Source organism: Siphateles boraxobius, unplaced genomic scaffold, assembly GCF_051911475.1.
Source record: "Siphateles boraxobius isolate OS27281-9 unplaced genomic scaffold, OSU_SipBor_1 7, whole genome shotgun sequence".
Taxonomy (NCBI): Eukaryota; Metazoa; Chordata; class Actinopteri; order Cypriniformes; family Leuciscidae; genus Siphateles; species Siphateles boraxobius.
In genome coordinates, this window is record NW_027509197.1 from 13376527 (window position 1) to 13493212 (window position 116686).

Sequence of the window (116686 nt, forward strand, 5' to 3'; positions counted from 1 at the left end):
TTTATTCGTGAATCACGAAATATGCTCTTCTAATGTCAGAGTGATCGTGCTTGTAAATTAGTGGAGGCTGTGTCAAAGGGAGCACGGTATACAAAATACACACAGAGCTAGCTAACACGCAGCTTGTAAACATTAACGTTAGCATGATGCTTACCGTGGCAATTTCTCGCTTGCGGCAGACGGTGTCTCTCGACCTCGGGACAGGGCAAGCAGAGAGGTTTGCGTTCACAAACGGCACGGCGGTAGGAAGTAATTTAGCACTTCTCTCACTCTTTAAACCAAGTGAGACCATCTTGGCGTCCCCTGAGTTGTAATCCTCCTCTTTGAAATGCGCGCTGCATATTCTCGAGTAGGCGGTGACAGAGCTAGCTGAAAAATCTGCCCGCCTAATCTTCACAAACTGCACCCAGCTTTGGAAGATCCCTTTGTCCTTGGGGAAGGAATGGACCCTATGTCCAGTTTTGCTGGAGTTCTTGCACCCGCCACAAACACAGTAATAAACCATTTTGACTAACGTTATTTATGATCTACTCTTTATCAATCTCTAAGCTATCTGATATGCTATGCTATCTCTCACTATATATGCTATGCTTATCTATCTATCTATCTATCTATCTATCTATCTATCTATCTATCTATCTATCTATCTATCTATCTATCTATCTATCTATCTATCTATCTATCTATCTATCTGTTATCTATCTATCTATCGTTATCTATCTATCTTTACTTATAAATCTGTCACTGTCACTCTTTCACTAGCTAGCTACTCCTCGTATCAATCTCCCTCAATGGTAAGGCGGGCCGCGGGCTTTCGTCTGTCGTCCAACAGTCAGCGAGTAACTCATGTGACGTCATGGAATGCATTGTGGGAGAAATAAGAATCATCGCTAAGCTGTAGCTAAATGCTAACATATCACCTACTTTTCCGTATTATATTTTAATTTTTGAGTACCCTACAACATCAAATACAATGGATAATTGTTTAAATGTTTATTACCAACTAGAAAATTGCCAAAAAAAACCCTGCACCATGGCCTTTAATGTATTGGCCCCCTATTTCCTATTCATGACATTGAACGTGAGTGGATACAGTAGTTCTTATGTTACAGTATGCACAAAATGTAGCATTGAAAGTTAAATCTCTGTCTTGTGTGACTAACAGTCTTTGTCTAGCGGGAGTAAGAGGGTACTGTCATGTCAAGCAGGTACAGAAGAGAATACTGACAGTTTATGAGAGCCGGCAGTATCTAAGAATAATTACCGGTCCTGAACAGAATAGCCCAGAATTGCTGTTATTCTGTTCCTGTGAGTACCGTCCCACTTCATGCACCAGCTGCACATCAGTAGAAACATAATGCTGCATAAGCAGGCAAAGTATATTTTTCTTTTCCCCAAGCATGTTTTGTTGGAGAATTTATTGCCATCAGGTAAATGCCATAAGTCCCCCAGCAGTGTAGCAGTTGTGCCCATTGAGATCATTTAGCGATGATGATTTCATTAACATTGTGGTAATTGTCATATGAACAGATACAATGACAATTATGAAATGGATTTGTTGTGCCACGTTCGCAAGTGGGTATTTTTCCATATCTCTTGGGGTTGTCAGGTAATTGCTGCTTTACTTAGCTGCCTGGTGTAATCGGTGCCATAGCTCACAGTATGTTCACAAAGGGCTGATTTGCTCTGAGCTTATTGAGTGCTGCTATTTTTGTATACACAGGTCTCCACAATTACCATTTGGTATGTTAGAACTAGTTTACGAATAACTCACACGCACGCACGCACGCACGCACGCACGCACGCACGCACACACACACACACACACACACACACACACACACACACACACACACACACAGACACACACACACACACACACACACACACACACACACACCAAGATAAGCTATCTGGAAACAAGTTATATTGTCCATACAACTCCCTAATTTTTTTACCATTTTGCTTCAACTAAAATTGTAAAGGGATAATGTACAGTCAGGGTAATGAGAAGCAGTGGGGTTTTGTATATGTCCTGAAGAGTTTTATTTACGGAATAGTTGCATGACCTATGAGTTTGAGTTGACATTTTATATATAAAACCCTAGATGCTGACTGACTAATCAGAATTCCAGATAATTGTGTAATCAATCTTTCATCAATGTTTATATAATTTGATTGCCAAACAGAATAAAAATAGTCTAGAGATGAGAAAAACAGCTTCACCGTATTAATGTCCTTATGATGAAGAGAAGTGAAAGATCATAATACAAGTGCTATTTGAATTGGGTTGTGAAATTATATGTGCCACTGTAGTGCACACAGTTGATCATCTTGCATATTGAATTCTTCTAAGTGCTTTTACTCTCCAGTCAATTCATTTTATTGACTCACATATGTGCTGTATTCATAGCTTGTAGTGTTTCATTCAAGAGCAGGCACACAAAGCTTGAAGACACATGCAGTTGGAGCTTGTTCATTTTTAATATAGTTATTTTCTCACTTCCTGTCACTTGATATATTGCTCTCTGTCATATCCTCTTCTGGAAACCAAGTACAATGACTGTTCGACTTAGTGTGCTGCTTGGGTTTCAACATGACAACTATAGCCCGTTCACAAAGCTCTTTTTATTTGCATATTTACAGAATTTCTGCACTCTTGATTCTGGACTCTTGGTTGGCTGTCGGCAATATAGAAAGGTTATTAGATTATGTGCAGATGCTTTTTTATCCAATTCAATTTATAGTGTACTTGATAGGTAGCAGAGCCCCTAGTAACCTGTATGGTTAAGTCCATTGCACATGGAAAAAATAGCTAGTATTAAAGACCAGTTCAGATTCATCTCTTGAGTTTGAATCTCCAATATTTACCCCCACACTATTAAAATTCATTGAAGAGAAATAAATCACTGACCCAGGATAATGTAAATATAGCATATTGGTGTATGCAAAATGTTGTTTCAAATCAGCAAAACTGATTCAAATTTATTATTTTTATTGAAACAAATTCACAGCATAACTTTTGATTGTTATAGTGTACGTACGTGTACGGTGTAGGTATAATATATATAGGTATGAACAGCGTAAATTTTGGGGGGAATAAAGGGGTAACAACTATATATCGCATCCAATATATCGCAATAAGCTTTGTGCTTTGTTAATTTTGCTATGAAATAAAGTCTCAGCATTCAATTTCAGAAACGTCGTAGTGCTCTTTAATGTGGCATGACAGATTGTTGTAGCCGCCTCAGTTCAAGAGAAGCGGCAGTGCGAAGCACATGTGAACTGATCATCTGTTCCTCTTTACTACTAGTTATAGCATGAAATAAACATGAATGAACATCCGAAGTAATGTTGAAAAATACAGTGCAACCTACCGAAATGTAATGTAATCCTGCAATCAATGTTTCAACCGTGGAAAAAAGGAAACATCAGTAAAACTTTTAAATATGGCACGTTAAGTTACATTTACCTCAAAAAAGCTATTCAATGACCATAATAGTAAGCCATAAAAGTGAACACCAGAGATGAGCATTTTGCTAAATATATGTACTACACTACATATTATATTTTGTTTCTTCAAAATGTAATGTATTGAATATAATCCATCAGGAATACATGTTTAGTCTATATAATAATAATAAAAAAATTAGAGTAGAAACCTAATTATGTCATCAAAAATGTATTATTATAATGTTATTGTTGTATGTGCAATTTAAATGTTTGCATACAAATCAGTTACTTATTTTAACCTTCTATACCGTATATCAAGTGACAGGGTTCCCTGTATAGTTTACAGCATTAGTTAATTTTTCCATAAGAAAAAGTGTCTCAAGTACTGTACTTGATATACATTTGAACTGTACTCTACATTTAGATTACCTTTGCTTTAGTCAAACAATTTATTTAAAATAATGGTTCACCCCATCTTTTTATTAACCCTCATGTTGTTCCAAACTTTTGAGAAATATTATGAGAAATGTCTCTGTGGTTTTTGTTGTCCATGAAATGGTCACCAAAATGTTTTTGGTTACCAACATACTTCAAGGTAAATAAATATTGACAGAGATATTTTTGTGTGAACTGTCCTTTTAAATTTAATCTTAAATAACACTAATAATTTGCCAACACTGTTAAATGCAAAAATGTTAAATCAAAAATGTTGTAGTCCCTAAATTCACGTTTAAAATAGCTGGATTTTTCCCCCCTCAGTTTTATATTGAATTTATTAAGACAAATAGCTATTTATTGATTTTCAGCCATAGTTAATTATTGCTTTTATAAATGACCAAACACCAGGGTCCTGAATTATTTATTTACAGAAACATCTGCAAAACCTTTGAATGGGTACCAGATTGATCTTGTTGGCAAGAGATAGAATCTAACTAGTGCATATACGGTATATATATAGGCTACATGAAGTATTTAGATCTTACATCAATATGAGGCGTTTTAAAGACAGCATTGGGCCTCTGCTCCTACAGTAGGCACACAGGAACCCAGCATTTACAGAAAAGAGCAATTTCACAACATCAAATATGTTTAGATATCACTAAACATAAATCTCCTATCAACTGATATTGATCTGCCACAATCTGTAGAAAGACATTGCACCTTGAGAGAGACATTAACAATAAAAGGAAGTTAATCTGTCACCAGTATATATGTCACTGATGGATTCTACCAAATCCTCTTAGTGTTTGTTAAAAGCTCCTCAGTGGTCTGTTTTTCGCTGTTTTGCCCAGAGGGTGTTTTTGCAAAATACATGTCTGTGGTCAGAATGTTTGTTTTTGGGAGTTGCAGATATTCCATTACCCACAGCTGTGCATGAACACCTCCAAACACTCCAGCCGGGAGGATCAGCACTCCTTTCAGTGGTAGATGGATGAGATGAACTAAGATAGGGCAGAGCTCTGTGGGAGATGCTATCATATGGTCCCTGTTGATGCAGAAAGGATAAAAATCCCTACTGTCTCAGAGGAAGAGGATACGTTTAACCCTGAACTAATAAGAATCCTGAATAACAGCCAGTAAACCATTTTAGGCTAAATCCCAATGGACATGAGTAGTTTTACTTATCAGCACAGATGTTATTAATTGGCAACATGTGATAGGAGTTCAGTCTTTGAGTAAGTTAGTGTAATTGTACTGTGCTGGTGTAATTTCAAAATTTTAACGTCTTGTTAAAAAAAGATTTTTTATTTTATTTTACTCGTGCATAATTTAGATAGCTGAGTCGAAAGTCTTCAGTGCTACAAATTCCACCAAATAATGTGGCAATTTTCAGTAAACAGAAAATATAAATCCTCTCACTGCGCCGTACATCACTTTTTTTTGTGTCATATTCGCCTCTAAAATGCTGTCTGGGAGTATTCACTGAATCATGTAAATGTAATGAATGATTTGGTGTAATTTGAAATTTAAACCACTTGAAAGGATTTAGGATTTTCCACTGGAACATGGCAGTTGGCATGTTTCCTGTGCTGGATTTGCTCATTGTGTATGGATATTAAACAATGACAAAACTGGTACATATATAACAAAACCCATCCCTGGAGGACGAGGAGGTGTTGGGGTTTCTCCACCGCAGGTTCACCTCTGTAATTACTGACAGAACCCCTGAGGACTTGGAAATGGGAATACTTGGAAATGTTGATTAAAAATAAAAGCAATTTAAAACATAGCCTTAGACATATTCGTGGAATAATAGGTACTTTAAATGATGCTCTTGCAAAGTAAACCATAATAGACTATGTTAACAAATGTATACTAACCTTTATTTATATAACTTTTAACTTTATATTCATTTATTATTATTTAAATAAGCTTAAAATAAAGGCAAGAGGTCCATTCAACATTTATATATTTAAATACACTTAACCTAAAAAAAGGCAATATATTCATTAAACATTTATTTAAATAGTTGATTTATTGTAATATTTATTTGAATCATTTTATTTATAATATTTATATAATTAATACTATATAAATATACTTAAACTAAATTAAGGCAAAAAAAAAACATTTTGATGTGAAAGAGTGACTATGTGTTGCCTTGAATATGAAATGGCTTTTAGACGTACCCAATTTGAATATTGATAGAGATTATACATCTGTTTTTTTTTCTCCTGGGATGAACATTCCTCCAGTGATGAATGTAAGATTTTAAAACAAAATATAAATCACTTGTATCCACCTTAGCACAATTGCATCACCCTATCGCAGCTATTTATGTGAAGAACTGGTCTGTATTTGAAAGTGTTTGAGAGCTCATCAGTGTCACTGCCTGTATGTTCAGAGGAGGGATCTGCTTCCAGAATCACGAGTCCTGACATGGGGCCCTTTACGAATGAGGTGATGTATTTTTTACATACAGTACATGTTTGCTCTCCCCAGAGACTGTGAATGGAGGCACACTGTGTATGCTAATGTGGCTTGTCCGCTATGATAAGGATGATATCAATCAAATGTAAGAAAGACAGCACAAAAAAAGACATTGCACTGCAGGAATTCTGTTTCTATTCACTTGTGCATTTCCAATATGTTTTATGTCTTTCAACCACTGTACTGTTTTACATTCTTCATGTAATTTACTCCCATTTTACGTAAATCTGATGTTATATAATTTATTATAAAGTATGTTTGACACCAGGTTTGGGGTGTAACTACTTCCTTCACTGCATTTTTCAGTAACTTGCCAGTAGCTCAGCAATTTTAAAATTATTATAACATAGTCCCAGTAACAAGCTACTTTTTTTCCAACAAGAAATGTGACAAAATGCTACATCGCTATTTTTGTCAAATTGTTTTATCGCAATTTTTTCAATTGGCTTTAATTTTTAGCAATATACAAAATAATAACAGACCTAATTAATGTTGCTGTTCATTAGGTTTTTTAGCTGTGTTATATAACTTATGTTATGCAAATTATGAATAGATTGCAGAATAGAATTACAGGTAGCTTCCATTAGCCTGGCAAGCTGCCAGATCAAGATGCTAGGTCTGGGAACTCACCATTGGCATGCCTCAATCCGGGGGCGATATAAACGGTTGTCTTTCAAATTCCCTCTGCACGCAATAGGATAGCGCTACAACCAACCAGAGAAACGAATGGTTGTGGCTGAGTGAGTCCCATGTATTTTCCCACCAGCGGAGCTAGTTGATATGTTAAACTTTTGCCGTATCCGGTCAGTAAAACACATCACATCAACACATCTTCATTTTTTAAGAATGACTTAAGTGCCGTTCTTTGTTGTTTTCTCAAAGAAAAGCTTAACTTCAAGTCCTCCAGAGTCGCGGCCAAAGCCGATTCGAAAGACCGCTGTTCGCCAGCAGCAGCGATCATCATCTTTGTTTTCAAGTAGCAGGGAATTCACGCAGAACCGTCACATCTCTGCCGTCATTATGTTAAGCCCGCCCACCAACTCTATACACGATGTGATTGGCCTGACTAGAGTTTGGTTTTTCCAGCTTGAAAGCCAACGGAGAGTTGCTAGGCTACACTGGCTGCAAAATTTTTTTTGCTGCCGCTAGGGTGCATCTAGATTTATAGGCTAAGCTTCCACAGCTCTGTAGGAAAGTAATATATTAGCGTTGCTATTTGCTTGTTTTTCTTAATGTATTTTCTATGTTTTGTACAGCAGCACCTTAAGCATAGGTAAAGTATTATTATTATTACCATTATTTATTATTTCTGATAGCTACTTCTAGCCAGATAACGTGCCTATGTTACAAAGCTCAAATCTCAAACTGGTTTCCTGAACATGACAATGAGTCCACTATACTCAAATGGCATTCATAGTCACCAGATCTCAATCCAATAGAGCACCTTTGGGATGTGGTGGAATGGGAGATTCACATCATGAATGTGCAGTCAACAAATCTGCAGGAACTGGACTTTAGAATACGGTTCCTTCGTTAATGAATAACTACACAAGAACCAATGAGTAACACAATATTAACAATCTAGTAACTATTATTAACTAACAAGAAACTCTGATTAACGAACTAGTAAGTAATAGCGCACAGATGAAAGTGGTAGTTCACTATTAACTAATCAATAACTACTATTTTTTTAATGCTTCCCAGAGAACTACTGAAAAAGTTTATTAACAATCTAGTAACTACTATTAACTAAAAAGAAACTCTGATTAACAAATTAGGAAGTAATAGTGCACAGACGAAAGTCATACTTCATACTTTTATGGGAATTACTAATTATTTGGATCCGTATTCTAAAGTGAAGATCATGCGAACTAACTAGTAATGAGTCAAGTGTTACTACATGATCTAGTCATGATTTGGGTAACCAAACACAAAAGTCATTTCAAGCGTTTGAGATTTTTGGTGAACTTTAGTATACTTTTAGAAAATTTCTTTAGAAGTATAGTAACACTTGAGTCATTAGTTAGTTACCATGATCTTCACTTTAGAATACGTATCCGAATAATTAGTAATTCCCATAGAAGTATGTAGTAACACTTGAGTCATTACTAGATTGTTCCCATGATTCTTACAGTAGTTACTAATGAAAAGCCAATAAAGTATAGAATCTTCTCACTCTCAAGACACACACACACACGCATATATATATATATATATATATATATATATATATATATATATATATATATATATATATATATATATGCTAGGAGACATACATAAAAACACATTTTTTTGTGAGGTAAGTTAAATAATAAATTCAATCTATATGGTATTTTGGATGGCTGATGACTCAATATGTTCCAGTCGTCACCGTGACTCTAGTGATTCAATGCCAGTCCAAAGGAATGCCAGAAAATTGGCCACAGGACAAGTAAGGTCCCGAGTCCCGACAACTTCATTTAAAAATCCATTTCTTTAAAATTATTCAGTTGATAAATAGACAGCATAGGCCAATTATTAACAGCTTACATATTGATAATTTAAACAACCTTGTGTATTCGTTTACGGTAGCAGTTCAAATGTTAATGTAGTGCTAGTCATTTATCCTGCATTGGTTATTGATTAGTTTTGTATGAATTATGAAAATTTTCGGTAGTTCTCTGGGAAGCATAAAAGAATATAGTAGTTATTGATAAGTTAATAGTGAACTACCACTTTCATCTGTGCGCTATTACTTACTAGTTCGTTAATCAGAGTTTCTTGTTAGTTAATAATAGCTACTACATTGTTAATATTGTGTTACTCATTGGTTCTTGTGTAGTTATTCATTAACGAAGGAACCGTATTCTAAAGTGTTACCGTGTGATGCTATCATGTCAATGTAAATAAACTACTCTGGCTAAATAAAAAGAAATACAGTGGATGGCGATCACTCTCCAACTAACTAACAAAAAAAAAAACAATGCTATCTACCGTTGAATATGTATAGAGGCCAATCATTGGAACATGAAATCAGGAAATACAAACGAAAATCAAATCTAAATGCTCCATGGTTAGGCTACTGCATACAACACACCACGTTCAAATTAGATTGACCGCCCACACACACGATGCACTTAATATCATTTTTTTTTTTTTTTTACTGATCTAGACTAGCGCTGAAACAGTGCATTCTCTCAGAACAGTGCAATAATACGTCAGCAACAACAATAACAGTTTAACAATAACAATTACAATAAACCCGGGGCCTGTACCATGATGGTAGTTGAACAAACTCAGGGTTACAGGATTAGTTTCGAATTGACAAAACCAATCCAACCAGGTTTTGTTGGTACCATGATGCTGATCATCAACTTTCTCTGTCTACTCAGGCTTTAATCCTGAGTTAAGGTGTGACATCAGTAGTGAAAAGCCAATCGCATGCTGAGAAAGAGTGAAATTGATCAATTTTCTATTATTTTCTTTGTAAAATGAACACAAATGTATTCATCCTTGGATATTAGAATACAATGACTTGCAAAAACATTGCCAATATGCATTTCAATGCAGACGTAAAACCTTTATGGGCACATATGAATCGCATATGCCCCAAACTGGCCAAAACAGTCATTCTGACCATCACGGGAAAAGAATATGAAAATATAATAAACTGCGAAGAAAACAAACTGATTTAGTAACCAATATTTTTTTTTTTAGTGAGCAAAAATTCCATGCAGTAAAATCATAATGAAAGTATTCTCCACTAAGCGGGCTAACTTGGGTTGTTTTGGGGGCAAACAGCATGCATCAATTTCACTGACGCTTGTGGATCAGTTACTTACAGTCAACACCGGTAATCTCTACCTTCCATGTTTTTCAATTTGGTTTTAGCTCAAAGCTAAAGCTAGATTTCAGCTTTGCAATAGACTAAACAAACAACTGGAAGAAATTGTTGCTAGGCAGCGGTGATGCATCTTCAAGAGTGGGAAAAAGGAGCAAATGATACACAGTCTGTAATGCATACGGTCAGTATGACTGTTATGGCCATTCAGGGTAGAAATACTCAAAACTCTTTTGTGTCTTGTAATTTTAATAAAATAACAATGATAGAATAAAATATAGACACATTTAGGGAAAGTCAGGGTCCTATAGTTACATGCGTTTTATTTCAACACAGTTATTACTTTGCAAAATTTTTAAATGCCTTTATACTGCCTTTGTAGTTCTAGTGTTTAAAATCATTTGCTATGTAGTGATCCGGTGGAGTGACTTTATGGCATCAGACATGTGTCACTTTGCTCAGTGCTGATTGGTCCAAGTTCATTTTGCAACCTCTTACCTGGAATATACCAGGTTAGTCGTGGAGCGTAAGTTACTATGGCGATGAGCACGGCTAAAAGCCAAACCAATTTCATGGTGCCTGGAGTGTTAATCTCAAAACCACTGCATAACCATAAACATAAACACTAATGTGATCATGGTTCGACAGACAGCTCAAGGCACGGGTGTTGACAGATCTGGCGCTGATCTCAGACAGCGAATTGGTGGAACGTCTGTTCTGATGTGTGACGTCGTGACGTCACGTATCTGATGGACAGCCAATGATCACAACCTAAGAATAACAAATAGAAACAAAAGAAAAAGAGAAAAAAACACGAACACACGTGGAACGTAACGGGACCAAAATCTCTGAGGAATGTTTTTCACACCTTGTTAAATCTATGCCACAAAGAATTATGGCACTTCTGAAGCCAACAGGGGTCCAAACCGGTAGCAAGTTGTACTAAAGTGGACAGTGAGTGTGTGGAATACATACAGTATAGTCTTTATATTATCCAAGTGCGTGCCATTTCAGTTGTCAAATGTCAGAGGTACTATCTATTTCTTCATGCATCAAACTTTTCTAATTAGGAAAACAAACTATACTGCATAAATTTCGATCAATTCTGCTGTCAGCTCTGATGTGTCTGGATGTACTGACTTCATCTTCAATCATACTGAGAATGTAAAGAGGTGCTTGCTCAGATCTTTAGTGCTTAAACAATAAATTAATTCAGAAATAAAGTCAGGACATCATAGGCCAGATTTACTAAACAGGGCAATTTCGTGTGAGAGCGCAATTCCAAAACAGTGCCGATGGGAGTGGAAAGTTCAAACACCAGTAAATTGATGAGCGCAAACCTTAGTAAATGAACTTGCATGATTCATTTAAATGCCCTGCTCCCATTAATTTTGTGTCTGAAAGGGAAACCTCTACAAATGCTTATGCAATATTGTCAGCTGCTAAAAAATTGTGTCCACACCTTTTCAGCACTATTTTTTCACTGTGTGTTAGGGCTGTAGTCAAGAGTCAAAGACAAGTCCAAGACCATGAATAGTCGAGTCCAAGACAAGACCAAGACCAAAGAGGTTCGAGTCCAAGACAAGACCGAGTCCAAAAAGGTTTGAGTCCGAGTCAAGAGTGAGTCCAGACCGAGTCCAGGACAGGGAAAAAAAGTCTTGTGCAAGACATTATCAAGACAATAATTTTGGGTTATTATTTGTTGATCTAAAAGCAAAAACAGTGTCACAACACCCAGGATTTTTAAGTACAGACATTCCCCTTGATATCATATAATCTTCTATTCTAAAGAAAACAGAATGATGACATATGGTGATACCTCAAAATAGCAGTGTTTCACTGTGGATCTGAAAGATGCATACTTTCACATTCAGATAGCCCCCCATCACAGATCATTCTTGAGAATCGCCTTCTATGGGCAGGCTTATCAATACACAGTTATGCCGTTCGGTCAGTCCCTAGCACCCCGTACATTTACGAAGTGCATGGACGTGGCACTTTCTCCCCTAACACTCCGGGGAGTCCGCGTGCTGAATTATCTCGATAACTGGCTGGTTCTGGCGCAATCGCAGCTCACACCAGAGCAAATAAACGGCGCGCATATAAATGGCTTTTATGTGTGCTTACTGGGAACATAAAAAAGACACCTGGACTCTGTCGAGACCAAAAGCCATATTTGGCAAGACCAGTGGTCGAGACCGAGACAAGACCAAGTCCGAGACAAGTCCGAGAGCATAGAAAAACAGTCTCGAGTCCGGACTCGAGTCCAAGAACGGACTCGAGTACTACAGCCCTACTGTGTGTCTTTAGTAAATCCTGAGAGCAGTTTTTTTAACACTAAAAGAGGGTTTGCGCTGGTGTAAGATGTTAATAAATCTGGCCAGATGTGGCCAAAAACTGGTGTGACCACATTCAAACTCAAAAACAAAAAAACATGGACAATATTGTTTGAAAGGACATACATTCTATTATTTTTGAAGAAATTTATTATACAGTATGTATACTGCTTTACGCAGTATGTATGGGGAGAGTGGGGTAAGAGGAGCCAAGATAAGAAAAGAGAAAATTAGGCAGAAGTACAATGAAAGTATCTATTGTAATTTCAGGATGTTTCATATCATTTTAAAGGATCAGAATACATGTATGACAAAGGGTTCTAGAAATGGCTTCTTAAAAAAAAAGTGTTCATGTGGCTCAGTTTACCCGAGGTTAGGGGTAAGTTGATCGGAGTCCATCTGACCATCTAACTGAATCTGAATCAAACCCATGTGAAATTTTAAAGATAATTTACCTCTTTTAAAATTTAATTTAAAAATCAAATTTCCTTTTACAAATAATCTTTTTTTCCTCTTAAAGCTAACTTAAACTTAAGTTGGAATTTCAATATATTTAATTGTTTGCATTTCTGAAACAATATGTAACCTTCCCAAAAACAGACTAAACAGAGTTTATTGACTGAAATTAAAAACTGAATTAGAATGAATGAATAAATGTCACTGAAACTAATAAACATGTTAGTCAAAAAGTTCTTGGTATGGTTGTTCCCTTTCGAGGAAACTTGAACTGAATTGAATGACGCTTTGGGGAAACGCCCCTCAGCGTAGCGCCTCTGAAGCATGAATGAAACTAAGCCAATCTTGATTGGTGTTGTGTCATGACGTCGGCACACAACAGCGGCAGCTCTCTGTTCTTCAGCAACCGCTCTCTATTGTGTGTCTTATTTGGTGTTGTCTGTCAGTACACAAATCACTATATATATATATATATATATATATATATATATATATATATATATATATATATATACAGGTCCTTCTAAAAAAAATAGCATATTGTGATAAAGTTCATTATTTTCCATAATGTAATGATACAAATAAAACTTTCATATATTTTAGATTCATTGCACAAACTTTCAAACTTTTATTGTTTTAATACTGATGATTTTGGCATACAGCTCATGAAAACCCAAAATTCCTATCTCAAAAAATTAGCATATCATGAAAAGGGTCTCTAAACGAGCTATTAACCTAATCATCTGAATCAACTAATTAACTCTAAACACCTGAGGCTTTTAAAAACTCCCAGCCTGTTTCATTACTCAAAACCGCAATCCTGGGTAAGACTGCCGATCTGACTGCTGTCCAGAAGGCCATCATTGACACCCTCAAGGAAGAGGGTAAGACACAGAAAGAAATTTATGAACAAATAGGCTGTTCCCGGAGTGCTGTATCAAGGCACCTCAGTGGGAAGTCTGTGGGAAGGAAAAAGTGTGGCAAAAAACGCTGCACAACGAGAAGAGGTGACCGGACCCTGAGGAAGATTGTGGAGAAGGACCGATTCCAGACCTTGGGGGACCTGCGGAAGCAGTGGACTGAGTCTGGAGTAGAAACATCAAGAGCCACCGTGCACAGGCGTGTGCAGGAAATGGGCTACAGGTGCCACATTCCCCAGGTCAAGCCACTTTTGAACCAGAAACAGCGGCAGAAGCGCCTGACCTGGGCTGCAAAGAAGCAGCACTGGACTCTTGCTCAGTGGTCCAAAGCAAATTTTGTATGTCATTCGGAAATCAAGGTGCCAGAGTCTGGAGGAAGACTGGGGAGAAGGAAATGCCAAAATGCCTGAAGTCCAGTGTCAAGTACCCACAGTCAGTGATGGTCTAGGGTGCCATGTAAGCTGCTGGTGTTGGTCCACTGTGTTTTATCAAGGGCAGGGTCAATGCAGCTAGCTAACAGGAGATTTTGGAGCACTTCATGCTTCCATCTGCTGAAAAGCTTTATGGAGATGAAGATTTCATTTTTCAGCACGACCTGGCACCTGCTCACAGTGCCAAAACCACTGGTAAATGGTTTACTGACCATGGTAGTACTGTGCTCAATTGACCTGCCAACTCTCCTGACCTGAACCCCATAGAGAATCTGTGGGATATTGTCAAGAGAAAGTTGAGAGACGCAAGACCCAACACTCTGGATGAGCCTAAGGCTGCTATCGAAGCATCCTGGGCCTCCATAACACCTCAGCAGTGCCACAGGCTGATTGCCTCCGTGCCACGCCGCATTGAAGCAGTCATTTCTGCAAAAGGATTCCCGACCAAGTATTGAGTCCATAACTTAACATAATTATTAGAAGGTTGACTTTTTTGTATTAAAAACACTTCTTTAATTGGTTGGAGGAATCATCAGTATTAAAACAATAAAATACCTGCAATATTTCAGTTGGTGAGCAATGAATCTAAAATATATGAGAGTTTAATTTTTTATCATTACATTATGGAAAATAATGAACTTTATCACAATATGCTAATTTTTTGAGAAGGACCTGTATATAAAATGGCGAGTACAAGTTACAGGCGGTGTGTGAATCCCTGCCCTCGTTACATCACAGATTGAGACACACACCAAATGTGCGTGCATTGTTTGGGAGTGCAGCATGTGCAGGCAGCTCTCGAGGGGGCTGTTTGCGTGGATTGTGAGTCTCTATCAATCCGAGTGCTGCTCTCCCGCCTGGCTATTTTCAATGATGAGGTGGCATGGCGACGCTCTTCATGGGGCTTACAAATGGATCTGACAGGGGATTCTGAGACTGCCAAGGCACGTTCTCAGGATTCCTCTGCCAGTTCTGACGTTCTCCCTCCTCATGCGGAAGCCCGCCCAGCGGCTTCTTCTGCACGAGTGTAGAACCCGATGCGTGAGCTGTCTGCTTCTGAGGTAGTGGATGTGCTCAGCATCGAAGGCGGGGATTTTGGAGATGACTCGCCACTCCATGTCCCCACATATGAGGAGCTGGTTGAGGTTGTCTCTCGTGTGCTGCCGGCTAAACCCTGCAGAGATACATCTTCTTTAGTGGGCAGGGCTTATATGGCTGTGGGTCGGGCTGGTGTTAGTCTGCACACTATGGCAGTACTGCAAGCGTGCCAGGCCTACCTTCTTAACGACATTGATGAGGGCGAAGGTCCAACTCCTGGAGATATTGTGGAGTTGCGGAAGGCTGCAGACTTGTCTCTCCTAGTCACCAAAGAAACGGCCCGCGCTGTCGGTCGTTCTGTGGCGGCTATGGGGGCTATAGTGGTCTTGGAGATACATCTATGGCTAAATCTATCGGGCATTAAGGAGAAAGACAGGGCTTTCCTCCTCGATGCCCCGATCTCGCTTTCTGGCCTGTCCGGCGACGCCATAAATACCGTCGTCGACAGGTTTCAGGAAACAGTCTGCAGCCTTCAAGCAAAATCTCCCTCGCCGCTCTAAGTCAAAGAAGTCTGCCCCCAGTGGGCAGCCGCAGCCATCGACCACCTCCTCCGCCTATAGACAGGCACAAAAAGAGAGTGTTGCCTCCAGAGGAGCTCAAGGAGCTTGGGGGCATAGACGGTGCTCTCAGCCGAAGCCTCAGGAGAAGCAGGGAGACCTGAGGTCCATCCTGCCGGCAAGAAGGCTTTGACAAAGAGATCCTCTAGCCAGCCTAGGTTCTCTGCGGGCTGCCCCAGCCGTGGCGGAGCGATCGAGGTCGCCTCCTCCCGCAAGAAATCAATGTCGGCTTCCTCCCGTCAAGTGCGCTTTGGGATGCATTGATTTCCAGCGAACGCATGCTGCACTGTCCGCCCCACAGGCCTGCGGCCAGGCAGCACTCGCGTCCGCCCATCGATAATCGTTTTCGGTCAAGATAGATCTGAAGGACGCATACTTCGACATATCCATCCTTCCATCTCACAGGAAGTCTCTGAAGTTTGCTTTCGGGGACGAAGCGTACCAATATCGGGTTCTTCCATTTGGCCTAGCTCTCTCCCCTCGCACATTTACCAAATGCATGGATGCAGCTCTAGTGGCGCTGAGGCTTCAGGGTATCAGGGTGCTCAACTATATATCGACGACTGGCTGATTTTGGGCCAGTTACAAGAGCTGGCAGTTCGGCATCGAGATGTCGTCCTTGCCCACATCCAGAGCCTGGGGTTCAGACTCAACAAGAAAAAAAAAACATGTTGGCACCAGTCCAGAGAACTACGTTCTTAGGAGTGGTGTGGGACTCGGTCACGATGCGGGCACAATTGTCTCCTGCACGGACCGAGTCCATCCTGGTCATGGTGAGCAGGATAAAGCTAGGCCAAGCCATCGCTGTTAAAAAAATTCAGAGAGTCTCAGGGCTCATGGCAGCAGCGTCCAACATCATTCCAATCGGCCTGCTGCACATTAGGGCCCTGCAGTGGTGGTTGAAAACCAAGGGGTTTCCCCCGAAGGTGAACCCGTTCCATATGATCAGGGGTACGTTCTGATGCCTTCGTTCGCCATCTATGTGGAAAAAACCTTGATTTCTGTCCCAAGGCCCCTTGTTGGGAGTGTCATGTCGCCGGAAAGCCGCTTCGACAGACGCCTCCCCCATGGGCTGGGGCGTGGTCATGGCTGCTTTATGAGAGGCCTATGGCAGGACCATGATTCCTCCTGGCACATAAATTGCCTGGAGATGTTGGTGGTGTTCAGAGCTCTGAGGAGCTTTCTGCCAGACCTCAAAGGTCATAATGTCCTTTTGAGGTCGGACAATATGTCAGTGGTGGCCTATATAAATCATCAGGGGGGTCTGAGGTCTCAACTCTATGCAGACTGGCGCATCAGATCCTCCTGTTGTCCCAGAGGAGACTGTTGTCTCTCAGAACAACATGCATCCCAGGGGATCAAAATCAGGGAGCAGACATCATGTCGAGGCAGGGGCTGAAGCCCGAGGAATGGAGACTCCACCCTGAGGTGGTGGAGTCAATATGTCAGAGGTTCGGCCCAGTGGAAGTGGAGATGACCCACTGTCCACTGTGGTTCTCCCTCACACATCCAGCCCTGCTGGGATTGGATGTCATGGTGCAGACATGGCCGAGGCTGCGTCTGTATGCATTTCCCCCGATCATTCTGCTCCCGGGAGTTCTAGAGAGGGTCCGTCACGACGGGATCAGTGAACTGTTGGTAGCTCCGTTGTGGCTGGCCCGAGTATGGTTCTCAAACATAATATCGCTCCTGGACAGCCCTCCATGGGAGATTCCCATCAGGAGAATTTGACACAGGCAGAGGGCTCAATATTTCACCCTCGGCCGGAACTTTACATTTACATTTACATTTATTCATTTAGCTGACGCTTTTATCCAAAGCGACTTACAATTGCTATATTTCAGAGGTTGCACGCCTCTGGAGCAACTAGGGGTTAAGTGTCTTGCTCAGGGACACATTGGTGTCTCACAGTGGATTTGAACCCGGGTCTCTCACACCAAAGGCATGTCTTATCCACTGCGCCATCACCACCCCTGTGGAACTGTGGAAACTGTGGGTCTGGCCCCTGAGGGAGGTGAACCCAGTACCGAGAGGCTGGCCTGTCAGCAGGAGAAGTAGAGACCATACTCCGCTCTAGAGCTCCCTCCACAAGGAAATTGTACGACCTAAAATGGAATGTTGGAATGTATGGTGTAGAGAGCGTGAGGTGGACCAAGTTAACTGCAAGGTGGCTTCAGTGCAGGAGTTCCTCCAAGATTCCTTCTTGGCTGGTCTTACTCCGTCCACATTCAAGTTGTACGTGGCTGCCATTGTGGCTTTCCACACTCCTCTGGGTGATGGGCCTCTGGGGAGACAGCAGTTCCCTCCATGGGGCTTGGAGGATGAGACCTGCGGCTCGTACCAGGGTTCCCACATGGGGCCTGGCAGTGGTTCTCGAAGGGCTGGTAGAGGCCCCCTTCAAACCTCTGGAATCGGCTGAGGCCAAGAACCTTTTTAGGGAAAGGTGGCTTTTTTGTTGGCAATTACTGCTCTGAGAAGAGTGGGAGATCTTCAGGCGCTCTCTATATCCCATGGGTTGGTCGTGAGTGCTCGTTCAACCAGAGGCATGGCGTCCTTTAGAGCCCTCCTTTCAGGGGCCCCGATCCAATATGCGATGCAGCAGGATGGGCCACCTCTCATACTTTCATCAGATTTTATAGCCTGGACATTCCATCTTCGCTTGGCACCCCTGTGCTCTCATCCTAAGTGTTCCTGTGCGCAGCTTCACACTGGGACAGGCAGGGGTCATTGTGGCATAGTGGGTACTGGTTCCCCCAGTGTTATTCAACGCAGTTCGAGTGCCCTCGAAAGGGAACGTCTCGGGTTGCGACTGTAACCCTTGTTCCCTGAGAAAGGGAACGAGGACTGCGTCCCTTCGCCACGCCTTCCCCTACCTGGGAGCGACTTGCCTCATCACAGAAGCTGACGCTGTTGTGTGCCGGCGTCCCTTTGTAGCTTCCGTGTATGCCGTCACACATTACGTCATGACGCAACACCAATCAAGATCGGCTTAGTTTCATTCATGTTTCAGAGGCGCTACGCTGAGGAGCATTCCCCCAAAGTGTCATTCGATGCAGTTCTCGTTCCCTTTCTCAGGGAACAAGGGTTACAGTCGTAACCCGAGACGTTTTTCAGCAATGTTGAACATGTTAGGCCATTAGGGACTACATGGAAAGATATATATGATTAAGCATCTTTTGGTTCTTATCAGAAAATTATTTGGTGTAGCCTACTTGTACATCGTTCCTATCAAATAAACCCAAACTAAAAATAATAATTATAAAAAAATTATAAACTAAACTAAAGTTGCGTAGTATTACATTGAAAGTTTATTCTTCTTAAGATATTTAACTTAACTACAGTGACCTATTGTAGGTAAGTTAAAATGCTGGCTCAATTTACCCCACAACATTTGGCTCACTTTGCCCCATAACTGCCATTTTGGACAGAACTAGCTAGCTTACTAATTCAGGCTAATATTTAGCTAAATGATTTGCATAGATTTATACATTTCTAAACCACCAATATCGATCATCAATATTTTTAGACCTGGACAAATTTGCTTTGATGTAACAGCCAAATGCATGCCTTCCACTCTTCCCATGTGTTTCTCCTTTTCACAGTCTGGCAGATATTATGTGTGGTTCCAAAATACATGGTCACATGACAATAAAAGTGTATGTTGTCAAGATAAAGGGGGTATCTTACCCACTGGCTCATCTTACCCCACTCTCCCCTACACAGTATACAGATTTTTTGTGTGTGCAACTGTGCATAGAACAGTTGGATGACCATTTGGTAAAATACTGTATTCCATTCAATGCACTTGATTGGTCCTTCCATTTCCATCGAGAGGAATTAACAAGAAGCTATATCAATCTATTTTTAATAATGCTTTACTGTCTCATTATTTGGTTCAATTGGCAGAACTTCAGAGAGACATTTCCTCAAAAGAGGAATACAAATGTGAAGTTCATTACTCAACACCATTTACTGAATTGAACATGCAACAAAGTAAAGTCATCCAACAACTACGTATCAAACTTTACTACTGTTCAAAATGTTGAGCTTTGCAAATGCATATGGTCCTCTAAAACAACAAGCAGTATGCAAGAAATTCTGAACATGGATGTTGACATCACCCAGGGCAGTAGAGAGCACCATACAGCTTGCACGCATATCAACTTGTGTTGAGGAAGATGGAAGGTAGAAACTGGCACAATACCAGCAATTGTGTGACAAAGACACTTGACGCCACAACAGCTGTCATTCTTTATGCCATCCTGCCTGAATCACTCCATCGTCAGAGAAGATCCTCAATGCTGTGAAGTGTCATTTACAGATTTCTTGCATGCAGGGAGGGTGTGCGCTTTGTACAGCCACTGCTGAGTATTTTTAGTATCCACCTTTGTAGTTGCCGTGGAAGCTGTGCTAATAAACTGCTCGTCTCTGAGGCCCGTCAACTTTTCTGCTCAGAAGTGAGGCGAGAGCGGCTTCAGTGATGCTAGATTAGCACCCATAGGAATATCAGTCTCTGATATCAAGTCAGGCAGAGACGACTGTGTCCAGATCAATAATTTTCTAAAGGGTAAAGTGATTACCGTGCAGTTATTGAATTTCAGCTGCAACTGCAACACAGAAGTCCATTTACGCACCGACTGTAAAACTGGGTTAGAAATGACAATATTCCGATATGACTTCACCTCAGATGTGGACCCATCCATTTAACTAATTAGTTTGGCTCTGTGCTTTTCGCTTTAGTTACCATCGTAGTTATTTTCATAAATCGTAATACGGCAACGACATATGTGGCATCAAAGCAGTTTTCCTTTGAACTCTGTTTCTCAGAGTTTCATCAAAGGTTCAGCTGACCTTCCGTAAGCGGCTCTTTTAGGACTCTATCAGAGTTGTTTCACAGGCTGTCACGACCCATTATGTCAGACTTGCATGATAGCATTAGGGCGACATCATGACAGACATGTTCAAATAAACTTGAATACGACAGACTGTGACACGAGTTAAACAATTTTCAAATGTTCCCTTGTGCAACAAATTAACGACTTAATTAATTTGGGAGCAGGCTACGGTTCAGAACGCCACAGCCTGATGTCCATATGGCACACGGAGAGGAAAGCTTTAGTTCTTATCTGCCGCACAGTATAAAACAAATTCTGGAATCCGAATGTGGTAGAAAATGAGTTATAGTTTTGCACTTGGAAGCTTTTATTGGATAATGCTGTTCGACTGATATATAGAACACCTTTGTATAAAGTGGCTACTGGGTTTCTTTAGTTGCTCTTACAATAAGATCTTTATACCCCAGCACCTCGAGAGACTTTCTGCAAATATGTCTGAGATTAAGTGGGGTAGAATCTTCCAGCTGGTCAGATTTTCTGACATTGTCTGTTCTCCTGTCAGCTGGGTGAATCCTGAGTAGTTTTCCCCGAGCAGTGGTCGGCTCATTGCTCCATATGTACTCTTGAGCTCAGAGCTTTAAATCTGTTGGAGCTGTGTGGTTGTTGCCAAAAAGTTCCCTTGTTTAACAAAGCTCTCTGTGTGTTATCCTTTTAGATTCACTTCTCTCTCTTTGCCAACATGAGCTACTGTAGCGAAACAACATGGCATAGCTGCTGTTCAATTCGAAAGGGAGAAAATACCCCATGGTTATTCATTTTTTAGCTCAGAGTCTATATATTTAGATGTTAGCATGGTTGGGCATACTCTACATTAACTCTGCGCACTGTAAATATTACAGCAGTATATGCATGCTACTAGGGTTGTACTTGAAGCCTACACACAGTAGTGGTGTTTCATTCATGAATGAATCAGTGTTTTAGAAACAAATAAAGATAAGTTATCAAATTGTGAATAAAAATCGAAAGATTATTTTTTTTAGATCTGCATTGTTGTAATTTGCAGGATGCTTAAACACTCTTTCTGGCGTCTCTTTTGACATTTGTACACATTCATTTTTTATAAATAGTAAAGTCAGCATGAAATGGAAATCTGTTGTCTAAATGCATGATATAGATCTTATTGTGAATCATTTGCCCATGTGGTTTAATTTTCTTTTTCTCAAAACTTGATCTTCCAGACTTCTCTCTGCTGATGTACTGTTGGACCTCTCCAATAATTTAGTCCTAACTCTGCCTCTTTCTTACAAACTAACACAAGCTCACATTCAGATATTCTTTCATCCAATCAACAGCCGATGAATAGAACCAAGTCCCCAATTCCCCAACTTGTTTTTCCTTTTCGATAAACTGTAACACAATCTGTTATAAGATCTGTTGTTACTTGGTTGCATTGCAACTTTAAGAGTTGTTTTAGTTATTAAAGAATCAGTTGAGTGAATTGATTTAACCCCCCAGAAAGGATCAGTGAACAAATCTGAACTAAGTATTTTACTGAATGGATTCAAAAGAAAAAATAATATTGCCACTCCACTTAAACACTCCACTCATTTTACATGTATTCGCTTTCTTTTATATAAACATTATAAAAAAAAAAAAGAGTAAATAATTGAATTAATAAAACAAGGAATTTTTTGCTATATGGGCACTATAAATGTAGTAGAGTTACACTTCCGTTTTAAAGTCACCATGAAATCAAAATTGACAATTCTTTTTTTTTTTTTACTGCAATATATATAATAAATCATTTATACATGCACATCATAATTTTTTATTTATGTTCCCTCGTAATCTTTACTCAAAGTCGCTTCCCTCCCCACTTGAAGTGACATCTCTTCTTTTTTCTGATGCGTGTTTACTGGCGAGATGGTGGGATCAACCTGTCACTCAAATGACATCACAGCAATAGCAAACCACAGCCATCCAATCAATTCTCGTTGGACAAAATCAAGTCCCGTCGTACTGCTTTTTTTTCAAGAAGCCGTTTCACTTGGATATACGTCACAATAGGGAAGAAAAGACTTTCGCATTTTTCGCTTCAAGCCGACTTTAAGCCCCGTCCACAATCGGTTCTAATGGAATACAGAATATGAACCTTTCAGCAGAAATTCTGCTCTTCTAACAACATCACTTCTGTTGAAAGTTTTCTGTCATGCTGGCAAAAACTTTTCTACTACCTCTGAACCACACAGGGGAAGATGACAGCAGATGTTTAATTGCCATGTTCACAATTCCTGGAACTGCTGTGCTAACACATAAGAGATATTAAAGTTGTTGCATGCTTGGCTGCATATTATAGAAGAATAATGGGGTTTTGTAATTTTCTGGTTTATGAAATGTCATGCATGTTGGGTGGGAGGCAGCGCCGAGGCGATCGCACAGGTAGCAATCAGTCAAAGCTAATTTTGTGTTTGTGCACTCGGCTCATTGTTCAGATCTGAATGCCATTATTATAAAGAACAAAGCCTGTCCTTTCCAACAACTGTGCTTTATCATCAGACCATGAAACAGCGCTGTAGTTACAGGATTTGGCTGTGTAGCTATGTCTTTGTTGGGAAGTAACTGAGAGAAATTACTTTGGATTGTCTTTATGTATAGTGAATGTTAAAAAATAAAAAAGACAGCATCCTTTACTGCGGGTTCTTGATAATGAAGAGACACGTCCTGCTTTCCAAGATATAGTCATCATAAGTCTGCTGATTGCAGAATATATTAACATTGTTTTCTGAGAAGAATCAAACCACCCACACGCAAGTTATTTCTAAAGCCTTTACTGGCTGCATATTGTCTTGAACTGCAGAGGTTGGTAGGCAGCTCAACGAGTATTGACAGAAAAACAGATGGAAACAGGGGCCCATTCTGCCTTATGTTCATGGCCTTAACTGAATACCACTGTATGCTGCATGACCACACCAATAGAACCAGCGAAGTGCAGCTTTTCACTTGGAACAAATCTTCCTGACAGCTGACAGGTCAAACTAAGAGACTTCCGAGGAAAACTTTCTTCCTCCTCTTCCTTATGGTTGCGGTTATTATTCAGTGATATTTCTCTCCACAGAAATGGCTGTTACTGCAAGGAAAGCAGTTCATTCTATGTTGTTTCCATTAGTTTTCTAATAATGGTCTCCTTGTGGTTGCAGTTATCGGCTGGTTAAGGGGAATAGATGCTTCTTTATCGGAAATGCATTTGATGTTTTCTCTCAGCGAAATGGTCCACACCACACTCATTACAAACCTAATGATTCAGCGGTCAATAAATGCATTTAGATAAATAATGAATGGTGATTTGTTTAAGCAGTTTATAGGCCATCTCAAAATCATCCATCTTTTGTAAAAATGAAAAGTTTTCATTTTGTTTAGGTATTGCTGAATTTAATCAAAGCTGAATGCTTTTCTTTCACTGTTCTTTTATAGCATTAGTATGTTTAAATAAGTATGTATAAAAAAAAAACATTTCAATACAAGCATAGGGCTGGGCTATGTGTGATAGCAGAAATATTAACCAGTAGGCTATATATTCTGCTATAGTGTTTACATTTTATATGTAAATATATATATATATATATATATATATATACATACATACATACATACATATGCAGTATTTATACAACAATTCTTTCTGGTTCTTGAATCTGATTGGCTGACAGCCTTTTCCAGTAGTACTATATTCACCCAGTAAGAGCACTCTAACCGTTTCACTGTTTGTATCACTGTCGTGGCGGTGGAGCAAATCTACCATATTATTAAGTTTTGAAATGTAGTTTTAAGAGTTTTTTGGTGAGAATGTAGTTATTTAAACCTCAAATATGTGACTCATATATATTCATAGTGCCTATTTTACAATTTTTTTTTACAATTCTTTCGCAGATGTGAGTTCCAGGCCTTCAGCGGCCGTTCAGCGCTCAAGTACCCGCAGAGAACTGCATCATCTCAGCCAGTCGGTAAATTCTGTCTTTATGAGTGAGTCAGAACAAGGAAGTTGTTTTAGCACTGTTATGGGAAAGACATATCCCTTTCCTCACTGAACATTCAAACTGATTTTTTGGATATACTGTAATATTATGGACATCGACCTGAAGAATGGATTCCTATATCAGATGAAGAGAGTACAGTCATTTAGTTGACCCTTCTCTCATAATACCATAATACTCTACTCTACATAATACAACAAGCTTCAATGAAGCGACTCAATGTTCCTTCGTTAGTTCTAAAGTGACGTTTAAGAGTTAGTTACGGAGGCTTGGCCTCAACTGTTAAACTGTTAAACTGTTAACTTGAGATTTGAATCCATGGCAGAAGAAAGTAGTAATGCACAAAAGATGTATATTTTGGTGTTTTTTTTTTTTTGGTTGCATTTCTTGCACAATTACTAAATTACTGTTTCAAAGTTATCTAGGCTGCTCAAGGACATTTTTTCTTTGAAATGATTGAAAGAATGATTTTCAAGAGCAGGTTCAAACACTTATTAAACGAATAACAGCATTTGTTCTCTCATTTGAAATCAGCCCCTGATGGTTCATTTTAATTGGCAGTTGGTCACAGTGCTTTCCAAGATATCTGTCTTCCACTCCATTCAATTATGCTGCTGTCTCAAACATGCCAAGACGTCTTCCTGTCGCTGGAGTTTTCATTAATATAATCCACAAATGACATATTTCCCATCGTTTTTTTATTTATTACAAAGTTACCAGTTACAATGTCTCTTACCATATTGAAGACACATTTGTACATGTGTGCACCCACTCGTCTTGCCCCTTACATCTGCCTCTCCTACTGTATGCAATTTAGAATTGATTCAGAAACTGCGTTGCTTAGTTACGAGGCTTTATTGCTCCTCTAAAATTGGGGGGTGGGAAGTGAACTCTCTCTCTTTCTCTCTCTCTCTCTCTCTCTCTCTCTCTCTCTCTCTCTCTCTCTCTCTCTCTCTCTCTCTCTCTCTCTCTCTCTCCCTCCCCGGCATGTTTTCTTGCAGCCACATGCTCTGTAGAAGCTCGTATGCTTCTCTTTCTTTCTCTTTATGTTTAGTGCTGCAGTCAGTGTAGTTCTTAAATAGGCATGCAATGCATCCAGAGAACTCTGACCCCGGATTCCCAATACTCAAACAGCACACTGTTTTGAAGCTTGTTTTTTCCACTCTTCATTGAAATAAAACGAGTTAAAAATTGCTGTTTGATCTTTCTTCAGTTAGCATGTATAATGTAATTTTCTTCATAAATAAGTCATGAGTCTTCAGTTACATCGTATCACCATGGAAATTATGATTATAGCAATGGCATTATGGATTTCCACACTTCCTCATTAGGAAATACCCAACTTGTGTAAACTTCACCACCTGGGACTTTTTATTTCCAGGTATCTGTATTCTTAGAATATATACATCTTTTTATAGCAGCTCTCACACACATTAAAGATAGATTATAGTGGATGTAACAAATACATACTGCGCCTCAACCTTCCTTTACCTGCTCCTGACTGCTGCCTCAGCTCCTTCCTGAGAAAGAACGCACTCACAAGAGAGAGAGAAAGGACTAATGAGGGAAAGAGAGGGGGTGTGTGAGAGAAAAAAGATGCTGAATCCTGGTTGGCTGGAGAGTAGAGGCTGACTCAGTGGATCTGGAAAAGCAGCATGTGACAGATGCACTTCTCATCCCAGTCCTCACCATCAGACCAGAGGCTTGTTCGCCATTGGCCCCGTTCATTGGACCGGCAACGCACGGTGCGCTATAACACCATGCTTTCCTTTGCCAGACCCAGCGGAGCTCTCTCACTAGCGCGTATCACTTGCGCATCGAGCAGAAGTCTCAACCCAGACACACTTCAGCCCAGCGCAGAGAGCCGAGACTGAGGAAGAGGAAAGAACGAGTTAGCAGCTCTGCTATACTCTCGCTGCCGCTGTACAGAAGAGGAGAGAGCGGGATAACGCATTTGCTGGAGGCTACTATAAGAAGCAGAGGCACAACAGAAAAATCCCTCAAAGTGACTGTAACAGACCGAGCTGAAATGACTGATGTTTGAGGATCCGAGAGGATGAGGGAACCTACTCGCTCCGTTCCTGACTGAGGGAAAGTGAGCTTGTGCCTTTCATCTTTAACAGAGAAACAAAAGAAAAGGCTTGTTGGGTGGACTTATTTCTCTCTGTCTTTGGCTGGACTCTGTGCATGGCAGCTTCGGGTCCCCCATGGCGTGTTACTACATTGTCATCAGCTCCACACACCTCAGCAATGGACACTTTCGAAACATCAAGGGAGTTTTCCGAGGTCCCCTCAGCAAGAATGGCAACAAAAACTTGGTAACTACCACGTCTCCCGTACGAATGTGTGTTTGATCATGTGCTTAGGAATTGTTTGCATCTCTTTTGAAGCCAGTAACTTTGCCTTTTGAAACTTTTCTGTACTGTGGAAACACTTTACATGTTATACATTTGACTGTAATGAATTAGTATTGTAATAATACTTTTGTTATTATTATAGTAAAAATCTGTACAGGTACACTATAAAAAGGGGTAGCTTGCAAGTGTTACTTTAAGTTATTTCTACCTGATTTAACCCCAAAACATTTGCTTTGTTGGTATGAATTAATGAATTTAGGTTGATTCAGTAATGTTTAATAAGGTTTTTGACTTGAGATGTTACCATTTTTTCAGTGAGGGATCAAATTGAAATTATAATGATAGATTATAAGCATTCCACAAGTAATTAAACTGTAACAGGAACGTAAAATGAAGTTGCTCAAGGAATGAACCTTCTGGAAAAGTGTTGCGAAATGACTTTATTTTCAGTACTTCCTGTTTACGAGGAAAGTTGCAGATGGAGAAAGGAAATGCTGCTCTAGCCTGTGCCCATATCTAAATTCCTAACAGATGGATAGGGATCAAATTAATCTCTACTCACAGTCATGGCCTGGGATTTAGTCTAACCGTACTTTTCTGGCCTTGCCCTCGAAATAATCCTCCTGTTTGTGCTCCCACAAAACTGCCTCTATTTCCGCACAAACTCTCTGCTATAAACCCGCCATATCTAGGACAGCACAAAGGGGAATTTTAAAACAAAATCAGTGTTAGTAAAATATTATTTTTCATAATTACTCTAAGAGCAGTCTGAATATTGTTTTTTCAGTTTGCTGGTGAGTTAAGCGGGATTATAAACACAAAGTAATACGATGCATGATGCAGCCGTACAGTGTAATTTAATGAATGCGCTTGGCTCCTGAAAGGAAGCATATTTCAAAGCTTTTAAATGTGGAAGTGAAATTTCATACTCTCTTTCACTGCTTCCTTCTCAAGCCTCCCCGTGTCATCTCTGTCAGTTGGAGGAAACAGAGATTTCTTGACAGCAGCCTCCTCCTTTCAAAAGAATCAAAAATGATTGGAGATGAAATATTGAAGCTCTTGGCTCGGGATCAAGCGCCAATCCTGCTCATCTGCCTCCCGCCTCCAGCTGAAAGGCTAATGCTGAGGGAACGTTTGGGTGGCGTAACTGTGAAAGCAGCAACAGATTGTTTCTCAAGCACGAACGGAAAGTAGAATGAGGTTTCGGTGGCCGTTGTCGGCTCGATCTTAATCTTAATGCAATTATCAGGTTTGACACATCTCCCACTCTGTCGCAGGGAGAACCTGGATTCAGTGAATTCAAAATTACGGCGGAGCATTGTGTGCATCACTGCCACCACTCTGTAACACAGTAAATTTCGTTCATTACTCCCTCTGCTGCATAGAGCAGCTGTAGATATCATATACTTGTGCACACACACTCTCAGATGTATGGGTATGAAAGGCAGACCAAGAAAGCTGTGCTTATCCCAGCACTGGTGCAGTGCCATCTGGCTCTCTTTCCTGGTGCAGTGATATTTTAGTCCAGAAGAAAAGCTTTGTGCTGTAGAACATTTGTTCAGCGTGGCTCAGACGCAGAGGAAAGGAGAGGAGGAAGGATAAGAACGATATAACTGTGAGAGTGTGAGTGTTCCCATTGTCACTCTTATGGTACTGTGGACTTTTGCGCTATGAAATCCATCTCTGTAATTAGTAGTATTGCTCTCCCGGATTTCTCAGCGCACCACAGGGCTGGGTTCAAACAATAATTTTGAGTGAAAAAACAAAACAAAACAAGTTGTGCATATTTCTATTGAATGGCCCATAACAGGGACTTTGACTCTTATAATGTTAGAGTCAAATTGTCTAATCTCTTTTCTAAAAAGAGTTTAGAAAATTGCATGGAACCCTGTTTAACACCATTTTGAAACTTAAAATTATATATTATGTTTATTTTTGGAAGAGAAGCAAAGTACTTTCTATTGTATAAATGTCTATAATTTCTTAAATTACTTTATTTTATTTTGCTTTGTTTTGCTTTTTGTTTTGTTTAGTCCAGATGTGACAAGGGAGTAAAAACCTGATTTATTAAACTGAATGAGTACCTGTTTGGAGCTGTGCCATGTCGGTGGACTCTTATAAAGTCAGACACAAGCGCCTGAGTGGAATATTGCCCCTTGCTTTAGCTTCCATGAATATGCATATCAACGGGGTTATTTCAACGCTCGTATTGATTTCCTCACAGTCGCTGCTAAGTCAGCCCATCTCCCCGCTGAGCTGTGATGTGAGCATCCATTTCCACTCAGTGATGCCGCTTTTAGACACCACTGTGCTCTGGGAAAGGATCCTTATGCTGAATATCTATACGGTATGTATTGTCACAGTGCCTCTATTGGCAGATGCATGACAGAATGAACAGGTGTTATAATCAGCTCTTGTGCTGATTGCGCAGGGGATCTGGGCGATTGTGTAGATTGGATGTTGCTAACGTGATATGCACGGAATTAAAATTCCTTTGTCGCTCTCAGATTCCTTTTTGTTTCATGTATTATTATTCTTTTTGTAGTGAACCATGATCCTGTGGCTTGTTATCTTCATGCCACCATCCAAAGCACAAAAGTATGTGAAGCCCAATCACCACTGCCTGTGTCCAAGAGCTGAGGCAGCAGCAGACTAGCTTAATCGCTGAGAGCGCCAGGGAAAGAGACTAAAACAGAGGGAGGAGAGAAAATGAAAAAGGGCAAAATGTTATTATGTTCCTCTTACCCTTTGTCTTTCCCTTCTGGGAAAGCTGGCCTGACAATTTGCATTGTGGGAGGACAATGTGTATGTGTGTGCGGATGCACTCTGAGTGCCTTCCTAATTGAGAATTACAGCAGAAATCCAGCTCTAGCCCTGACCAGGCCCCGTGCACGAGCTCTGCTGCGGGGTAATTAATGTAGTAGCGCGGGCGATTAGCCTCTGCAACCTTTCGCCGCGTTTTACCGCTCGGCCCCATCCAGGTGTGAGGGAGAAATGAGCGTTTAGATATCGCACCATGCAGCATGCATTATTTACAGACGGGGAGAACCCAAGGCTTGTCATCACTGCCGAATGCAGACAGATGTAGTTAACTTTACGCACGCCCGAGACAAATGTGTGGCACGCTCGCACTCGGCTGATTAAAATTCACTCCATTCATGGCCTTCTGTTACTCATAAACGCCAGGTTCATTTAAATACCCTGAACGTGGCGTTTTGCCTTCTAGTGCTGCATCAATTTCATTTCACAGTGCTGTTAACTTTATAACAATGGGATCATTCTCTCCGAACCCTGCAGACACGGTGTTTGTTTCTTTGTGTGTGTTTTGGAGGTATTCACTGTTACAAATCAAATCTCTTGCCCTGCTTGTGTTGTTCTCCTTCTCTCTGCACAAAAGAGGCACAGAGCAGATTCCAGGGGCCCTTATAAAAGTGCTAATCCCATGTTTTTTACTGACAGTGAACCCATTTTCACACTGATTCACAGAAAATACCCCATTGAATAAACTGTGTACTTAGAAGGCACAAAGGCACAGCGGGGTTTGACTGTAGGCTTGCTGCTGAGGTATAATAGCACAATTACACAGTAGCATGGCAGCTTTACCCTTTCTCCTTTCTGTATTCGGCTCACCTGATGTTCGGAGATGAAACGTTCGTGGCGATTTGATGCCGTCATTGTTGTCATCTTACCCTCATAAATATTTAAGTCGCTGGCCACAAGCTCTATAATTTCCCCGCTGTTCCAATGCAGAATAAGCGGCTAACTTGGTGAGACCGATCTCCTTCTCCGAAGCGCTTGTCTCAATATAATCGCTTGAACTTTGCAAGGCAGTTTTCTACGTGTCGGAAGGGTTTTGCACTCGTAAGCAGTGGAGTAAAAATACCCTGCCCTCCCTGAGCTCTGGCCTTGTACAACTGAAGGGCACCATACAGTGAGGCTTCCTTACAGAGTTTCTGCCTCCTGAGGGACGTTTTCTGCCATATCATTGCCTGTGACACATTCACTCTGACCCTGAAAGCATACTAGTCTTAAAGGAATTGTTCACCCAGAAATGAAAACTTTGGCATTATTTGCTTGTGTGTTTTTCCAAACCTGCATGCTGTTATTAATTTTTCCCAGTGGAATGCAAAATAACAAATTTTGAGGAATATTTATGCAGCTGTTTTCCATTAAAATATATTCCATAGTTACCACAAGCTTCAGAAAGTAGTCTAATATCTAAACTTTGTTTTTTTGTTTGCATTTGGGATACATCACATTGATCAAAATTGACAGTAAATACATTTATAATGTTATAAAGGTGTAATAATGATTTGTTTCAAATGCATGCAGTTCTTTTAAACTATCTCTTCATCAAATAATGATAAAATGTGTCATGGTTTCCACAACAGTATACCCTTTATCACTCCTTATGCTTTTGTGTTAATGCTAAATAATACAGATGCAGAGTGAAATAATAAAAAATAAATGCAGTAGGTATGGGAAGGTTCAGGTGCAGCTCTGGAAAGGAGCCCTGTGGTTGTGCCAGTAATTGAACGAGTCCCCATCGTTGCTCATAGCCACTCACCGCAATACAAGTGCTGAGAGCCTTTTAATGTTCTCCATTCCTTTGAGTGATATTATAATGCAGAGCATCCCAGCTGCCTCGTCTCACTTGATTTGATGCTTGATCGAAGTGAAGCGCTCCTTTTCAAAAAAAAAAAAAAAAAGTGCTGCACACTGAGCAAGTTTGAAAACACTGAGTAACACAGCGGCAGACCATGATCTTATTGAGCTTCACCGCTGCCCACCTTAAACTTTACCGGAGCCGAGCGCTGGTAAACGACTGCCATTGGGCCGTGTTTGAGATTGAGCACAGATGGGGGTGAGAGGTGTAGAGAGGGAACGTGAGGAGTCCTCCAGGTGACCACAGTATTTCTGATGAGCTCTGCGTTAAGTGTGTAGGTGTTCACTGAATCTCCTACCTCTCTCTATCTCTCTTTTTATCTGTCTCGTATTCAGATTCTTCAGCAAGCAATGATATTATTAGAGTTCTGAATACTAGGGCCTTTGTCTTTGACTCAAGTCAATTAACTTCTGCTCTGCTCTCATCCTGCTCTTTCATTCTCTCTCTTTCTCACTCTGCCTTGTAAATTTTTTTTTGCCACTTTCTTTCTAAATCCAACCTGATCTCATTACTATTCATTACTATTCGTGTGGCTCTGGCACACATACATTTTTTTTTACATTTGGAGAGAAACCAAAAACGTATGTTATTCATTTATGGACAGCATTTATAATTCATGGAATGTATAGCTTGATTTTATTATATTTATAAACAAATGAGATATTTACACAAACATGTAAATGACTAAGTAAAATACTAAAATCATATTTAACACTTAATTTTACACTTATTTTTATACTTACCTAATTTGACATTATATTTTATTCAGTGAGATTTCTGATCTGTGAGAAGTCTGAGATACTGTGCACACAAATCAATGGTTGTTAGACTGTAACTTGATTTTTTTTTAAAAATAATTAAACATTTTTTCAAAAGAGCAGCATTTATTTTAAACATTTTTTTACTCTCACATCAGGAGAACGTCTAAAGTGAACTATCGAAATAATGTATTACCCAAATCCTTTGAATGTCAGTGGGTGTAAACATTATGCATAAATGGAAGACAACACAATAATAAATAAGCACATAACAGACATAAGAGTCTACACCAGATAATGCTGCAGATGATTGAGAAAACTCAATGATTCAGTGCCATAAACTGCACAAAATGTGGCAAATCGAGTGACTTTGTTATCGAGTATGGGGCATCTGAGATGGACACAAAATCTGAGTGAGTCCGGTCCATGCTGCTGTATCATAAATGTCCCAGAGATGCCAGAGCGATGGTAGTTAATTTACTGTAAAATGTAGCAGTGGCACATTTATAGCACATTTCTTTGTCAGCAAGTAGCATGGAGTGCTTTTGTTGTATATTTGAGTGAGTAAAACTTTTACCTTAAACTTGGTTTGCATTTATTTTTTTTGTGCGGTTTCTGTTAAAGTGTAGTATGTGTCATTGCAAAAGGGTGCTATATTAGGAGTCTAACAAAATTAGTATCCTAATAAAAAAAAAAATACTGAGACTGAAAACTGAATACATAATGAAATTTGAATAAACTAAAGTATAACACTGATTGTCGTGCCTTGAAAGTACGCCATTGTTTCTAAGAGTGGCTTTCCTGTCTCACAATGTTCTATTTTCTTCTTCTACTCCAGAGAGAGAGAGAGATAGAGAGAGAGGCTTAAAGTCTCTATTTATGGTTGTTAATTATTCAAGTGTCGTCACCTTCATCTCTGGGCAAAATGGAGTCAGACTGGGGCGGCAGAGCCTTTGCTGTCTCCTGCCAGCCACTTCTTAATCTGCAATCATTTAGATCCAGGAGGCGGAGTCATGGTCAGACACTAGCACTTGAGCTTGATAGCAGACTGATTTATGTACAAAATAACTGTAGGAAATAGATCCATATCACCTTGAACTTATCACCATAAACATTCACTACAAAAAGCTTATTTTATTTTTCTGGCTACAATTTCAAAACACGCGTGTATGTGTGTGTGTGTGTGTGTGTGTGTGTGTGTGTGTGTGTGTGTGTGCGTGCGCGTGCATGTGTGCGCGTGCGCGTGCGTGCGTGCGTTTGTTTCTTGGGCTTGTTTTCTTATTTCTCATGTGTATATATGTGCACGTCAAAGTGTTTGTGTTCCAAAAGCACTTAAAACCTCTCACTAGGGTTCGCTATAGACTGAGCTATGATCAGTTTCTAATAATCAGAACGTTAGCTAATTGATGGAGGTCTGCCGTGTGTTTAAAGATCATGAGACGTCAGAGAAAAGAACAAAAAATCATTTCAGCCTTGGCCTGTCCGATTTGGGCAGTGTTGTTTTGAATAGAATGCAGATGGTGTAAGTTTTCAAAGAGGTATTGAAACCATTTTGAAATTACATTATACATTTTTTTCAGCAGCAACATTTCCCCAGTATTCAGTGTCACATGATCCTTCACTCTAATATGCTGATTTGCTGCTCAGGAAACATTTATTTCACAAATGCTGAAAACAGTTGTGCTGCTTAATATTTTTATGGAAACCGTGATTTCAGAAAGTTCAAAAGTAAAAAAAAAATAAAAAATTACAAAATTATTATTATTATTTTTTTTTTAGTTTTGATCAGTTTAATGCACCCTATACTGAATAAAAGTATTAATGAAACCAATAAAAATATCTAACTGACCCCAAGACGAATGTGTGCCTTATTAAGTTATAATATTCAATACAATTTTAAATCCGCTGGTTATATCATTTCTGATCTCTTCCCCATGATTACGTCTACTCAGTCTGTGAGGGCTATGATCTGGACTTCATAGAAGAGAAAACCACCAGCCTTTCATGTGGTAGCCATGGCGATTATTGACATTTAAACCCCTGTTTCAAAGCTTTAATAAACACCTAAGCAGATAACAAAGCGATCCTTGTTGAGGTTCGGTTCAGAAAACCGGTTGACTTGCGACCCTGGGATTCAAACGTCGTCAGTGCCTGTCATGCGTTTAAAGCCTGTGGTTTTTTCTCTTCATATGTTGCACGTGTACACGATCACAGCAATTTCACGCCTTCTGCTCCTGAGCTCTGGTGTGAGACTGCTTGTCTTGCTGTGTGCTTGATGAGATGAAAGTTTTACAAACAAATGTGCTGTGCTGTGACAAGGTTCCAGCCATAAACTCCATAGCATTTGAAATATGGTTGAAAAGTTCAGCTGGTATAGTGTATAGGCCCTTTTTTATCATATCACACAGGGTAAGAGACAGTTTGAAAGATAAAGATTTAATATGTGCATATTTCACACCGCAGAGGCACATGTTGCATCAGACACAGTTGAAAGGTCTCTGATTTGGGACACTTAAATTCTGCAGGATCTCTCTCAGCCTCCTGAGGCTGACCAAAGGATGGTGTGTGTGTGTGTGTGTGTGTGTGTGTGTGTGTGTGTGTGTGTGTGTGTGTGTGTGTGTGTGTGTGTGTGTGTGTGTGTGTGCACGCTATCCCATAATCCCCCTCTCCCTCTTGATGGCATTCTAGTCCCAAAGCAACCTTTGAATGACCCATGTAATCTCTCCTTTCTAATGACATCACCAATCTCAATCTAAACTTTCTTTTCAAGCATTTTTATTTATTTCTGTAGACAATACTGCCAGCACCAGTCCAATAATCAATATCACACATACAAGCGGGGCTTTAAATCTGAAGATAGACGTATCTAAGAGCCAGAAAAATAAGATAAAAGAGCTGTATTTGTGAGTGAGATGCTCACTGTGCCAGAAGAGACTGATGACAAAAACAAATCATTGTTTCAGCTCTGACCATTAATTCAGCATCTTGAGTTGACATACGTTATTCACATAATGCAAATAACGCATCTGACTGACAAACAGATGCCTTAAAAGTGCCCATTTGACACATTAGAGTGAGAGGCTTCTTTATTTTGCATAACACCCTCAATTAGTTCTTTCTTTAGCTTTACACAAAGGGTTCTGAAGATCACTTAGAGCTTCAAATACTCTAAACCTTCCGGTGATTTGTAAGGCTAGTTCCTCTGTACCTTCATTAGAATTCTCCCATAGAAAAGGCATTGACTTTTTTGGTCTGGCAGCCCAGCAGATCCTCAGAATTTATCTTCCTCTGGCCTCTCATTTAATCTCTGCTTGAAACAACGGCAACGGTAATGACAGTGGAAGGATCCCGGGGAATGTGCATGGTCAGCGTGAAGAGAGATAGAGTTGGTGCGGGCTGTGTAAATTAAAGCAGCAGAGCTCAAAGAGACAGTTTTATGGAGCCTGTCCCTGTGTTTGTGTGTGTGTGTGTGTGTGTGTGTGTGTGTGTGTGTGTGTGTGTGTGTGTGTGTGTGTGTGTGTGTGTGTGTGTGTGTGTGTGTGTGTGTGTGTGTGTGTGTGTGTTTAAGTGTAAATCTGTGTTTCGATTTCTTCGTGCTGGGTTTCTGTGTGTGTGGTGCTGCAGTTGAGAGTGTAAATGTCATTTAAAACACTTATGCTCTTTATTAGAATGTTTCCACCTGTGTGAAAACGTTATCTCATTTATAACTTCCCATTTCCTCTTCTATTCTGGATGAATGGCAAATTTGACCCTGTTTCTATACCTACAGCCTCTTTCACCTTAATACATATTCAGAACTGATTTAAAATGCGCTTTTAGGTCCTGCAACTCTCAATATCCAGCTCATGAATTGAATGATTCACTGCAGTGCTGGGTTTGCAAGAGCAGAAGAATCCTGAAAAAAGCATTGCGATCTCCACATCGATAATAATAATAATGATGGGATAGCTCATCATTTCCTCAACCTTGTTTGGTTCCAAACACAAATGACTATTCTGTGAAAAAAATAAAATAAAATTGAAGATTGTGTCAGCTACTTTTTTACCATATAATGAAAGTCAAAGAGGTCCAAAAATGTCAAGCTTAAAAAAAGGACATGAAGGTAACGTAAAATGAGGTCTGATAGAACAAAATGAGCAAAAATGATACCTTTAGGGGTACAGCAGCTTGTCACTGCAAAGGACAAATTGTACCATATCTGTCTTTAAATTGTGTATATTAGTACCTTGGATTAGTAATGTGAACCTTTAAAGGGATTCAGTGATTTTTTCGGACACCCAAAATTTTCTCACCCTTATATCGTTCCAAATCCTTAAAACTTTTGTTCATTTTCAGAACACGAATGTAGATATTTTTGATGAAATCTGAGAGATTTCTGTCCCTCCATTGACAGCCTTCGCAACTACCACCTTGACGCTTCAAAAAGTTCCTAAAGAGATCGTAAAACTAATCAATGTGAATTGAGCGGTTTAGTCTAACATTTCCGAAGAGACACAATCTCTTTATATGATGGACATATTGAATTTAAGCTTTTATTCACAAGTTGTAGTTGCGTAGCTGTCAACCGAGGGACAGAAAGGTCTCAGATTTCATCAAAAATATCTTCATTTGTGTTTAGAAGGTGAATGAAAGTCTTAAGGGTTTGGAGCAACATGTGGGTGAGTAATTAATGACAGAATTTCATTTTTGGGTGAACTATCCCTTTAGCTATTTTCCCTTTAGCTATCCCTTTAGCTATCCCTATAACTACTATTAGCCTTGTAGGGGTAGATAAGGTACAAAAGTATCCTACTACCAGTGACAAGCTGTTGTGCCACTATATTTGCAATTTTTTTCTTAATGTGTATGATAAATAGATTGAATTTCGGTCTTTATTTACTCTCAAATTAAATGAAAACATTGATCAATGCATGAATACACAGACTACATTACATTAGACATAATCAATGTTTTATTTTGATTTCAGAAGCTTACATTTCAAACTGTTCATGAAACAAAAGGAGCATACTGCTGTGAGCATTCAGAAGGCTTGGAATATAAGTCATATGGATAAAATTCACTGTGCCCTTTTTGGGTCTTGAAATGGCCAAACCCCACTAACTTTCATTGTGTGTACATTAACAATTGTTCAAAATATCTTCTTTTGTTGTTTCACTGAAGACAAAAATGAGAGTAAGAAAATGAGTTTGGAACAAAATGAGAGTAAGAAAATGATGACATAATTTTCATTTTTAGGTGAACCATCCCTTTAATACATATTCAAAACTGATTTAAAATGCATTCTTGATTTTTGCCGCAGTGCTGGGTTTGAAAGTGCAGTCCACCTTGAGATGTTATGGGATACATTTAATACATTGTTTTAGTTTCCTTGCTGCAATGTTTATCTCTGTAGTGGCTCTGCTCAAAAGCTCTGGTTTGCTTGTAGAGTGGTGGTCTGAAATTACATGGAGGGGAGGGGTAGGCTAGGACCCAGGGGAGGGGTCGGGTTCGGCTCAGGGCCTGGGCAGGTGCCAGGAGTTGGCTTATGTTCTCGCAGTATCAGCAGAGAGCTCAGACTCGCAGAAGGTAAAAGCATTTCTGCGACCCCTAAGACTTTCTTACCAGTTATCCCACACCCTCTTCATTAAAAGAAGACTGCTGGAATGCAGGAGAATGTACGTTCCCAGCAGTATGATGGCTGTCATTGTCTACATAATAAGTAGCTTTGCAGGGCATCTTTGTGTGTTTTATAAAGTCTTTGCTGGAGGCTGTATCTTTGTCGGACTACCCACGCAGCTAGCCTCCCTCTCTACCCACTCCCCTCCTCTCATCTGTCAGAGTAGTGCCCACATATCAGGCTACTTTCTTCTTTAATGAAATTCATTAGCCAGAGCATCTTAAAAGCTGGAAGACTAATTAAGCTTCTTTTTGAAATGTGTGACAGAGGGAACATGTATTGGGTATCTACAACGCTGCCAGAGGCATGATTCCCTGCACTAGGGTAGTCAACAACGGACACTAGCGAGACGAAAGGGTCGTTTTTGCAAACAAAAGGCAACAAAACGTTGTTTTATCTATATTATTAGGCAAACAATTATTGACTTGGGAGCTTTGAAGGGATTTTCACCTCTTCATTGCGATCCAGAGGCATTGTATCGGCCATTGTGCTTGCACAATGCTTTTGTAAATATTGGCGCGTTCGCCTGAACACTCTGCTCCCGTGGTCTTGCTTTAAATGGCAAAATGACTTCAGATGTCACCACAAAGTGGGGCGATGTTCGCCCTCACATTGCTTGCTCATATCCAGCCTCGATTGTTTGCCTTAAAATAACCTGAGCACAAGTTGCTGCAGTTTAATGGAGACATGCAATCTTTCAGCATCTTGCTGTGCGGTGTGTTCAAGCTCTTCGATTGCACAAATTTATCTCGGGTTCAGGGGCACTTAAGGGTCCTATTTGTGAGGTTCAGATAGCATCCCCTTGCCGCTGTAGAGGTGTATCTGCAGTGTACATTTATAAGCCTGATATCTCTGTGTTTAATAATTAATGTGTGGTCAGTGTTTCTCTAGCACTAACAGCCGTCCCCTGTAAAAGCAGATTTGATTTGCCATTCTGGATTGCCCCAATCAGGAGCTCGGAGTGCCGATCACACACCGACTCTGACATATGCTATGTGGAGCTAATGTTAGAACTGTTCTGGCGCCTGTCCAGGTAGTGCTTGGTTATTGTATTGGGCTGAGTGCGCTCGTCGCTAATGCAATTCATCTTTGAAGAGCAGTAGTAATAAACAGAGGCATTGAGGCTATGAACTGACTTAAAACCCACGCACATAAAAATAGAGCTGGGGTAATAAAGGGGACTGTTGAACCGGTTGTGGTATTATGACAATACGTGCTCCTGAATTGAAATGTGAAGTGAAATGTTAGTTTGAATTGAAAGAAATCTTTTTCAAACTAATTTCTTTATTTAGTTATTTTTATTTATTTATCTGATACTCTAGTTAATGTGCTTTTGATTAAATTAATTAATAGTTTTTTTTTTTTACATTAAAGGAATTGTTTTGTTAAAGGAATATTCTTGGTTTGAAACAAGATATAATTTACTGCACTTGAAGCATAATGTTGATTACCACAAAAAAATAATTTCAACTTGTACCTCCTTTTTTTAATAAAACAAATATTTGGTTTACAGTGAGACACTTACTCTTTTACTGTTACATGTTGCTCAATCTTTGATTAGTATAGCCACAAGTAATGTAAACAGTATACCTGTTAACACATTTGTCAGTCATTAACAAATCTTGTCTGTGTGGTTATATTTAAATCTTCAACTTGTTGCCATGACAACATAACATCTAAAACCCTGTAACGACCGTTTTAATGATTTAACAGAAGAATTAATGTAAGTGCTTCATTAAATTGTAAGCTTCTGCATTTAAATCTATTCACTTCAATTTTAAGTGCCTTGTGCTTTTTTAAAGAAAGAAAAAACACAAGGCATGAGTTAAATTTATTATATTTTCTGCTCATCAACCTTATGCCACAAATCTTGAGCTGAGATCAACTTGTTTTGAACCTGAAATATTCCTTTCAGACCACTTATTTACATGTGGCCCCCCCTTTTAAAAAAATAAAATAATTTTCCATCTATGTCTATATCTGTGATTACAAATTAGGTAATGTGTCATTTCAAGATTTATATTTAGTAAGAAATTAAATGCAAACTGTCATTCAGTAGATGCTTTTATCATAGCATTGTACTTTATAACAGCGACACTCCTCCTGGCACAACCTGAGGTTAGGTAGACACACGCACGCTTGCACACACACATTCTTTTTCTATCATCTTCGGGACTCCATAGAAACCTGCATACATTTTTCGATTTTCATTAAGACATTATTTAGTAAGTTTATTGAGCCATTTTCCTCATGGGGACCATTGGCTGCCACATAATGTTAGTGATTTCAGGTTTTACTATTCTTGTGGGGACATTTTGTCCTAGAATCTAAATTACCATCAAAATTCATGTTCATTGACAAAACAAGTTACAATTAATATACATCTAATCATCAATCCGTGGTGTGTAGTTTAGGGAGAGGAAGGTAGCTACATTATAGGGTTAAGGTGTTGAATTCAAGATCATGCATCATATTATTGACTTATCTGTCCTTTACCTGTGGTAAATCATCTGTTTGCCATCAAACGGCTTCTCTGTCAATCTTTCTACTGTTTTTTCATGATATGATCACACCCTGCACACATCAGCAGTTCAGAGGCAATTCTCTCATGCTGCTGATCCCAGATAGATATCCACTGGAGCAGTGGCCTCAAACGTAATGTCTTTCTCCTCTCAGATGTCATAGGCTAATCAAAGCCCACATTTCCATCAGGCCTATCAGATCTGTTTCCGAGGGCAGGGATGCAGCACGTGAACCCGAGTCAGCCTTGCCACGCGCGCTGCTAATTAATGCAGAACGTGTTTGTACCTGACAGCGTGATCTATTATTGATCAAAGAGCTTATTACTGTTGATTTTGGGTCTTGTGACATTTGCAACCGCAGTTATTTTTCTCTGCAGAAATTGGTGGCATTTGTGCTCTCATTTAAGAGGGAAAGACACTTGGCTGATGACTGATTAAGAGGGCTACTCAATAACAACCGCCTGATTCTCTGAAGGTAGAGTCTTGAATCGTAAGTGGAGAACAGTGCATAACCATTAAACCAATGGATTCTATTGGCTAGTTCACCAATTTATGATTATTCTGTCATTATTTGCTCACCCTTATGTCGTTGGAAAAGTGTATGAAGAATATATTGACCATTTGGTCCCTTAAAGATGCAATGTAACAGAAACAGATTGTTTTCTTCCATATTGTGACGTACATTGATAATGCAAATAATGTGGGGAAGGGCTTGGTTCAATATATTGGTTATTGACTGGATGGAGGCAGCTCAAACCCAATCTCACGGGAAAAGGTAACTATTTTACAAGTAGGGATTTTGTATTAATTCCTACGAAGTGATTTGTACAAAAACATACAATTTATTAAATGATAATGACAAAACATGAGGGTCCATCCCTAAATATAACACAAACGGGTCATCATTTTCAACAGTTCTCCAAAATGTAAAAAACATACTGATTACCATGAGATTGTGTGAATCCAAGCTTGTAGTCGATTGTAAGAAAGGGGCAGGTTTAAGTGATTGAAGTCCAGCAGTCATTATTCATAGAGAATCTTGCCATACCTGAGTTCACCTTCTAAAAAGTAGTTCATGAAAAAAGTCTTTTGAGTCAGATCTTTTCAATGAATTGACTGATCCAATTCACAAAACTGGTCTGAATGGTTTGTTAACTCAATTATCAACTTGCTGACTCACTGATCCGGTCATAGCAGTGAACAACCACTGAAGTGGAAGATTGTCTCAAAATAATGACTTCAATTTCAGCCTTTGCGACATATGGACATCCTTTGACATCCATGCTTCTTTTATGGTGCTTTTAGAGTATTTTTTTTTTTTCTGTCGTCAATCATTGCTACTCTATAGTCCCCAGAATCCCCATTCATTGTTACAGCATGAAAAAGAGCAACCAGTATGTTATACATAATTTCTTCTTTTGCGTTCCACTGTAGAAAGAAAACCATAGGGTTTGGAACAACATGAGAGTGAGTAAATGATGACAATTTTCTTTTTTCTGAATTATTTAACTATTTGGATGACCGATTAAATATTTGTATACAATTGTCTCCTATCACTCTTTTTGAGGTTATTTTCAGGCAGACACCCACAGGGAGACAGTAATGCCCTTTCTTGGCGGGCGTCTTGTTTGCTGCCAACCCCTCGATCAGACATGTAGTGAAATAAAATTGCAGAGTGCAATATCTGCAGCTGTTGTTCAGCTAGTGTCAGCTGAAGGTCTGATATGGAAGAGAAATGGGTTTCCCAAGATCCAGCGTGGAGTCTGCAACCTATCAATTCACTCCTTTCATTTCACATCCACTGTCCTGTATCTAAATAATGTGTATTATATACTTCCTCATACGTGAAGGGGGAAAGCAATCCTCCTCCAGTTGATAGATTCTCCTGGGCACAATACTAGCACCTTTTCGTCTGTCTGGTGGTACAGAGCGAAAAATACACAATTTACTGATTAAACTGGACTCGTAGGAGCTAGATGGCTGTTCAGGCACCTTCGGGAATTTAAGATCCACTGAATAAGTGTGAATAATTTGCTGACAGAAAGAAAAAGTGACAGGGTTCTGTTCAAAAGACAAATGGCTGTGTAAGAGGAAGAAGGCTAAAATGAGTATTGATTTCTTTTGTGATGGGAATTCATTTTGCCACAACTAGCACCAGATTGGAATATTGTTACCTTGCAGACTGGCTTTCCATTAAAAATCACCTTGTTTGACCTTTGCTCCATTGTTCACCCATACTGGTGGTTGCCTTTCTGTCAGGTCTTACAAATCCAATGGAGGTCAAGATTGACTTTCTTGCTACATCAAGGTACATTCATTAATTTACTTATTCACTACTCATTACTTTATAAATGAGGAATGTTGTACATGTTGAAATGTGACCCTCTGTCGGTTCAACAGAGGGATGACAGATTTCTATAGGCTCAACCGCACTGGGTGGTACGGTGCAACTCCAGAAGGCAGGAGACACCCTCAGCGTGTGGCCCAGTCGTGGTGCTTTATCATCTCATTTCAGCAGTGTCCCAGTATGCCTCACAGTGTGCATGAAGCAGGCTGTAGACATATGAGCAGTTTGCAGAGCTCAATGTTAAAAAATTAATTGGACCAAAAGAATCTACAAACAGTATACAGTATATGATACGCCTAATGTTATTAAATTATTAAATAATTCCCAAGGATTTTTTTTGTACATTGCATTTCATTATTAAGCATGTCACAAAATGTGTTGTCCATGAAATGTTCATTCTGTGAATGAAATATGTTTTTTGATTATGTATTTTGTGATTCAGACAACGCATATGCCGTCCACTGAACGAGCATTTCATACTTGCTGATTCACACTATGGATTGTTAAAAAAATTTGTGGACGAATTGCATATCTCATTCAAAGATTGAGCATTTGATGGACGAAATGCATTTTGTGACACGCCTGGTGCATTTCGTGCAGTTTTGAGTTTACAGCTGACTTTACAATTCCAGTGATGAAATCAAACTGGCTTTTGTCTTTCTGTGTACAAAATGCATAACAACTGAGTAACATGAAATACTGTGACATTTGCGAAATTATCCCACTTATCGGTATTATGCGGCTAATGACTATTAGTCACAGAAGTAAAGAATTGAACCCAAAATATTAATTTGACATATTTTATTACCTCAAGATGACTCGGAGCACCCACTTCCAAGTCAGTTGTAGTGGTTGTTCTTGTGCAATAACAGACCGCTAAAGGCAGTGATTTAAAGATAGCCGTATAAAAACACATATTAATGATGCTTGGTTCTGCACTAAGCATGGACATGTTTGTGAAAGGACTGCTAGTGCCAGATAAAGCAGGCGATGATTCTACTTCAAACGTCACAAATACCAAAACAATTGCCTTTTCTCAATATGAATTCATGTCTGTGTTCTCGTGGACTTGTGAAACGTCATCAGTCGCTGCCCAAGTACTGTTCCAATTGAAAAGTTCACATCTAGCCAAGTACAGTTCAAAATTTTTCAACAGCTATCGCAATTAGATTTCACCCAAAATCATACAGCATTACTTGTATGTCCGTTTATGTAATAAATAAATAAATGAACCAGAATCTGCCAGGTACAAAATTTTTGCTAAATGCATTTTTCTTGCATTGTTTCTTAGAGTGAAGTTATTTAAAATAAAATAAAAAATACATTTCAACACATTTTATGATGCAATCTGAACAGTGCCATTGGTGTACAGAGTAAGACTGCCAATTAATAGAGTGCCGGTCCCTTAACTCGTTGTTGTTGTTTTTTTTACTTCTTGTCAGATTCTCACTCTCTCTTCAAATGTCGCACATTCTTGTCGAGCAAGCTGTGGCGAGTTCACAGTACAGTGAATTAGAGTGCCTCTATCTCACAGAAAGGGCTTTAGGGAACATCCCACGCCACCGTCACACACTGGCAGTCCTGGACAGATTAGATACGGTAACCCTAGCAAAACTCGCTTTTATCCAATTATCTCTGTTGTTTTGCTGCTATCTGGGCCAACAACAGCCACTCTCTCCTCTCCCTTTCAATCAGCTATCTCTTTATCTGCGGCTCAGATTCTGTTACACCCATATATTGCTGGATCTTTGTAGTGTGTCTCTGTAGAGGCAGGGAAGAGTGACTATGACCATATTAAATATGCCAGAGCTGAAGTATTCACTCTGATCCTCTGTGCCACATCACAAGACAGAAATACACTCCCTCTCTCTGCTATGGCAACCTCGCATTCAGAGTTCTTTTGATTGCTATCCTTTTTAGAATGACGGCACTTGTAATGCGGTCCCTGCTGACTTGCAACGGAGCAGAATAGGTTAGTTACAGAGGCATTAGTATATTTTTAGTGCTCAGTCCTCCAGCATTTAATCTTTCCTCACTCTTGTGAATGTGCTTCATGCTGTTCGAGGCTCATAATGGAGTCTTTTCTCTTTTTTTGCTGCATTGGAATATCTGTTGCATGACCGTGTGTGCGTTGCTTCACGGGCCGTTTGAATATGTTGTGCATTTCTCTGTGTTCGGGTGTGTTTAGTCATTGTTTATGCCTTCACGTCTCTTACTCTAGAGGGTCTGTTACAGAGACCCTTAATTGGGGGGTGTGGATGGGAGAGAATGTGGTTACAGATGAGCAGAGTTTGAGTGCAGAGGGATTGAGAGAGGGAATGTAGACAATCAGGGATGGAGGCAAGAAGTCATTATCAGTCAGTGTGGAAACAAGCTGAGAGGAACAACTAAATTACGCTAACCCACCTGTACAAGCTAAGGATAATCTTATAAGAATATTACACAAGTAAACAGGCAGATGCGTAAACAATTATTTTTGAAAAATGCATTTAAAATAATTCACAAAAGTAAGGGTGTGCTTACTGATTCTTTTTGTTTATGTTGTGTTGGCTTTTCTAGTTGGCTTGTTTGCCTCTAACTGCACAATCTGAAAGGAAAAAACATCTTTCTCTATTGAAAATCATTCAAAAGTAGCCATGTGTTCTGACTATACATAGTCACTGATGAAGGCAATCAATCACATTTTTCATATCACAAACATCTTTTTTTTAAATAAAAAAGCACTATTCAATTTATTATGTTAACCTTTTTAAAGCTACAGTTTGTAATTGTTTTCACCGCTTGTTGCCGCTAACCTCTTACAATAACAAAGGCGTAGGTTGATGACGCAGAAGCGGAATTATGGAACTTGTCGTCATGCCAATGGATTTAATAATGTTTATGGATGAGTGAATACATTGATGTTTTTAACATGACTGAGGTATTAAGCTGGTCGCGATTGCTAATGAGAGACAGATTTCAGCGCCACACACGAGTCCCACGGATATAAATGACATTTCATTCTACTGAACTACCCGCAAGTCCTGAATTACTATTCATACAGGTCAGTTTATTTGATGAATTAAACTTGTGAGATAATGCAGCGCTGTTTCACTTGGTCTACACTATCATACTAAACTGCATTTGATTGTGTTGAAAGTTACAATGTTATTCTATGTGTTAGTTTGTCTGTATGAAACTAGCAGTAAGCTAGATCAACATTAGAATAACATACTGATTATATTCTAAGATTTCATCATGTTGAGCTATATAATATTGATTTGTTTTTATGTACATTTGCTCACCTGTCTAATAAAGTACATGCAAGAGCGGCGTCTCTGTTAAGTCGAAGTTAGTCGCGGATGAAGAGCTTTCGTCATTTTTTTTGTTCGAAAGCGCCACGCCGATATTGATCCTCATTTTAGTTCTCCTTTTGTCCCAAGGTCTGCTTGCCATGATACATAATGTTTGAATGAAACAACAACAGTGTGAGCGTGCCGCTGGACGCGTCTGTCACCATGGATATGGCAGTACGAACGGAAGCCTGGGATAATGCAGATATTACATCATTGGCTGGCGACAATGACCAGGGACGAGCCATTGTTTAAAATTGGAATTTCTCTGAAATTAAAAAAAACTTTGGGAACTTTTGGGATTTTGTAAGTACACAACTGCAGGAAATATATAACACTGTGCAAGTGATTTTTGGATATTTTATTACAAAAATCTTACATATTGTACCTTTTATAAGAAAATAATCTTTGTGCACCTTGAAATAGCCTATTTTAAATATAAATGTTCCGGTTTTAAATTTTGATTGGATAAGCCACCCTCCTGGTAATGTAGCAGATAGGAACACCTGTGATCACACATCAGTTTTTAGATTGTTTTTGTTTTTAGATTGTCAAGAATTTAGATTGTTTTTGTTATTATAAACACATTTATTTTCTGAACAGTTATTTATCATATTGCTGTTGTGATCCTTCACATTGTGCCTAAGCAACTCTTAACATTTGTACTGTAAATTACCATAATGCAAGGCCTCTTGAGTCTTATTGCTTTCATTTACATTAATAGAAGATCCTCATTACAGCAGTGATGCTGGAGCACAAGCACAGCCCTGGGATGAAAACATTGCTCCACCATCTATTGACGTCACCTGACATCATTATACCTTGATGAGATGTTTGCTCACCTTCAATCTTTAACCCATAAATGCAAACCTCGGAAATTGAGACGTCATTCACTACCCATCTCCTCATTCATTTTTTAAAGTTAGATATTCCTCAATAAATTACTTATAAACAATATAACAAGAAACAATTATAAAATAACCTGTTTTCCCTTTCATTTTTTTGTAAAAAATTGTAAAGGGTCGCTAACGACCCGAAGTATATTTTTTTCTGCACAGCAACAATTGAATCTTTGATGAGTGATCCCTGAATAAGTGCAATTAACCTTTATTCCACAAGTAAGCAGTGTCTGATACACAATGATGAAGTGACGTTTCACTCATAGTTTCCGCAGGCAGGAAACAAGCAAAACTTGAAATGGCTCAGCGATTTACTGCAGAGCAATTACTGAACGCAATCAAATATTAGTGTCAATGTCACTTGATGGTGGATCTGGTGAAGAAGCTGTCTGCGTTCAAAATATTGATTTTGAAGATGATGGTTTTTAGAATATTTTTGAGATCGCGAATATGAGCCAGATGCTGAATGTACTGGGAAACGAGCTCTGACGTGGACAGTGATGATGGTATAAAACATCTGCTCACACTGAACCCTTCCAAGCTCCAAAAGGTAACAAAATATGCTTTATTTTATTCCTTTTTAATTGTTATTCAAATATCAGAAGAGTTTTATATTATCACGACAGGTAGAGATCCATCCGTGTTAGATATAGATCTGGGTCGCTAAAGACCGGAATATGTAATAATGATTGGATAAACATTCATGCCTTTAGGGTTAATGTACGGCATGGAAAGATTCAAGATTACATCCAAACGACTTTAAAATGTAATGATCCATTGGGTGGGGTGGGGGTTACAGAAGTACTTGTTGCGACATCACAAAATTGCGACGTATTATTGATATTAATTAGGCTTATGCATATTAATTTCATTATGCACAGAACTATTTTGATAAATATTTTGAATGTTTGTTGTAGAGTATTTGCTCATTAAGTGAAACTGAAATGTAAACAACCATATTATAAAACACCCAGGCTCATTGGAAAAAAAACAAGCCTGTGGCAACATTTGTGAAAAATGATATTACATTGCTTTTTGCAAGTTTCATGACACATTCAAAGTAAAATTTCTAGAGAGAGGTGCTAAAAGCACGTCCAGTTTTATCCGAAACATATGAACGTGAATCTGGCCATGTTTTATTATGTTGGTTGTTTTATGTTTCACAACAGCTTGGAAGTGAAATGTCTGGTGAGTGGTGCTAAAAGGTTAATGCTTTATCACATTTACCTCACACAATAAACCTTACCCAAATCTAACCGATAGTGTTTACAAAAGCAAATTCTAAATAAATACACTTTTTATAAGTCCTTGAGATCTGTTCTTGTGACTTGTTTCACAGGACAAGTTTACTATGTCAGAAAAGTCAAACATGCTGAGTTGGTAATCTTATGCAAATGACTAAATCTATTAGTTTACAAATCATGCACTTTGGTAAAAGTGTTTTGAGGTCATACTTTTATATTGTGTACACAGTGTAAAGGGAACGGCGTACAAATAAGTATTGTTCAATTATAATATGTGCGAAAAGGAATAAAAGTTGTTTGAGTTTTGGTGTTCATTTTAGCAACAAAAAAACGTTTTCAAAGTTTTCAAAACAAGGGTACAGCCATGGTTTTCCAATGAGCCTAGATTGGATAAAAAAAAGTTGTATGTCTGCGTGTCAAATTATGGATGGGAAACAATTGTGGGAATGCATTTGTTTCCAAATTGGTTTTGTCATTTCATACATGTAGAGAGCCATTCACAAGTAATAAACAGGGAACTGTGTGAGAACATATTGTCGCAATTCCCTTCTGTTTGCTTTTCTGATAATGACTGCAACCAGTCAGTGAAACATTAAAAAAAATTCCAGTGCCACTCATTGTAAAACACGTGAATGAATTGAAATGAAAACTCCCGCTTTACAAATGGAGATGCTTCCTCCGTATTAAATGTATCAGTCATTGAAAAAAGTGGTGAGGGCATGTCTCCAACTCAGTAGACGCATCTTTTCAACATAAAAAAATAACACACTGGCTGTGTTGTGTTGTGAATGTGATGCCCCGATGGCTTTTTTGGCATCCTGCTGATTGACACTTTGAGTTTTGAACATCTTACCACTGATTTATTATTCAATGTGGCCTTAGCAAAATGTTAAGTGGAGGGGGGTAATGATATAATATTGTTCTAGGCCCAGACCTGACACATAATTAGATAAGCTATAAAAAACACACACACTCACAAAATCTGACAGAGAGAAGGAGAGGATGGTCATAAAAAAACCTATTACAAGCCAGATTCAAATGGCTTGGAGCTTCTTGTAAAAACCTAATCATGATATAGCCTCAACTCACACAAGAGCAGCGCTCACTAATGTAAGCATCAGAGGGGATAAGAAAAAAAATCCATAAAGCAAAATGAGATCAGATTAAGAGAGAATGTTGCTGTTCTAGCCCCTATAGCGCAGGACTCAGGGGAGTAGATGGGGAATTCCTGTGCGCTTAGATCTCAAAACCACTTCTATTACTCGCGGTATAACAACAACTCCTCCACAAAACGAAATCTTTGTTCGTGTTGTTGCTGTCAACATGTGTCCACATTTTTGATAGCATTTCTGAACAAAGCCATACATCGCTGTGTGTAACTCAATGAATAGTTTTTAAAACTGCAATGACTGACCTTTAGGATCTGGCTTGTGGTTGTGTTTTCTGTGTTTGGGTTTGCAGTAATGCCATTGGTTCAGTTTTATACTCGAGATTGCAGATTTCGAAGTGGGTGCAAAATAAAAGAAAATCCTTTGATCACTTTGGCAGCGTGCACAGAAAATAGAACTATAAACTAGATTCATTCTCTAGCATCTTTCCCATGCAGAACCTTATTAATATTTAAGCATTTACCAAGAAATAATTTGTATTTAGAGTGTGGTTTGAAAGCAAACTCTCTGACTGAGACAGAAGGCACAGCTCATAACCAGCGCTCTGATTTTTTTCCTCATGTTTTTGAGATGGTCAGTGAGAATTTCACATTGAATGTCATTTGATTCTAAATCTGAACATGCTGCTTCACAGTTGCTGTCAGATCAGTTAAGGCCCTCGATTCTAGCAACGTTTTAGCAACAGATGAATAATTTGTTGCTTACACACTGTACCTTTTCACTCCGTCAGACTGTACTCATCATGTGAATAAATTCATTGTCATGATGCCCAGCGTGAAGTGGAACGAACGTCTCTCTCCAGTATCCAACGCCAATTTTTCCACATGCACTGATATAAAAACATATTTTCATTGAAAATGTCCCGCCCCCAACTAAATGTCATTAGTTGAGCTAATGTTGCTGTCAGAATGGCGCAAATTTTGTCACCCTCATATTCTTCCGAACCTGTGTGACTTTTTTTCCTCTCGTCTCAATCTTTTTTGTTGTTGTTTTTTTGTAGTTTTTTTGTAGTTTTTTTGTATATCCAATTCAGTGTTGTTTTGGACCCCATTGACTTTCATTGTATGGTTTTAAACTACATGAGGGTGAGTAAATGATGACAGAATTTTCATTTGTTTGGTCGAAAATACACACTTCAACTTTGAGAAATAAATAAAACAATACTTGATTGTTTTCATATGTTCAGTTTAAAACTAATAATTGGTCTAGACAAATATTTCTCAGAAGTAAAATGATAGATCATCAGGTACAAACACTGCACAGTCTTTGATGAAATGTTTGAAAATTCACAAGCCATGTTTCTTATATCAACATCAGATACAGTTTTTTCCTCACTGCTGGTGAACTTAGTTTAACATTAACAGCAGGAAACATCTGCTACAGAGATAAATCACAAGAATCGATGGCTTTTTATCTTTCTTCTACTTCAGAAGTACAAACACGTTCCTGTACAGGTATGACAAGAAGCAATGTCTATTGCTGTAAAACGAACTTGTTATTAACTGAATAATAGAGAGTCTATAAAAATGTGTCAGATTTGATAGAACCACAAGAACCTATTATAACAGCTATTGGGAGTCAGTATACTTGCCATTGTGTTTTTATTTTTGTCACTATATTTCTATGCATACTCCATATTCTCTTTAACCATGGCAGCGTTTCCTATAAATCCACTTATAATTCTTACAGCTTCTCGCAGCCATATGAAATTGAGTTTCATTCCTTTAAACCTTCTAAAACAGTTCATCGCCAGCACTCCCATCTTAACCCGTTTCTGAGGTCAGTAAAGGTCATATTAAAAAGAGATTTTAAGAGCTTTCACCTTTTATTTCCCCTTGGAACAGCAGAGATGCCTGTATCAGTTCCTGTGATTGTGGCAGTCAAAACAGAGCTGACATTTCAAAATGAACCGAGGACTGAAACCGATGCAGTCAAAAGGGGCCAACACTTTTATGTGCAAAGCCATAGCCTTTTAGACATTTCACAGTCAGTTGTGTGCCTTAACTCTGTTTGGGCTTAAAGGCTGCTATTGCACTGTCACCTAACCTCAACACATATACAATTGCTCTTCTATCTTATGCCTTAAAGAGATGGTTCACCCAAAAATTCTATCATTATTTACTCACCTTCATGATCTCCCAAGCCTGTATGACTGACTTACTTCTGAAAAATACAAAACAAGATGTTTTGAAGAACTTTTTAAACTATGTTGCTCAATGAAACAAATTAAAATCAAAATTGCAATTTGGCTCAGTGCGATTATCAAATCGCAAAGGCTTTTAGTGAGATCAATATATGCACTGCATGTTTCAGAGTGAAGCACAGCACTCATGATATTTTCAGTGTCTGAACATTGGGAAATGAAGAGAGCTATAAATATGTGTAAATTTATAGTCGTACTGTAAAATGAAATTGCTATTTTTTTAATATTATTTTTTAAATATATATATATTTACAGTGAAATATTTGCATTAGTAATAATGTCAAAAGCGTTCAAAGGTTCTAGTTACAATAGTAATATTTCTTATTTTGTTTAATATTATTATTAATAATAATAATACATTTGTTACTATTATTATTATTTCATTTTATAGTAATATTTATAATCACCATGATAATTTGTCCAAATTGTGCAGCCCTACAAACATTTTAAATAGCAATCACACATTTTTTCAGATAACTTTTTTGTCTATAGAATGAAGGTCAATGGGGTCCAAAACAATATCATTGGACCATACTGATGTTCATTTGACATTTTTCCAAATATTTGACATTCCATTGAAGAAAGAAAGTCATGAAATGAGGGTGAAATGAAATGAGAGTGAGTAAATGATGACAGAATTTAAATTTCTATCACTAAGTTAAAAACATTATTTCTTACATATTCATTTAAATAATTGGCTTCTGCTGGCATAGATTGTGAAGTATCAGACACAATTGCATTGATACCAATGGGGCACAGATCAAAGCACTCATCAGGCTAAAGGCAAAATATAAGATTTTTTTGCTAATATGTCAGAGTAATGTCTTTTTTTCATGGGTTGCAGTTGTGGTTGCTCAGATGGACGGATTGAGTCAGTGTTGTCAGTAGCAGCATGTGATATCAGTGATGTACAGATGTACCCCATGTCCTCAGAGACCTTCGGCCCAGATGCTTCATCTTCCATCCTCTGGCCGCCTGCACGCAGCTGCCTGATCGTGGACTCTCCCAGCGAACATAGCCCCGCTGCTGCTAATAACCCACGACAGGATCCCAAACAACAGACTGCGTGCAGCTAGCGCCCGAGCCACAATGTTTATAGCTCCTGACACCTGATTCCCATTGTCCTTGGGACTTATCAGTCGACGCTTATTCGCTCTGTTGTTGTTCGTGTACCACTGAGACCTCTGTATCACCCCCCCCCCTCCCCCCAAATAAAATCTGAGATTCCTTCATGATTAAAAGTCTGCATCCTTAATCAAATTCCCTCCAGCAGTTCTATTTCATTAACTTGATAAGAGCTTGCTCAACGAGGGGAGCCTGGGTGCTTTGTGTGCCAACTAGACTGTGAGCGCTCAAAATCATCATTCAGTCCTGGAGTGAACATCTCTGAACATCTGGAGAGATTCTGTTCTGTTGTTGCTGAGGACCAGCGTGTCATGGAAAAAGTTGTTCACGCACATTAGTTCTGCTTGTGATGTGGTTTAAACATTAGAATTTGAACTCATTTCCAGTGATGGCTTCTCAAAGGTAGATAATTTGTCAGCGGGGCTCAAGATCAATAAATTATGGAGTGTACTTTTAGATTGTTTATTGGAGCATACTGGGCAGATTTTGCATTATGTTTGCATAGCTGAGGGTCCGGATGCTGAGCTCAAGCAGACTTCAGATGAGACTAGACACAGAAGACACATTATCACATCTCTGATCACATCCACACACGGTTCAAAAATACCACTCCAAACTCTCTCTTTGCGGCTTTACGTGAACGCAGGTCTTGTGTAGAAAAAGACGATGTTCTTTTTCTGTTTCCATGGTTGCTTGTCTTAAGCCTGGTTTTGATAAAGCAAACGCTTCCCCAAGAGATGGAGATAGCGAGGATTAAAAGAATGAATAGAAGAGCACAAAATGTCTCTCTGAATCCAAACTGTGGATGACAGTGGGTACTGTAACCATTGTTCCAGTCTATGACACTCATTTTTATTAACTACGAGAATTATTCCATCTTCTACAATTTCCATCAGACTGTGAGAAGAGAAAGGCACCCACTTGTTCAATTGCCTTTCACTCAGAAATAAAGGCTAGTTTGCAATCAGTTATAGAAAAAGAAGAATGCACAGCCTTGTGACAATTTGAAGGGGTTCTCCTTAAAGCACGTTCGTTTTCATGTTGCCCGTGAACGCTGCCGAGAGGAAAATGAGGCTTCCAGCATGGCTAATTGATTAATTTGACAATCAGAATAATTCACGTCTGGTTGATTTTCTTTCAAAGGTTAGCGCGGCCCTTCGTCGAGATTTGATTGTGGTTCATCTACATTACCCTGCATGGGAAATGGAACAGAGGAGCACATGCTGTTACAAACGTGGATTTTGGCTTGCTGTAATGCTTATTCACTTTATTAATTATCTTTGCTCATTATCCTAGCTTCTATGGCCTACATATTGTATTCTCATTATTTGGTCGAGATAACAGTTTTTATTGCCATTGGAATTACTGTTTCAGTAATTTTGCGCCCTAATGATACTCTTGACGTGTAATTTACTTTTTATAGAACCTTGGTGGGGATTGTCTTTGAGAGAACCTGCCTCGCAGCTGAAAGGAAAGCCAGCCATAATTACAGCTCGACGCTTGCTTACTGATGGGGACAAAATTGTTATGTAACAGACAGCAAAGCTAGAAAAAGAAAGGAGTAGTTCATATTTGAAAGCGTTTAAAACAAAACCTATAAACAATGAAAAAGAAAATTTTTTTAAGATATAAGATGTGTAACAGCGACACTGCAAAATATAGTGTTACCAAAATAAATATTTCCTTTGAAAATTATAATAATAATTTATATTATTTTGAATTATAATTAATAATGTTAATGTTATTATTCAATAATATGGTCATGCTATTAGGTAATATAACGCTTTAGTATAATAATAAATATAAAATCAACTAGATGGTCTACTAATATTTATTTATGTATGCATGTATTTATTTATGTGTGTTTTCTTAACACAAATGTGGAATATATTAACCTTTTTACATTTTAGTCTCTCTTTATTTCTGTGTTCTCCCGTCAGAGATGAAATCTCAGTCTTCATGGGGCCTACAAAGGTTATGAGTTGCCATATAATGCCATCACAGCTAAATCACAGCTGTCAAGTCTATGTCACAGTAATTGTTTGCAGAGGCTATCTGGGACACATTCATTACTGGACCACTGATCATTCATCACTGAATATATCAAACTGTTTTATGGGTAATCCATGTGATGTGACAGCTTAAAATGCAACGCCAATGGCATAATCTATTCCATATCCCTTCTCAAACCAAATCTTTTTGAATGTCCACATTTACAGGAAAAGTTTATGAATTAATCAAACAGATTTTCCTGCGCAGATTGCAAAGAGGAGTTAGATTATCAGGATATTAGTTTATGGAAATGTAGTTTGTGAATCATTTTGTCAGAATCCTTGTATTATGAAATTAGTGAATTCCCTCAAAGCATTGCTAAATGTATGGCGGTACAAGCTGGATCTGGATCAGACATTTACTTGTTTAATCCTGCACTTTTGAATGACCTGTAATATATTTCATAATAATAATGTCAAAAACTTTAGAGATGCAGGTTTTTGTTAAATATTCTGTATTGTTTTTAATTGCACATATGCTTGCACTTCAGTTCATCTTAATGCACAAAAGAGAAAATCTTCTTTGCTAGTAAAATTTGTTATTTACACTGCTTTACTCTAATGCAAGTGCTTACGAAACTCACAACTTATTTTTTTATAAATTTTTTTTGCATCTAATTTACATTACAAGCAAGTGTCACAATGCAGCACGATTCATTATCAACAAACCCGTCGAATTCGTCACCAGTCCTTGTTCCGGGTCTTCATAATTTAGAAATTAAACGCTGTCTTTGTGTTTGCATGCAAACACTTTTCAGATATTAAATGATGCCGAGATAATGATGACAACAGAAATATCAGCTCCCATTGATCTCGGCCCACTGATCTTGAAGTTGTTTTGTGTATTCCTCCTCGGTCCTGCACTCTTCTGTACGTAGAGCCCTGTTATTATAATCCTGCATACAGATCCCTGTAAGAGAGCTCAGGGGGAAGAGAGTAGAAGTAGGTCATTAGAATTATTTTACATTTTTCCCCCCTCATTTTTGTTCTTTTCGGTCTCTGCTCCAGTTCTTGGGGGGTGGGAGGGGCAGAAATTGGGCCTCAGGATATTCAAATGGTAATCACATATCATGCCATCAAAGCCAAGACACTCTTTTTGTGCTTTGAAGTTTATTTGTGCCTGTTGTTTTTTTTGTGTTGTCAGTACTTTCGATTTGACCAGCACTTCAAAATCAAATGCTACAGGGAAGATACATCTGGAGAAAGATGTCTGTTAGCATTCCTCTTCATCTCAATGGCACTTGCTTGGTCGCACAGCACAGGACCCCCATGAAGTACACTACCATTCAAAAGTTTGGGGTCAATTAGATTTTTCAGCCTCAAAGAGGTCAGTAGTGATATTGTTAAATATTATTAAAATTAAAAGACAACTATTTTCAGTTTCAATATATTTTAAAAAGTAATTTATTTCTCTGATGGAAAAGCTGAATTTTCAGTCACACAATCCTTCAGAAATCATTGTTTTCTAATGTGCTGATTTGCTGCTCAAGAAACAATTCTTATTATAATCAAAGTTGAAAACAGTTGTGCTGCTTATTATGCATGTGAAACCAGTGATAATTTTTTTTTTTTTACGATTTTTGGATGAATTGATATTTCAAAAGAACAGCATTTACATGAAATATAAATCTCATTTTAACAATGTAAATGTAAATGTAAATAAATAAAATAAAATACATTTTTATTAGTTTAATAGGTCCTTGCTGATTTGAAAACTGCCATCTTTGCTCATGAGTGCTCCGTTTTGTGGCTGACTTTTTTTTCATCTCCAATCAAACAGCGTCATAAATACCATGATTGGCAGATGGCACTACAATAATATACACAGTCTCAAACCCTTTGCTGTCCTGAAAGCAACAGACAGGAAAAAACAGTCATTTCCATTTCCGAAATCCATTTCACGCGTTTAAGAGCCCTTCATGGTAAACATCTGCTATGCTAAAATGAAATATTTATCATTTAAATGTTGCTACCAAAAAATAAGTAAGAAAACCATCAATGGAGAAAGATGCTTTCTGCTGTCAGACATTATTACTTGTACGTTTATATTGTAGCCTGGGAAGATGTGAATCAATCAATTCAGACTGAACGTTCCTGGGTTGTAGGATCCTACAACCCAGAAACGTTCAGTCTGAATAGATTGGTTCACATGTTTTCATTCTGAATAGCTTGATTCTCATTTTCTGATTTAACAGGACAAGAAGCTTGTTTGTAGAGTTAACAGACTGAAAGCATTTTCTGAGGACCCTTCAGACCTTTGTGCTTTCCCCTTGGCCTTTATGTGATATGTGTGGCGTATGTGTCTCCTCGCCCGTTTCTCTGTGTCATGCTGTGATTAAATGGTTGTTTCAGTGGCTGGGTCATGAGGCCTTTCGACATTATTAAGACAGAAGTGGCTGGCAGGGGCCGGCTGGCGCGATTGGAAGGATTAATTACAGCTTGTCTCATTTCGGCAGAGTCTCTCTTATTATTATCGATTGAGGTGGTGGAGATGAGACTTCGAAGACGCTGCTCATTTGAAGCAGAACGCTGATGCATGGGCAGTGCTAGCAGCTATCAAACCGAGGCTACTCATTCATTACAGAGCGACTGCGGAGCCCAAACTTAGATTAAACCCCGTCACGTTGTGCTTTAGTGTGGCTCACATGCACATGTGCTACACAAAACAATGAAGCGTGATTTGAGGGATGAAAGTTAGAGCCTGGCTTCATGTGCTCAGTCGCAATTGGCCATCACAGAGTGAAAATTGCAGTAGACTCAAAGCTCACAGCATCACATAGGTCTGATAATGGGAAAGCTCATTGAAGTCATGTTGCATGTGGTTCAAACACACCCCATTCACCTTCAGTGAAATCTTCACCTGATATGATTGAAAACAAGAGGTCAAGGTCTGGACGGCTATGTTAGCTTCTGCTGCTAAAAGATGTAACTACACCATCTGGTCCGCAAAAATGTTGTCCATTGATGGTCATCTAAATACATATAAATATTTGAAAGGAACATTAACTCCCATTCACAAGTTTGGGGTCAGTAAGATTTTTTTCTTTAAAGAAACTAACTATTTCCCAGCCATTGACGATTTAACTCATAATTATGAGAAAATGCAAGGGTTGGTAAAAAAATAATGTTTTTTTTTTTTTTTTAAAGCAGAGGATGTATTCCTTCTTTTGAAATATTGCATGTTCAGATATTCATACAACAAAATATTCTGGGGGGCCATGAATTTTTATTTTATTTATTATTATTATTTTTTTATGACCAGAAATGCTGGTGCTGGCTCGCAACTTTAAAAAAATGCTTTAACCCCTTCAGACTCTGCGTCCATGTTTTTTTTTTTTTTGCAAATAAAAAATGATGTTTTTTTATAATATGAGTAATGCCTGGTCACTGATTAGTCACTGATCAACCAATCACAATGAAGATATGACCCCTAACTTAATCTGATGGAGCTTCAAGCATCACATATTATCAATATGATTTTATTTATGTCTTCGAAGTGACCATGAACTGTCAATAAATTTGCCATTGGTTTTAGTGAGAAATATTCACAGTGGATGTGAGATGAATGAATACACAGCAACACACTCACACACCCTCCACACAATCACATATTCATCAAAACAACCAGTTAGTACACATAAACACATTCACAAAGACACAAATACAGACATACTTAGATTCACCCACTCCAACCAACAAAAATAATCAAACAAATTTTTGAGACTTGATATAATCTCACCTTTTTTTACATTCTTATTGCTTTGCTCACTCTCACAGTATGTGTTCTTTATCAAAATCTTCAACACTAGTTCACAAACTCTAGTTCATAAATATGGTTAAACTATGAGGATATGTATGTTTCTTCAGTCATGGTGTCCATTGTAGTGGACATGTAAAAAAAAAAAAAGCAAAAAAAATTTATGATTAATTTCTACATTGTGCAGGCAGTTAATATAAAAGAGGTGAAAACTGTTTTGCTCAGTGGAAAAAAATCAGGTCTGAAGGGGTGAATTTTTCAAGGTTAGTTAAATACATTAGTTACCATGAAATAACAATGAATAAGGAAGGGGTTCCCATAGCAAAACTGGCCAACTGCCCGGATGAAATAATGGACATGATCATGTAGAGTTTTTCCAGATATTATAGACCTCCAATAGCGATAGAAAATGGGTAGAGTTTGATTGTGAGATTTCCACAGTAAATGTGTGAGATACAAACCTAGTAAAAAAAAAGAAAAGAAAAAGAAAACACTTAAAATGAAATGAGGCACCGGTAATGGCCTTGCTTACAAGCTTGAAGCTTGCAAGCTCCAGAAACACTCAGACCTGTAAGTCCAGCACTTCACACTCCCAGCACACCCTCATGCGAATGAGGGAATTAACAAATTAGTCATCTTTCATCGTCACCGTCGTCTGTGGGTTACTTCTAATCGTGTTTGTTCCAGCTCACATTCTATTGCTGTTTTTAAGCATGCCACTGAATGAAAATGTGCTACAAACTCACTATGCGCATGTTTTTGTGACTTATTTGCTTGCCACAATGTGATTGTGCAAGAACTACTCATGTTGATTTTGAGTAGAGTGCTGCATATACCATTTCCTTTTTGCTCTACAGCCAAACATTTGGTTTTATTTTCAGGCTTGGAAAATCATTTTCGGTCCATATTACATTTCAGCTTCAGTGTGGAGCAATAATAATGACAATATCGGCATGTAATTATTTATGAATATGTATGCCTAAGATGAATATGCATGCATTAGATGACTTTGATTTCCTAGGCACACTGTAGATCAATAATGAGCACACAAAGGATCAATACAAACCAAATTTTACCTGTTAAGGGAGGAAATTTTGAATCGTGTCTTTGAGCGTACTTCTCTATTTTTGACAGGTTGCTTTAGCACTGTGTTCTTCCCTCAGATGCAACTTCCACAGCAACTGACTACAGCTGCAAAAAAAATTTTTTGGAGACATTTGGGAAAGGCTTATCAAGCTCAGCTTCATCAAGCAGAAAAACGTCCCTCTAATTGCTGCATGCTCCCTGTGATTTATCCAAGCTCCCGTGTCGTGTCTCTGAAAAGCCAAAGAAAAACATACGCTGTTCCCTTCATAACCTCAGTTGATTGCAGATGATAATTATCACATCTCTCCCTCCCTCACAATAGGAGGGCAACCTTAGGAAAATTAGCAGCTGTCAAACGGAGGCACATCTCCTCTGACTGCTTGTCAGCATAGTCCCACACCCTTTCTCTTCCTTTTTTGTCTCGTTCTTTCATTTTACCTTGTCAATGAGTACTGTGCAACTTTCCTGTAGGAATTGCAGCTGCAAGTCAAGGGCATTTGATCGTAGTCTTTACAAGAGAATTCTTCTTTTTACTCCCTGCCCCAAATCTACAGGCACAAAGCGGATGGAAACCAGCTTTTAACTGAGCCCTGCTTGTGTGTGTGTGTGTGTGTGTGTGTGTGTGTGTGCGTGCGTGCGTGCGTGGGTGCGTGCGTGTGTGTGCGTGTGTGATCTCCCTCTCCTCTCTTGTCTTAATTCAACTACATCCTCTCCCAGTGCTGGCCGGGGGGCTGCCGCTTATAGAATTGTAATGCAGATCACTTTGGTACAAAACCTTGCATGAGACAGATTTAGATCCCTGATGTATAAACCGAGAGTATAAGGCTGAATTTCTCATCTAGCACCTAAATCGGCCTTGTCCCAGTCAACGTAACGTTTACCCTTGTCTTCAGGGATTATTCTCTCTCCAGGCTTTGTGTCTACAGTCTACACAGCCTCCAATTACAACCCACTCTCTACAGCTACTAGAAGCAAAAAAAAAAAAAGATGCTTTGAAATTGCAGCACAAACCCAGCAAAATACATGATTTTTAAAAGTGGTTGAGGGATAAGGAAATCATTGGGGACCATTGGATATGAATTAGTGTGTTATTGTGCTCAATGACTACAATGCGCACACATTGTGATGTAAAATAAAGAGCTTTAATTTAGCAGGAACAATCATAACAATGTTTTCAGTTTATTTTTGCAGTGCAATAGATAATTTTCTTCTCCTTTTTGTATTGATGTCCAGTAAAAAAATATCGAAACACTATTAAAACAACAATTAAGTAAATTTTTCTTGCCTGGCTCAGATATGAAGTGCTTCACATGACAAAACATAGCTAAAGGGTGTTTTGAAACCCTGTGCTAAATTAAGCTGATGTACCCTCTTCACTCTTACAGAATAAATGCATTCAAGTTAGTCAAGTTACAATATACAAAGTTTAAGAGTGAATCTCTTGTGGTTTACTTAAGCCTGGGGGAAAAGTCACTTACCTTACCATCAATTTAAAATGCAATGCAATTCAATGGTACATCTGACTTTCAAGGCATAAATGTACAAATATTCACTAAAATTCTCCAAAACATATATTGATTCAATTCAATTTAAATAGCTGTATTGGTGTGACTGTAATAGTACAATTACTAAAGCTGGGAATATTATTATTAACATTTATTATCATTATATATTAAATATGACCATTATGTATAACAAACATAGTCGTATTCACATTTCACTTAGATTTCCAGTGAACATTCTAGTGCAGTTCCATTGTGCTAAGAGCACTGCGTCATTGTTTTTGTGGTCGGAAATTGTGTTACCACAAATCTTATCAAATGTGTTGCTCCCTAGACACCCACAACACTTTTTCTTAATCCTCAAACAATTACGTGTCGTAATCAGGTGGTCGTTGGAAGAGCACATTACAGCAAGCGAGAGCTGGAGACAAATGCAGGAGCTCCCATCATGCCCTCTAGAGGAGACTCTTCAGTCAATAATGGAGATAGATTCTGTGTGTGTCAGCAATTTAGAAACAACAGCCAACAGGAATCCCACCAGAAGGGATACAATTAATCACAACAGGCGAGATGTAAGCATCTGCTCGGAGAGATCTCGCTCTCCCGCAGTCTTTAGTGTAAAATACCACTGCATCATTATTAAGGCTGGAGCCTGTTGGGTTTATTATGCTGCTTCAAAGTCAGAGTGCAGTTACTGAAAATGGCTTCACCTTGCATTGCTGTGAAGTGTGGCTTGAACCTTGCATCGTCTCGTCTATAAACTGTAGAAGCAGTAGTGAGTGGTGTGTGCTATTAGAAGAGTGTGTATTGAGAACAGTACAGTCAATGTTCCATCACAACCAATGTGCTCGAGGAAGAGTAAAATTACTCCTCTAAAAACTACTTGTGTGGGTGGAAACAAGCGGATCATGTCAAAATACATTTACGCTATGGTTCCGCCAGCCAGCAGAGTAAGTGTTGTGTTTTTTTGCTGTTTGCTGTAGCTTGAAGCGGAACCAGTGTACACAATTTATTTAATTCTAATTCTAATTTTAAAAGACGAGAAAGACTGACTTTACGTACAGTACTTTGTTGTTGTACTTTTGAAATTATATTTATATTGTGTATATAAGTGATAATTATATGAATAAATTAATAGTATTGATATAATACTATTAATTATAATATGTAATTAATAATTATATAACTCATTTGAAATATTATTATAGTAGAATAGTATTATTAAGTATATTGAAATAGTGTAGTATTATATTTAAATGACTGTCATCTGTGTATCAGTGCAGTTCATACTTCATCAGTGGTTCTGAATACTGAGTAGGTTTGCTATGTATATTAAATGGGCAATCACATGTTGCTGTGCTCATGACATCATTATTATAATCGGCTCTGATCTATGTGATTTTTCTCAAAGTGTTGCCATCACTGCTGGTTATTATAAAAGTCTGTAGAGTCTTCACTAGAACTGTCTGAAAATATGCATGCGATTTACAACAGATTTGCCCGTGAGCCATGTGCAAAGTTAATATTTTCTATTTTCTCATAAATTATGCGAGAATCTGTACAAATGAAATGATCCCTGATGAAATTGCATTTTTGATTTTCTTGACTAGATATTGTTCCAGGGCTTCAGGAAATGTGCATTAATTAATCAACAGGTTGTTTTTAATTAATTTAATTCAAGACAGGGTTTATTTTACTGTTTAATTCATGAATCACATAATGTGATTTTGTGAAGGACCATCTTCATTTTCTCTACTTGCATCAAAAAACACTCTCTCAACCCTTTGCTCAGAAATTGCCCTTTTTCTGTGTAACATAAAAGACATCACTCATAACCCAGGTGTGCTATAAAAAGAGCAATCACAGTCTCTCTGATCACCACTCATGTACCCTCATGTCAATCATATTTTGTCTTTATGTTTCAATAAATTCCTGTGGTGAGGTGGCTCTGTGGTTCCCACCCTTGTGGTTGACCTTGTTAGGCAGTCCTATAAATGCATAAAGAGCCACTTGATCTTCAACGGTTCATGTTCTCGTGCTTGATGTTCGAAGCCATGTTAAGTAGCGCTTCAGATTTTGCAGATGCATTGTGATGCTTCAGAAGTGTGCTATTTATACGAACACCCCCTGTGTGTCAACCCATCACAGGATTTGTTTTAAGTCAGGCAGTAATCCACTGTATGTAAATACCCTTGTCTTTTGATGTTTTAATAGAATGCCAGATTGAAGTCTGCTGCTACAAATATTAAACAAAAGACAGATGTTTAGTTTGCAAAATGTTTCTAAATGTGTCCCGCATTAATTATTCCTGCTTTAGGTTCTTGAGACAATGTTAAAGAGAGAAGCTCTTGTCCATAAGGAGGACATTTTTTGTACACATCCATTGCACCTTAAAATCTACTGAGCTGAGGTTGGAGTTTCACTTAGTGCTTATAGGCAGACACAATTTATATAGAGACATGCCACTTCCTCAATCCGCAATACAACTATATAGGGAAAACCCGTAACGCCAAAGATGGCGGTTGTATGTACATGTCCCGCCCCTCCTGCTGGAAAGCCCAAAATCATCTGCTTTTAACAGTCAATCGGGAAACATTTAAGCCTATCGTCTGGTTCCACTGACGCATGCGCACAGTTGAGGTTTGCGAAAGCGGATACGATTTGGTGACAGCGAGTTGTGTTGTGTGCAAGATCAGATGGAATCCACATGGAAGAGGGTGATAACAACGCGTGTACTGTGACATTGACATTGAGCATTTGTTTAAATGCTCGGCACAACACCGGCATTCTGGTGTAGATGTAATGAGATGTAAATGAAGTTGGTGTCGTGAACCCTTGCCCATGCGTAGTAAAAGGATATCCTGTGGGGAAAAAGGAGTTTTAAACCTTATTTTTGGGCAAAGTCATCAAACTTTTTTAGCGATTTTTATCATATTTTACTGCTGTTTCTATACATGCAGTTATTATGTCCCGGTGACCAGTGAAAGTGCAGTTCTGACTCTCTGCCCATTCATTTAGATAGGAGCCTGGTCTTGTTAGTCCGAAATAGCTGCCCGGAGGCGTTGCCAAGATGTCGGCCGAGTGGCATGACTTGCCTAAAAGGACTTTGTTATAGGGCATCGGAGGTGACAAATACCACAAAAAGTTGTGTTTATACTGATGTTATAATAGTCTGTAATAACTTGGACAGGAATCAAAATAGCAGACAACAGTTTAATGTGCAGGAAAGCTTTGATTGATTGTTGTATTTTTGTGTGTGGCCTACAGAAAATAACAAAGTACAGACTGGTGTTGTGAGACTGAAGTGCCAGTGCAAAAGCAAATTTGTAACGCAAGTTATAATGTATAAAGTTATAATGCAAGCACCTGGTGGTTTAATAAAGTATTCTATTAGTTTAGTCACAAAAGTAATTCATTTTACCCACATATTTATATATTCATTTACACTGTAAATAAACTTGCTGCCTTACATTTGTATGTACAATCGACTTGCATAAGTAATTTTAACTTAAATAATTTTCAACTGGCTTGAAAATGAACGGAATGTAAAAACATATGTTGTCATGACTTATTGATCATGTCAGTTTTGTACAGTGTATGGTTAGCTAGTTGTTTCAATACAGTTGCTAGGGTGTTCTGGATGGTGGCTTGGGTGTTGCTAGGTGAATGCCAGGGCATTCTGCACAAGCGTCCTCCCCCAAAATTCTATAATATAGAAATATAATATAATATATGAAAAGACTAGATATTATTGCTATTACTATTATTATTCTTACTTTTATTATATTTTTTATAAGACTATGTCATCATATCTTCCTCATCCTCCAGTTATTGACAATTATTTTTCTTCTATTATTATTTAGTTAATTTTTTATTACGTCTGTTGTATCTGTAAGAAGTTCCTCTGTTAAGCTATTTCCACTCACACACCCAGTTATACAGACACACACACACACACCACACACACGTTTATGTATGTTTATGTTTACGTGTTGATGTGTATGTATGTGGCCTTGATGTTTTTTGTTGTATCAGTCACCTGTAAGTATTGGATTGCATAATAATAATAAAAATTAAATACAATAAAAAATTCTATAATATAATTGCAACTGTTGGGTTCAGGAAGTAAAAACTTGTTAAAGCTGTCAGCACTCATTATTTAAGCTTTTAAATATTTTTTTTTCTAAATATCGTGTTTAACAGTGGAATTCCTTTTGAAAAACATTACCCATGATACTGTACAGAAAATTACACCAATCGGAGAGTCAGAAAAAGCAATATGCTCCAAAATAGCTCTTTAGCTCTGCCCGCTCCCATGAAGCACTGTGAATGATGAAACCGAGTCGATCTCTCTACGCTCTCAAAAAACTGAACTGTTTGTATTGTATATACTGTATATGCATACTTTACAATCAACTTAATATACATTTTTATACATATAATAAACATTAATTGTTAATAAGTAGTTTTTTTACGTACACAATAACTTCAGAAATCCGCATGATTTCAAGTATCAATTATGTCCCTATAAACAGTGGGAGATGCATTATGTGAGGTAATTTAATATTGTTCTAAGTGCTAACTATGAGAATCAGTAATAGCAGTGTTTGCCTTAGAATGACTACTAAAAATAATTAACTTAAACAATAAAACAGTTTTATTTGTTTTTATTATAATGTTTTTTTGGGGTTTTTTTGTCACATGCCCTTGAGAACAACCTCATTCTATTTTGAAATATTGAAAGGAACAGAGAGGTATTGTGGGATTTCTCAGCTTGACACAAAGTTGTTGTTAAGTGGCTGCTTCCCCCCATGCAGTGATTAGATCTATCTGCTATCTGCATCACTCGCTTTTGGTTTTTATTCTTCATTCCACATATGAGTTCTGTTGTTTAATTTCGCTCCCAAACACTTTCAAGTACAAAAAAAGTTGCTAAAGCCAACTTGGATTTTTTTATTTTTTTATTTTTATGGGAAAACTCCCTTGTCTCCACTGTTATCTTGAGATCCAGGGGATTGCTAATAAGCTATAAAAACAGGTGCTCACAGGGCTTTCCCAGAAGAAGTAACCATTTCCTGATATAGAGCAAGCGATTTTGTTCTAACCTTTCTGGTCTATTGAGCTAAAGAAAATAAGGGTCACTTTCCCAAGCACATCCAGCTAATCAAGCGATTCAGCTTTCATTACCTGCAAGCTAGCCACTTATTAAGTACAATTACACGGCAATTGTTTCATGCTGTCTCTCAGTGGGAGTGAGTGTGAGGGATGTTATTATTTTTGCATATCACAGACGTGTTTTTAGCGGTAGCGTATTCTCACCTAAGATGCGTGAGAGACAGACTATTTTCACAAGGCATCAGATCATTTGAATGTGCCGGGATTCCCTGTTTTTCAGCCTAATGGGTTTGATGCAGTTGTGAAAAGCTCACGATCATGCCAGTAATAACACCAGACATACGTTTGTCGGCTTTGACTGATGATGACAATCGTATATCATTTATTGGCCATCTCATTCTGGTTGACACGTTTGATAGTTGACTTAATCATCCTTGGCTGATTTACTAGTCCTCCTCTGCATGCTGTTTTTCACAGAAATGACAGGTTCACATTTTAATGTACGATGAGTTTTATGGTAAACTGATTCCAATTAAAATGGAAGTGCTTTTCCTCTTCCCTGTGGTCATTTGGATTGGAGACCTTTTGGGAATAGACTTCTTTTTTTTTCATCTTGTTTTTAAATCTGCAAGTTTCCATACTTCTAGAGCGTTAAAGAAATTACATTTGAAATACAATCTGCCCCTGGTGAAAGTATTCCCATCTAAAATGTGTTGTAAATCAATATTTAATAAAGAGTATTAAAGAAGAGGAAGAAAATGAGGATGGCATCATGGGAGCTGAGTTCAGTTTTATGGGCATCATTTTCAAAGAAGAGCACCACAAATATTCACCCTCTCAAATTATGAATATATATCAACATGACAGCAACATGTGTACTGTATAAATCTGTCTACCAATATCTGTGTGTATATTTGTGAGTTTATTTGACTCTATCTGGCAAATAGAGTGTCTTGAGGGACAAGAGACTCTCTGTATTAATATGAAAAATTATCACTTATGACTGTATGTGTACAATAGAAAAATAATACACTAGAAAAAGAAAAAGGAAATTTAAATGTATGTCATGTATTATGGTTTTCCCCATCAATTTCTAATATGTTGTTGAGTCATAAGACTAAAAACATCTACTACATCTCAATTCAAGGACCTCATGAAGGACATTACATTGAGTGTCGTTCTAAATTATGTGTTTTAAACAAGTTGAAAGCTATTATCCTGATGGATTATTATGTTTACTTTTGCTCCAGGATTATGCTGAGAAGGGGAAAACCTTGGCCAAAGCTCTGGAGGACCTCAAGGCCAACTTTTACTGTCAGCTGTGTGACAAACAGTATTACAAGCATCAAGAGTTTGACAACCACATCAACTCGTATGACCACGCTCACAAGCAGGTAATGGGTCTGTTGTCTGTCCTTTGAGACTTCCACTGATGCAATGCATAGCACCAATAGAGTGTTTTAGAATATGACAACAGATGGATTTTGTAGCACACATGTAAAGCACAAGATAAATGACTTCCCCTTCAACTCAGAGTCAGTGGAGTGGAGGTGGTCTTATGGAGTTTTAATTTAGAAGGCCATAGATCAAAAGCCGACAGGGCAATTGGAAGTCCTAGTGCCTTGTTGTTGTTTTTTCATGTTGTTTATCCCGTTTTCTCAGGACAATGTTAAACCTCTTTCCCAGCATGCTGCATAAACAAGTTAGTGTGCTAGTTTTGTTGACCTGTTCTTAAGCACTGCAAATTGTTTAAGCCATAAAACCTGCGTGCGTGGTTTTCCTGAGAATAGCTTAATAGTCTCATCCATATCCAGATCCACTGAGGCATTTGAATATAATACATGTTTCAATATTATAAGCTCACAAAAGTGCTAGTTTGCAAACAAAGCATAGAAAGCAACAAAAACATATGTTTGCAGTACTTTTCATTTAGAAGTTAATTGACAAAAAAAACTTTCAAAAAGTTTGAAAGTTAATGATATATATATATATATATATATATATATATATATAGATAGATAGATAGATAGATAGATAGATAGATAGATAGATAGATAGATAGATAGATAGATAGATAGATAGCATGCTGGAACTTCACTCCATTTCCCACAGTGCATTGCGTTGTCTAATTGTTTAAATTGTAATTGAATTATTAAATTCTGAGAAATTCTGCAGCAAACAAACATATAACTTCAATTGCAGTTTCACATACAGTGTATGTTGATTTAAGAACTGCCACCATCCAAAAATAGCAGTATAACCTTTAATAGCAAGTTAAAGCTTTAATTCCACCACTTGTCCTGCTGTTTGATATCGGCCCTGACCCCTGTGGTCTGACTCACTCAGAAACTAAATGCATGAAGTCTCTGGGGCCTGCAGCGCTGTCAATAACAGAGCTCACTGAACTATTGACTGAACACCATCTACAAACCCTCCACCCATGACCTTGCTATTGAGTACTGCAAAAGGAGTGAAATTAATGGATTATAAAGGAAAAAGCCACTCCCCCTCACTCTTTGATATGGGCGCTACACTTGCTGGATTGTTTCATTCAGATGTGTTCGTCGCATGGCTTCCTATCCGCAGAGTTCAAACTATTCTACAGCAGCAGCACATGCTACCATTTGTACCTCCTCAATGAATAAGGTTGATGGATGAATAGCACAATTTCCCAGCAACCCTCTGAGGCTGGCAGAGCATGTCTGCTGAGAATATAATGGAGTATGGGAGACTCACGGACCCACAGGAAGCCTAGAGCTACAGAAAAGCTTGGTGTTACTGTCAGTGTGTGAATCATCACTGCCAAGACTTCACTGTCTGCCTCTGACTTGTCTCAATGTTGCTTTTAATTAAGAATACATGTCTGGTCAAAAAATTACTGTGTTAAAATTTTCATTCATTCTCAAGTGACCTGTCAGTCATGTCTGCCCCCATTGTACATGAAAGGATTTCACAGGGTATTTGCAGTACAGCTCTCTCATATCAGTCGTGCATCCTTCTATAAATGATGTAACCACATCCAGTCATGTGAAATACAGGCTACATGCATTAATGGCTCATTCCAGAGTTTCTCTCGCCAAATATATTAACAATCAATAAAGAACAGCTCCTCCAAGCATTGTACCTGAGAGTCAAATAAATATAGCCCACGCCAACCTGTTTGCTATTTTCTGCAAGGATGGCTGACAGTGAACCAGCGCAGCAGATCAGGCCTGAGTTTGTCCATACTGTGCCAGCAGAGAGTGACAAGATAGGTGCTGAAAGATAGAGGGCAGGTGCACAAAGAGACCCTATCCTGATGGGATCAAACTAGTTACCCTAATGTGCCCACTCCACACTGAGCAGCCCTTTAACATGACAAAATTATATCTGATGTGACCGCCTCGCATTCCCCTGACTATGAGCCCCAGCCACGGTAAATGCAATCACTGAAGCCTTCTCAAATAGGAGAGGTTACAGCGCCACTGAACTGTGTATAACTGTGCAACCTGAGTGGAATGCGTAATGTTGGGCCAGATGACTCTTCTTGGCTGCCTGGAAAAACCATCGTTGTTTTTACTCTCAGCTATCGCTAGCACGGAATCTAACTTGCCCAAGTACAACACATAGTCCGTCCTGCAATAAAAATGCTTTTCAAAAGAGCTTGTCATATGTCTTCAAGCTAAGCATCAACTATTAATGGATAATTGAAAGAAAGCTTTCAGGATTAATTGGATGTGATAACTGTTCTAGAGATGGTTGTTGCTTGGAGACATCTAGTGCTTTCAAAAGGAGTGTAGTCTTTAAACACCCATAAATATCATATCCTTGTGAATTATTAATGAAAGTTAATTTAGATTATCTAACAGACCAAAGGGAGTGTACACTGCATGTACAGACATAATCCTAATCGATACATCTCACTGCCTGAGATGCATATACTGCCTTAGCATCAGACCCTCGTGGCAGCTTCCATCAATCTTGCATTCAAAGCACAAAGCCTTTCAGACCATGAAACAAATGCAAATTAGCATCGCTGAGTTTTATCTAAAATAAATAGGACAATTTCATGGAGTTTAGCAAACTCATCCTCAGCTTCATTTTATTTGCACAGAAAATGGATTTGATGAAACATAACATTGGTGTGCAAACACCTTAATTACCTTCCTTCTCTCTTGAAGAGATGTTTAATCTTTTTTGTTGTGTATCCCTCAATGTGTGATACACAGCGATACCCCAGTCTTCATAATGAAAGGTTGTTAAAGCATGGAAAAAAGATTCATGGTCTCAAAGAGGATTATTATTTAAATAGCTTTTGTTGCTTTGGCATAGTTGACATACTAAGATAGTTGAATGAATGAGAGATTCTTTGTCCCCCCTCAGAGGCTGAAGGAACTGAAGCAGAGAGAGTTTGCCCGCAACGTGGCCTCCAAATCGAGGAAGGATGAGAGGAAACAGGAGAGAGCTCTCAGACGCCTACATGAGCTTGCTGAACAACGCAGAGAGGTGCAATGGTGGGGGACGTTTTGTTAAATTGTTATTTCCATATTTATATACAATGTGTCAATGTATACTGTACATATATAGAATGGGGTCTAAAAGTCAAGAAAATCTGCTCTTTTTCTTCTGAAACATTCTTTTAAACATGGAATTAAAGAGAATAATATTTAAAAGTTAAATAAAGATGGAAAGATTATGCACTATTTAAGTCACTGATCAAACAAGCCCTTTTTTCACATTGATAATGTTCACTTCTTTGTATAAAATGACAGATGTTCTTGCTTCCATTAAAGCACAAGATGTAATTTGATTCTGAAGTAATTTTGGATACCATGGCAAAATCATCTTGTTTCCCTGTGGAATCCAATCCTCATTATCACCCCCTTCTTTGGTTAGTTAAAAGTGTGAATGAACCTGACACATGCATTTCATGATTTTGTCTGTCTTTTCTTCCTCTTTTCTGATGCAGTGCCCCAGGAAGTGGTCCCATGTTTAAGTCTACTACGGTGGCAGTGGAGGGTTCTTTCAGGGAGTCCTGCTGTGATGATGCCCAAGAAGAGAACCACAGCTGTGCGGCTCAAGATTCAGGGGGTCAGATCCATTCCAGCAGTTGTGGCTTAGCTAGTAAGCAGTCACTGTGGCCGTACAATGGCAGGGCCAAAAAGCAAACTTTCAGACGCAAAATTGCATTCTCTTTTTCCTTTCCAAAGAAAGCGTCTGTTAAGCTTGAGTCATCAGCGGCGGTTTTCTGTGAGAGCATAGAGGAGGGATCGATGGAGCGGAGCCGCAGACAAAGACTCAGAGCACCCCCTGGCGAGCTTGACCTCCCCAGCTCCCCCATGGAGGAAAAATTACTAAATTGTGAGGAGGCAATTTACAGCACTGGCACACAGAAGGGCAAGCACTTCCAAGAAAGTGACAGCACCAGAAGTCAGGGGTCATCAGATACCCCTGTGGCGAGGGAGAGCCCTTCGTCAACGGCCTCAGATTTGTGTGCTTTGCTCGTTTACTCAGAGGATGTGCCCAGTCCTGCCGTCTCCCTCATAAACACTTCTCCCTTTCGTTTAAACAGTGCTGATATTGTTCTTGACTCTGAGGACTCTGTTGAGAGCCTGAAAAGCAGCATTTCTGAAAGTAAAACTGAGACCTCTGAGGATGTGACAGTAGAGGAGAACAGCATTACAGAGGAGGGGCACTCAACCATCATTGAGCCTCCGGAAAAGACTTTCTCAGATGTGTCACCTAAGAACGATTCTGCTCAAAAAAAAGAACAAGTGGAGGATGCAACTGCAAAGACACCTTCCCCTTTCACAAAACCCAGCCAGCCTTTTTTCTCTGTCCTAAGCAGAGATGGTAACACCATCTTCCAGTGGCCCTCGGAGATGGTGACCTTCACAAGGACAGAACCATCCCTGTCTTTTAGTTGCAACCCCCTCCATTTTGACTTTAAGAGGTCACAGATTAGAAGGTCTGCTGACACTCAGGAGATGACTGAGCTCAAAACTGATGAGGAATTATCTGTCTGCTCAGGTTTCAAATCCTGCCACTCTGACAAGCACATTGAGGAATCCACAGCCAGCCACAGAAACAGCCCCAGCGAAGGACTTGAAGGCAAGGTCAGAAAGTGTTATCAATTTTCAAGTGACACAGAGAGTTGTGTCAGGCTGAAAACACATGACAGGTGTAGACATTCCAAAGATTGGATTCATGCAAGTAAGAGGGCTGAAAAGAAATTGCGGACCAGGGATCGACGTCATTACAGGAGCCACAGCAAAAGGAAGCGAAGGAGGCGGAAGAGGAGGAGAGACAGATACCGGGAAACAGAGAGCAATATAGTGAAATCTAAGAAATTCCACAGACGACCTGAGTGTGTGGAAGGACTTGATAGCCAATTTAGAGGCACCACTTCACAGCAAGTGCATCCATTAGAGAAGTCAAAGCAATCAGCTCAAAATCAGACTGAGGACAGCAGCACAGCTCCCGTAGTTGAGGAAGGGGTGGGAGGCATGAGGCAGGAGGCAACAGCCGATGTAAACGGCTCAGCAGGCTGCATCATTCTCTCTGATGAGTTCTGTGCTGATGGTGAAAAGGTGCTTAGGAACAGCAGGGAAAAGCCTGACAGTCCAACTGCAGGCGAGCTGACGACCATAGGACAGTGTTCTCGCAGCCAGGACGCATCTCACTCTCAGAGATTCAGTGTAGCCGAAGTGTGCCGAGAGGAGACACCTTCATCACCAGAGACTAACAGAGATGGACCATGTGAAGGACAAATTTCAAAAAGACGACGAACAGATTCTCTAAGTGATGTAGATGAGTCTTACGATTCCTGTCAGTCGCCAGTAGAGATTTCTGATGGGAGCTCAGAACTTACCTGTTGTAAGCATGGGATTATGAGGAAAAGAAGGAGGCGGTCACATGTCCAAGATCAAACTCCATGCCCTGCAAATGAATGTACAACTGTTAAAAACAGTGTTCTGGAAGAAAAGGACAAAGCTGTGGAAGAGTCAAGTCTGAAATGCCTTGTTTTAAAAGGCGTGTGTGACAGCTCGAATGGGTCAGACCAAATCTCATGCAGTATTGATGATGTAGAGAGCAGTGCGGTTGGTCCTCAGACATTTACTTCCATTAGCAATGCCCTGGGTCATACTGTGGTGGAGAGCAGTGACTGGCAACGGAGCGCCTCCTCTCAGATCAATGCTTCATGCACCAAGGACAGTCTAACTCTACTAGAGACGGATTCAAAGCTCTCAGAAGATCCAACAAAGGAGAATATTAACATCCTTAGTAGAGAGTCAAAGGCAGCACAAACGCACTTAAAGAACTGCAACAAGTATTCAGCGGCTGCTCAGGCCTGCCTGCTCGATGTGAGAGAGTTGCAGAGGACTGAAAAAGCTACTCACGACAAATCTTGTCAGCACAGCATTCAAACCCCGCCGCAGAGATTTCACCTAGGCATTCAGGCTGAGGAGAAGTTGAGCAGGGAGTGCTTCCACACCACCAGCAACCTGTTTCAACCCTCTGCATCTTTTCAGCCCCCCTCAGAAAGCAGGGAGAGACACTGCCTCCTGCAGATCCAGAGTCATGGACAGGTGCTACACCAGCAGATGTTCCCCACCAAGCTTAAATCTGTCCTATCCAGGCCTCATATGCCCATGTCATCTGCTGTCCTTCATCCAGTTCACCTGCCATCCTCCTTGCCTTCTGGCTCCATCACAATACGTCATACCATACTACAGCACCACACCGCTTTCCTGCCCCCACAACCCCCCATTTACTCCCAGGTAGTGCCTGTATCTCGACTCCCCCTGGGGCCAGAGATCTGTCGGCCCACTGCACCTCCCTTCGTGTCCCCTCAACAGGTATCGGTAGTGGCACCCCCTAGTATTCACCCAATGACTGTGACGTTTCATGCCCTGCCACGACCTACCATGTTTCCGCCCATGTTGCCCCCTCATCACGCTGTCATTCCCCTTCAGCCTCTCTTCTAGCTGTGTGTAACAAAATGCATTTTGTACTGCAGTGGCGAGAGAAACATCTGCAGCACTGCTCCCTTAGTAAGAATTTTGAGATAGGAAGTTTTCTTTGGGTAACATACAAAAGAGTTGTCTTTGCAGTTTGGGAAGGATGCTCTTTCTGTGCCATGTTGTCAGTAGAGATTCTTGCAGACATTTGTATTAGGAAATAAAAAAATATAACTCACCTACCTGATTAAGTCCAATACCTATTTTATTACGATTTGTTGTTAAGAAGATTTTAACAGATTTTAATCATCTCAAAGACCATCGTTTTGTTGGATCAAGATTAGCATGATAATTCAGAACACAATTTAGGTGCACATCTTTGTAGAAATAAATTATAAAATATTATAAATATATATATATATATATATATATATATATATATATATACACTTTAGTCTATGTACACATAGATAATAACAAAATACTGTCATAATAATAATATATACAATAACAATAGTATATATATGATGGTTGCATATATGTTGTGATATGAATAGAGGAATTCCTAAAGGGTCAAAGTATTATTATGTGCTGTTTACAGAGCTCCATAGTAAACCTGCAGAGAATTGATGTAACACAGACATTCTTCATATGTGACAGCATTTAAAATAAATCACACTGGCACTAGTGTATGATAATAATGATTACTTTAAATATAATGCTGTTGTACCTGTCAAACGCTAGCGAAATGCCGCAAAATAGCACTATGCACCATGTGCTATGACAGCATTGTGTTGAACACATACACAATGCTCATTTTTATGAGTAGTTTTTATGAAAATCAAAATGCCCATAGCATGTAATGGGGAAAACTGAAATGTCCCTTTAAAAACAAACAGAATTATGGTTAGGTTCAGACTACATAATGTGTTATGTGTGGTTTAATATGTACTTCAAATTGTAGATCTTACATGCTGTTGCCTGGAATATTTGAAAAGAAGCACAAAAATTACCAAGTGCAAATCCATCCATGGGTGTTTCCTGTATCCCTCATATTGTTACCTGCTTGGATTAGGAGAAAATATACTAGATCTATCTGTAGAACATGGAGTACTCTGCCCTGTAGCAGTTATTGACGGATTTTTATTATTCCTAGCATTTATTTTTTATCCAGTGTGTAAATCTGAATGGTTTACATACCCAAAAACGACCAAATGGCCTGCCTTGTGGAGCTAAAGTTAACATTAACAGTTATTCAAAATAAGCATATACAACTAAGGCAATTCCCTTTCTCAATTCATTAATAGTATTGGTTTGATATACATATTACATGTAAAAAATAAAAAAATATATATATTACAATCCTTGGTGATAAAATTTTGGTAATATGATTAATTCTTCTAAATTCTAAATTAATTAACAAATATTTAACTGAACTTTATTGAAATCCTGCTTCAGAGTAACTTCAAAACAGTGTGTTTTTTTGTTAGCAAAGCATTCAATTTCTCCTGCTTGCATCAGATGAAAGAAGAGACGAAACTCAAGAGAAGGATTCATTTACTTATTTAAAATACTAACTTCTAAGACACTTGAATCCAAAAGCAAGTCAAGTTAGCTAGTGAAGAACAGTTAAAATTCTTTGTCTTTGAATTCTCACAATCCTTTCATTTTCAAAGGAGATGTGTTGAACTGGATTTAATGACTTAGTGTTGTGGATTTTGCAAATAGCCATATGGAAAGTAGACTGTACTTAATTCTTGATAATTATGCTCAACCATATGTTTTTATTTAAAACAGAAAAATGTATCAATAAAAGGCTAAACAGCTCCACAAGAATATTGCACCACTGCTAGTGAACAGGACTCAAGGTTATTTCAAATTAATCAATAATGACAACTTTAATAAATATGAACAGGTAATGGCTGTATTCAATGCCTGATGAGTAAATATTAATAATGAATCTGTTAATGTGAAGTAGACGGATTCTATTAGAAATGTCGCAGTGGAGGAATTTAAGCAGAGCTGCAGTCTATTTAGTGTTTTCTGGATATCCTAAAATAATGTAATTTCATTACTTAATATTCAAATTTGCATTGAAATGAGGTGGTACATGAAAATAAAAGTGATGTAGAGAAAGAGAGAGACTGGTGTTTTTTGTAACATCTGTTCAACAAAGCCCTGAATACCACCAGATTGCTCCTTCTTAATTCATGTTGATTCTTAAACCCTAAACACATAGAAAATTGTGTAAATGCACAATGTTAATGTTTTTTTCCCCGCAGTCAAAAAAACATGCTTTGGAAAATTGTATATGCTGTAAATCAGTACTATTTATAAATCATGTAACATGTAATGTACATGTACATATGTTTTATGTTTTTATTGTGCCAGGTACCCTGTATGTATGAATTATTTAGATAAGATAAAAACAACTATGTTTTTTACGCCACTTTGCCAACTGAATGATGCTAAAGTACTATGTAATAAAACAAAGAAACGATCATGTGCTTTCATGTGTGTCCATTTAAAATGTGTTTTTGGGTTCACCACACACTCAGGTGAAAAAAGACCACAGTATATAACTACAAACACACTGGAAATGCATGCTTTTTGAAGCCGGGGAAAATCCAGGGTTTTTGTCACTGCTAGGAAAGAACTGTTGAATATTTAATTTTAAGGTCTTGCACAAGTGATGCAGAGGTTATTGAGTGAGACAGCCGTGGTCATTTTCTAGCAACTTTGAGGCAGTGTTAGACCATCGGAAGCTTGAGCTTCTAGTACGCGAGGCTTAAAATTCACACTCCAGTCGGCAGCTTCCTGCAGCAGCTCTCTGAGAGAGTGACATCATTATGCAGAATTATTCTGCCATCCTGTATGAGACTGATTAGCTCAGATGTTCCGCTGTTATTTCCCCTCCAGTCCTTGAATCACATCTCTCTAAGGCTCCACTGTTGTTAGACAGCATTTCCTTCTTTCTGCTCGGCTACAATACTCTCTGAGCAATTTTGTGTGCCGACCTTTTTTACTCAAAACAGCATTCGGTAGATTTCCTCATACTTTGTGACTCATAGGCCTAGTCACAGCACTCCCTTGTGCCATTTTGTTTCCCTGGAACGGATGCAAATGATTTCTGCACCCGCTACCTCTATCCCACAGAGCTAAAACATGGTCTTCCTGCTGTCTACACTACTGTTTAAGCACTTCTCCCTGAGCCTGGATGATCCGGTTGATGGCTGTCGGGCTCGTGTACTTGTGAGAAATAATCTAAACAACTAATGTCCATACTTTTTTTCCTTTTTGCATACATTGACATGCAGCATTTGCATGCCTTTGTTATATAAAAGCACCAAATTGCAACATTTTGCTATCCAAAACGTTGTTTTTCCTCGGAGCGTATCTTGCCTGCAGACTTATGGACCATCTCTTTACAAACACCCACGTACGGCACTGCCTCTCAAAGCCAGAGATAAACAAATGCCTGGCTACCCTCAGACAAAAGCATTCTCTGCAATCTGAGCATTGTACCGGTCTAATCATGATTTCGTATTCATCAGAATCGGAGCATTATCGTTGTCATCTTGTATGTATTTTGATCAGAGTCTCACGTTCAGAGGATGGATCCTATATTAGGGATGCAATTAAGATTCTAGGCATCTCATTTGTGTCGTCTCGTTATCCTTTTTGTTTGTTGCCTTTCTTTTTATTTTCCTTGCAAGGTCAAGGAAATACACAAGAGAGTGATGCAGGAAACTGCAAAACACACAGACTCACGCAGCACTGTCAAGCTGTTAAATAAAGTTTAATTAACGCTTCCATTCTCTTAGAGCTGGTTTTTATTACTAAATGAAGATGAGCTCCTGGATAATTTTACCCTCATTATTATAGAATGAAACAATAGTCTGTGTGGCTCTGAATGGCAAGAGAAGCATCTGAATTAGGGACTAAACTATTAAATCTGGCTTCAGTTTTTATTAGACACCGTCTGTGGTGTGAATTAAAGTCTGACCTCAAGTGAAGCTCTTTGTAGCTTTTCCTCATAGGGACTGCCTGGGATTCTTTAAGTGCTCGTGTTACAGCGAATCCCACAGTAAGTCAAATAAATTGTCAAGAAAGTTATTGCTAACCTCAATAAGAGCTGATTCGACAGTAGCAAGCTTACAAATTTCATTGCCTGAAGTCTCTGCATGAAAAATTAATAGCGTATAAAGAAATATCAAATACTATAAACATCTAAACACATTCAAGAATCATGGTTCTAGGCTAATGAATATTAAACCAATAAGCCATGACAGGCCAATCATGTTACCAGGGCTAAACCATGTTCTTAGACAAGAGCATGAACTGGATTGCCTATTACCCATTTGCCCATGTAAAATCACTGACTTATGTTCAGTAAAGACTTACATTTATGATTAGTAATAATTAGAATAAAAAATTCCTCCACCATATAGTTGATTGATAACAGTAGGTGGTTCACAACTTTGCACAATAATATACAGCACTGAACATAGAAAAAAGAATGCAGCATATAGATTATATAGAATAAATGTACAGTAGGCTATATTTTAGGTCTTTGCTAGCATGAGATATGTAAAAATGTTTTCTGAATCAGAATTTAGCTAACTATTAGTTTTACTAAATTAGTTAACTATCAGTTTTATAATTTGTCACGCAGCAAAAAATAAATGGATAAAGTGTACTGTATTTCATATTGCCATTGTCATTCTCATAAAAATGTGTATATAGACCATGATTGTAAATCCTTTTGCAATTTATTTGAAGTGGGTGTATAATTATTTGATGTGTGATCAGATCAGCAGGTTTTGCAGATCTTTTGCAGCTTGTATTAGTTCAAACTGTTAGTAACTATGGCTGTGTCCGAATCCCTTTTATATGAACTTAATTTTATGTAGACCAGTTCCTTTGACCAGTGTGATCTTTAGCCCACTGGCACACGAAAAAGCCCCCCGTGATGCTGATGAAGAACCTCAGATGACGTGTATTATCCAGGTATCATCGGCCTACTGTATCATGAATAATGAGTGTACATTTAAGTAATTTGACTTCTTTCTGCCTACTGCATATTACAGGGAATGTATTGCGCTGTTTCAGTCACTTCAGAGAGCTGTGGACATTTCCCCTGTGATGGTAAGGAGGTCACAGGATGTTAACAATCTGAATGGTTTGTGATGGCTATGAATTGCCTAGTTGCTCTCATGACACAGGCTATCTTCATACTGGCCCCAATGACTGTCCCCTTAGACATTTTATTGATCCTGCTGTCACTGATCTAAACGCACCGCACAGAGGCTAGTAATTTCACTAAGTTTTCCAATAGAGAGGCCTGAACCTAAGATGACAATATGATATTGCTTATATATATATATTGTTCAAAAAAGTTTGGTAAAATTTGTTTATTTGCATTATTTGCTTTAAAAATACAGTAAAAACAGCAATACTTCAATCTGCTTATATAGTCCTTAAGAAATAATTTTAATATGCTGATATAGGGCCCTATTTAAACGATCTGAAACGTAAGTATCAAACGCGAAACGCAAGTAACTTTGTGGGCGGATCCTGGGCACTGTTGCTATTATACCGGCGGGATTAATGACTCTTGTGCCCGTCCTGTGTAACGTGCAATAAACCAATCAGAGCATCATCTCACATTCCCTTTAAAAGCTGGCGCACTTGTTCCATGGCGGATTGCTATTATAATGGCGTATTTGCCAGGCACACGCCAGGAGCAGTACACAGCAGAGAAGACCGACGTTCTCGTCAGGGCTGTTAAAGACAGAGAAGTGACATTGTATGTGTCATGATCCGGCCTTTCTTGTCCTTGAATTCCCCTAGTCTTGAGGCTGGATCATGACAGACCCATGTTTTGTGTACAAGCACATGGTCTGTTGTTTGGGCCATGTGCTTGTGTTGTCTCGTTATGTAAATCCGCCCCCTTGTTACCCATGTCTTGTCATTATTGTCTAGTCAGGCTCACCTGTCCTTGTCATTAGTGTTCCCTATTTAATCCCCTTGTGTTTGCTGTCTTGTGTCGGTTCATTGTGATTCTTACCTGCATGTTACCTTACCTTACCTTACCTTACCTTACCTTACCTTACCTTACCTTACCTTACCTTACCTTACCTTACCTTACCTTACCTTAACCTTACCTTACCTTACCTTACCTTACCTTACCTTACCTTACCTTACCTTACCTTACCTGTATCATTCCTTGTGAGTATCCTGTCCAGTGTATTGTCTAGAGAAAGTTCTACTGTTTGTTTTTCTTCAAGCAAATCAGTCAAGTCTTAGTCCAAGTTTAGTCTCTCCTAGTTTTGTCTGTTTTGCCCCCTTGTGGGTTGTCCCAGAGCCTAATATGGATGGCGCTGTCCCTGAGCCCGCTGCAACTGAAAGCGCTGTCTCAGGGCCTGTTGCAACCGAAGGTACTGTTCCTGAATTGGCTGCTGAGGGCGCGGCTCCAGAGTCTGCAGCAGTAAGGGCTTTTCCTGAGCTTGCAGTCGTGAGTGCTGCAGTGCCCTACCAAGCAAAAAGGCAGTAACTACGCAGAGTGCAGAACTGAGAAAAATGCCTTTAAAGTTATCCTGTCATCCAGCCTAAGTAGTTGTAGGTAGATTATTGGACATGTGGCTGTTTTGTTACTTTATATTAGCTTATTCTTTGTACATATAAATCCTCATATTTAATTTGATATTTTACCCCTATTTGCAGTTACTGTATTCTTGCTTTGAATTACTTACCAAAAACGTGGGACCATACCAGGTAAATACTTGCCGGCTCGCTCTGTCTGCAGAAGTTTGTTTTTGTTGAAAGCATGGATGCTTACAACAGTAAAGAGAAAGATGTCAGTTTTGCTCACAACTCGCTTACTTATCTAAACAGCGGACATAGTCTTCCAACAGCGGCCGCGAATAGAGTGTGTTTTAAGTTGAACAGACACCTGTCACGTTAAAGAATAACTGTTACACCGATAGCTGTGTTTATGGACAGTTATATTCTCCTGCTGGACATTAACGCCGTGAATGATTATTCTATGAAAAAAGAAGAGCTGTTAATGTAGGCTAATAAGAGCAAAGAAGATCATGCTGACTGCTTGGATGTTATGGGATAGCCTGATGCCTTTAGAAGTTTTACCTCCACCCAAAGGTTATCTTTTGGTGCTGCTTATGTTTGTCTGTTCGTTAGTAAGATAACTTGAAAAGTAGGCTACTGTACGGATTTCGGACAACATTGGTATTAGGACAAGGAACAGATTACTACATTTTTGTGGTGATCTGGAACACGGGACATTTGGAATTGCCTCGGTGACCTATTAGGCTACCTTGACAGAGGTTAGTGCTCTCCGAGTGCTTTTCTATAGTTATTGAATATTTTTTCAACACTGGTTGGATTACAACTTTGTGACATGAACAACAAAATGATGACATGGCATCGGCGATGATGTGAAGTTACAGAGGATAAAGTTACAGCTAGGAGCAGGGATGATCAGGGGGCAGGTAAGCAAAGCTATTAAAACATTGCCTGTCAATTAGCATAATGCTATATGAATGGACCTCTTAGAGGAAGTTCCGCCCTGGCGGCTGACAGGTGTTTATATTGTGATAGCCTAGCCTCTAAATGTTTAATCTGTCAATGTTCTCCGGGTATTTTCTTTTCAATGCCAGTTCGACCATCTTCTTTCTCCGGCTTTTGTGCCATCTCAAACAAAATTTGTGTGAAGTTAGAAGGGTGAAATCGCATATGTTAAAACCGTCCCATGAGGTGGCCGCGAAATCAGCTGTGTGTGTTCAGTAATGGATGTTACTGTATTCTTGACTTGTTTTATTGGGCTTTTTTTTACAGTTACTGTACAAACGACTACCATTTTTCTCCAAAACGACACACATTTGAGATAGGATGTTTTGTCACATAACAAAGGATGCCTTGAATGTCATGATAATGATAATAACTAATTTTTGCCCAAAAATGTAGTAACTGCCTTTTTGCTTTGTAGGGCAGTGCAGAGAGGGAAGCGGCCGATTCAGCTGCTGAGGCTGTTTTGCGCTCAGTTTCAGCTAATCAAGATATGGCGGTCATCATTGCTGCAAGAACCCTGTCAGAGTACTTTTCCCGTCTTGTCAAGATCCTTGAAGTCCCTGTCTGTCCTGTCTTGTCTCCAGCTCCCACGCCTGCCGCCGAGAGCGCAGCACCCACGCCTGCCGCCGAGAGCGCAGCACCCACGCCAGCCGCCGAGAGCGCAGCACCCACGCCAGCCGCCGAGAGCGCAGCACCCCCGCCAGCCGCCGAGAGCGCAGCACCCCCGCCAGCCGCCGAGAGCGCAGATCCCACGCCAGCCGCCGAGAGCGCAGATCCCACGCCAGCCGCCGAGAGCGCAGATCCCACGCCAGCCGCCGAGAGCGCAGATCCCACGCCAGCCGCCGAGAGCGCAGATCCCACGCAGATCCCAAGAAACATCAGTGCCATTTTCATCAGAATCCACGTGTTATAGAAAACACAATCATCCAGGATAAATGTGCCGGAACATCATCCAGATGGCTGTCAATGCAGTGCGGCTGTCACACCAGCCGCCGAGAGCACAGATCCCACGCCAGCAGCCGAGAGTGCTGATCCCGAGTCAGCTACTTTCAACGCCACTACAGAATCAGAGATGAGGATTGTCGATTCCACTTGAGGAAGCGTTGATTCCGGTTCTGATTCTGAGAGCTCATTTCCTGTTCCCGCTCCACAGCCACCTGCCACACCCCTTCTCTTCGCCCCGCTGCCGGCAGCAGCAGTTCCCACTGTCACCCAACCTCTGAATGTTTCCCTGGTCTCCCCTGTCATGGTTTAATCCCGGACTGTTTCACCTACTTACCACACTACACCACCCAAACCCACCCGGATCCCTCGTCAGAAGCCCTCGTCCCGAAAACCCAAGACCCCCAGTCCACCCATCCACCCTGGACTATCCCCCATGAACTCTCTTTTTCCTCCCCCCCCCCCCCCCTCCCGTGTTTGTTATTTTTATTGTTGCATCCCAACCCTGTTGTTGTGTTTTCGTGTTTGCCACTACTGTTGTTTGTCATGTTTTGTTGGTTTGACAACGTCACAGTCAGTCTTGTCTCGCGTCTGATGTCCTCTTGAGGAGCGTCTGGAAGCCGCTCCTTAAGTGGAGGGTTCTGTCATGATCCGGCCTTCTTGTCCTCGATTTCCCCTAGTCTTGAGGCTGGATCATGACCGACCCATGTTTTGTGTACAAGCACATGGTCTGTTGTTTGGGCCATGTGCTTGTGTTGTGTCGTTATGTAACTCCGCCCCCTTGTTACCCTCGTCTTGTCATTATTGTCTAGTCACTTTCACCTGTCCTCGTCATTAGTGTTCCCTATTTAATCCCCTTGTGTTTGCGGTCTTCTGTCGGTTTATTGTGATTCTTACCTGCGTGTTACCTTACCTGTATCATTCCTTGTGAGTATCCTGGCCAGTGTATTGTCTAGAGAAAGTTCTACTGTTTGTTTTCTCGTCTTGAGGGCTGGATCATGACCGACCCATGTTTTGTGTACAAGCACATGGTCTGTTGTTTGGGCCATGTGCTTGTGTTGTGGTGTTATGTAACTCCGCCCCCTTGTTCCCCTTGTCTTGTCATTATTGTCAAGTCAGTTTCACCTGTCCTCGTCATTAGTTTTCCCTATTTGATCCCCGTCTTCTGTCGGTTCATTGTGATTCTTACCTGCGTGTTACCTTACCTCTATCATTCCTTGTGAGTATCCTGTCCAGTGAATTGTCTAGAGAAAGTTCTACTGTTTGTTTTCTCGTCAAGTAAATCAGTCAAGTCTTAGTCAAAGTTTAGTCTCTCCTAGTTTTGTCTGGTTTGCCCCCTCGTGGGTTTTGTTTTCCTGTTTTTGTTCCAATAAACCTTGTGTTCATTGTACACTGTCTGCATTTGGGTTCATCTCCTCGCATCATCATAACAGTATGGGGATGAGAGAAACCCACCGAAATTAGCTTCTGTTAAACAGGCATATAATAATTTGGGTAAATGTCTAAGCTAGATTTATGCCTATTTTTTTCATGGACACCGCAATGATTTCCCTTGTGTGGTAATATTTTTCCTTGTAATTATGTATGGTTTGCAAAATTGGAACTGCTGCGTGTGTAAATGAGAGAAGCCAAGTGTATGCGCGTTGTGCACATGCTACACTATGGCCAAGCATGCGCCCTTAAAATAGCATCTGAATAACGCGCCACTGACTTTATACTAGGTTTTTCCTGGTCTGTGGTGGAATTGTTTTCTGAAACTGCAAAATAGCACCAGGGAACGTTTGCGCCGGAACACGCCTCCTGTTTTCGCTGAACCGCCCCGGGAGCGCAAGTTCATTCCCTAATTTACCGATGTGCGTCTGTGGAGGGAAACGTCCGCTGTGTGTCGGGTGCAAAATAGGAATGATACATGCGTCGTGTACAAAGTCAATTGCGCTGGGTGCAAGATAGGGCCCTTAGTGTTAAAGTAACATTTCTTACTATTATAAATGTTGAATATTTTTGCTTTATTTCTTTAGAGAATGTTTCAAAAATGAGCATTTATTTGAAATGGAACAATTTAAAAGTCTTTATTGTCACTTTTTTTTAATAAAAAAAAAAAACTTTGCTGAATAAAAAGTATTTCTTCAGCAGTCATTATACCCCAACAATGTATAATCTAGTAATTTTTATATCATTGGTTTAAGTCTAAAGATATTTTCTTTCAGGTGTTTACATTGTATTTTTAATGTTCTATGTATTTATTTAAAAAGGATTATCATTAGGAATGTAGATTGTTAATTATTATGCTCAGATATAGCATTTGTGTTATCATTCATTAATCTACCGGTAACTCATGTAGCAGTGCCTCTTAGGTAGTTTGATGGATTTTTAAATGTTTTAATATTTACATTAATTCTGTCAAATGTTAATGTCTATAAAAAATTCACTGCATCAAAGATGCATCGACATCTTGTCATTGAGTAAAGCAGTTTAATAACAGAGTCAAAGGTTTTCTCAGAGACAAATTTAATTGCTATTAAAAACGGTCATCTTTATCGCATTAGTGGGACTTAAATGTCTTTCAAGAGTTTACCAACCTGTTTACATTACACTGTTCCAAATACTAGCCTACATGTTCTTATTTTTCTTTACCTTTCTGAACACCAAACCAACACATTGAGTATTGTGTTGGGAATGTTTCACATTTAGAAATAATTTTCACAGTTGAATTAATTCTAGAATTCATTTCTATTTGCTTTTGTATTTATTGTCACTGCTTTATCCATTGTTTGGTTTATTTCCACCGTAAAAAAAGAAAAAGTAAATCCCCCTCTGAGTAAATTTAACCGAAAGAAATTAGCTTTAAGCGTAAGTTCTACCACCAAGACCCCAATGCCACGTCACTCATTCATACTAATAGGTCTGGCCAATCATTGCTTGTGAATGTGAAACGGAGAGTTCCAAGCTTATATCAAGCAGTGATTGGCCAGTCCTATTAGTATGAAAGAATGGCGTGGCAATCCTGGGGGATGCAGATTCGGCTGATCCTGCCTGAAGACAAAGGCAGGGGTGGAGCCAACCCGGTGCTTACCCCCAGTTCACCCCTACCCCCAGGATTTGGACTAAGCAAGGGTTAGTTAGGAGCTCACTACTGTTAATACTTTACGGAATAAATACCAAGCAAACGATCACCTGCCCTCTGGGTCTTTCAGGTAGAACTTCCTCTTCCTATGCATGAGGAACATTTTTCAGATCACCGAAAATTTACGCAATTAAGGTAATTAAATTTTTTCACTGAAATAACCTGATGTCACTTGGTATTGGTCCTAACAGTACTTTAGGCTATATTTAATTAAATGCCAAAACATTTCCCAACTGTGGGGGAAAATATGCGAGCATTCTTAAAATAGTGTTGCCTAAAGTAAAACTATGCTTCATTTACAAATGTGCCATTGACTGGATTTGACAGTAACTCTTAAGAATGTTCAAGGGCTGTAAAATACAAAGTTGAAGGCTTTAAAAATATAGTCACGTTAACCCCACTGATGGTTTATGTAATTTTAGAAAATACAATGAAAAGAATAACACATGGTAGATATTGGCTTATGTGCACATGGTAACTCAAGAACTGAAGCTATGTTCTCTTGACAAAGCTACCAAAAATAACTGTATATAAGGATAATTACCTAAACGGCAATTATACCAATGTGATGTCCTGTCATGTGAAATTCTCATAATTAAAAGTAAATAAGTGCAGAAAATCACTGAAAGTGAAAGCCACTGTTGTCTTGGTGAAGTGGGAGTCAAACAGCCATGTTAAATGAGCCACTGTGAATAACATGCTATGCTCTTTCAGAGAACCACTACATGCAAATTTCTCCCCAGTATTTTCCCATCATGGTACTAACCATGCCAGCACAGAATGCCTCTGCTTCACACACACACACACACACACACACACAAAAAAAAATAATTAACCTTTGCCCTCACAGCTGTGACGCAAAAAAACAAAACAAAAACAATAAATCAGCTTCTCAGTGCTTCAATGTATTCACTCGGTTGACGAGGATCAAGCGTTGTTCACCACTGAATGATGAGGGAAAGGGCAAGAGGTAGTTATTAACTGGGAATTGGCTGTTATCTCATTCCCCTGCAAAACAGGCTCAGCCAGAATGGAAGTGGCTGAATGCATGTGTCATAAACGCAGGCTCAGAGAGGACTGAATATGCTTAATGTTCTCTAATAGGGCCAATTCAACATAATGGAGACATTCCTACGGATTGATAGCAATCTTCTTTATTGTCTTATATGGGAAATAGGCTCTCGCTGCCTGTAAACCACTTATTATATTATGATGAAAATCACAAGCGCCACATGAAGTGAAATTCATATAGACTGCAAACAAGGGCATCATGCATCATGTAGAGACAACAACAACAATATAATAATCTTAATGTAAGCGCAAAGGTATGATCACATTGGCGAAATTTCACAGGGACAAAAGTTCTGTTCTCAAACCAGTTTTAAAATTAACAAAATCTGCATAGGGAACTTTTTTGCCATCATGGAAACTCCCAATCTAGCAGATTCCTATTGAAAGTCCTGTCAAAATATTGCGGGCAAAAAGTTCCATTGTCTATATTGTCTGTGATGTAGCAATATATGAAACACAGAAGTCACCTTCGAACCAAGCAGCTTTCTTGTGACAAACTTGAGCATGTTGCAAAATTCACGTGTGGAAATCTTGCACACAAAATTCCTGATTGTGAGAATTACTTTTGAAATGACTAGATTTTGCCCTGAAAATTTGCCAATCAATGGTATCTGTGAGTACACATTAAGATGTGTTAGTCTAGTGGTAAATTGTTTGGTTATTGTGCAAATGCATCTTAAATATCAAAGATACAACAAATTGGCACCAACTCTGTGTGGCTCACATGGGGCCCTTTTAGTTTAAACAGGAGTGATGCTTTTGACTGCAAATATCTTGAATCTTACTGTGGGGCAATGCTACCTTACGGTGTTGGGACATATTGATATCCATGTCATGGAGAGGTCTCGGCGTTCCCTCAAGAGAACAGCTGTCATCAGGTGTTCTACATGAAAGATCGTGCAGCATCCGTCGCATTCCTTACAAAAACAACACCTGTTAAAGGGTTAAAAAAATTCTGTGGAACACAAAAGAAGATATTTTGTTTGGATTTTGTTTGTGTCCATGGAATAATTTTACTATATAGACAAACAAAAATTAAACATTGTTAAAAATGTTCTTTTGTGTTCCACAGAAGAAGATAAGTCATTTTTTGAATGAACTATCCCTTTAATGTTCAGGTATTTGTACAATTGTCACTTAAAGTAAATGGTTGAAAAACATTAAAATGACATGGTAACCAAATTTTTTTTTAAAAATGTCTTTGTTCCATACAGATCTAATTCCTTTAAGGGTACTTTTTTACTATACTACCAATCTATTTCAGCTATCTCTGTTGGTCAAAAGCACTCTGATCTAAAGTCTCAGATAAGCGTGTGGATGTGTAATGGAAGCAGGTACAAGTGACAGGTGCATATTTGCAGTATCAGAAAATCAACAGTATGACTCAGGCTTTCCCGCTCTGCTTGTTCTGCTAATAGTCTTCATTTTGGTCCAATTGCTCTTGACAGCTGCAGATATAAAAATGTGGTTGCAACTATAACATAAAACTTTATGATAGATTTTCACTCAAGTGGTATTTTTTTTTTTTTTTTTTTTTTGTGGTTGCAATTCTCGGATAGGCAAAGGGTGAATGGTATGATATCTCTAACGATTCTGTCACCTATTAATGAAAGGAATTATGCATTCATAAATGAAAAATAAACTCCATTGGCATTGACATGGCAACTTCAGGGAGATCTGTTGAAACGTGTCTATCATTATGCTTCATTTGAAAGAGCAATCATAATTGCTAAGCAGTGATTCCCGCTTGCTCGTTGTCCATTCAGTCGGCTAATAACAGAGCTTAGCATAAATGACTGCAGTCCAAGTGGTTGGCTAGATTAAGCGGAAATTCGCTATGATTGAGCGTGACCCAAGTGTGAGAGAGCCTCCATAAGGGGTGAGTGTGAAAGAGAGGGAGGTTTGTTGGGAGCTTCTCTAACACACTTTCCCCCCATGAGCGCGCCAAATATTTAATTGCATTTAATTATTTGTGTGTGTGTGTGCGTGTGTGCGTGTGTGCGCGTGTGCGCGTGTGCGTGTGTGTGTGTGTGTGTGTGTGTGTGTGTGTGTGTGTGTGTGTGTGTGTGTGTGTGTGTGTGTGTGTCACTCAGAAAACTTGACCCCATCACCCCGGGGAGGAAAGTCCCAGCCGGAAAGTGTCCTGGTATGACTGCTTGGATAAAAGTAATTATGTGGAATTATCCACAAATCGATTAAGGAAAAATCAACAGTGTGTTTAAGGAAGCTGAGAAGGTGAAGCCTGGCCTGAGTACTGAGTACTTGTGTTTCAGTCCCACTGTGGCAAACATGTAATAAATATTCAGCAAACACCCTCCACTGACAAACGTATCAGCATGTGTTAAAGGGGTGGTAAAACGCATTTTTTCGAAGGATTGATTGTGTTTGTGGGGTGCACTGTAACATGTATTCATGCTTAATTTTTTAAAAATTGCATTAGTTTTCAAATACAGGTCCTTCTCAAAAAATTAGCATATTGTGATAAAGTTAATTATTTTCCATAATGTAATGATAAAAATTAAACTTTCATATATTTTAGATTCATTGCACACCAACTGAAATATTTCAGGTCTTTTATTGTTTTAATACTGATGATTTTGGCATACAGCTCATGAAAACCCAAAATTCCTATCTCAAAAAATTAGCATATCTTGAAAAGGGTCTCTTAACGAGCTATTAACCTAATCATCTGAATCAACTAATTAACTCTAAACACCTGCAAAAGATTCCTGAGGCTTTTAAAAACTCCCAGCCTGTTTCATTACTCAAAACCGCAATCATGGGTAAGACTGCCGACCTGACTGCTGTCCAGAAGGCCATCATTGACACCCTCAAGCAAGAGGGTAAGACACAGAAAGAAATTTCTGAAAAAATAGGCTGTTCCCAGAGTGCTGTATCAAGGCACCTCAGTTGGAAGTCTGTGGGAAGGAAAAAGTGTGGCAAAAAACGCTGCACAACGAGAAGAGGTGACCGGACCCTGAGGAAGATTGTGGAGAAGGACAGATTCCAGACCTTGGGGGACCTGCGGAAGCAGTGGACTGAGTCTGGAGTAGAAACATCCAGAGCCACCGTGCACAGGCGTGTGCAGGAAATGGGCTACAGGTGCCGCATTCCCCAGGTCAAGCCACTTTTGAACCAGAAACAGCGGCAGAAGCACCTGACCTGGGCTACAGAGAAGCAGCACTGGACTGTTGCTCAGTGGTCCAAAGTAGTTTTTTCGGATCAAAGCAAATTTTGCATGTCATTCGGAAATCAAGGTACCAGAGTCTGGAGGAAGACTGGGGAGAAGGAAATTCCTGAAGTCCAGTGTCAAGTACCCACAGTCAGTGATGGTCTGGGATGCCATGTCAGCTGCTGGTGTTGGTCCACTGTGTTTTATCAAGGGCAGGGTCAATGCAGCTAGCTATCAGGAGATTTTGGACCACTTCATGCTTCCATCTGCTGAAAAGCTTTATGGAGATGAAGATTTCATTTTTCAGCACGACCTGGCACCTGCTCACAGTGCCAAAACCACTGGTAAATGGTTTACTGACCATGGTATTACTGTGCTCAATTGGCCTGCCAACTCTCCTGACCTGAACCCCATAGAGAATCTGTGGGATGTTGTGAAGAGAAAGTTAAGAGACGCAAGACCCAACACTCTGGATGAGCTTAAGGCCGCTATCGAAGCATCCTGGGCCTCCATAACACCTCAGCAGTGCCACAGGCTGATTGCCTCCATGCCACGCCGCATTGAAGCAGTCATTTCTCTTTAAGTTTTCCGATGAAACATTAATTCCTGTTTGCGACAACTCATCTCCACAACAGCTGTCACGGTTGGAACAGGAGTCAAACTGGTGGTAAGTGAAGTGGTTTTATTTCACAGGTTTTGCAGAAGCAGACAGAGATATGGTGAGTATGAAGACAGATGATACTTTGAATGGTAACTTAGCTGAGGAATTAACTAGAGTCTCTTTTGCAGATGCAGGTGAAGGATCCCAGGAACGGATCAGACGGATGACAGAAGACTGGTGATGAAGCCTGAAGGCAAGGTTTGTATAATGTCCAACGGAAGGCAGGTAAGTAGCGGGTAAGTATTGCGGGTGAGTCTGTGGGTCATGTATAGACGAGACCAGACAATGAGTGTGTGAAAGGGAGCTGCATATTAAGGGAGGTGTAATGATGATGTGCAGGTGATGGTGATCAGTATTCAGGTGATAGTGAATGAGGGGGTGGGGTGAGTGAATGAGTGGGAGGAGTGAGTGAAGCTGGTGGAATCCTGACAGTACCCCCCTCCTCCGAGGCGGCTCTTGACGACTGAGAAGAGGGATGAGGGCGGCGAAGAGGTCTACCCAGGGGCCCTGGAGCTGGGCGGTCAGGATGATCGGAATGGAACTGGGTGAGTAAGGCTGGATCCAGTATGTCCTCGCGAGGAACCCACAACCGTTCCTCCGGGCCGTAGTCCTCCAGGTACTCCAGCCTGGGACCTCGACGCAGCGAGTCCATGATGGTACAGACCTGGTAGATGGGCTCTTCTACGATGGGAACCGGAGGAGGAGGTACATCTGCTGGAACGGCTTCTGTGGAGGGAGGAGTGACAGGATCAGTGAAGGGTTTTAACAGGGAAACATGAAAAGAAGGTGATATCCGGTACTGTGGAGGAGGTTGAGTCTGTATGTGACGTCGTACAGCTGCCTCTGTATGGTGAATGGACCGATGTATCGAGGACTTAGCTTATGGCAAGGCAGGCGAAGGCAAATGTCTAGCTACAGGGCTCGCAAAATTGCTAGCCCGACGTCCCGGGGGCTATTGTGTTTTCGAATCGGGCTACCAAAATGCATATAACGGCCTGGCCGACGGGCTTTCTAAAAATAGTGTAATCAAATTCCCCCCTGAACGTCTGCCTAGCCCACATAGAAATGTGTGATTAAGTGTAAGCTACACAAATTCGTGTTCGCTTCAGTCTTGTTATAATCAGATTCAGATTTTTCTTCATTGATAGTTTTTTTAGGTCATAAATGTTAAACGAATGACAAAAATAATAAGGCAAACTAATATACTTTTTTCTAATTTCGCCATTTTAAAGTGAAAATAGGCCTATGTAACGTTACTCATCATTCATGTAATGTAATAATTAGTTTACTGTCATTGTGAGGGGACAAGAAACATAAACAAAGCAGTTTTCATCATGTTAGGCACAAGATTAATAATGAATGTGTACATGTTGAGAATTAATATAATACAATTTGTAGCCTTCAGTAAATTAAAAATGTTCAGCTTTAGGGGGGGGGGGGAAGAAACAGGGCAAGATGAGGAGACTGAGAGAAAAAATAAGGGTGATGGAGATAAGGAGAGAGCAGGTATTGACAAATAATCTACTGCACGCTGACATGGTTTTAAAGCTATTTCTTATCCTTTTTTTGGTATTCAAAACATCTTTAAATGCTCATATGTAGATCAGAGAAATCAAAAAATAACCTTAATATTGTAGTTGTCCTAACTTTTCTTTTGTTTATTTTTAGGTTTGTCGATGTTATTTATAGAGAGCTGTGGGAGGGCTGTGTTGCAGAAATTAAAGCAGCAAATTTTTTAAGTGTTCTGTCAGACTCATATACTGACGTGAGTGGCAGAGACCTGGAAGGGGTTTTTGTCTGTATATTGAGCTGTGGACATCCAAAGAACATCTTTATTGGTGTAGAGGAGCTCCAACACGCCACAGCACCTGGTCATTTTGCTGCAATGAGCGCTGGTAAGCCTGGCTATTGAATCTGTCCGTGTTGCTTGCTGTGTTTTCACTTGTTGAGTAACGTTACATCAATAACAAGTATTTCTCGGTCTACAGCATTGGATAAGGCGGACATATCCCAGTGGAAGGATAAGGTAGTGGGCTTGGGTACTGATGGAGCTGCTGTGATGTTTGGGAGAATTGGGGGTGTTGCCACACTTCTTTGTGCTGAAGTTCTCCACCTGATAAATATCCAGTGCCTAAGCCATGGCCTGGAGTTGGCTGCCATGGATGCTATGAAAGACCAAGAAAGAATGAGAAAGGCAAGTAACAAGGAAGTAAAAAGCCAACCTTCAGCAACTTCTGTATAGTAAATAGGGATGGGACGGTATGAAAATTTAATATCACGATTATAGTGACCAAAATTATTGTTATTATCAGTATTATCACGGTTTTGTTAAAAAGAGATGAAAGTGTTCAAAAAGAATTGATGCTCACACTGAAAACATTTCAACAAGTTTTATATTTGAAAATCAACAAACAAAATAAAACAAGCAGCTCTATGCACTTTTTAAAGCAAGATTCTGTGGCATTTCCTTCCTTATAATGACCATCGTCAATAGCTACACATTATAACACAGCCCACATCCATGTATCACAACGGACGCGTGCTCTCATTTAATTCAAATACAACTTGCCGTCTTGCGTCACCATTTTTGATTGTTTTGAAAATGAAATCGGAGTTGATTTATTGTTTACAGAGTTTCAGTTTGATAATAATGTTTTTATATATTGAATATTGAACTTTTCTTCACGGAAGCGTCACGTTTAAGTCAAGTGAGTGAGATAAAATATTTCAACTCAAAACAACATTTTGTGCCCAACTATTTCCCAGACGTAGTTGTGGTATTGAGGTCAAAGTTAACTTGCCTTGCGTTCGCTATACAACAGTGATGGTCACACACGACGACTCGGCAGATTTGAAGTGTTTCCCCGACTTTTTTGTGCATGTTCTGCAGACAGGGTGACCATCCTCGATTAAGTTTCCCTCAGGACTTTTGTAAAAGCCAAAATATGACCACACTTCAGATTTGGTCCTCTTAAAAGGCGTAAAAATCTCCCGAGCACGGTCACTGCCTTCCGCCATTTCTTCTCGAATAAAAATAAAAAACCCAACATTGCGCGCCTGCGTCAAACTGTTGCTTGCTGGACAGGATTTGATAATTGAATTTTAAACAATAATACTAACCGTCAGTACATTTTATCATGGTTTATAGTGAAACCGGTAATCGTCCCATCCCTAATAGTAAACTGAGAAAATCATGTCCTACATAAACCCAACATGTTATGTGCTACTTAAGCTAGTTTGTATAATTATCATACTCCTATATTTCTAGTTCAGGTGATGGACATACTGAAGGGGCTGTATAAACAGTATCATCACTCTCCAAAAGCGTGGAGAGAGTTGAAAGATCTGGCAGATGTGTTCAACCAAAAGGTCTGGAAGATGACCAACTTGGGAGGGACAAGGTGGCTCCCACACACGGAGAGGGCACTCAAGGTCTTGTTGAAAAACTACCCAGTATTGCTTGCCCAGATGGAAAACACAGTGGAAGCAAGGCTAGTATTACATTCCTGTTTCCTAGGTAATCATACTTTATCTCGGTCAATGTGAATTCTCATTTGGTTGTTTACATCAAACAGATCAGCAAGTGCTGAAATGATTGGACGAGCCAAGCAGTGCCTTCAGGTGTTGAAAGATTTTCAACACCTTCTCTTCATCATGCTGGTCCAAGACATCATAGAAGTCTTGAGTTGGCAAGTTTCTATTAAATTTAATCTGTCTGATCCTTTTTTTTAAGTTGTAGTGTAGCCTGAGTTGAGTCATGTTTTCATTCTTGTAGTCTGAGTCTGAAGCTGCAAGAGGATGGGCTTACCTTGCCAGAGGCACTTTATGTCTTTGGAACAGCAGTGTTGAGGCTGACAGCCATGGAGATAGAGCCAGGAAAGTGTGTGGAGGGCTTCCTAGCTGAAACCAAGAATGGAACCTATCAAAATGTTGAGCTGTTGAGGTTCAGGGACAGCAGAGAAGGCTTTTCCAAGTATATATTTAAACAAGAAGGATGACATAATTTATTTTTAAGGTGTTAAATTCTGAGACATTATAATTAATTATTAGTATTTTTTTCTCCAGTGTGAAACGGACGCTCCTGCACAGTGTGATTGCCAGGCTACAGTCCGGATTCAAGGGGGTTGAGTCTCATCAGGTGCTGCAGGCTGCAGCAAAACTGGTGGATCCTCGCGAGTGGGCTGCTGACCATCAAGAACTAGCATGCTATGGCAGCGACCACCTTGCCACGGTCTGTGATCACTTTGCTAATGTCCTTGACCGGATAGGATGTGACCGGGACAAAGCACAGCATGTGGAGTGGCCTGCTGCTAAGGTGCTGATCAAGTCCTTATCACAGAGCCTACAGAGGAATGCTTGGCAAGACTTTTTCCTGAATAATGAGCGAAGGAGTAGCTTCCCCAACCTCCTCGTCATTGTGGAGCTCATCTTGGTCTTGCCTCTGTCCACGGCAACAGTCGAGAGGGGTTTCAGTGCCATGAAGCGTACAAAGACTGACTGGAGGAACAGCTTGAGTGTTGAAATGCTGAAGAGCTTTCTCTTCATTAGTTTGGAGGGTCCCAACTTGGAGCACTTCAACCCCATGCCAATAGTGAAGCGGTGGCTCATGGAGGCGTACAGAAGAAGTTTCCAGTGAATAAAATGGACCACTGAGGGAGAAAAAGGGAGGGGTCCATGAAGATGTCACATTGTGTTGGAGGTTAGGGTTTTCTTTCTACTCTGACCTGTCCTGGTTCCTGAAGTGGGCATTCTTCTTTCAGAGTTACCATGCATAAAAATTTATTATTTTCTAAAATAACATACTTTTATGCTTACCTTATTTTCTTTTATGTTAACAATTTAAATGTTTGTCATTAACTGTTGGAAATGATTTATTTTAATTTCTTTATGATGAATTATATCTAAATGAATTATAATTAATTATTATAAATGAATTATAATTAATTGTCTCCAGGGGCTCTCTCTTAATTCCTGTACTCCCTTTGCTGTGTTTCATTAATCCTTATGTATACAATAAATACAGTTAATGGAAAAGTGCTTTTCCTTATATTTCTTTCAGGGCCAGTAAAAATATAGAAGGGGCCAGCAAAACTCTGATCTACTGGCCTGGGGGGCCAGTGAGGATTTTTTTTATGTTGAGCCCTGGATTGTAGTTCTTGATGAATCTCCGATAGAAGTTAGCGAATCCTAGAAACCGCTGCAGATCCTTCACCGTCGAAGGAAGGGGCCAGTTCTGAATAGCTTCCACCTTCCTCTGGTCCATCCGCATAATGACCGGAGGGCGTGATGAAGCTGTCTTCCACTCATCCCCTCGACGAATTCGGATCAGGTTGTATACACTGCGTAAATCGAGTTTAGAGAAGATGCGGGCTCCACGCAGCTGCTCCAGAGCTGCTGGGACCAGAGGAAGGGGATAGCTGAACTTGACAGTTTGAGAGTTGAGGTGACGGTAATCTATGCATGGCCTCAAGCCTCCGTCCTTCTTGGCCATGAAGAAGAAGCTGGAAGCGGCAGGGGACGTGGATGGTAGAATGTATTCTTGCTTGAGGGCTTCCTCCACATACTCCTCCATGGCCTTCTGCTCCGGGATGGACAGAGGGTAGACACGACCTTTAGACAGAGTGGCTCCAGGTAGCAGGTCGATAGCGCAGTCCCATGGCCGATGAGATGGTAGTTTGGTTGCCAGTTGTTTGCTGAACACATCCTGGAATGCCTTGTACTCTGCGGGAATCTCCACCTGGTGTTGGATCTCTGGACTCTCAATAGACGTGGAACAAACGGGAAACTCGGGGCTTCCCTCGGAAGATGAAGAACTCTGATGAAATCTTTTTACCGTCAATATGCAGGACGGGAAGCAGTTCTCACCCCAACAAAGGACCTCCCCGGACGTCCAGTCGATGGTGGGTTGGTGTTGGATCATCCAGGGGCGTACCAGGATGAGCTCAGCAGTGGACTCCTCCAGCACCATGAAGGAGATCTCCTCCGTGTGAAGGCAGCCAACGCAGAGCTTCAGTGCGGGCGTGATATAGCGAATTCGACCTCGACCCAGCGGTTTACCTTGAATGGTTTGAACTCAAAGATCTTGGAGATTTCGTTGTTTACGGATGTTCAGTTTCTAGAGGAGTTGCGTGGATATGAAGTTCCCCATGGAACCAGATCGAGGAGGGCTTGTGCTGAGACACATACATGAGAGGTTAATAGGTGAACAGTTGTATGATTCAGAGGTGCTATCTTGGGAGGAATCTGAATAGTGATTACCGCTGGGCGTTGAGGTCGAACAGGGCAGGTGCTGATGAGATGTTTATCACCCCCACAGTACAAGCAGAGGTGATGTTGAATGCGACGCTGCCGCTCAGAAGACGAAAGATGAGTGGAGTCTACTTGCATAGGCTCGGGTGCTGGTGGAGCACCTGATGGAGCCGGGGGCGGAGGACATACAGCGGAAGCAGGGTTATTGCAGGCAGACAAATGTTGGGACACCCCAATGGTTCTCTGAATGAGACTTTCAATTCCAATGGAATTTTCAAACACCACGATCAGCTGGCGAATGTCGGGGTTGAGACCATGACGAAAAGCTGTCATCAGAGCGGTTTAATTCCAGCCGCTCGATGCCACCAATGTACGAAACTGGAGTGCATAACTGGTTACTGAGGACGCTCCTTGACGGAGATTGAACAGCTGAGCGTGCACGGAGAGATCGGATGCTGTCTGACCAAACACTTCCTTGAAATGCTGCACAAAGTTCGATAGAGATTTCACTACAGGAGAATTAGAATTCCACAAAGACTGTGCCCATTGGAGCGCTCGATCGGATAACAAGGAGATAATAAAGGCCACACGGGCTGAATCGTTCGAGGAAACCGCTGCAGTCCTCCGCCTCTCCGGTGAATGTCGCTGGTTGGGCCATGGGACTCACAGAGGCAGCTGACGAAGCTGCGGATGTTTACGGAAGTAAGTGCTGGCGTGCAGAGTGGATGATATCTTTGGAGACGGCGGGTGGATCGGTAGGCGGTGAAGAGAGTAGCGTTTGACGAACTGCCTGGACGAGTTCAGCAAACGGATCGCGAGATGGATTCTCCACGCGCTCCGCTGAATTCTGCATACTTGGTCTGGTCTTCTGTCATGGATGGAACAGGAGTCAGACTGGTGGTAAGTGAAGTGGTTTTATTTCACAGGTTTTGCAGAAGCAGACAGAGAAAGGGGGAGTATGAAGACAGATGATACTTTGAATGGTAACTTAGCTGAGAAATTAACTTGAGTCTCTTTTGCAGATGCAGGTGAAGGATCCCAGGAACGGATGCAGACGGAAGACAGAAGACTGGTGATGAAGGCTGAAGGCAAGGCTTGTATAATGTCCAACGGAAGGCAAGTAGGTAGCAGGTAATTATTGTGGGTGAGTCTGTGGGTCATGTATAGACGAGACCAGACAATGAGTGTGTGAAAGGGAGCTGAATATAAAGGGAGGTGTAATGATGATGTGCAGGTGATGGTGATCTGTATTCAGGTGATAGTGAACGAGGGGGAGGAGTGAGTGAATGAGTGGGAGGAGTGAGTGAAGCTGGTGGAATCCTGACAACAGCAATATAAAATGGCCTCGCCCCGCTTATTAAGTATTCTCGGAGGAGGGGTTTATGTAAGTAATGGGATATGCTGACGTCAGCAAACACGGAGGAATGTCGTGTAGTCCAAAACCGGTTGTTTGCTGTAGTCCTTAGAAATTTAATTTTTTAAAAGCAAATATCCCCCTTTGCTTTGAACTTTGAGCGCTGTAACTTTGCAGATGTTGTTTGTGCTCAAACAGCAACATTACACACTAGCTAAAGTTAGAAAAGTGAAATCGTGTTTTACCACCCCTTTAAAATTCAAACACCACAATTGCCTTTTTCACAACAGACTAAATAACAAGAAGTTAATGGTGATTAACCTACATTTTAGACACAGTATTACCAGTTAATTTTTCTGTTTTTGCACGGTCAATGAAAAGGTCCAAATGAAGCCACAGAAGAATAATTGTGCAGAGCAAAACTAAGTAGAGGAATTTCTGGATGAATCTTATTAAGTGAAATTTTCAATTACTTATTCATAATAACTCGTTCCTGAATGATTTAATAATTATTGATTGTGATTGAATCTCAAAGTCAATGAAAAATGAAAAAAATACCATAGGCTATTGTACTCTTTCTATTTCTTCCATAGATAGAAGATAAATATGTGGTGAACATAGTATGAGTAGTATACTAAAATGCGATTTAAAATTCAGACAGTTTGGTTTCTGAATGAATCAGTGTTTTATAATCAGTGTCAATGACTCATTCATACAAAGACCTAGTCACTACCTACTGGTATATCGATGTAATATAATAATAATGGTGTTGATGAACATGAGGGTTGTGGTTTTAATTATACTGGATTTCATTTAAGTTAAGACATTTCTACTTAATATCTACAGGCCATATGTTGGCCAAGACTTGGAAGAAAAATGGTGTATAAAGAAAAAAATGGCAACTGGCCACTGTTTCTTTGAAACCCTTCTAAAATATATAAAAAGATAAATGGGAAGTACAACCTACGGTTTCATGGACTTTGTGGAGACATGCACACGGCAGCCATCCCAGAACCACAAGTGAATATTAAGTGTGCCATTTGGGACAGGGCTGTGCACTCAGATCTTGGTGAATATAGTTGTTCCTCATAATAAATAGATTACATTTTATATTTTTGTATTTTAATATTTTAGAATTTGCACAGATAATGGTAATGATCTACCAGGTTCCTCTGCATCAGAAGATAAGGCTTTAGCAAATTCCACATGAAGGGTGTCACTTGAGGTGTTGAGCTCTAATCAGTGGGGAGTTCTCAGTGCAAATCCAGCATTATGATTGGGCTTCTCCAAGACCCACTACCCTGTGACAGAGTAATCTCAGCTTTTAGAAACAGTGCCGACATGGCCGTATTTTTAGGATTTTCCAATACCACTATGACCTAATTGCAATGGAAACTCCTAACTGAGACAGGCATTGTTTCTCAAATACTTTCCAAACTGATTTTTATTTCAGCTGTAATCAGATCTGACTTAGACTGAATGGCATGGTCACATTAACCTTGATACACATCAAATCTTTCTCGATTTAAATTGACAGTGATTTTATAATCAGTATTACTTGTGCACTTCACTGGCAGTGTTAAAGGGACAGTTCACTCTAAAAAGTAAATTATGTCATCATTTATTCTTCCTCGTGTCATTTCAAACCTGTAGGACTTACTTTTTGTATGTGGGACATAAAAGATAACAAATAGGCTTTAGTGTTTTTTTGTTTTGTTTTAACCCTATTAGAAATATTTCAAATTACCAATTTACTAAAAATGAAACTAAAATGAACATACAAACTGAAGATATATAAACATATAAGCTAATTCCAAGTATGTATAAAAACTGTAATAGTATATAAATAATACTGTTGGTTACAAAACAACTTCCGATCTTTTGTGTCATACAGGTTTGGAATGACATGAGGGAGTAAATAATGATAATTTTATATAAAATAATGCCCTTTTGTTCAATTTGTGTTCTATACTTTTCCCTGTTGTATTGCTGAAAGTCAGTATTGATGGTCAGCTGGAGACGAATGCCAGATAAGGCCTGCATATGTTTTTCAGCCCTCTCCACATTACACAATTATTTAGTCTTCATCCTAATGACCATATTTTACAAATAGCGGTGGTCTATAGCATAATAGCAATTTCACACAATCTCTGCCATCTCCATATGGTGGATAATGGTCTAAAAATCAGATTAGGTGAGATAGAGATGGACGATTCAAGAAGCTATTGTTATTGTCTAATGGTGTAATCGGTATAATGCTGGGAGAGGATGATATTTGTCGTTCGATGTTATATACCAGCAGATAAGTAATTCCAAATTGCCTTGACTTCCTTCCCATGCCTTGTTCAAGAGAGGTTAGATGTGTTATGCTCGCAGATGATCTAATTGAATCATGGCTGACAGTCATACTACTACGTTGGGTGAAATATTTCTCCATTTATAGATAAGATGTCTTGGTACTGGTCACTGTGAAGTCTCTCATATTTCTTCTTTCACACTGCAGAGACAAAAGTGCATGGCCCGTAGAATGAAAAATGGCCCGCCATCTGCGTCGTTAAAAATTACCTCTCTTATCCCTGAATGTCAAACACCACTGGACCTATAATGGCAAATCAGCGCACTACATTTTCATTAAAGCAATAAAAATCAGAGATCAACTTCAAACTATTACCCGTTCCATGTGGCAATCTCCTCCCCATCTCTATTTAAATGGGCAAGGTTATTAGAATTGGTAATTGCATCGAGCACATTACACCACGTTAATGCACTTCAATAGGTACTGTAATTGTTTGCTTGCGGGCACTGAAAGAGAAACCAAACACTTGAGACAGATCAGCTGAGAAGAGAATTAGAGAGTATTGTTCAATGCATCTTAATATTACAATTGCCGCAACGCGGGGCGCGTGGGTCCTCACGGTGCTTCCCTTCCCCCTCGCAACACCCAGTCTATTTGCCCAGATCACACAGACAGCCTCCATTATGGAAATCTCAGCTCAGAACAGTGTAGTTTTCCAGTTTGGTCAGGCCTGGCTCTGCCATGCCCTGAAGATGGAACTTTCTCTATTCACTGACCATAAAGGCCGAGCTACTGTTCACTGCACACCACTTATGCTCTGGGGCAAAACACAGACTAATTCCCAACTCACATTTTCCAAGGTGTTGAATCTTCCCTTTTAGGGATTCACATGATTACACATTTCTAGGTGATTGGATGGATGCATGGCCAGCCCCCCAGTGCATGACTCTCATCAAGTTAATGCATTGAAAAAGACCATCTGAGAGGCTCAGAGCATGCATTGTGAATGCTGACGGATTGTACAGACCACACATCCTACAACATACACTCTGTCTCTCCAAAACCTGGCTCTTCACATCAGCATCTGCAGTGATGTCTGATAAAGGTTGCACTTCCCTCAAGAGCCTGAGTTAAAAGGGCCAGATAACAAGCAACTGCACCCACTCAAAAATTGCACCTGATTTTTTTTCTTTCCCTGCTCCCTAGAGAACGAGGCCCAGTTACTGAGTGCGACTTTAATTTAAACATTCTGACTTTCCAAGCCCAGGGCCGCTTTGATCTATTTTTGATTTGTTCTTCCTTTTCAAGCCTGCATGTATGAGAAAGGCCACTGGACAAAAAAAAAAGCTAAGTTTATTCAGAGACAACAATACAGCGAGATTTGTTTATGACTAATAAAGCATTCTTCTATACTATGTATACAAGTAGGACATGCTCCTGAATCAACATCCTTTGTTTCTCCTGGAACAGCATTTCGGTCAATCAGTCATTCTTCTCTGATTTCTGGGGCAAAGTTGGAATAGGGTTAGGGCTTGGTGACAGGAATGTTGTCCTCAAAACAACAAAATAAGTTATTCCAAACACATGTCCTACTTAAACATTTTAACGTAAATCATTTATTTAAGAGCTCTAGTATAGTTGAACAACAGAATATTTCAAAACACAAAATACATTGCATCGTTCACGTTTCCATCAGTTTCAAAGTGAAATGTCGAGTGAGTGGCGCTAAAAGCATGTTTAGTTTTATTTCCGGTACAGATTAACGTGAATATGGCAACATTTTATTGCGCTGATGTTTGTACGCATAACCGCAGTTCTGAATTGAAAAGTCCGGTGAGTGGCGCTAAAAGCTCAATGCTCCGTTTTTAAATAACTTACACTGTAAGACTGGAAAAACTGTAAGGACTTTAAGAGAGGGCCACTCTCTGAGAAAACAAAGGAAATTAACATTTGAACTCCCTCTCATGCACTATTGAGACGAAGGTCTCACCTCCCTCATCCTAATTCTACATTTCTCTCCCCCATTCTTCATCCTGGCAGAGATCTCCCAAACTCACACAAGAATCTAAATGGTTTAATGTGAATGATTATCATCAAGGTTTATACATGTTTGGTATTATTTGAAATGTCTCGGTGCGACTGGTACAAATGTCTCATTCCCAAAGAAGTAAAACAAAAGGTAATAAGGTTTTTAAGAGTTTAGGAATAACTGGCACACAAAGGAATGTGGTCTCTAGGCACTCCCAAAGGTGTAAATTCATGAATGCTAATTTCCACTATTCTTAGCAGATGGTCAACTTCTACCCCCAGTAATGGTGGGGGAATACAGTAAATTTCCACTAAACTCAAGTTTTACATATCAAATAAGGTCTGGCTATATAAGGAAAATGCAACGAGAGCTCAGGGCTGTTTTCTGTATTCAGATTAGCCCGTGTGGTTGAGGGTCTCGCGACTCTCAGCTCACGTAGCCATACAGTGTCGGGTAAAGGATTTTCCTCTTTGTTCTAGAACATTTGATGGTTTGCATTGATTATCTTTCAATTGATTATGGAATTGTAATAATACATTTACCTGACATAATAAATTGTTATATTTGATTATTCTAACAGACTTTGACTTTATTTTCATTGGAGTTAAAAGGAATAGTCAAACATTAACGTATATTTAATGATGCACATATATCATTGAAAAACCTTTTCATTTTATGGAGTCAGATGAAACGAGTTAATACATAAGATAAAATGTATTGCATTTAACCAAAAATACTTTGCCACGAGAAAAGACAATTACACGCAAAGACCTTCACCGCTAATTCGAATACCGCCATTGGATCGAGTTAGACGGCCTTACAAAGTGCTACCCGATAGTGTTAACAAAAGCAAATGTGACATAAAATCGCAATCGTAACCATGCCATTTTAGCTTGCTTTTGAGCTCTTTTATTGTGACTTGTCTTTACCATGACTCGTCCCCGAGCTCTCAGCATCACAGGTACATATCTTACGCTATGGGGACAACCTCTTTTCCACGAGATATTGAAGCTAAAAATTATCCTTAATTTTGAATCAATGTAAAACACGTTGCAGCAGCATGCAGACATAGGCAAGACGGCTTGGGTGCCTATTGGCTGACCCGCGGCAACAGCAGCAGCCTATCGAGAGAGGCCCTGTGTGACGCCATATCCAATTTCGTCACGTCCCGCCGAAATAGGCGTGGCCTTGTTCTTTAAATATAGCTCGATAGGCTGATACAAACTGGTTTTTCATTGCTGAAGCGAACCAGAGCATGTTGTAAGCACGGCAAGATACGCAGTACTCGTTCCCTCTCTAGAGAAAAACGAGGTTACGTTAGTAACCGAGTACGTTCTCTTACGAGAGTTCCTCTCGTACTGCGTAATATCTTACGCTATGGGGAACACAGTGTAAAACGCCGTGCGTACTGGGATCCGACACCAAAGTCCCAAGGCCAGTAGCCCGGGGCTCATATAGTGCATAATCACCATAGACTCACAGAGAGTCAGGGAAGAGAGGCTAGAAGCGTCATTCCCCATAAATAGCATCCCAGGGGAGCTAACCATTTTAACAGTGTGCGATGCACAGGCAAGATTCAGCATTCTGAGCCAGCACAACGGGGCAGACAGTGCTGATTCCTAGGCCGACAGAAGCTTAGCCTGTAAGGCGGGAACCTATAGGTTATAAAACCTTATAAATGTAGACGGCGAGGCCCAGCATGCCGCCGTACAGATATCCTTCAAGGTACTCCCGCTAGACCACGCCCATGATGAGGCCACGCCTCTCGTGGAGTGCGCTCTGACACCCAAAGGACACTGCAGGCCCTTAGAAGTGTAAGCCAGCGCTGTTGCATCAACTATCCATGATTTTCGAGTCATTAGGCCCGAATTCCATACACGTCGCGCTCACTGAAAGCGCTTGTAAGTCCCCAATGCGCTTCACTGAAGCGAGAGCCATCAGAAACACTGCCTTGAAAGACAAATGATTTATGTCTGACAAATGGATCGGCTCGAATGGGTCACCTTTCATGGCTTCCAAAACCGTAGAAAGGTACCACAGAGGGACTGACGGGGGTCTAGGAGGATTCAACCTCCTAGCTCCCCTGAGGAATCGTACAACCAGATCGTTCCTCCCCAGTGACTGGCCAGACGCCGGTTCAGTAAACGCTGCTATGGCCGCCACATAAACTTTGAGCATGGATGGGGTTCTGCCCTTATCCAGTAGCTCTTGAAGGAAGGAAAGAACTTCCGTAACCCCGCAGTTTAGGGGTGAAAAGCCCTGAGCTTGACACCAGCCAGAGAACACAGACCATTTTGAGGAATAGAGCCGTCTAGTAGATGGGGCTCTAGCCTGTGTGATCGTGTTTAACACTCCCTCCGGGAGGCTAGCGAATACCCTTGATGGCCCATGCGTGCAGGGACTATAGCTCCGGGCGAGTATGCCAGATCGAGCCCTTGGCCTGAGAGAGGAGGTCTTTCCTCATTGGTATTGGCCACGGGGCAGTGCTGGTCAGCTGCATCAGGACTGGGAACCAAGCCTGGCTCGTCCAGAGCGGAGCCACAAGCAGCACTGAGCATCCGTTTTCCCTGATTCGTTCCAACACCTGGGGCAGGAGCGAGACGGGGGGAAAAGCATAAAGAGGGCAGCGGGGCCAGACGTGGGCCAGCGTATCCCTGCTTTTGGAGAAAAACTTCGGACAGTGAGCGTTTTCCTGGGACGCGAACAGGTCCACCTGCGCTCTGCCGAATGTCTCCCACAGCAGTCTGATCGTCAGCGGGTGCAGCGACCATTCTCCTGCTGGACGGTCTGTCTGGTCCCAGATTCAGGAGACCAGGCACATGTGCTGCTTTCAACGAAAGCAGGTTGTGCTGAGCTCAGACCAGGGGGTGTTCCGTCAGCCTGTAAAGGTTTCGTGACCTGACGCCATCCTGGTGATTTATATAGGCCACCACTGACATGTTGTCCGATCGGACCAGGACGTGGTGACCTTTTATTCGAAAAACACCTCAGCGCATTGTCGACTGCCATCCTTTCCAGACAGTTTATGTGTAGAAGCTTTTCCCGTTCTGACCACTGGCCAAAGAACGGTCTGCCCTCGAGCAGCGCTCCCATGATGAGGTGGAGGCATCCGTGGACACAACCTTCACACTCGAGGAAGTCCCCAGACTCACGCCTGACTGATACCAGTCGATCGCCTTCCAGGGTTCCAGAGCTGAGACACATTTCAGATCGACCTTGAGGCGAAACAGACCGGAGGCCCATGCCCGAGGTGGAACTCGCGCTTTCAGCCATGACTGCAGTGGGCGCATGCGAAGCAGACCCAGCTGGAGTACCGAAGATAATGAGGCCATAAGGTCCAGCATTTTCTGAAACCTTTTGAGAGGGACTATAGTGCCGCAGCAGAAGGATTTCTCGGCGTGCTGAACGTTCAGTCCTCGCTCCGGCAACAGGCGCACTGTCATGGACAGCGAGTCCAGTACTGTGCCCAGAAAATTATTTTTCTGACTGGGAGACAGCGAACTTTTCACTCAATTGACTGTTAGACCCAGGTTCTCGAGATGCTTGAGTAATATGGCCCTGTGTTCTATGAGCTCTGAGCATGATCGAGCTAGAATCAGCCAATCGTCCAAGTAGTTCAAAACTGGCATGCCCCGAAGTCTCAGGGGTGCGAGAGCTGGGTCCATGCACATCGTAAATGTACGGGGTGCCAGGGACAGGCCGAACGGCAGGACTGTGTATTGATATGCCTGGCCCTCGAAGGCGAATCTCAAGAAAACGCCTGTGACGTGACGCTATTTGTATTTGGAAATAAGCATCTTTCAGATCTATATATATAAACCAGTCCTCCAGGTGAACTTGTGCGAGGATTTCCTGGTTGTAAGCATTCTGAACTGGCGCTTCACAAGTACTCTGTTCAGTTGCCGCAGATCTAGAATGGGTCTGATACCCCCGTCTTTTTTAGGTACCAGAAAATATCTGCTGTATACACCCCCTTCGCTCTGAGATAAAGGTTCTATGGCCCCTTTGCTCAGTAGTTTCGCTATTTCGGCTCGAAGTAGATGAGCTACCTCGTTTTTTATCCTAGTTTCGACACGCGCCGTGTAACGTGGTGTTCAGCACCCATTCTGACACCCCGGGAAGCTTTGCCCACGCATTTGCATGAATAGCTAGAGGTAGAATTAGATCTGGGCTCTGGCCGCAACATAGTGGCGACCAAACAGCTCGGGTGTGCTGAAACATAAAAACACTGTGTTTGCAGAGTTTGAGGTGGGGGGCGCGCTGATCACAGCGGGCAGCCTGGCCGTGCTTGGCTTCTCTATGACCGTTTGTGGAGAGAGAGCGAGCGGGGCGAACCCCGTGGGTTTAACATGTCTTTGAGGGAATGTGGGCACGGGACAGCGGGCACACTCACTGCACTGAGAACACCGTCGGCCTGAGCTGACTGAATGTGTGTTTGTTTCGTTTTTACAGAAACCGTGGGACATGCATCGTGTAGTGTTTGTGGGCACTGAGTCGTGGGCACATTCACTACGTTTAATGCACAATCGACATGAGTCGATTTTATTTGTGCAAGTTCTGTACTCTGGCGGGCTGTGTCTGTGTGTAGGAATAGGCACTGAGTCATGGGCATTCTTATAACACTCATAACACCATCGGCCGTGGCCGGAATACCAGAAAATACACTCTTTTTATCTGGGTCGCCGTAAAAATGGCGTTTGTGTGCAGGCAAGCGGGCTGTGGTACCGGCTTGTTTACTGCGAAATACACTGGAACAGTCACATTGTTTGGAACTGAACGAGCGAGAAGTTTAAGTGGAGTCTGGCCGCGGCCAGTGGCGCAGATAGGATTTTTTAACTGGGGGGGACCAAGCTGTCAGCAAATGATTTAAACTAAATTCGTTATTTTGCGTAATTTGGGCTTTAACTAGTGCTCAAGTAGTTACTTTGGGTAATTTGGGCTAATGATTTGCACTAAAAAGCCATTGGGGGATTCTTATTTGAAATCATGGATAAACAACAATGAACAAAGGTAAACAAAGGCCTACCTGATCACCACTAGCAATGCATGATCATACTATTATTTGACTTATATGCCAATCACCCACCAAAACTTCATGTCTTCAGCAAAGTATGTTTTGTGGCTGCCCTCCTGCAGATCCTCACTTGCCTGACTAGGGCAGAGGTTTTCAATCCTGCTCCTGGAGGGCCACTGTCCTGCAGAGTTTAGTTCCAACCCTAATCAAACACACCTGAAACACACAGCTCATCAAGCTCTTCAGGATTGCTTGAATATACAAAGGCAGGTGTGCTGAAGCAGGTTGGAACTAAACTGTGGCCCTCCAGGAGCAGGATTGAAGACCTCTGGACTAGGGCCTGCCTTACTGTCATCAGAAATCGCCTGCAGGCCAGGAGGACAACATTTTAAATCTTATAATTTCAGTTAACCCTCTATACCTCTATAGAATTTCACAACAATGTGAAATACAACATATTCCTGAGAATTAATGGCTAAAACTACTATTTCAAAAATGTCTAAGAATAACTCAATTTTAAATGTAAGTGTTAATTACAAGTTTGTTGCACTTTATAGATTAGAAATATCTTTCAAATGATGTATGACAAATTAAGAAATGTTTTTCATAGCCCATAATTGAAGAATCTATATCCTCCGTTGCTCCAGTCCATACAATAGAAAAAACATGATTTCCTGCTATAAGAGGATGTCAAAAGTTTATGTAGGCCTTTATTTGTTGTTTGAATAAACCTTGCACCACACAAATTTACTTATTATGATTATTTTTATAGTGGCTTACACGACAGTGAACATACCTCAGTCAATTTATACAGTACAATGGGTTAAATGATAAATGATAAAACATTATTTCCTGACGACGATAAATTGTTTGATTTATCCAACCATTCTTTTTGTGTTCATTCATTATTTGTCTCTGTCCACTCACCTAAATGCATAGTTATGGTCTCCACATTTTGCTGTGTTTACTAAGTGCAAAAGCCTTCTTGCCATTATTGTCAGACTAGCTATTCCCCTTAACAAATCTAATCTGCCACATCTGGGAAAGTCAACAGGCATAGGATACTTACATTGTTTGTTTTTGAAAAAATGAGGTGATTGTTTTTTGTCTCTTCATTGCCTTTATGTGGCATTTATACAGTCGATTTTTTTCAGTTCAGAAAATCACAGACTCAGCTCAGTCATAGATTGTATATGATCACTATGGTTACCGGCCCGCCCCTACAGGCACGATTGAGGCAGCTACCAGCTCCTCATAGGACCCCGGCGACGTCACTCAGGAGTCGTAGCACACACCCAGGAGAGAGTGTAAACGTCGGTGGCATGATGGCATCGTGTGTTTATTGACAACAGAACAGCGTGTTGTGAGAACGTGGGTACAAACAAAGTAATGGTGACCGGTGTAGATTATTATTGTGTGTCAGTCCGCGTCTGCCCCGACCCGATTCTGAAGCAGCGGCGGGCCGGGACACTACTTTGGCTAATGTACTTGGCGAAAACACTGGTTAATCCTCTGTTTTACCGATTTTTGTCGCCTTTCGTAGGGATAGTGAGGGCGGGGGACGGATCGGGTCACTATGAATCTGGGGGGGTCATGTCCCCCCCGTCCCTAGTGCCATCTGCGCCCCTGGCCGCGGCGAGACTTATTAAACACCGTCGTTTTCCTAGGAGGCTAGGAAGACTCTACCGGCAGAGCGAGAGCGTGGTCTCTGATGCCGCAGGACAGCGGGCACACTCACTGCACTGAGAACACCGTCGGCCTGAGCTGACTGAATGTGTGCTGGTTTCGTTTTACAGAAACCGTGGTACATGCAGTGTGTAGTGTTTGTGGGCACTGGGTTGTGGGCACATTCACTACATTTAATGCACAATTGACATGAGTCAATCTTATTTGTGTGAGCCCTGAACTGTGGCGGGCTATGTTTGTGTGTAGAAATGAACACTGGGCTGTGGGCATTTTTATTACACTCATAACACCATCGGCTGTGGCCGTAATACCAGAAAATACACTGCTTATATGATTTTTGTGGGTCGCCGTGGAAACGGCATTTGTGTGCAGGCAAGTGGGCCATGGTACCCGCTTGTTTACTGCAAAATAAACTGGAACAGTCGCATTTGCTGGAACTGAACGAGCGAAAAGTTTCGGTGGAAGTCTGGCCACGGCGAGACTAAATTTTATCTGCTGCGAGAGCTGGGATCGAACATGGGCCGTGTGAAGACTTTGGGTTTCGCCACTAAGCCACAGGGGGAAACGACATAAGCTTAAATTAGCTCGAGCAGATAAGAGTGCGTCATCACAGTTTTGTGTGTGTCTGCGTTTGTTTGCAGGCGTGCGTGTTATACAACAGGCTCATTGCTGTAATATTGACATTTTCAGCCGCTCAAACTAAGAGGAGCTGAGAAATGTTTGAGAAATGGAGATTGGTTCGGCCTCGGCGGGACTAAAACACACTCTTTCCTCATTTCGCCGTTGACGCATGCCCACGGGGGGCGGGGGCGGGGTAGCTTTCCTATAACGTAAAGAAAGCTAGTCGCGGTTTTAATGCTGGCCCGTTTCCCTGACGACTCGCGGGCAGAAGGGGGGAGGTCCACAGAGCTCACCCAATCCTCACTGTCCGACGCCAGGATAGAGCAGCTGGCCTTCTCTACAGATGCAGCTATCACGTCGTCATTAATGGCGGAAGCGGCGGCACGCGGTGGCCATTGTCCGTCACTGAGAGAATCGAGTGAAGCTGGTGAAGCTGGCGGGCAAACCGGTGAGCTTTCAAGGGCTGGAGAAGGCTCGGGGACCCGCTGAGTACGATGCTTTTACGGCACGGCACTACAGTGGGCGGAAGTGCAGACTGGCATGGAGAGCTTACCAGGTCGTGGATGGTACCTTTTTCTGCCAGAAACTGCCTGAGTAGCTCCTCCCCCCTCACTATCCTTGATGGAGGAGCAGTGGTGGGTTACGAGGCTATCCCTCAAGTGAAGCGGTCTGTCCTGACACAGGTGCACCTGTCTCCGGCGGCCGCTACCTTCTGGACTGAGGATCCTCGTCTCCCCCCTGAGGCCTGTGAGTTCTCATCCGTTCCGACGGGCAGAGCTTACAAAGCCTGTGGGCAAGCCGCCTCCTCTTTGCATGCCATGGCGTTGCTACAGGTCTATCAGGCCAGGGCACGCATGGACATGCATGAGGATAGCCCAGATTGTTCGCTCATAGGTGAGCTGCGCACTGCAACCGACCTCGCCCTCCGGGGCACGAGCGTTGTGGCATGCGCAATCGGTCTGGCGAGATCCTGAGACCCCGGCCTGGATGTGTGCCCAAGGTTCCTACCTCTTCCTTGAAAAGGGGAGCAGGTGGTGAGCCAGCAAGCACTGCCCCGGAGGAGCCAGACCCAGCCCTGGCTTTTCTCTGTCCTTTCCGCTCCTTGTGGTTATAACTGGACAGAATGCAAAGCCTCAGGACCTCAGACCAGCTCTTGTCTGTTACGGAGACCAGCAGAAGGGAAGGCTGTTTCCAAGCAGGGGTTGGCCCACTGTATGCCCACATCATGTTCACCCAAGGTGCACCGTGCCTACCTGGGTAGTGAGCCTCTCCAAAGAGAGAGTGTAGCTCCTTCCTGGGCGTTGACACAGGGTGCCTCGCTGACAGATGTTTTTAGAGCTGGGGTCTGGACGACACCAAACACGTTTGCTAGAAAAACAGCCTATGTGTCCAGCCGATTGGTTCCCTTGGGCTCCCTTCACATGAAGCTAGTTTCACTGTAAGCCCGGTTTGAAGTGTCAGCTTGCTGTGCCATTCCCCTCTTATGGACTGGATACGTGTGCCATTCTTGCTCCTGTAGAGTTCCTCTTTAGCTGAACCCTGTTGAGTTCCTCCACACCCTTCGGCAACGGACGTGGCGGGGTGTCCGAAGTCAAGCCTAACACTCGTATGCACTGGTGGAACCTGTGTTAGGCTGGGTCCCATATGTTGTGATCCCTACGATGATCCCATATGTGTATTCTTCCATGGTATGGCTCCCTGTGGCGAGCCTGTGTCTTCCCTTGGCAGAGCCCGCTCTGCCGTCACAGCCCGGTGAGTGACATTCCATATGTTGTACTGCCCGGTAACGCCCAGTCCAAATGTGTATCCTCCACATGCCTGAAGGAGGGAACGGAGAGGTAGTCCCATCGCCACTATTGCTGGACCACTGCTGACTCCGGGCTCCGCTCGGCTCCTCAGCGAAAAACAACTGGTACGTGCATCCACTTCCATATTTATACCCGCTCCACGGGGCGGAGTGTGGGATGCAGATCTCGCATGCCAATGTGCATTGGCTCATTTTAACAGTACTTGAAGATGACAGGCACCATAAGCGTGATCCCAAGCGTCTCCATTCCCTCCTTCAGGGAACAAGGGTTACATACGTAACTGAGACGTTCTTTATCATACTGCATCACAGCCTTATTACATTAGTTCTCTTTATTGAAGGATCTATTTAAATTCCTATGGACAAAATGCATGAGAAATTTAGCCTACTTCTGGAACCAAGGGCACTAAAACATTTTTTTGCACTATAGTCTATACATTCTGCAGTCTGGCCCAATGCAGGTAGAGCTCTCACCACTTTAACAGTTGAGGTCCTTGTTGAGCCGGAATAGAGCATTGGGGAAAAGCTGTGCATGTGTCTGTTGGTTTTGGTTTGGATTTCTTTAAAACGTTTTACAGAGGGTAGAGCAATGGAGAGAGAACAGTGTGCACTTAATATTCAGCAGTTATAAATGAACATCTGGTTCACGACATGCTAAGAGGCTAATGATGCTGTATTATATGTTGATTCAGTAAGCCTCAGGCTTCTTGTGTTTCAGTGCTTTCAGGTTCAGCTTTGTGATGTCTCTCAGACTCCTGCTGAAATCCCGTTTGTTACATCGAGCATCATTATAGAGTCTGAATACAAATAGTACTCACAGTGAGATGTGTTGATTGCTGTGTTTTGGGTGGCAGCGAATCGCTTGGCTGTTCGCTTGCTGCATGCTTGCTGCACCTGCTATCTTTTAACAACTTGTTTATTCTCATGATATCAGCAAATACATTTAATATACTGGATGTAAATAAAGGCAAAGAAGAAGGATAATTTGATATCTTGGAGGATATTAGCATCCAAAACTTGATTTTTACTTTACGTTTGAAAAAGGGATGTTTTATAAAAACAGCTGTATTTCTAAATCAGCAATTTGACTCTGTTGGCTTTGTTTCCAAAATTGCAGATTTGATCTTGTAGGATATGATTAAGTAGATGATTGCATATATGTAAATTGTTAATCTAGACAGAGATTAATTACACATGAAACACATTTAGACATTAAGAAGGGAATTCACTAAGAATGAATTGGCTGCATTGTAGCCAGTTCACTAAAGGAATTATGCAAATCAAATAATGGTGCAAGCAAATCTGTGTTGAACACTTTGCCCAGTGTAGTTCCCAAAATTGTGGATCAGTTCTGAGTGTTAAATTGCAGGATTGAGCACACTAGCTTAATCTGGGATTTTTTGCTGGGACTGAGAGGCATCACTCTATGCTTTTTATAATGACGAAAGTTTGTGCAGAAATGCTCTGCTCAAAAGTGATGTAGCTGTTTTGTAAATTGGTCTCTTTTTGGGATGTCTCTGAAGAATTTCACTATTCTTCATCAGAATTTATTTGCATTATTATTCACTTATTTGCAGTTGATTAATAATATTGTGTAGATTCCAATTAAATTGTGCTGAAGTTAAAGTTAAAGTAATACATTTTAGTGTAATGAATAAGAAAGTGACAACTGACATATTTTATAGGCCTTATTTGTTGGTGAATTTGTACTTGAGTTTGAGACAGATTTTGGGCCCCATCTTGCACCCAGCACAATTGACTTTTTACACGACGCATGTATCATTACTATTTTGCACCCCCGACACACAGCGGACGTTTCCCTCCACAGACGCACATCGGTAAATTAGGGAATGAACTTGCGCTCCCCGGGGGCGGTTCAGCGAAAACAGGAGGCGAGTTCCGGCGCAAACGTTCCCTGGTCCTATTTTGCAGTTTCAGAAAACAGTTCCACCACAGACCAGGAAAAACCTAGTCTAAAGTCAGTGGCGCGTTATTCAGATGCTATTTTAAGGGCGCATGCTTGGCCATAGTGTAGCGTGTGCACAAAGCGCATACACTTTGCTTCTCTCATTTACACAGCAATTTTTTTTTCACACCATGCCTCGGTTTGTGTTGGTCGGCCTCGAAAAAAAAAACACTCAAGTGTACACTTTTGGGAAAAAAACGGGAGCAGTTCCCATTTTGCAAACCATACATAATTACAAGGAAAAATATTACCACACAAGGGAAATCATTGTGGTGTCCATGAAGATGTGAAAAATAGGCATAAATCTAGCTTAGACATTTATCCAAATTATTATATGCCTGTTTAACCGAAACTAATTTGGGTGGGTTTCTCCAATCCCCATACAGTGTCACCTCTCTGTCTTTTACGGCCCTGACGAGAACGTCGGTCTACTCGGCTGTGAAGCGCTCCTGGCGTGGGCCTGGCAAATCCGCCATTATAATGGCAGTCCGCCATGGAACAAGCACGCCTGCTGTTAAAGGGAATGTGAAATGACGCTCTGATTGGTTTATTGACGTTACGCCAAAACCACACCCATGAGTCATGTAGCTACTTCAGACCAACCCGTTTCAGATTTGTCAGGCCCAAGAGTCATTTATCCCGCCGGTATAATAGCAACAGCGCCCGAGATCCGCCCACAAAGTTACTTGCATTTTGTGTTTAATTCTTGCGTTTCAGATCATTAAAATATGACCCTTCAAGTGTACACTAGAAGATCTTTTTTTTTTTTCATGGATCAGTATCTATTCATTACACTATACACTATATAGTGCAACCCTAGTCTAGACATCTGTCTGCTACATTGTCTTATTAATATCTTAATAAAGGGTAACTGGCAACCAGTTCAAGTGGCAACCAGCACAATCAAGTGAATTTCTCAAATCATGAGGTACTGTATTTGATCAAATTGTTTATATTACCAGATTGTGTGACTATACATATTGATATATGCCTATATAGTGTATATATATATATATATATATATTCAGACAAAGACAGAAAAATCACATATATAATATATTAATATATCATTACAGGCTCAGCTGTAGCCTATGTGACCTTTAGCGTAAATATAAATATAAAAAATATAAATATATTTCTGCCTCATACAGTTATCAGAATTCCCATCAGATCGTAGTCGGAAGTTATTGCACATACTTGCTGTTGTCTGAAATTTAGTTTTGAGCTGAAATTTTTATTTATTTTTATTCATTAATTTTTATTAATATTGAGGTTAGCTGGTAGCCTGATATGAAAACGTGGGAAACAAGCAGCGGTGTTGACTCTCTCAAAAAACACCTTTGTTCATAACCACTCATCAAGCCTCAGTTAGCCTGCTTTTAGACCAAGGTGTTCGGCAAAAAGGTGTTCGGCAAAAAACCCTGGCCGTTGGCCCCAAAGAAGCCCAGAGGAGGTCTGATTAAGCCCTGGAAGTGACAGTGGAAAGGTGACTGGCCCTCACTAAAACGCTTCCTTTTGGCCCGAAAGTGGAAATGTGGCTATTGTGATGTTTCTGCTCTCTTAATGAGACCGAACAGAATCTCAGGCTTCATTAGTCCACTAAACATGCAAAGCAGCAGTATGCTACCCAGACAGCAACATAGTGATTGGCCAGATCCGGGCCACATCTGGTACATGTTGATTCAACGCACACCAAATGTGGGCCAGTTCTGGGACAACACTTTATGTTGCTGTCAAGATATAACGGTAAGATGTCAAAACTACTAGGGAACATCTTAAAGTTTAGAGATGACACTTTAAAGGATTAGTTCACCAATTTTCAACCAGCTTTTTCTATGTAACAATGTGTACTTTTTCTCCATGTTACCTGGACCCAGATCTCCCAGTTTAATTTCCAGCTAAAGTCTGCCTGATGATGCAAAACTTTTGACAGCTCCAGAGCTTAATTTGTAAAAAACTACATATCAAAGTCCTGCTCATGGACAGTCGGATCGAACCCAGTACAATGTGCATTATGGGTGTTAAAGTTTCCCTAGCCCTTTTTCTCATTTTTTTCTTGTCATGTAGCTCTGCCTTTCTACTGCATAGACAGCCAGGTTTTATTAAAAGCCCATCTTGCCAGAATCAGCCCTATAACTTAGAAGTCCAAACAAAATATATATGGCACAACAGAATAAAAAAAGTGATAAACTCAAAGAAGAACCCTGGCGTACCCCTCCCCACACACAATTCAGATTTCAAAAGTAATTTACAGTACTAATATTTAATATTAAGTTAATATGTTGAGTTATTTTTTGACAAAGGTTTTTCATGGATCAGTATCTATTCATTACCACTATATAGTGCAACCCTAGTCTAGACATCTGTCTGCTACATTGTCTTATTAATATGTTAATAAAGGGTAACTGGCAACCAGCCTGAGTGCTCAGTGTGTTTTCAGACCCTCCCCACGTTCTGTTCCATTCCATTGTGCTTTGTCTAGCTGTTTTTGAATGCATGGATAA

At 40.2% G+C, this 116686-nt stretch overlaps 1 protein-coding gene across 1 annotated transcript; it reads left to right on the top strand.

The window, feature by feature from the left end:
• The first annotated feature begins 26448 nt into the window (after positions 1-26448).
• On the top strand, positions 26449-74842 carry znf804a (zinc finger protein 804A). Its single transcript, XM_077215359.1, has 4 exons — positions 26449-27189; positions 67911-68054; positions 71023-71153; positions 71609-74842. Exons 1-4 carry the CDS (start codon positions 27079-27081, stop codon positions 74625-74627), a joined length of 3405 nt encoding a protein of 1134 aa, XP_077071474.1. The 5' UTR covers positions 26449-27078; the 3' UTR covers positions 74628-74842.
• The last annotated feature ends 41844 nt before the right edge of the window (positions 74843-116686 follow it).

Coding starts and splice junctions, on each gene's coding strand:
- znf804a (XM_077215359.1), top strand. CDS start 27,079: ATGGCGTGTTACTACATTGTCATCAGCTCCACACACCTCAGCAATGGA. Junction 68,055..71,022: donor ATGACCACGCTCACAAGCAG/GTAATGGGTCTG, acceptor GTCCCCCCTCAG/AGGCTGAAGGAACTGAAGCA. Junction 71,154..71,608: donor CAACGCAGAGAGGTGCAATG/GTGGGGGACGTT, acceptor TTTCTGATGCAG/TGCCCCAGGAAGTGGTCCCA.